Source organism: Hyperolius riggenbachi, chromosome 9, assembly GCF_040937935.1.
Source record: "Hyperolius riggenbachi isolate aHypRig1 chromosome 9, aHypRig1.pri, whole genome shotgun sequence".
Classification (NCBI taxonomy): Eukaryota; Metazoa; Chordata; class Amphibia; order Anura; family Hyperoliidae; genus Hyperolius; species Hyperolius riggenbachi.
The window spans coordinates 65,628,631-65,772,809 of NC_090654.1; the positions used below are offsets into that span (position 1 = coordinate 65,628,631).

A 144,179-nucleotide genomic window follows, 5' to 3' on the forward strand; every position below is an offset into this window, starting at 1 on the left:
AACACAATCTGATTGTTTCCAGTGATGATTGAGGAGCGATCTCTGCACAGACACGCTGCTGGGCTAAATGCCAGGAAGCCTGCTGTGGGGGAGGGCGGGGGGGGGTAGCTTGAGACGCCCTTGTGCAGGGACAACAATAGTGTTGTTCCAAAGAGTTCCTTTCTTGGTTAACCACGGTAAAGGCCATCTGTACACATTTTCACCAAAAATGATCGCGCACCATAGTTTTAGGTGAGGAAAATCTCAGGTTGCTTTAAATATCACCTTTGTAGGTAAGCCTAAAATCCGAGTCATTCCCTTCAGCCACAGACGTGCTCTTTTTCTTGTAGAATCTGACACGGGAACACAGAAATCTGATATGCAGTGTGCTTTCTACCTTACCTATTCCTTTCCCATACATCTAGATGGAAGCTTATATGAGCAGGGCTGTGGAGTCGGTACAAAAAGCTTCCAACTCCGACGCCTCAGTTCATGAAACCACTGACTCAGACTCCAACTCCGGGTACCCAAAATGGCTCCGACTCCTTGACTCAGACTCCAAAGCCCTGCTTCCCTACTTTTTTTTTTTTTTAACCATTTTAGCCACGAGTCTCACGTCCACAGCTGCTGCTGCTACAGCCACAGGGATGCAAGACTCACTTCTGAGCGCTTTGCGGGGGGTGCGCGCGATAGTCACGGAAGCAGGGTCCCCTGAGACGTACGAGAGGAATCGGCGTGGTAGACTTGGGCGCAGGATACAGTCCTGGCCGTGTTAAATACAATTCCCCCTCCAGGCCGCCATGGATGGTGGTGAATGAAACAAAAGTATCTTCAGCTCAGTCTTCTGACAGCACCGAAGTTACTCCTTGTGCGCCCAAGTCTCCTGTGCTGGATTCACTGTGTTTGCCCCTGGGCCAATCCGTGCTTGTGCAGAGAGAATGATCACTGTTTTTGTTCAAAAACAGTGATCATTCTCATTAGATGTAGGCGACGTGGGCGCGATCGTGCCACAATGCACTCCCGCCGCCCGTTAGAGGGCAGATTTATTCATTGATGTAAGTCCCTACGTGAATGATCACTGGTATCAATGAGATGCTGCAATCATTTGTAACTTCCAACGTATCACGTTTACACATGACTTCCTATTTAAATACTTAAAGTACGCTAATAGGAAATAATGCGCAAGGACATTTTGTGGCCAAATAGTAAAAAACAACAACAAACATACACCTACAGTGGGTTGCAAAAGTATTCGGCCCCCTTGAAGTTTTCCACATTTTGTCACATTACTGCCACAAACATGCATCAATTGTATTGGAATTACACATGAAAGACCAATACAAAGTGGTGTACATGTGAGAAGTGGATCGAAAATCATACATCATTCCAAACATGTTTTACAAATAAATAACTGCAAAGTGGGGTGTGCGTAATTATTCGGCCCCCTAAGTCAATACTTTGTAGAACCACCTTTTTCTGCAATTACAGCTGCCAGTCTTTTAGGGTATGTCTCTACCAGCTTTGCACATCTAGAGACTGAAATCCTTGCCCATTCTTCTTTGCAAAGCAGCTCCAGCTCAGTCAGATTAGATGGACAGCGTTTGTAAACAGCAGTTTTCAGATCTTGCCACAGATTCTCGATTGGATTTAGATCTGGACTTTGACTGGGCCATTCTAACACATAGATATGTTTTGTTTTAAACCATTCCATTGTTGCCCTGGCTTTATGTTTAGGGTCATTGTCCTGCTGGAAGGTGAACCTCCGCCCCAGTCTCAAGTCTTTTACAGTCTCCAAGAGGTTTCCTTCCAAGATTGCCCTGTATTTGGCTCCATCCATCTTCCCATCAACTCTGACCAGCTTCCCTGTTCCTGCTGAAGAGAAGCACCCCCGAGCATGATGCTGCCACCACATTTGACAGTGGGGATGGTGTGTTCAGAGTGATGTGCAGTGTTAGTTTTCTGCCACACATAGCGTTTTGCATTTTGACCAAAAAGTTCCATTTTGGTCTCATCTGACCAGAGCACCTTCTTCCACATGTTTGCTGTGTCCCCCACATGGCTTGTGGCAAACTGCAAACGGGCTTCTAATGCTTTCTGTTAGCAATGCCTTTCTTCTTGCCACTCTTCTTCCATAAAGGCCAACTTTGTACAGTGCATGACTAATAGTTGTCCTATGTACAGAGTCTCCCACCTGAGCTGTAGATCTCTGCAGCTCGTCCAGAGTCACCATGGGCCTCTTGACTGCATTTCTGATCAGCGCTCTCCTTGTTTGGCCTGTGAGTTTAGGTGGATGGCCTTGTCTTGGTAGGTTTACATTTGTGCCATACTCCTTCCATTTTTGAATGATCGCTTGAACAGTGCTCCGTGGGATGTTCAAGGCTTTGGAAATCTTTTTGTATCCTAAGCCTGCTTTAAATTTCTGAATAACTTTATCCCTGACCTGTCTGGTGTGTTCTTTGGACTTCACGGTGTTGTTGCTCCCAATATTCTCTTAGACAACCTCTGAGGCTGTCACAGAGCAGCTGTATTTGTACTAACATTAGATTACACACAGGTGCACTCTATTTAGTCATTAGCACTCATCAGGTAATGTCTATAGGCAACTGGCTGCACTCAGATCAAAGGGGGCCGAATAATTATGCACATAACACTTTGCAGTTATTTATTTGTAAAAAAAAAATGTTTGGAATCCTGTATGATTTTCGTTCCACTTCTCACATGTACACCACTTTGTGTTGGTCTTTCATGTGGAATTCCAATAAAATTGATGCAGGTTTGTGGCAGTAATATGACAAAATGTGGAAAACTTCAAGGGGGCCGCATACTTTTGCAACCCACTGTATATACCTTAATTTTAATAAAAGGACCCACACAATTCAATTATGGGCTTGTAGTTAGTAGATGGACGTAAAACTGAAAAAATGAACCTTTATTTCCAAATAAAATACTGTCACCATACATTATACTAGGGATATCATTTAAACTGCATTAACCGGGACAAATGTGCAAATAAAATGTGTGGGTTTTATCCACAGTAGAATATTTTATTTTAAGAAATAATGTATTTTTTCCATTTTTTTTCTTATTATTCCCATTAAAATGCATTTAGAATCAAATAATTCTTAGCAAAAGGTACCAACTAAAAGCCTAATTGGTGTAAAAAAAACAAAACAAAAAAACAAGGTATAGATTATTTTGTTGTGATAAGTAGTGATAAAGTTATTGGGGAATGAAAGGGAAGAGCGCTGAAATGTGAAAATTCCTCTCTTCCATAAGGTGAAAACAAAGCACAGGCTGAAGTGGTTAATCTTTATTATACAAACCAAAAGAGGAAGAAGCCAGAAACAAAGACTAATCATACAGTAAAACAATCTTTTTTTATTTACAAGTTTTTACCACATCTGTACATTGCCCAAAAAAGATTTATCCATTAAAAAGTAAAGTAAATCTTATATAAAAATATTCCTCTGGTTAGAGATTCCAGTATATACATACAGACAGAGCGCTGCCATATAATACAATTCAAGTATTTCCACTGCTCAGGACACACAGCTGCCTCACATTCCCCACATCTGCTGTCACCACAGAGGATTCTGGGAAAATGTGGTACTATGGCGACAGACAACATGAAGTACCAGGAAGAAACCACCTCAGAAAAACTGACATGTAACATATGCATAGCTTACATTGTACCTGTGTATAGACATCCTAATATCTGTGGTAATAGACGTGAGGGCTTATTTTTAAATATCAAAATATAAAATTATAGCCTTGAAGGGCTTAAAGTGGGATAAAACACCATATATAACCGAAAAAAACCCCAGCTAGGTACAAGCTTAGGTGAGCTAAATAAGTAAAAAATATTACTGCTGGTTTCCACCTTTGTTGCTTTGTGATGCCAAAAAAAGACCGGTTTTTGTTTTTCAATGCAGCTCAGTGTTCATTTTCCCTCTCTACTGCCACAGTTACTTCCCACAATCCTGCTGGCGATGCACAATTCCTGCAGTTAGGCCAAGGGTCCCAGACCAGGGGGAAGAAAATGGACATATAGGAAAAATTGACATTTTAGGAAAAAGGGGGTTTATATATATATATATTTTTGAGGCACTAACTATTTTTGGGCAATTTTTATTTTTGGAAGTTACAACCCCCTTTAAGAATGCTTTAAAGGGAGCACGGGGTGAGAGTGATATGGAGGATGCCATATTTATTTCATTTTAAACAATAGCAGTTGCCTGGCTGTCTTCCGGATTCTGTGTCTTTAATACTTTTAGCCATAGACCCTAAACAAGCATGTGCAGAGAAGGTTCTCTGACTCAGCTTTTACTGGATTAGCCATATGCTTGTTACAGGGTTTTCACTCAGACACTATTTATGCCAGAAGGCTGACAGGCAACTGGCTTTGTTTACAAGGAAAGAAATATGGCCACCTCCATATCCCTCTCACCTCTGGTTGTAATTTTTAACCCCAGCCTAGCCTACTAACCCATTACAAACCCCTGCAATACCTAAACCGGTTTATAAACTAACTACTGCCTGTATCAATCGGATGCGATCACTAGGGCGAAAGTGCTCTACAGATGTATCGCTCTGCCACTGCCTAGCGATGCATCTGTACAGCACTATGGCGCCCCAACTGTCTCCCTAGCAAACGCATCCGATCGCCACAAACGCACAGGCTAGGGATAACTGTCCGCCACATGCTCAACTAGTAATAAAATGTGGCATATGGGGTATCGTTTTAACCGGGAAGGGCCAAACAATTCATTTTATGTGTTTTATAACTACCGGATGTGTCATGTCAAAATTAGGAAGGGTGAAGAATGAAAAAATTGTGTTTTTCTGCATTTATGCTTAACTTTTCCCCATAAAATGACTATAAAATAAAATAGTTTTGGAAGAAAAATATTACCCAAAAAAAGCCTAGATTGTACTGGAAAAAACAAGATATATATCACTAAGATGGCATAAATAGTTAAAAAGTTACTGCTGTATAAATACTACATAGCTAAAGTGTCAAAAACAACAGGAATCTTAAAGAGAACCAGAGACGAAGCACCCTTATGTGTTTTACCATATATATCAGTGGGAACATTAGAGAAAACACATTCCCTGCTCTCTGCATCATTATTTGCTGTTCAGATTTCTTTTTATCAGCCCAGATAAAATCCCCATCTGAGCATTCAGGCTGCTGTAACGCTCCCCCAACGCACAGCAATGTAACACAAGTGGACTGTTCACACAGCCCCCGTTGCGTTACATGTAACGCTGCACGTTCTCCGGAAAGTGCAGCATGCTACGGCGTTACAGCGGCTATAGCCGGTTTAGACTGTTTGCACATGCGCAGTGGGAGGCGGAGAGGAGGCGGGGAGAGCCAGCTACAGTAGCCGCGCACATGGCTACTTAATATTCACTGCACTGGCGGCCGCTGATTGGCCGGCGGGACCACGTGATGCAGAGTGTCTCGCTCTGCATCACGTAGTCCCGCTGGCCAATCAGCGCCACTTTGGGAGACATTATAGGAATCGAGCCGCCTAACGCGGCTCACTCTACCGTCCTCACTTGCAGCACCATACGTTCTGTTAGGTGCACGTTATGCGACCTTAACGTAGCACCTAACGCAACGTCTTGGTGTGCAAGTAGCCTCAGTCTGGCTTTGCTATAATGACTCAGCTATAATGATTCCTAAGCAGAGCCACAAGGGGGCAGGCTTGGGCTTGAAAAGACAGCACAGAAGACAGACTCCGCTATAAAGATTCCTGAACAAAGCCAGACTGAATGCTCAGTCGGGGATTTTATCAGGGGTGCTAAGAAGCAATCTGAACAATAAATAATGAAACAGTGAGAGCATGGTAGGCGTTTTCTCTGATGTTCCCACTGATATATATGGTAAAATACATGAAGGTGCTTCATCTCTGGTTCCCTTTAAGGGGTAAAAACCGTGGAATGTGAACTGGTTAACTAGCAAGTCATTTTAACCGAGAAAAGCCAAATAATATATTTTGAGGAGTTTTATAACTGTGGCACCTGTCATGTGAAAATAACAAAGGGTGAAACATTTAAAAAAAAAAGTGTATTTTCTACATTTACACCTATTGTTTCCCTGTGAAATGCCTAAGCAAAAATTAAACAATTCTAGACTTTAAACCTAGACTCTCCTGAAAAAAATAAATATATGTATCACTTTGATGGCATAAGTAATAAACAGTTATTGCTGTATTACAGCAACACAGCTGAAATGCAAAAATTGTCAGTAATCATGAACAACTGAAGTGAGAAGTATATGGAGGCTGCCATATTTATAACCTTTTAAACAATATCAGTTACCTAGCAGCCCTGCTAATCTATCTGGCTGCAGTAGTGTCTGAATAACACCTGGGACACGCATGCAGCTAATTTTGTCAGAGATGATAATGTCAGAAACCCCTGATCTGCATATGCTTGTTCAGGGTCTGTGGATAAAAGTATTAGAGGCAGAGGATCAGCAGGATAGTCAGGCAACTGGTATTGCTTTAAAGGAAATAAATATGGCAGCCTCCATATACCTCTCACTTCAGTTGTACTTTAATGGGTCAAACCCCAGGAATGTGAAGTGAAGTGGTTAAACAAAGCTTGTAGTGAGATAGACCTGAAAGCTGCCATCTCTACTCCAAACTGCAGCTTGCTAGGCTGCCTTGCTGATCCTCTGCCTCAGTGCTTCAGAGTAACCGATTCAGAAGTATGCAGATTCCAGTATGAACCCACTGCGAGTCAGACAAAACTGAAGCCAAAAAAAAATCATCATGAACGCAAGGCATTTTTCAAAAAGTAATAAAAAAACTATTTTCAGTGTCGCTGAAAGGTTGGAGCATTAGAGGCTGTGTGATAGCAGTCACCTCCATGTACCACACTAGAAACGTATTATTGTTCTGTTCATAACAAATGCAGACAGTCTTCTGTTTATTTAAAATTAAAAAAAATCCTGCTGGGGGAGCATACACATGACTAGGGCCTGTTTCCACTACACGCAGATTCTGCATGCAGAAAACTGACTCCAATGAATGCCTATGGGAAATCTGCATCAGAAAAATCGCGTTCAGTGGAAACAGGCCCATAGACATTCATTGGAGTCAGTTTTCTGCATGCAGAATCTGCGTGTAGTGGAAACAGGCACATCCAGTAATGTCTTAGCATCCCTCATTATGGTCGGATATGACTCTGGAGACGTAAGCTAACACTTTCCACCAACTAAGCAATAATAAATCTAGGCCAGTGTGTCCTGATCAGCTTCTTAGAGGTCTCACAAAAAAAAATAAAAAAACTGGACAATAAAAGGCGAACTTTGTTTTGGGTTAACGTATAGCAAGGATCTATCGGATGCAAATAATTCAGGCTTGCGTGCAAATTTATTGCAAACACTATGCAGCTTGGAAATAAGCCAATCCAAACACAGGAAGTGAATATGATAGGCCCAATTCCTAGCTGCATACTATTTGCATTACATTAACTTGTAAGGTTCGCAGTGTCTTGCTTTTTCACTAGCCAGCAGAAAAGCATTTAGCAGCTAACGGCGACACCTGGCTGGTTAGGAAGGAGGAAGCATGGTGCTTGGCGATCTTGGGCAGTACCGACACCGCACATTTACTTGAATGGGCAGAACGCCACAATCATCATTTAAAGGCAATGTAAAGTCAGGGGAAAAAAAATGTTTAACTTACTTGGGGCTTCTTGCAACCCCTTGGACTCTCCCTGCGCCCACCGGTCCTTCTGCGGCCCTCTGCTCAGCAACGGCGACCCCTGCAAAGCTGGCTGGCCACGCTCCTCCTCATTGCGTTCCTATGCATGGCAGCATTCTGTGCATGCGCAGTACAGGAAAAGCACATGTGCAGAATGCTCCCAGCGACAGAAGCGCAATCAGGATGCATGCAGCTCAGGCAGCGCATGCACAGTAACTTGCCAGCTTTCAGGGAGTCACCGCTGCTGGCCGGAGGGTCGCGGAAGGGTGGCGCAGTAACAGGAGGACTGCCAGGGGCTGCACACCCCAGGTAAGTAAAACTGCTTTTTTTGTGGTTGGCTTATGTATCCCTTTAACGCTGGGAGAAGCTGGCGGTGTGACCCGGCCATAAAATGGAATTATTAGCATCTCTGTCTGTTCCTATCAGTGAGATTCTGACATCCACACCGCACAGTAGACTTCACTTACTAAGGGAGCCATGACTGCAGACGTGATGATTCAGTTCCGGGTGCTGTTCTGCACATTGAGTCACTCGCTGCCTCCTCATAGCTCTTGTGGTATCCGTGATTAGCTTGGTTTTTTTTTCAATACATTTCCCTGATAAGCTCAGCTAAGAAATGTTCCGCAGCCTCTGAAGCAACAGAGCTGTGACATTTTTCCCAGCGGTTTGTTGCTTTGGTTATAAAAGGTTCTGGTCCATTTGGAGTTGATCAGCGGTTCCGTTTATCCTCTTTTCATGTGCATAGTGCTCCCCTCTTATGCTGTAGTGGTTAGCTCCATTGTTTTGGTCCCATTTTTTAATTTGTGTGTGTCACCACACTGTGCAAATGGAACATTCCAAATCAAGGGGGAATCGTGGCTCCAGGGCTACTGGACTGATAATGGTTCAGTTCCGTTTGCTGAGGACACGCCCCCTTCCCCACAATGGTGGAGAAAATGTGATTCCTGGGAATCTCCTGGTGGTAGACACCAGCAGCACTCACAGGGTTTTCTCAGGGTCTTCATCAGATGATTCGTCCTCTGTGTCTAGCTCGTCCTCTGAGGCAGGGGGTGCCGGTGGGAAGGGCTGGTCGCGGTCCAGGTTGACATAGGTGATATTCAGATTGATATAGTGGTCTCCCATCAGGGCGTTGGAGATGTCCTCCATCTCAGTGACTAGCTGGGTGAAGGTCGGGCGTTCATCTGGATGTGGGCTCCAGCACTGCAGCATGAGCGTGTAGCTGCAGAGAAGACAGGCGGTGTTAGTAGACATACAGGAGGATAATATAAGGAATCATTGCCCAAATATCTGTTCATACCCTTAAGGTCCCCATACATCAGGCAGGTGTGAGCCAGATCTTTCTCTGATTAAATCTGATAGGCGAGAGATCTGTTTCCTGCCCAAAAACCGCAGACTGATTTCTAAATTTGGCCTAGTGACACTAGCTCCGCCTAGCCAACCCCTCCCCCCCCCCCTTGCCCCCATTTCCCTAAGTGTAAAATATCCCCCTGGTGCCGATTCAGTGTAAAATTCTCACCTGTCCCGCTGGCATGACTCCCGTCCTCATCCACCATCACCCGTGTCCACTGTTACCGCAAGTGACACCACATGGTGGGTGTGCTATGGTGGGCGTGCACCAGATCAGGCGCATGTGACATCACACACACACGACAGGTGCTACACACAAGTGAAGGCGGGGAAGGCGCCGGGAGATGTGTCAGCGGGATAGGCGAGAATTTGCACTGCACATGGGTAGGCATAGGCTAAGTCATTTAAATTTGTGATTAAAATGAGGCTTAATTGCCTCAGGTGTGTGCATGGGAGACAAGGGGTTACTTACCCAGAAGTCAGTCGGTTTCTATGCGTATCACACGTCTCGCACGCGGCCTATGGGACGCATTCCAAGACTCACTGCCGCACTTCCTCCTTCCGGCTTGAATGAGGAAGTGTGCAGTAGTGAGTCGTGCAACGCGTCCCATAGGCCGCGTGTGAGACGTGTGATACGCATAGAAGCCGACTGACTTCTGGGTAAGTAACCCCTTGTCTCCCATGCACACACCTGAGGCAATTAAGCCTCCTTTTAATCACAAATTCGAGTGGCTTCCGACTCAGAAGCTCACGCCTGACATGGGCACAAGGAGGGGGAGGAAGAGACATTTTACATTTTGGGTACAGCGGCCGGGTTGTTGCAATATCACACGCTGTTATAGCCACGCACCTAACTGACCACGTCTGATTATCAAGATTTCCCAGCATGTCCAATCGATTTATTCGACAGATTTTGCCCTAAAATCGATTGAATCATCGATCAGGTAGACATGTTGGGGCAGATTTTCATCTGATTACATACAATTATCGAATGAGATGATCGATCAGGCCCCAAAATCTATAAATGCGTGGCCACCTTTATACTAGACTAGCCATACAGTATGCCATGTATTCTCAGTGTGAAATTTCCCTGACCAAGAATCAGTAAGAGAACATTAATCGTTCCCCCCCGCTTCGTACTGTGCTCGCCCCATCCCCCCCCCCCCCCCCCCCCCCCCCCACCCATTCTCTCTGCGAGAAAAGAACAGCTTTTCAGATCAATGTTCAAACAATTATTTTGTTCAAAATCAGTCAAGATAGTCCCCGAGTTTTAAAAGGCTTTTGTTCAATTCATTACTTTCAACAAAGACAGCTCTGCATTGTACAGCATACAGGGGACCTGCAGCAAGGAAAGGCACTGCTTGTATCCAGCAACATCTGATGGTTACACAAAGCTACAGCCAACCCATTTCAAGCATACCTGAAGTGAGAGGGATATGGAGTTGCCTGGCAGTTCTGCTGATGTCTCTGGCTGCAGTAGTGTCTGAATTAAATACATGAAACAGGCACGAGGCTAATCCAGTAATCCAGTCACACTTCAGTTGGAAGTGCCTGATCTGCATGCTTGTTCCAGGTGTATGGCTAAGAGTAGTAGGGCCAGTTCAGACGGGCATCTGACCCCCCCCCCCCCCCCCAAAAAAAAACAAACCTGTGGGAGCTTTTGTCATCGCTTTCCATGGTTACATGGAGGCATGGCCCTCAGCCAGCCTGAGGATTGCCTTAAACGAAGATGAAAAATCAGGAACGGAACATGGCGTTCGCGCAAACTGAGGTAAACAATCTTAACCAGGGCCTGATGATGCAGTCTGATGCACCTGCTTCAGGCGGAGTTTACATGGAGGCTGTGCCTGGAGAGGCAGGGTGCGGGCTTGGGGACTGGGGTGCCCGGCAGAAGTAGGGAGGGGGCTGACATCCTTCCTCTCTCCATCTCCATGCCCCCCCCCCCCCCCCGCTCCTGTCCCCCTGCAGAGTGGCACAGAGGTGGGTATTGTAAAGGACTCCCCTTTCCCTGCTCCATGCGACATCTCCATCCACTCCGTACCACGTTTCATACACGTCATACAGAGGTCGAGAGTTGCGGATGGACAAGTTGCATGGAGCAGGGACGGGTGGCGTCACAGGCCGGTGACTGTAACCCTGAACCTTTCCCTGCATGCCTGTAGAAAGGAGACATTTGGGAGATACTCACAGAGGATCAGGACAGAATTCGGGTTGTGGAAGGCGTCGCCCCCTAAACAGATATCGCGTGATGTCATAAGGGTCCACGTCTGGATACGGGGGTGCGCCTCGAGTCATCAGCTCCCACAGCAGCACCCCGAATGACCACTGTGGAAAAGAATAGTCAGACGTACTGATCAATCATTCAGTTTACAGCAATGTATCACTCCTGCCTCCTTGGTAGGAGACCAGCATGCCTTCCCAGTCACTGCGATGCAATACAGGTAACAGACTGTACACAAGCGAATTAAAGTAAACCAGCAGTGGAAGAAATACACTGAAGGGGACTTATGAGGATGCTATCTGGTCTCCCCCTTTATATTGAGGTGATCCAATAACAATGCTCACTTAGGTAAGGGGATCTGTTGAAATACTACCTTTATTTATTTTTCCATCTACCATCAGGATGCGCTGTAGTGACATATAGTGAATGCAGTAAATTATTCAGGACACATTTTTTACAGTAATTTTCCAGGTTTCAGCATCAGAACCACTTCCTATATCTACATATTGCTGTATATTGTATGTAACCCCACCCTCCCAATGATGCTTAGCCTAGGCTGATTATATTTGCAGAATCCTCACCCGCAGAGCATTCTGGGAGACCAGGTAATGTGATTCTCAGAAACAAACATTCTGCAGAGATCATCTGCCAGTAAAGGGGTGTGTGTGTGTGTATGTGTGTGAGTGTGTGTGTGTGTGTGTGTGTCTATTGTAAGGTGTCGTAATATATTATTTATTTTTAATGTTGCTAGAAAAAAAAAAGTGTTCAGGGCAATCTCTATACGTAAGAGAAGAGATGCTTCTGTCTCTTTCAAGTCCCAGGACTCAGCTGATGTACTGCTGTGCCCCACCTACATTTATAGCCTTGGCTAGAGCACTATTGTCTTATTTATGTTTGATTTACCGTGCCCACTTTAGCCATGGGAGGCAAGGGGTCTGTTGCCTCTTTTACCTTTTCGGGGGGGGGGCGGGGCAGAACCCCTCCTCAACATTTTAGTAGGGATACTTTGCAAAGAGGGAGGATGTAAATCACAGTAATTGTAAACCCCCCCCCTTCCCCCCCCCAAAAAAAGTCCATTTTTAATGTACCCGTACAATCATAGCGATGATGGGCAAATTCCACCAAGAGACAAGTCTCTCTCTAATCCAATCTGATTACAAAGAGATCTGTCGGCTGCCCATTTACCACAGGCCGAATCCCAATCAATTTCATGCTGAAATAGAAACCCGGAATAGGCCTTATACGCCGCAACCGCTGCCCCTGTAACGTGCAATGTGCCCCCCAGTGCACTATACATTTCCTGTGCATGGCTGCCGCTTGTCCTCCGCTGCCTCCATCATTCATACATGCAACGCACGTGGTTGCCAGAGTAACGCGGGCATGTGTTTGATGTGACACACGGCCCCATTACTCTGGCAACCACATGAGGCTCATGTATGGATGGAGGACAGCGCCCGGAGGCAGAGGAGGACAAGTGGCAGCCATGGACAGGTAATGTATAGTGCAAGGGGGGTGGATTGGTCACCTTGTGGATCGGGCATGCACTTGGCAGCACCGATTTTCATCTGATTCGGATAATATTCAAATCGGATAGTCAATCGTCCATCAAGTCGCCTAATGTATGGCCACCTTTAAGGCCCATACACACATCCAATTTTACCACCTCCCTGTAATATGCAGGCCGAAATATTTTGAATACTGTGAGCCGGTAATCACTCATACTACATGAAAGTGGTAAAACTGGGCAATCATTGACCAATCAAAATTGGATGTGTGTATCAAGTTTTAGTAAATCTGAAATCAGAAGGTCGGCCATTTCGAAGCTGCCATAACTGCCTTTACAACACGCTGCCTGTCTCCTGTGTCTGTTCCTTTCAGAAGCACTGATCCAGGACAACTATGCAGTCTGTGAGTTCCGTCTCCATGGCAGCCAGGCACATGGAAAGCATAAAATGTAATACAAATGCCAGAATCCCACTCGCAGGCTTTCTGCAATGATCATTGTCTCCTCACCACGTCACTCTTGGTGGTGAATTTCTGAGTCTGCAGACTCTCCAGCGCCATCCACTTCACTGGCAGCCGGGCGTTCTTGTGGCGCCGCACGCTGTAGTATTCCTTATCAAACACATCCCGAGCCAGTCCGAAGTCCGCCACCTTCACCCGATACGCCTCATCCAGCCTAAAACACACAAACGCACATCAGCCATAGTGTAGCCAGGTAATAACTTGGGGGCTATCTGAGGGGCTTCTGTAAAGGAAGCCACACACAATACAACTTTTCTGTTTGAGTTTGCGGCAATGCGATAAAAACATCAACAGATCAGTTGTACTGGGAAAAAAAACAAGTTTTAAGGTTTTTTTTTTTGGTTTTTTTTTTATACATTGGACATGTTTGAAAATTCAGAACAAAAATTAAATGATGTGTGATAGATTGTCAAATTGTATTCAACCTGAATAAATTGTATGTAACAATTTCATACATACTAAAAACTTACTTTAAATGTTTGAACAAACAACAAAAAGGATAGAATTATAAAAGTGTGTCTATATGTGTATTAAAAAAGATAGAAATAATAATAATAATACCTCAGGATCCTAAAGCAGCTTCCCTCATCCTTCCCTTCAGCCCCGTTCCAGTGGGGCGACCACTGAAAGTCTAGCACACTAGTGGGGCTTCCGCAGAAATAGCCGAGCCCAATTGGGTCTGCTCTACTGCGCAGGTACAAGCCGTGTGCACCTGCACAATAGAGCAGACCCGATCAAGCCTGGCTATTTCCACAGGAGCCTGAGCAGAAAGCCGTCAGTGCGTCTGCACAGGCAGGCCTCAGCTGTTATCATTCTTTTTAATTGTTTGCAGCTGCTAGTGCTGGATCGGGCTGGCCGAGGAAGACTGGGAAGCCTCATAAGCATCCAGAACCTTCATCCTCCCATGGTAATTATCTATTTTTTTTTATTTATTTAAACTCGAAAGGTTTTCTTTAATTTTGAAAAATCCATATTAAAAAAAGGTATTCATATTAAAAATCAAAGAGATCAGAAGTTGAGTTTTGAGTGAAAGGTTTATGAACCCAACCAATAGTGTTGGTGGACTAATTCAGGACCACATGGCTCGGAACCCGAACAGCTGCATTCAGCACCATTTCAGCACTAGACAGTGGGATGGGGTGAGCTTCATATAGCTCTTATACTTCCTGATTCCAAACTGGAAGGAGGAAGTATCAGAGCTAAATAGAGCGCATCCCATCCTGCTGTCCAGTGCTGAAAGTGTCTCTTAAAGGGAACCTGAAGCGAGTAAAATTATATAAAAAAAACACATGACATAACTGCAAATGAATATTACGTACTAACCTCACCACCAGTTCCTCTCAGAAGATCACCATTTTCTTCTTACAGTGATCCCTTCCAGTTCTGACAATATTTTGTCAGAACTGAAATATACCAGTTGCTGTCAGTTATATATCAGCAGCTATATTCAGTTATAACTGAATGTGCAAGGCAATGTCCAGGTTTCCCTATGGCTCAGGTGGGCGATTTTACAGTTTAACAGTGTACTGACTAGGAAACTGATATGGGGTAATGGCCGTTTTCAAAATGGAGGACGGAGAATTCCATCGATCACAATGGACAAATGGGGCGCAGGAGAGGAGAAAGATTACTACACAGGAGGTAAGTATGACCTGTGTATGGTTATTTTGACTTTTTATTTTCAGTTCAGGTTCTCTTTAAAGGGACTCCGAGCAGTGCAGAAACTATGGAAAGATGCATATCATTTTAAAGCTCTCTTTCTCCTCTTTCCAATGATATATAAACCGCCGCCCTACGCCTTTTAGTTTTCGCTATTTTCGCGATTGAAATTGCCGCGGCCGCAATTTCAATCGCGAAAATAAAGAAAACTAAAAGGCGTAGGGCGACGATTTAGGTGTCGCCAGAAAGAGGAGAAAGAGAGCTTTAAAATGATATGCATCTTGCCATAGTTACATTGTATTACACAGGACGACTTTTTCTGCAGAATGGAGCTGCTGACACTGGGGAAAGTGTCGTCCTGTGTAATACAAGTAACTATGGAAAGATGGATATCATTTTAAAGCTCTCTTTCTCCTCTTTCTGCCTAAATCGTCACCCTACGCCTTTTAGTTTTCTTTATTTTCGCGATTGAAATCGCGGCCGTGGCAATTTCAATCGCGAAAATAGCGAAAACTAAAAGGCGTAGGGCGGCGGTTTATATATCATTGGAAAGAGGAGAAAGAGAGCTTTAAAATGATATGCATCTTTCCATAGTTTCTGCACTGCTCGGAGTCCCTTTAAGGTTCCCAGTTCAAACAACAACACTACCAACCGACTTTTTTGTGTTATAGGATTTATTTTTTTACAAAATTGCGGCAATCTAGAACATACAGATTTGGTACCTGGAACAACATCCTGGCGATTTTCAATCAACTGAAAAATTTTATGAGTTTCGTTGAATCAAAAAAATATTATTTTTTTTTAATTGTAACGTGTGGCCACATTGACTGTGGACATGTGACCCAAAGAATTTGGAAGCAAAATGACATCACATAAGCCCCTAGAACATACATGTCACATCAATGCGATTAACTGGTGTAATCAATAATAATCTGGCCCTCTGCCATCAAATGCCAATAATTACACTGATCGGACCTTCAATAAGCGAGTGTTACTGCTGGATAATTCTGGATTCTTTCAGTCAGAAAATGTTATTTGTCTAGAGTCTACTCTAGACTCTAAAGCAAACCACTATACTGAGCTGAATGGCATACTGAGGGTGAACGAGCCCATGTGGATGAGTTGTTCAAATCATAGACCAACAAGAATTATTTTTCCCCTTTGATGAATGATGCGTGTGTTTTGCTATGTGACACATTCGCACATGCGTGTGGTATGTAGAGCCACCACAATCCTCGAGTCACTTACATGCAGTTCCGTGCAGCCAGGTCTCTATGGACAAACTTCCTGTGTGCCAAATATTCCATTCCCCGAGAAACCTGCAGACCAAACCCGACCAGGTCCTTTACTGTGGGGTTCTGTGGGCAGAAAAGAGACCAGATTAAGTCAGAAGTAGGTCCCAAACCAATCCTATAGTCCCCTCAGCAGTGCCCGTTCTACAGAAGGTTATGCTCGGAGACATTACAGCATGATCTGGGTGCCCACACAGTATTATTAATGGGTTGTAAAACACTTTACCATAATGACAGTTAGCAAAATAGACCAAGAGAGACTGCACACTGCAGAAGGCTTTTAGCTCTTGTCTTATCCTGGAGACCATCAGCTCACCTCCATCAGGGGAGCTGCTCTGAGGAAGCAAGTTACTCACCAAGCTATGGAGTCACCTGCAGAGGACAAGCTGCCACCTGCACTGCATATCCAAATAGTGGACAAATGCTTTGTGAAAGCACACCTGAAGAAAGGGGGCTATGGAGGCTGCCATATTTATTTTCTTTTAATAATACCAGTTGTTCGGCTGTCCTGCTGATCCACTGCCTTCAATTCTTTATGCTAGGTACACACCATACAATTTTCTGGCAGATTTAAATCTGCCAGATCGATTATTTCCAACATGTCTGATCTAAATTTCGATCGAGTTTTTTAAATAGTTTTTCGATCGAATTTCATAGAACTGAACGAAAATCGATCGGAAAAACAATTAAAATCGTAAAATCAGAAAAAAAAAAATCAATTGATATTCAGATCGGACATGTTGGAAATAATCAATCTGGCAGGTAAATTTGCCAGAAAATTGTATGGTGTGTACCTACCATTAAGACACTCAACAAATATGCATATCAGATGCTGAAATATAAGTTTGACTGGATTAGATGCAGGTTTTGTCTCAGGTGTATGTGATTCAGACACTACTGATGCATGAAAGATCAGCAGGACAGCCAGGCAACTGGTATGGTTTAGAAGGAAATAATAATGGCAGCCTCCATATCCCTTGCACTTCAGGTGTCCTTTAAAATGTTTTCATGTTATCAACCCCTCTGAGAGAGAGCGCAAGAATCCCTGCAGTGTGGAAATCCCCATCAAGGCTCCTGGATACCTGGGTTGAGTACACGCCATATTGGATGCTAACCACAGTATGTTTTTTTTTTTTTATGTTACTTTTCCCATAGCCTTTTTCTTTTAGCCTCATGAGAGCGGCCATATTGCTGGCATTGTCCGCACTATGCTTTTTTAGCCTGCTACTTGTGTCTTCAGCAGAAAGCATTTCGTTTGTTGCTGAAATCCCAGTCAGTACCACTGTAAAAGTGAAGTGGTCATAAAAACAGATTAGGCCTTCATTAGTACAGGAGCTGTTGTAGAGAGATAATGGACAAGTGTATATTTGGTGTGCAGTCTCATTTGAAAACTTTACTCGTGCCAAGTATACATCAACCCCATTAAAGTAAGCCACCCTATCGATACCTATTCTTACCTTTCTCCTTTGCATGGTTAAAAAAACAAAGCTTAGTGTTCAATCACTAAAAAGACAAAGAAAAAAAAAAGCTCAACACAAAATACAATTGTTTTGCTTAAGAAAATTCTAAAATGAGTGTATTCCTTTACTTTGCCCATAAAGGAAGAACACCATGGCCACCACACCATCCCAGATAAACTGACCCCAAACAGTAGCTGGGTTACACACACAGAAGTCCCCCATTTTGTGGCCTATTCCACAGCTGGAGTTATAGCACCACAGTTAGAGCACCCTTTGAACGGCGACCCACAGCTCGGTATTTGTGATATGGCAGAATTAAACTACCGGACTGACAGTCCAGTGATGCAGGTGAGATAGGGAGATCTTTATCTTAGACGAGATATAACACTATAAAGCTGACTCCGCCACCATCTTCTGGGGATTGTTTCCAAGTGTCTACCACTATTTCAGAACAAACTATTCCTCATTACTTCTACTCAACACAAAGGAGTCATCTCTGCAGAGTCTTCAGAAGACACAATGATTCCTTTCTGATGGCACCATCCGTAGTGGAGAGAAATTCTCTGTGGAGATTAATGAGGCTCCCAGTCTCACCTTTATGCGCACGTATAGTGATGTCTATCAGTTCAGCAACTATACCGAACCAGAAACATTCCGTACACTTTTCCTCTTAACAATAGGTGGCTAAGATCATCCATCAATCATGAGGAGACACAAGTGTCTCTGAAAGAGAGGAGGAAGCTGGGACTGTGCATGCTTCTATTGTCCAGAGTCCCCAGGGCTCATCATGGATTTTCTTGTAATATCTCTTGTAGTTATGAAATAAACGCTTCATTTTTTCGAAACGCAGTTACAAGATTTATCCATTATTGCAGCCAGTGGAGTCACTACCAGCAGGGTTATGTTACTTCCTACCTCACCGGCTCACACCAACACCGAATGTACAATAACAGAGCATAGAAAGGAATAAAAGAAGGAAATGGAAGATGTCCCAGAACAGGGCCCTCGAGGAACTAAATCTGTTTTCTGATCCTTCAAATGAATAAGTCAAGAAGGCGTTCCAATGTGGACTTACTCGGTCCTCGCTGCGGATGAAGTGTCTCAGGTCCCCATGCGACATGTATGGAAGGACCACCAACGGAAGACCGTCCCGTGGCAAAAATATTCCAATAAGCGACAGTACGTGTGGGTGGTGAAAGCTCTTCATTAGGATTCCTTCACGGAGGAATTCCTCAACCTCCTCCACATCAGTTATCCCTGAGGAGAGGAGACACAGGGATTAGTATGCTGTAGTAGACAGTGATGGTCATGTCTAGGAGAACTCATGGAGAAACTGCGATCAGTTTAGTCAGATGATAGATATTATTATTATTATTATTATTTATTGTATTTATAAAGCGCCAACATATTACGCAGCGCTGATATGCAAGTCTCCGATTTGCTAATTATGATCATGTGCTAAAAGCAGTTTCTGGTAACAGCAAATTGGAGCTTTTCAAATGTATCAGCTGATCAAACAAATCACATGCTTCTCCATAGGTTCTCCTAGACACGACCATCACTACTAGAAGAGTAAAAGGGATCGACCTACAACATCTCTGAAATTATATACTAACCAACCCAACAATCCCTTTCTTTACAAAAGCGAGTCAGGTGAAAACAGCATAGCAACCAGGCGCCGCCATAGGCTGTAATGGGAATTACTGCATAACAGCCTATGGCGGTGCTCAGGCAGTAATTTGCAGCAGTGCTCAGGCAGTAATTATTTGGATGCTGTCAGGAGACGGAGCCCAAATTACAATAAAAACAGCGTCATTCGGCTGCCAGCAATACCTGGCAGCTAAATTAGGTTTACCCCAGAGTCCACGGCGGTCTTGAGGGGGAATAGTAATTAACGCTGCCAGGACTTCTGCAGGAGCAGGGTGAGCTGTTCTACGGCTTCACCCTGCGCCCAAATTTCCTGGCGTCTTAATTACATGTACTCCTCACAGAACCCCCATCTAGGCTGTTCTACTTTATCTCCAATTCAACCATCATAATACAATTTCCACAAGATCCATGACAAACGCCTCCAAAATTACTATATACTTTTCAAGACCATCATGATAGGTATTCCATAGTACTGGTCTACAGCCTATGTCATAAAGCAATATCAATCCATGCCATCCACAGATGAGGAGTCTGTAAGCTGTGCCCATGTTGGATTGTTGTGGCTCTGTAAAATGTATAAGCTATTGGACCACTCACTATACACCAGCGGTTCTGGAAATGTGCCTGCCTTTTAGGAGCATAAAGAAACTAGTTCTATGTCCAGCAGTGATGCATTATGGGAGATCTTTTTGGTTCACTTAAAGTTGAAATATTGCAAATACCTTCTTATAACCACCAGGATGAAAAAAGTTAAGGTGGCCACTAATGGTTCAATTTCTAGTGAAAAATTGTTCGAGCGATCAGAAATTCTGATTGGATTGGTTGTAAATAATCTCTGTTGATGGGCACAATCGATTACAAACTATTATAAAAATAGTCGTTCGACTGGATTTTCATTAAACCAAAATTTGGATTTTATTGTTGGTTGTGATAGATAGGAAGCAAAGATTGGTTCGTTGGTGGTGTAGTGAACAATTTCACTTCCGATCAGAATTTCTGATTGCTCAAACGATTTTTAGCTAGAAATTGGATCGTTAGTGGCCACCTTTAGATACTCACCTAAGAAGAGGGAAGGCTGTAGATCCCTTAGAGCCTTCCCAGACCTCTCTGCATCCCCTAATTTTACCGCCGGGCCCAGTATTCCTGCATCCAGCTTTAATGTTGAAGAAGCCATTGGGTCTCCTTGGAAGGCTATGGAAGAACTCAGGTCTGGTGTGCACAGCACAGAGCTGCTCATCTTCAGAAGTATTCGGAGATCGGAGTGCTTCTGTACTCTACTGAGGAAATCCGAAGATGCACCTGGCGGGAGATATGAACGGGGGCCCGGTAGTGGAAACGCAGAAAGGACCTGGAAGGCTATGGGATCCAGAGCCTACCGTCTTCCTAGGCGAGTATAACTTTTTTCACCCTTGTAGTTACAGGTATCCTTTAAGTAGGGAATATTATATGTAGCACAACTACTGCTGTCACCTTGCTTACAGAGGACTTCCATCCGATCTACTTTATCCAATCTCTTTAACTTATTTCCCTTTTCTAGCTTTATTAATGACCTCTGACTAGTGGTGTTACAGCAGCCCATAAAGCCCCCCTGATAAATTGTCATGGGGCCTCCTGGAATCCAAACTTCTCCCCGTCATAACCAATTCCCCCCACAGACAGACAGACACACTTGCCCCAATACCCATGCAGAATAGCACAGGGACCAGAGTAATATTTACCTGCTCCAGTGTTGTGGGTCTATTTTATGCATCACAGCCGCACACTCTCAGTTGCCATTCACCAGCTCCCGATCACATGACTCGCATCGGTCATGTGATCGGGAGCCAGCAAATGGCAGCAGAAGTGTGTGGGTGTGATATATGGAGGAGAGACACAGTGCTGGAGCAGGTAAACTTTACTCCACTACCTGTGCTACTCTAAATGTGGGTAGAGGGGGAAGGAATGGGCCCCCACAGCCCCCCCCCCCAGTGGTCGCAGGGGCTATTATTATGCCCCTGCCTGTGACAGCTGATACATATTAGCTAATACATATTTTATTTCCCATTGTCTCGGCCTATAGTTGTCAATTTCATCAGCAGGAGATAAAACTTCTCATATATCATCCATATTTAATAACCTCTAATGGGATCTCCGTTATCACTGAGGCATAGACAGCTGGTCTGCTAATTGTGCATCACTATAATCCACCCATCAGATAAACCAAGACGTAAGTATATCACTTTTCTATGCTACTGGATAAAATAATGTTTGTTGTAATGCAAGCTTAATATGGTAAGTTATACCACTCAAGCATTCTATTGCATGGCTACTGATTGTTGGTCTTCGGTATCCTCAAAATCATTTAATGTGGCTGCACTCCGGTCTGGCTAAGAGACAGATCACTACAGAGCCCGTAGCTACAGTACCCTATATTGGCACCCCGTGCCACTATGTCACCACAAGACCCCAATCAATGTGCTCACTGTTAAGGGATTTCACTGCGCAGTGCATCTCTCGCCCATCTTCCTCTGTGTAGGCTCCATGGTACACACTCCCAAAATGCCCTGTGGGGAAAGCAAGAGTGGAAAGCTGAGCAAAACAACCAGGGCATGAAGTGGTTAAAGCATGCTAAAAGTGAGAGGGATATGGAGGCTGACATATTCATTTACTTTTAAACACAGCAAATTTCCTGGCTGTCCTGCTGATCCTCTGCCCCTATTCTTACAGCCATAGCCCCTGAACAAGCATGCAGCTGATCAGATCTTTTGCACACATTAGCTGTATACTTGTTTCAGGTGTATGAGTCAGTTAGTACTGCAACCAGCGATCAGCAGGACTGCTGCAATTGGTATGGTTTAAAAGTAAATACGGCAGCCTGCATATGACTCACTTCAGGTCCCACTTAAAGTGACACTGAAGTGTAGTACGGATAATTACTAGAAGATTAGTAGCAAAGAAATGAGTCCCTTATTTTTATTTTTTAGTTATATAGTGGTTTTTTATAGCATTGTATCATATTGTCATATTTGCAGTTTGTTCTGTCTTATAGTTTAAAATACAGAGTGTGTTTCACAGAGCTAATGACCCTTTGAACTGCTCTTCTCACTGAACCTTATCTGAAGCTGTCTGTCACTGTTTTTGTTGTATAGTGCTCCAGAGAACAGAGACCAATTTGGTAGTGGAGCTCAGAGAAGCTCTTTTGCATGAATAACAACTGAAGTTTCTTAACTCTTCTTGTACTGGAAACAATGGCCTCAATTCACTAAGATCATGCTGGAGATAATAAGGCAAGAGAAAACTTACCTCCACACAGTGAGAGAGTTATCTTATCTCTTAATCCCTAATTTACCTCCTCTGTAGTTATTTTCACACGCAGTTAATAAACAGCCTGTTTTTTTTAACTCTGGAGTTATTTTAAGGATTGAAGAGTTAACTTAAAGACAGAAGAGTTAACTTTAGGTTTGCCTGAGGTAAAATGTTTCCTGAATACGACATGCCTTATCACCATGGTAACAACTCTAGAAATGTTACTAAAGACAGGAGATAAGCTAAGTGAATTGAGGCCAATATATGACTTGTTTCTTTGCTATTAATGTTCTATTTCTTAGCTGTGCTACACATACAAATCATTATCTCATAAGTTTATTTTCATAAGTTATTATACTAAGGTCTTCATTTCCAATGTATTTTAGTAGCACTTTACTGGAAGCAAAGAAGTGGACACATAAATCCCAGTCACCCAAAGAGCTCAAATTCAAATGTCCAAGGATATAAACATTCCATTAGAAGGTGTCTGGCATTCTAATCCCAAATCCTTTTACACGAATACACACAGATTACAAATTATCCAAGATTGCTCTATTGTTTTCCAGCATTGGCTTCCATTGACTGATTGGTAAATGCATAGGGCCTGATTTCCAAAAGTCTTGTACCCACGGCCTGACTTAAAGTACCCCTGAACTGGTCCAGATACTTTTAATATATTTTGCTCCTGGTGCTGTGTGACTAGCACATAGCACCATCCTCCCCCCTCCAGCGCCCCCTGCGACCCCGTTTTAACAAATATGTGTGAGGAGGAAGTGGCAGCTTTCCTACCCTCCCCCTGTTCTTAGCCCTGCCCCCATCCACTAACGGCTATAGTTCCCCATATGAATCAATGCACTGCACACAGCGAGCAGGGGAGCTGCGCTGTGTGCGGTCTTGTGTTTATTGAGGTCAGAAGGATATCCGACCTCAAATACCACAAGATCGCACACAGCGCAGCTCCCCTCTACTCTATGTGCAGAGAATAATAAGGGGAACTATAGCAGCGAGTGGAGGGGGCTGAATTATAAACGAGCAGAGGGGAGGAAGAACTGCCACTTCCTCCCCACACATATTAGACGTTCTGCCTCAGTCAAAGATTACGACTGCTGAGCAGAACTGGGGCTACAGGGGACACAGGAGGAGGGAGGATGGTGCTATGCGATAGTCACACAGCACCAGTAACAAAACATAATTAAAGTATCGGGGGGAGGGAACCAGGTCAGGGGTGCTTTAAGTCAGCTGAGGAAGCCAATAACGACCACCCGACGACCTCCGACACCCAACCCGTGAGGAATCCGTTGGATGGATCCACTCAACTCCCGTGACACTGATCCCATTGTTCGCGCTGTTTCCCATGCCCATGTCATGCATGCACTGCTTGTCGTCCCTCATTTGCCATCCTGCATAGCAAGACAGTACGTGGTCAGCTACATAGCTGAGACGCATATGTGCAGCCTGGCTCAGCGATGTCATCCAAAGGGATCAGGTCCTGTAACCCAACGGGTGACGTTAGTTGTGACTGTGTACGAGCCCCAAGGCATTTCCACAGGCTTCATCATAAGTGACCCAGAAAATCTGGTATGTTTTCCCCCCAGATATTATAGGGTAAATAATTGCACAACTCTTTCTGGTCATGTAAGAGCCCCTAGGCAGGACATACACAGTCACCACCTGTCACCTCACCACCATGCTATGAGGACACCACAGTAAAGCCCAATCTACACGATACGATTCTTTGTGCGATTTGATTACGATTCTTTTTATGATCCAATTAAATCCGACATGTCCGATCGGGATTCGATTCGATTCAGTTCGATTTGCCATTGCAAACGAATCCTGATCGCACATGTCAGATTTAATCAGATCCTAAATAGAATGGTAATTGAATCGCACAAAGAATCGTATTGTGTAGATTGGGCTTAATGCCTTGGCATACTAACAGATACTGAAAGATCATTATTGTGATATTTAAAGTGAACCCAAGGTGAGAGGGATATAGAGGCTGACATTTATTTCCTTTAAAACAATGCACATTGCCTGGTTGTCCTGCTGATTCACTGCCTCTAAACATTTTAGCCATAGACCCCGAATAAGCATGCAGATCAGATGTCTCTGACTCAAGTCAGACTGGACAAGCAGCATGCTTGTTTCAGGCGTGTGATTCAGCCACTACTGACCAGCAAGACTGCCAGGCAACTGGTATAAGAAAATATATGTCCATTTGTCTCTGTCTCTCACCTTAGGTTCCTTTTGAGTTACTATTTCTGGGCTGATTAGGGACCTGTTCTAACAAACTACTGCAATTTGATGTTATAGCACCTCTCATGAACGGTTTAGTTACATCTCATAATTTCCATCGTGTAACCTGCCACTTGTCATGGTCCTTTGGTGCCTCTTCCATCTGACAGAAATGAGTGCCTTGGGCAATGGCTTAGTTTGCCTATGCCTACCAACAGCCCCGTTTGCAATGGCCATAATAAATCATGGTGGAGAATGCTGAATGGTTAGTAAAACAGAACCTGTGGGACTGCAGTCTCACACAGATGTCCACAGTGAGGTTTTTTTTTTTTTTTTTTTTTTTAATAATAATAAATCCAGATTGTCATGGATTTATTTAAAAATAAATTAATTCTCCTTTTGTGGCTGTTGCATGTACCGTAATTAAAATCAAACAACCTCTACCTCACAAGCCTCTCAGAATTCCTCACGGTCAGGGGTGCAGCTAAGGTTTTTGTGGCCCCAAGCAAACTGCAGGAAGTGGCCTGAAAAAAGGGAGTGGCTATTCCGCAAAAAGTGGGTGGAGGGCGGTGTTCTACGTGCCCCGCAAAATGGGCGTGGCCATGACATTGTATGGGCGGAGCGTAACCGTAACCCCAAAGCAGCAAATATAGCCAACTATGCCCATTAAATGCAGCAACAGTTACCCCAGACACCAGAAAATAAACGCAATGTGGGCAACATTTCACCAGAAAACAAACACTAAAGGCTATCATTCATAAAAGTGCTGTCGGTAGAGTAAATCCGTGCGGGGAAACACCGTTATCGGTATTTCAGCCTTCTGGGTGGTCATTCATAAAAATGTTTCTAGTTGCGATAGGAGTGCGGAGATATCCTGCTATAGGCAAGCGTTAGGCAGTCGGTAGGCATGCAGAAACAGGAGAAGCTGGCCGAGTCCCTCCATGCGGTGTTCTCTCTGCTGCTGCTTGGGAGGTCTGTCCCATTCAGTTACATGTACTCCGCATGCTTATCGCTATATCGAGAGGAGCGGTAATCCCCGTCCGCATACCGCTTGCATTAATTTTTATGAATTTACATTTTGTTACATTTCCGCATAAAATCACCGCACAATACGGTAATTTATCGCTCTGCTCCAAAAAGTCAGCTTCGCATGCGGAAACAGCCTTTATGAATACACATTTTGCTCAGTGCTCGGTAAAGTCGGTTTTTAGCATTTCCGCATGTGGGAACGCTTTATGAATGATAGCCAATGTGGGCAACATTTCAGCAGAAAACAAACGCAATTTGGGCAACATGTCAGCAGAAAACAAACGCAATTTGGGCAACATTTCAGCAGAAAACAAACGCAATTTGGGCAACACTTCAGCAGAAAATTAATGCAATTTGGGCAACATGTCAGCAGAAAATAAACGCAATTTGGGCAACATTTCACCTGCAAAAAAAAAAAAAAAAAAGAATTTACTCACCTGACAGAAGTCTCCTCTCCCAGCCGGTTGGAGCACCGGCCTCTGGCGCGCAGCTCCCCAGACGATCCTCCTGCAGTCTCCCGCGCTGAATGGAATAGCAGGGCTACGGGAAGATAGCACCCGAAGCCCTGTACTGGAGACACAAATAGTCTCCATTACAGGGCTTCGGACTCCATCTTCCCTGCTCTGCCTGCCGGAAGACTATGCAGGCTGAAGCGGGGCTGCGGGCTATGAACTTGCGCAGCATCTATTAGACGCCGCGGCCAGCTCAGTGCGCACAACAGTGTGAAGTCACGACGACGTCACGGAGCCTCCGAAGCCCCTAAGAACATGAGGCCCCAAGCGGGTGCTTGGCCTGCTTGGTGCCTGGCCCCTGCTCACGGTGATCTAATATAACCTTCATGGTAGATGCATATCCTAACCGCTTAATAGCAGCCAGTTTTTAATTGTTTCAGTTCCGTTTGCTGGATTTCTTATGAAATATATTGTAGGTCCCTTTAGTAAATGAGGCCCACACTGCCTGAGGTAGTTCTCCAATCGGAAGGTTCCGGTGTCTTATTGTGCTCTCAGAAACTATCGTGACACGTTTCTACCACAGTCTGTTATGGCTTTGTGCTCCTCAGATAAAGAGGCGGAGCAGAAAATACTGGCGTGGGCTTAAAGTGGACCTGAACTTTTGCACAGGAAAGAAGGAAAACAGAGAAATGTACCCTGTATGTATTTAGAGAGTTTACTGTCTAATTCCCCTTCATCTGTGACTAATCAGAAGTTGTACTTTGATCTCTCCGTGTCACCTTACTGCCATGGCAGATAAGCTCCTTTGAAAGCACAGCATGTTAACAATAGGTCTGCCTCAGGAAATAGAAACAGTGCCGATTTATTGTAGCATTTGTATCAGCTGTAACAAAGAAATGTTTTTCTTTAAAGGTTATTCTGCTGTTGCGTATCTTTTAAAGCAGAGAGGAATTTCTGCGTTCAGGTCTGCTTTAGGAACTGTCGCAAAAATCTTAAAACACATACAAATAAGTACATTTCTTCCAGAGTACAATGAGCCATAAATTACTTGTCTCCTATGTTGCTGTCAGATGTGCAGGCTGAGGCATCACTAATGTATTTACTACAGAGGCTAAAGGGGGAGGAGATTTCTGAAGAAGTACTTAGGAACTGTCGCGAAAATCTTAAAATTTAAACCACATACAAATAAGTACGTTTCTTCCAGAGTAAAATGAGCCATAAATTAATTTTCTCCTATGTTGCTGTCACTTACAGTAGGTAGTAGAAATCTGACATTACCGACAGATTTTGGACTAGCCCATCTTCTCATAGGGGGGTTCTCAGGGTTTTCTTTATTTTTAAAAGCACTTAGTGAATGGCAGTTGCTCCGTCCAACTGCCAAAATAGTGTGCAGTGAGCAGGGAGGCTGGCCAGCATATTTGTGTTAATCATTTTCAGGGAGTGTCTTTTTAACTAAAGGCCATGCTGAGAATCCCCTATGAAGAGATGGACTAGTCCAAAACCTGTCGGTAATGTCAGATTTCTACTACCTACTGTAAGTGACAGCAACATAGGAGAAAATTAATTTATGGCTCATTTTACTCTGGAAGAAACGTACTTATTTGTATGTGGTTTAAATTTGATGCCTCAGCCTGCACATCTGACTGTGTACAGAATAGTGGACAGTGGCGTTTCTCACCTTTCCCGATAATGCGATCTCGGTGTGTAACCAGGCGGTTCTCTGGAATCAGCACCTCTTTCACTTCATCCAACAGTTCTGGCCTCAGGTTGTCCAATACATTGGTTATAAGAAGTGGCATGGAACTTGTACTAATACTGCCACCTGTGTAAATAACACCAGGGTAAGGCACCCCGCCAGAGCTACTGCTTGGGATATCTGTATGGGAGGAGAGGAGAGGTCAGGAGGAATATCTGTATAGGAGAAGAGGTCAAGCCTGGCTAAGATTGAAGCTGAAAATCAAATCGTTAAGGATAACCCAAAGAAGTTTTAAGGTCCGTACACACGCCGGACTGGAGGCAACGACGGGTCCGTCGCTGCCTCCCGCTGGGTGGGCGTGCCAACGACAGTCCGGCGTGTGTACGCACTGTCGGCGGACTGATACGGCTGTTTCTGAGCGATCAGCCCGGCGGATCGCTCAGAAACAGCCGTATCAGTCCGCCGACAGTGCGTACACACGCCGGACTGTCGTTGGCACGCCCACCCAGCGGGAGGCAACGACGGACCCGTCGTTGCCTCCAGTCCGGCGTGTGTACGGACCTTTACATGTACATCAACTCTAACAAAAGAAAGGTAGACTGTACTGGACTCCTAAAGGAGGAGGGTGGAAACTCAATTTTAAATGACCAAGGTAAGGCGGAGCTATTAAATGCCTCATTGCTTCTGTCTTCACAAGGGAAACATCACTGTTGCAAATTACAGATGCGGAAGGGTCTCAATCTTCCAGTTTTAATATTAAATACTGAACGCAGGAAGAAGTGAAGGCAAGACTAAATAAATTAAAAATGTACAAGGCACCTGGCCGGATGGCATACATCCTCTGGTCCTAAGGGAATTAAGTTCAGTTTTTGTCCCTAGGCTTTTACAAAGAACTAGGGGACATGATCTGTGCATGGAGGAAAATATTTTAGCCATTTAGGAAAGGATTCTTTACTGTAAAAGTGATTAAAATGTGGAATGTATTGCCACAGGAAGTAGTTATGGCAAATTCTATATCTGCATTTAAGGGGACATTAGATTCTTTCCTTGCATTGAAAGACATCCATGGCTATAATTACTAGGTCATTCCCGGTGGTGTTGATGCAGGGATTTTTATCTGGTTGCCATATGGAGTCGGGAAGGATTTTTTTTCCCCTTTTGGGGCCGATTGGACCATGCCTTGTAAGGGTTGTTCACCTCTCTCTGGATCAACAGGGATATGTGAAGGTGCAGGCTAGTGTTGTACTCTATTCTCTGGTTGAACTCGATGAATGTATGTCTTTTTTCAACCCAAATAACTATGTAAGGGTGATGTCTGTAAGGGAGGAGGAGAGGAGTGGTCAGAAGGAATATCTGTATAGGAGGAGAGGGGTGATGTCTGTATGGGAGGAGAGGGGTGATGTCTGTATGGGAGGAGAGGGGTGATGACTGTATGAGATGAGAGGAGTGGTCAAAAGGAACATCTGTATAGGAGGAGAGGGGTGATGTCTATATGAGAGGGGAGGTCAGGGGTGATATCTGTATGAGAGGAGAAGTGAAAACATTGGAAAATGATTTTTATGGAAGGTGGTATCAGGGGAAATATCTGTGTAGGAGGAATAGAGGGGAGGCCAGGGGAATATCTGGGATAAGTAAAGGAAATAAGAAGTCAGGGGGATAACTGTGTGGGAGAGAAGGAGTGGAGTGGTCAGGGGAATAGCTGTGTCAATGGAAGAGAAAACAAGTGGTTAGGGTGAATAACTGGGGGGGGGGGGGGGAGGGAGAAGTGGTCAGGGGGGATATCTGTGTGGGAGGAGAATGGGAGTGGTCAGGGGGATATCTTTGTGGGAGGAGAAGGGGAGTGGTCAGGGTTAATGACTGTGTGGGGGGAGGAGAAGAAGAGGAGGAGTGGTCAGGTGGAATAATCTGTGTAACTGTGGGAAAAGGAGAGGAATGGTTAGGAGTATATGTTTTGGTGGAGGATGGGAGTGGCCAGAGGGAATATCTCTGTGGGTGGAGGAGAAGGGGAGTGGTCAGGGGGAATATCTGGTAGGAGTAGACGATAGGAGAGGTCAGGGCAATACCAGCACAGAAGAAAGATCAATATTAATGACAGACAGAAATAAAAATAATTGGAGTATTTGGAGAGAATATAAATTTCAGTCCTCTTACAAGACTCTCGGTAGTCGACGTGAGGCATGTTGTGGAAGGGTGAGGAGATCGTATCTCTGTTATTATTCGCCAATAATTCCAAATTCTCAGTAACTGCAGAAATGAAACAGAGGTATGAGGAACAATGCAATATAATTGCCACCTGCCCAAATACCATGATCCCCTATTCTCACCCTTCTTCTTTCCCTTCTTATGGTTCTTCCAAACGAAGAACGCCAGCACTGCACAGACCAATATGGAAGCCACCGATCCTAGGACAATGCCAATTACCGGTTCCATGTGATTAACGATGACAACATGGCCCACATCAGAGCAGTCATCATTCACACACACCTGAGGGAGACCAACAGTCAGATGGTATCAAACTATGGCAGGACCAGACTCAATATAATAAGCATGCAATACAGATGATATAATTATACACAGCATTACAACTGGGCACCCACATTGGCCAATCAAGATTGGATGTGTGTACTAGGCTTAAAGTGTACTCGAGATGACGGGACATGGTGAGACACAGACACCTATGCTGAGCGCCTTTTATTTTTTTTCCCTGCCTGAGAGAGTTAATACCCGACTATGCATCTGACAGTTTTTCTGCAATAGGGACCCAGTTGGGCTATCACATCCTTCACTGATAAATTACAGCTATAAAACACCTTGTTAAGCAGATAACTGGGCATCTGGCTGAAAGACTAAAAAAAAAGTCACTGCGTCTTATAGTCCAAATGCAGGGAGTTCCTGACTTGTGAACGCCGGCCAATACGAACCTCCAATGCGCCGCAATGTCGGGAACTCCCTTGTAGTGCCCATGCAGAGGAGGACAAGGGGGATTAACGGGAGGCACAAAGGGACATAGAGGAGGACACATGGAGTACAGAGGCTGACACATGGGGGGCACAGGACGACAGAGGGGGACAGAGGAGGACACAAAGGGGCATAGGAGGAGGACATAGGCGGACACAGGGAGACACAAGAGGTACAAAGGGTGTATAATCCACAAGATGATCCTTCACCATGGATGCATCAGGTTTAGTATATATTTTTCCCCCGGTTTTTGTCCTCTAAACCTAGGTGCGTCTTATGGTCCGAAAAATACGGTAGATCAGTACTGCAGAATAAGTCACAGGTACATAAATATATACTGATAACTAACTGTGTGACTGTGGGGAGGACTTTGGAGTGCAAGCTCCTCTGGTGCAGGAACTGATGTGAATGGATCAGCAATCTCTGTACATCACTGCGGAATATTCAAGATTTTACCTGTATACAGCAGAGGTGCCCATTGGGTAGATTGCAATCTACCGGCAGATCACAAAGCAATTCATGGTAGATCCCAACCACACTACACTTTCCATTCTATATATACAATTGTGCTCCTAAAATTGTACATAAGTAGATCATTTTGACTTGCTAATTTTAAAAAGTAGCTCACAAGCCAAAAAAGTGTGGGCACTTCTGGTATACAGGATAGTAGTATGTGACCGTGGGTGATGGGGACATTAGAGTGTAAGCTCCTCTGGTGCAGAGACTGGTGTGAATGGATCAGCGAGCTTTGTACATCACTGCGGAATAGGTCATAGGTGTATAACTATACGAGAGATAGTAGTGTGTGACTGTGGTGGGGACATTAGAGTGTAAGCTTCTCTGGTGCAGAGACTGATGTGAATGGATCAGGGTTCTCTGTACAGCACTGTAGAATAAATCAGAGGTATATAAATGTATACTAATACCAGCGTGTGACTATGGTGGGGACATTACAATATACAGTAGGTAAGTCATGAATAATAAACTTCTCTATACTGCATTATATTTATATATTTTAAGTATTTATATAGCGCTGACATTTTACACAGCGCTGTACAGGGTATATTGTCTTGTCAGTAACTGTCCCTCAGAGGAGCTCACAATCTAGTCCCTACCATAGTCCTATGTCTATGTATGTATTGTGTAGCGCATGTATCATAGTCTAGGGCCAATTTAGGGGGAAGCCAATTACCTTATCTGAAAGTTTTTGGGATGTGGGAGGAAACCGGAGTGCCCGGAGGAAACCCACACAGACACGGGAAGAACATACAAACTCCTTGCAGATGTTGACCTGGCTGGGATTCGAACCGGGGACCCAGCGCTGCAAGGCGAGAGCGCTAACCACTTCGCCACCGTGCTGCACGATGCAATATGAATAGAGAATATACAGTATATATTTGGAATTTAACAACTGATGTCATTGTAGTGTCATATAGCGTACCTTCACTGGCAGCCCCTTTGATGGGATTGTCAGATCCTTGGGAACTGTGCAGCTGATCTCATTGTCCAGGACCAGCGGAACACACGGTTGGTCACCCACTGTCACAGTGACTTTCAGGCAGGAGCTCACCGGGCGCAGGCCTACATGCTGGGAAGGAAAAATATGAAGTTAGATGGCTGGTAAACCAAATCATCAACCTGGACTGCAGTCTTCCTCCATCATATTTATCTCAGAACTCAAAATGGCTCGGTGCACTAGCAGCCTATGAGAGCTTTTCTGCGGAATGGTCATAGGATAGATGTGGCAAAATATCACCAACATCTATCACAGAGCTGCAAGCTTGTATCACCACACGCCATATAGAAAAAGAAAATGTGGGCGCCACAGCCACTGTGGAAGTTTGGACTCCACCATAAGCGCCCATCCAAATATCGTTTATGGGCAGAAATTTGGGCTCCTGAGGCGCCCAGATAAAAATCGCTGGGCACCTTGCCTCCATCGCCCTAATTTCCACCCATAAACAATATTTGTAGGGGCACCTATAGTGGCACCTCTGAGATATTATATAGATATATATAATTTTTTTCCTGACCCAGAAGTCAAACTCACGACCTCAAAATAAACAGGCAGAGGCAGTGCCTCTGAACAACATCAGCTGACTTATTTACAGATATTTTACAAACGAAAATTACCACTGTTAATAGTAGAATATCTGTAAATGTTACTGGTATTCTATCATCTATATACTTTTGGCACCTTTATTTTTCATACGGACTATATATATAGCCCAATATTCAAACTGCAGGGTGGAAGAAGCAATCGGCATAACGGATCCATTTTTATAAGGCAATCGGCATCACAGATGCATCTCACACAGCTGAACAATTAATCCTTCAGGGTGTTGTGACTCCATTCTCTAGCTTTGTGTCATCAAAGTCTACAAACGCCATACATTGAAACCTGCGTGTATGTGACGTCCTCACAGCTTAACACAGCAAAGATCATCGCCCAACACACCCACAAAGTTGACACACATATATTACCACTAGAAGAAAATACGACAGAATCGCTCAGCATTGGAGTCCGTCAGCTAGGTGCAGATCTGGTATAAATATCTTTTGTGATGGTTTATCCCAGATCAGTGGACAGATGGGCTGCCTGCTGTGTTGCCAGTTCTGTCCTACAGTGTGGGCCCATTCACAGAATCTAATCGCAATCGCTCCATGTACTGCATGCAGTGCGTTTGCAATTTTTGCAGTGTAAATGATCCCATAGGGATACATTGTACACAACCCTTTGCTGATCACTGGCACCCAACAAAGCGATGAAAAACGCCTGCTAAGTACCCCCGTGTGAACGGGCCCTGATAGGAGGGCAGCACAAGCAGAAGGTGTTCTCACTGCAGCTCGCTACCATAGTGATTGGCCTAGCAGGATCTAACTCAGTGGATCGCTAGTGGGGAGGACATAGTCGTCATTACACTAGATTTTCATCTGAATATCTGTTGTGTTACATACTGTAGCTACAAATCAAACCTGAAGTTGAAAAAAAAAAAAAACCACAAAATTGGATGCTTGAGAGGCCTCTGGATGGATAGACCTGAGGAATCCCAGATCCTCCTGCAAGCCCACCATTCCTGCGCTGGGTCCCTCTAAGCCTATTCAACAAGAGCTTGTGGAATAGGTGTCTTAAGCCCCATCTACACGATACGATTCTTTATACGATTCGATTACGATTCGATTTACGATCCGATTAAATCCAACATGTCCGATCAGGATTCGATTTGATTCAATTAGATTTGCCATTGTTTTGCAATGGCAAATCGAATTGAATCGAATCCTGATCGGACATGTTGGATTTAATCGGATCGTAAATAGAATCGTAATCGAATCGTATAAAGAATCGTATCGTGTAGATGGGGCTTAATGGATGCACTCACGCCGTGCACAAGCTCCTCCAGACTGGGCAGGCACAGGTAAGCTCTGCACATGCCCAGTACAGCTCGTGCACAGCTTTTCAATGAGCACAAGCGCTTCATTCTACTGGGCATGCATGCTCCTTACCCACCAGAGATGGATTAACCACTTGAGAACCGCGGGCTTACACCCCCTAGTGACCAGGCAATTATTTACAATTCAGTGCTCTGCAGCTTTAACAGCTCGCTGCAGAGCCATACAACTTAGCACACAAATAGGTATTTCTTCCGTTTCTTTACACTTATAGGCCTCTCTTGTTGTGGTGTCTGCTCGCTACTGCGATCTTTAAGTTGTTGTTAAACTTTTTTTTTTTTTAAGTATTTTTATAAAAATTACTATGGTTAACTCTACCTCTCCCCCGCAAATTGGCCCTAGGCGGCGATCGTATATCTCTTCCTCCTCTCATAGGCATCAGCCTATGAGAGGGATTTTCCGGTTAGCCACTCGGAGGGACAGCTGAGTGTCCCCTGTACAGCGCTGTGCGGTATTAGATTTGGGAGCCCCTTGTGGTCCTTTTGGTAAGTTTAAGAGGCGAGAAGTCACAGAAGGTGGCAGGTGGGCCCCTTGACACCCACTAAGCTCCAATGACCTGCCTAATCTGCCTGGTGGATGACCCTGCTCTGTTACTCATGCCCAGTCTGGACTGCACACAGATGGAAGTCTGACCAGAAAAGGAAGAAGGCCCTGTCCGAGGAACGGTGGGCACAAATAGGACCTAGGAAGTCTCTGGACCATCCCGAAGCTTCCCAATACTAAGGTATTTACATTTTAAACTAAATTTTACCCCCCTCCTCCTAACAAATCGCTGCCGCTTTTTGCTGTGAATCAAGTCATTTACCACCTCTTTCCATATGGAGCATGGTGATCCGCTTCTTCATAGGTCCATACACATCTCGTTTCATAGAGGAGTCTCCTCAGTACTAATCTTGCATACCTCCCAACATTCTCACATGAGAAAGAGGCACACTTAAAAGGACAACTGAAGTTACAAGAACATGGAGGCTACCATATTTACTTCCTTTTTAAGCAATACCAGTTGCCTGGCAGCCCTGCTGATCCATTTGGCTCAGTAGTGTCTGAATAACACCAGAAACAAGCATGCAGCTAATCTTGTCAGATCTGACAATAATGTCAGAAACACCTGATCTGCTGCATGCTTGTTCAGGGGCTATGGCTAAAAGGATGAGAGGCAGAGCATCAGCAGGACAGCCAGGCAACTGGTATTGCTTAAAAGAAAATAAATATGGCAGCCTCCACATCTCTCTCACTTCAGTTGCCCTTTAAGCTACACTCCAAATCATCACACCCCCGACACACATACCATAAATATCTGATAAGAAAATTATGTTTTACAATTCAAACCACACTAGTCCTTTCTATGCTGGTTCATTCCCTTTATATTAACGAATGGAAATAAGAAATATATAAATTTAAAGAATGGGGAAACCGTTTAGAGCCAAATAAACATTTTTCTGTAGAAAAATACATACATTTACATGGATCTGTAAAGAAGTCCTGAAAGAGGGACAAATGAGGAAAGAAAGCGGGACAGAGGGATTGGGTTCCCAAAGCGGGACTGTCCTTCCAAAAGAGCTATGATCTTGTTATAGACCATACCATTATTCGGTTAAGTACATAGAAAGCATTCTAGAACACTTCATTCTCTTTTCCTTTGGCATGATATGCAAATAAATAATAAAACAAAAACACACACATTCAGGTATGGTGGCACTTGCAGGAAGAGAGTATCTGGAAAGTGATAGGAGTGTACATCTCTGTCCTAGATTCTTTCCATTGCACTGCCATTTTAGCAAATCCACATTTGTCATTCTCACAGGTAGTCAGGGTGAAATAAAAAGGCTGATTTGGTCAGTCTAAGGAGTCAGTCTAAGGAGTCCTGCTCAGAGACAAAAGGCATTTAGATTTTGTATCTGAGAAAACAATTGTTCATTTCTGTTTTGTTTGGAACAAACATTAGGTTGACACCCAGTAGAGAGTAATCTCAGCTTTAAAAGTAAACCAGAGATCTTGTAAACTAAAGATTTGATACTTACCCAGGGCTTACTCCCGCCCCATAAACATGTCAGAGTCTCACGCCGTCCTACTGCGGCCTGCCGTTGAACCGCAGAAGACCCAGACTGGACCCGACAGACAGTTACCAGGGCTGATCGGCAGTCCTCGGGAGGACGGTAAGGGACTCGGATGTTTATAGGGTGAGAGGAAGCCCTGGAAAAGTATCAAATATTTTGTTTACAAGATCTCTGGTACACTAAGTTATAATCAGTCGGCCATCCACTGTGAAGGTTGAATTTTCTTTCCTGTTTTTTGAATAAATCATTTGCGCAGAACAAATACAAAAACTGGCTAAGGACTTGCTTTGCACTGTGCCCAAGCCCCTGTGCTACAATACAAAGATACACACACACACACACTCTACATATCTCCTCTCAGATGTATGAGATACTTGAGTGTATACCGAAGTGCGGTTTTGCAGTCAGATATTTAATATCATGTCTGAGCAAGGGAAACACAAACCTTGCTTCTGAAAATGTAAGGTACCGTCTACTTTTCTTTTCACCCATTTGTAGTGAACACAATAGTACCACATATTACTACCAGCACCAGTCTGGCACTCTTACATGTATCTCTATCTCCATATTTCCTTTCTTCAGAGGGTAGCGCCCGTTGTCAGATCGGAAGGGGTGGAGGACATAGTCCTTGAAGTACCGGAAGGATGGATAATTGTAGCTGTAACCGTCCATCTCCACAATCAGTATGTCAGGCCTTAGATTGTAGTTCTCAGTTAGTTCTGGCGTGGCGCAGAGAATGCGATCATGAGAGAAAGGACCCCAACACACCTGCAAGGAACAAGTACCACGTTATGTACAGAGGAAGTATGGTCAAGACCCCACACAACTGCAGGGGAAAAAGTACTACTGTATGTACACAGGAAGTATGCTTTAGACCCAAACATGCCTGCAGGTCACAAGTAGTGCTCTGATACCCCTTTTCAAAATCCAGATTGATCTGGATACCCAGACATCTGATCCGGGTCGGATATCCGAGTTCAAAATTTTCCGATCCGAATCGGATATCCAATTCTAGTTTTCGGCAGATTCGGATATCCGGATATAGTGGCTTTTAAATTGCTTTAAAAACGTTTTTTTAGGGTATATGAGGCATGTAGCATCATTATTTTCTAAAGGGGAACACTAATTGATGTGGGGACTGGGGATACCCAGACATCTGATCCGGGTCGGATTGATGTGGGGACTGGGGATACCCAGACATCATTATGTAGCATCATTATTTTCTAAAGGGGAACACTAATTGATGTGGGGACTGGGGATACCCAGACATCTGATCCGGGTCGGATTGATGTGGGGACTGGGGATACCCAGACATCTAATCCGGGTCGGATATCCGAGTTCAAAATTTTCCGATCCGAATCGGATATCCAACTCTAGTTTTCGGCAGATTCGGATATCCGGATATAAATCCGGAAGTGGCTTTTAAATTGCTTTAAAAACGTTTTTTAGGGTATATGAGGCATGTAGCATCATTATTTTCTAAAGGGGAACACTAATTGATGTGGGGACTGGGGATACCCAGACATCTGATCCGGGTCGGATTGATGTAGGGACTGGGGATACCCAGACATCATTATGTAGCATCATTATTTTCTAAAGGGGAACACTAATTGATGTGGGGACTGGGGATACCCAGACATCTGATCCGGGTCGGATTGATGTGGGGACTGGGGATACCCAGACATCTGATCCGGGTCGGATATCCGAGTTCAAAATTTTCCGATCCGAATCGGATATCCAACTCTAGTTTTCGGCAGATTCGGATATCCGGATATAAATCCGGAAGTGGCTTTTAAATTGCTTTAAAAACGTTTTTTAGGGTATATGAGGCATGTAGCATCATTATTTTCTAAAGGGGAACACTAATTGATGTGGGGACTTAAAATCCCCCCCCCCCCAAAAAAAAAATGGCTGTCAATTAACATTGGGCCTAGGTTCCAGACAGCGGTTTGTGCAGCCCACATTGTGTCCAAAGTCCAACCGCACCACTGGGACATGACAGTTTTCAGCCAAGACACCTCCTTGTGTTTTGGGTTGAATATAGGTGGTATCAGTGGCCTGTGGCACCCTGGCCTGGCGGTGGGAGCTGCACAGGCAGCAGGAGCAGGGCAATGCAGCAGCAGGTGTAATGTGTGCCAGGAGCATGCCGGATGTGGCATGTTGCATTTGGCACTTAGCACGTGTCACTTGCCAGGGCTGTGGAGTCGGAGTCGTGGAGTCGGAGTAATTTTGGGTGCCTGGAGTCGCAGTCGGGAAAAAAATGCACCGACTAATGAATTTAAACTGTAATTAAAATAGAAAATATGACAAAATGTTTTATCTCTCAGATAATAGTCAGCAAATAATTAATATATACAGTAATAGCTGTTTAGTCCACAAAAATGAAATAAACCAATCAAAATTAGTTACTTGCGCTGCTTCAATAAAGCAGTCCCCGTATTTTTAAAGTCAGATATACATATCTGATTGTGACTGTACAGTATATATGATGTGTACACAGGAATCTCTTATATATACTAAATAACATCTATGCTGTAAGAATAAAGCCCGATGTGTAGCCGTGTCTCTAATAGAGATGGTCAATGTGATGGAAATAATTCTGCATTGATGCTGATTTATGCAAATGTATGCACTCCCTTTGCTCATGAAATCAAATGATTTGATATGTTGATAAAATTTGGTTTGGTCACTACGAATTAAAGGGCATCTGAAACAGATGAAAAGAAAAGTGTTATACATACCTGGGGCTTCCTCCAGCCCCCTTCAGGCTAATCAGTCCCTCGCTGTCCTCCTCCACCACCTGGATCTTAGAGGAGTCGGAAAAATTAGAGGAGTTGGAGTCAAGGAGTCGGTGGAATCCTAAACTGTGGAGTTGGTGAATTTTTGTACCAACTCCACAGCCCACCTATCACTTGCCAAGTGTCACGTGGCACTTGCCAAGTGTCACGTAGCACTTGACAAGTGTCACGTGGCAGTTGTCATGTGGCAAGTGACACGTGGCAAGTGACATGTGCCAAGTGCCACGTGCAAAGTGACAGTCAGACAGCAGAGGAGAAGACACTAGTGCACACTAACTGTCACACTGGCACTGCTCACAGCACAGCAGTTCTGTAGAAAGCTAACACAGTAGTACTACTTCTCTAACAACTACTAGCACACTGACTGCAGTACTAACTACACAATAATACAGTAATTCTAATCCCTAACCTAACCTAACCTATACCTAAGGCTAATAGCTGGCCAGCAGGCAGCAACTGGCCTGGTCTGTGCACAGCACACACACAGAGCAGCTGCCTGCAGCACACACTCTGACTGTCACACAAATGACATCAAACTAATTATTGATTTAACAATAGTGTAGTGATAGTGAAGGGGTTAATCACTGAACAGCTTTCGGTTTATCACTGCTAGGCCAGCAGCACTGGAGCACACACTCTGTCACACTATGACATCAATCAAGCTAATTAACGATTTAACAATAGTGCAGTGATAGTAGTGAAGGGGTTAATCACTGAACAGCTTTAGGTTTATAACTATGTACAGCCCTTGGTAGGCCACCAGCACTGGAGCATGTCTCTCAGTTAGCATTCAGCAAGCTAACACGATATGTCTCATCATGGCAGCCCTCCTTATATACAGGGGGCTGGCCAGTGTTCCTTTCTGTGATTGGGTGCCAGAGTTTAGGCTGGGAGCCCTCTGATTGGCTCAATGAGGTCAGGTGGGGCTGGCCAGGGTTCCCCTCTGTGATTGGTTGCTAGGGCTTCTGCTGGGAGCCCTCTGATTGGCTCCAGGACGTCATCTCCTTAGTTACAGTATTTCGGATCCGGATACCCACAATATCCGCGGATATCCGGGCTATGCAGCCAAATATCCGCAGATAGCTAACGGGATTTTTTTTTTTAATCCGAATCGGATAGCGTAAAAAAAGTTTGGATATCCGGGTTACACGGATATCCGGAATCCTGATGAGCAGCACTGGTCACAAGTATCACTTTATGCACACAAGAAGTACGCTCAGTACTCAAACATTCCTGCAGGGCACAAGTACCACTTTATAAACACATGAAGTATGCTCAGTACTCAAACATGCCTGCAGGACAACAAAAGTGCCACTTTATGTGCACAGGAAGTATGCTCAGGACCCAAACATGCCTGTTGGGCTCATGTACCACTTTATACACACAGGAAGTAAGCTCAGGACCCAAACATGCCTGCAGGGCACAAGTACCACTTTATGTGCACAGGAAGTAAGCTCAGTACCCCACACCTGTAGGGTGTATTCTGAGTGCACTGTACAATGGTGAGATTCAGATCTATGGTCTCTAGCTCTGAGAACACACAATACATAGATGAGGAGTATATACTAACCTTCTTCATACCCTTATGAGAGACAGTCACACTGGAAACTGAATCGAGGTTCTTCCCTTGAATGGTGAGATTTGTTCCTCTGCAACAGAAAGAGTGATACTAAATTAGCAAGTGACAGGTTTTTTTTTTTTTCTTGTAAAATGATCTGGCAGTGGAATGATTTGTGTGCCTCTCCTTACTGTCCCGAAGAGATGAATTATGGGTATTGCTTTTAGCATACCTGAAAGATTCTTGCGAATTCCTTCTGTTTTAAGAAGGCAAAACTATACTGGTTACATTTTAAAACTGATGTCTTAAGATATTTTAAAATTGTATCAATATTTGCTTCATAAGTAAAATTCCAATAAGGCATGTAGCCAATGAAACACATTTTGCAAAGCATTTTAGGATCAGAGGCCCAGTGTACACCAAACACCTCTAGCAGATCTGCAAAACGCTAGAGGTTTTTGAAGCAGATTTCAGAGCGATTCCACTTTCCTATACTTTAACATTGAGGCAGAAACGCCTCAGAAATCTAAAAAATGCTGCAGCCCCCGAGTTTGTAGAAAATACAAACCTCTCTGGTGTGCCCCATCCCATTCACTTTCATTAGCCAAGCGATTTTCCCCCTGCAAGCATTTTAAAAAACACTTCAGAACCCCTCTGGTGTTCACCAACCCTAAGAGAGCTTGTCAAGAACCCTCAGTCATAAGCGGTCTCCAGTCTCGTCCCCAGGGTGTGTTTTGTGTCTCCTCTCATAAGCTCACAACCAACCAGTAAAGGTGCCCATTAACAATACAATCTTGATTGTACAAAATTACCAAATCTTTGCAACAGAAAGGTAAACGGAGTGAATATACTGTACTATGAATGGATTTTTTGTGTATACAGAGGTGCCAATAAAGAGCAGATTTGACCATCAGATAGATTTCTGTCAGATGCCTGTCAGGTCAAATTTGACAGGCATATATCCGATGTGTGCCACACACTAGAAACAAATTTTCAATAGATTTCAGAATCGGTCTGTGGTGTATGGGCAGGCAACAGATCCCCCCTCAGATCAGACTGGAATCTGTCTCATGGTCGATCTGTCCATTCATGGATTGATATATTGATTCATTAACTGTCCCTCAGAGGAGCTCACAATCTAATCCCTACCATAGTTATAGATCCTTGTAGTCCAGAGCATATTTTTAGGGGGAAGCCAGTTTACTTGTGAGTATGTTTTAGGGATATGACTGGAGCGCTGCTAAAACAGCTGCAGGATCTAATTAAAACAATAACCTGTAATAAGTCATTCGATCTATTAGGGTACAGCCTTGCCATACTCAAAGCCATACTATTTCCTGTAACCGGAGACCCCCTTTAAACTAGTTGCAAGTAGGTCTGCACATCAGTTCGTGGCATTCATTTGTTCTAAAATTTGACATCACTTGTGAATTCTTCCAGTTTCCATGGAAACCGGCTAGCTGGGAATAGAAAAAAAATCTCTTTATAGCAAGAAATCTTCTGCAGCAGCTGGACGGTCTGTGAATGTGTCTCAGTAACCTCCAGTGGAAAATCTACGTGGGGAAGCTGAGGGGAGAGACATCCTGTGCGCTGTACAAATGCTTCCTGATCGCACACACTACCTCTGTACACTTGTGCTACGCAGCAAATGAGAGAACAAAACCGGTGATCTAATGAGCATCTCATTCATCTTTGTGTACGTGGCATGACGCAGCATTTATACAATATCTACCAGGTCACGTGACTCAGATCATGTGACGTATTTTGTGCTTTCCTCTGATCTCTCATACCCAAATCCCACATTGCAGAACTTTCACCAAGGTAAAATCAATGCCCAGATTTCAGACGTTTCAGGCTGGCTATGCAGGCTACAGAGTGAATATTTGATGAAACAGTCCTTTCAACTCCGCTACCAAATATTTTGAACACTGACAGGAAAGATGCATCAACATATTTCTAGTGATTTGCTAGATCAGCAGGGAGGTTAGACTAGAACAGTCCACTACACCTGGCAAAATAACGGTTATATCAACCCACTATATAAGATTCATAAACAATCTCTTCCCAGTCTCTGACTTTTTAGAAGAATTAGCAAATTTAATGCCCGTTGTGAGAAGGCCATGTCAAGAACAAGAACTTATTAGAAGAATGGACAGAGATGGCAGTGGGCAAAAAACATTTCGTACTCTGGGGAAGCGATTGGGTCCCTGTCTGGTTTTCATTGTTGTCCCTTGTTTCCTGTCCTGACAACACCCAGACCCCGCCTTAGATTCACACAACATATTTAAACGGGAAACACACACAGCAGTAACAAAACAGGATATCAGCAATAAGCCAGGGTGGACAAGTCCACCGGTTCTGCAGGCATCCCCCTGCTTTGTCAAGACGACTGGTCCACCCTGGCTTATCACGGATATCCTCCTTGCTCCTGATCCGTTCCTGGTCTCTAGATTATACCTGGGTGAAGTATATAGACACTTCTACTGCACATTCATGCTACCTGCCATCATCAGATGTATAGCAATAGCACTTTTCCATCAGCACTTTATACAGTAGTTTGCTACCATTGCACCATGTGAATTTTCCTATGTACGTCTGATAACACTGATTTGCACTTATTGATGTTTATTCATTGCACGTTACACACTTTCTTGCACATTTCTTTATGCACCTGTCCAAACCCGGGTTCATATACTGCTACATACAGTAGTCCAATAAGACTGTGTGTAGGGGGGGGGGGGGGGGTCTGAATGGCTAATATTGTGGTGAAACCCCTCCCACAGTGTGATGTCAAGGCCATGGTCCTGACTGTTTTCTGTCTGTGAACCTCATTGCATTGTGGGAAATAGCTGTTTACAGCGGTTTCCACCTGCCAAAAAAGCAAGCCGCATCTCCTTCCACTGACATCCCGTCAGTAAAAATGGCACCATGTGATAAATGTCAGAATGTAAATCAAGAAGAAGAAATATTTTACAATGGGCAAACACTGACTAAGGCCTCAATTCACAGAGCTTTATCAAACACTTTATCGAACGTTTGATAATTGACCTCATGGGTAAAATCTAATTTTGAATTCACTAAGGTGTTATAGATTTATCGCATTTTTTAATCAATGAAATGATCAATAAATGTATAACACCTTAGTGAATTCAAAATTAGATTTTACCCATGAGGAAAATTATCAAACGTTTGATAAAGTGTTTGATAAAGCTCTGTGAATTGAGGCCTAAATCATTTATACATAATTATTGTAAAAATGAAGCACTTTTTTATTACATCATTTTCACTGGAGTTCTCTTTAAGGATAGGCACCTTAACCAGAGGGTTAAGGTTAAGATAGGTGCCAGGTAAGCCAATATTTTACTCATAGCTGCTTATCCTGGTGCCCAACTGATGCGATGCCATGATAACACATACTCCAGCCAGGTACTCACTGCTTCCCTGAGTACTCCTGTGCATTTATACCAGACTAACTTGGAGGCTTGAAAAGGATGGGTGCATCCTGCAGTGTATACGATTGTGGCAAGCGAACTATATACATAATTATTGTACTGGACCCATCTTGCCTGTATAAAATAAACAAATGTTATGGAGTACAACCTCTCTAAATAAGAACTTTTCAAGTAGAGGTTCATGAAGACACTTTAAAGAGAACCCGAGGTGGGATTTAATTATATTAGTGGGGCACAGAGGCTGGTTGTGCACACTATCACCAGCCTCTGTTGCCCTATGGCGTGCCCCCAGGACCCCCTGCGATCTGCTATCACCTCTGCCGTGCTAGCGACACGCAGCGTGTCACCAGCACAAGGTTTACCTATGCGTGTCTGTCAGCGCCGCTCCCCCGCCTCCTCTGCATCGGCGCTACCCGCCCGCGTCCCCTCCAATCAGCGGGAGGGAAGGGACGCAGGTGGGTAGCACCGATACAGAGGAGGCGGGGGAGCGGCGCTAACAGACACCGCATAGGTAAACCTTGTGCTGGCGACACGCTGCGTGTCGCTAGCACGGCGGAGGGGACAGCAGATCGCAGGGGAGTCCTAGGGGCACACCATAGGGCAACAGAGGCTGGTGATAGTGTGCACAACTAGCCTCTGTGCCCCACTAATAATTAAATCCCACCTCGGGTACTCTTTAAGGGTTATTAACAATACTTAATTTTTTACAATTTTTTAAAATAACCTACACATTATCTGCATGTGGGCTCAATCCCTCGGGGTGACAGTTTGGGAGCGAGCAGTGTACAAACTCGCCTCTAGCCTAGAGGCCTAGTCTGTTGCTATGGAGGGGGAGGAGGGACTACGCACGGCATAGGAGGAAGTGGCTTGCGGCTGGTTGGGCGAGGAAACAAACAATGCCCTTGGGGGACGATTGGGCATGGGGGTCATTAAAGATGTGGCATGCCAGGTGGTTTCTGTACACACACTAGATTCTCAGGCCAAGTGGGCCCTTAACAGCCACCTTAACCAAGTTAAATCCACCGTATGTACTTGGCTTTAGAAGTATTTCTCTGCCATGCAAGAGTTTTATGGCCTGCAATTACTTATTAGAGAGTGTTATGCTACAGTCCGATGCAAATCTTGAATATAGAGAAACTGTAATTTACAGTTAGATTATTAACACTTAGGCCTCTTGCACACTACATGCAATTCCGATTTGTGATTCCGATTAAAAAAAACGTACTGCATGCGGCTACGTTTTTTTTTTATCGGAATCAAAAACGGGGAGTATAAAAAATAATAATAATAATATATCGGCATCATATGTAGTGTGCAAGAGGCCTTACAGGGATAAAAAAAAAAGAAATAAACACAGCCTAGTTCTATGTAGGATTGGAACTGTACACACAGGTTTATGTCACTTCAGGCACCTTTTAAAATAGGCAATGATTCTTAATTAGCTATGCATACCTCTTTCACCATAAATTGAATGTATAATGTCAGTGTACAATGAGCTATTGTGCAATAATAGTTTATAGACTGTGACTAATGACGGTTGGCTAAGGGCTGCTGGGATCTCACCGTGCCACGCTACAGTTCGGCTGGATACTGCTGACCATTGGGGTTGGCTTGTAAGTGAATGATTCCGAATGAAGGATCTTGGCTCCATCCAACCACAACGTAACACTGACTGGTCCAACTGATTTCATGGCAGGGGACACACAGCACAGGTGACCAGGTGGACAGGACCTGATGGATGACAAGTGGTAATAGAGAGGTAAACATTTCCAAACCTTCCAAGCCCATGCACAAATAAAAATGACAGGTCCTCCCTTGTACCCCATTATGGCTCATAACTCACTCTTCATACAGCTGGCATTCCAAGTCCCCAATAAACACCCGCCTGGTCTCTCCAGCCATCAAGTCAGTCCCCTTCAATGTTATCCGCGTTCCTCCAACCAAAGGCCCAAACGATGGAGAGATAGAGGATAGGCGTGGCTCCTGCGGAAAGATAAACACAATTCCACGGTAAGTGACATGTGCATGCGTCTCATTATATAGAACATATGCGAGGGACGTTCATTTATATACCACAGTGCGAAAGAAAAAAGGTTTTTACAAAATGTTTGTTTTATTTTCCCATATATTCCCATGATAACCATTACACTTTATTCCACCTTTCCTACAATAACTAACTGCTTTCAAATGTATCTTCTGGTTGACCTTCAGACCAGGATGTCACAGCTGCCTGGATGTCTTCATCCCATGAAAACCGCTGTTTCTGGGGGGGACCAGGCATAGACTTCAGGGCCCGTTCACACTGCACGCGTTTCCAGCCGCGTTTTGGAAACGCGTGCAGGTGGCCAAAACGCACGACATCAGACATTGCATAGAGTGCAATGTCTGATGTTCACACAGCATGCGTTCCGGACCTGTGCGGTCCGGGAACGCATGCTGCACGCAGATTTTACAAAAACGCGCGGCTGTCCCATTCACTTTTCAGTGATGGGATCAGCCACGCAACGCATACGAACGCGGACATGCGTGCGTTCGTACGCGTTGCGGTCCGCATGCGTTGCGGTCCGCATTTTGTAGTCTGAACGGGCCCTGAGTGTAGGGTGACAAGACAAATAACATTAATATTGAGCTTTTCTCCTGGCGGACTCAAAGCGGGTGGTAGCAGAGTTAGGGAGTCTTGCCCAATGTGTCTTACTGAATAGGTACTGGCTTACTGACCATGAAGAGCTGAGATTTGAACCCAGGTCTCCAGTGTCATTACACTATGCAGCCATTGGGTGGATGGTTCAGCTGGTGAAATTCACATTCTCGGATGGCAGCCTATGACTGATGTGAACCATTGCATTGTCTATCCTTTTATTACTTGTTCTGTATGAGTACCTTTCTGACATCTCAACTCTTGAAATGTTGGACTCCAACTGAGCCTCAACTGTGCATAAGTGACTTTGAGACATGTCACATGATGCCCAAATTTGCAGTTTAAATGCATGGCTGCCGAACAGTCATGGAGGGCGACGTGCTCAACAAAATCAAAATAGGAAGGCCACCATATAGCAACCAAACTCTGTGACGGAACATTCTGCTGTCACTACTCATTTATGCCACAGGTAGAGCGGAGTAGGAGGAGCAGTTTTTAAAGGGTTGTTTGCAGGGCCGGTTCTAGACTCTTAGCTGCCTGAGGTAAACTTGTAGAGGTGATGTACATTGCCGCTACCAGTGAATCAGCAGCCTCAGAACGCACTGCTATGACAGAGCACACACGGACGAGAGGGGGCCGGCGGGGACTATAATAGAGGAAGTGGCCGCCAGCTCAGACGGCCGCGCGGTCTTTTTAGTGATAGGTCAGTTTGGCATTTGCAATCCGAAGCTCTATCCAAATGAAACTCAAATCACCCTCTTTTAAATATGTCGTTATAAAAGAGGCATTTTGTACATTTAAAATTAAAGGGGAAAAAAAAAAAGTGGTGATGATCTGTGATCACCGCACCTCATAATAACAAGGCCAGTCTGCATTCCCACTGTCAATTTTCAGTTAGGGCTGATTCCCATTGGGGCGATTCTTGTGCGCTTTGCTGATCGCCGGCTATGTTCATATTATACATGGCCAGAGCTTTTTCAAGCACTGAGCAATTTTTTTACCAATTTTTAAAATAGTCTTTCCCTTCGCTTTCTAAGCGCTTTTGCAGAGCAATTTTTTATTCATTTCCTGAAGACAGGAAGTGAACTCTTTCACCCGGAAATGAATAAATACAATGTATTTATTCATGAAAGCGCTCGGGAAATCGTTATACAAAGCGCTTTTTTAAGCGCTTTGCGATTTCACTATACCTTCCATTATACCCAAATCACCCCAAAAATGGTACAGGCAGAGCTTTGGGGAGCAGATTGAAATCAAACCGCTCAGATGTGACCACTCTCATAGGGAATCATTGCACAAGTGCTTTTAGGGCGATTTTCAAAATCGCTGGTGCTTAAAAAAAAAAAGAAAGAAAAGAATCCGCTCTAGTTGTGAACAAGCCCTAACAGCTGAAAACACTGACAAATGTGTCTGTAATCACCAAGACAGCCTAATTATGTGCATCAGTGTGTAATACATCTTTAAAGCATTGCAGTCTCTGTATCTGCATTAGAGCGGACCTAAACTCAAAACTTCCTCTTTGCTCTAAAAGATAAGCAACGGCATAATCACCTTTAAAGAAAAACATTTCTTTGTTACAGCTGATACAAATCCTGCTATAAATCTACACTGTTTCTACTTCCTGTTTTCATGGAAGCAGACATATGGTTAACATCCTGTGCTTTTAAATGAACTTATCTGTCATCTCTGCCGTGGCAATCATGTGCCACAGGGGAGAGAGAAATCAAATTACAACTTGTGATTAGACACAAATGAGGGTGGATTAGACAGGCTAAACCCTCTAAATACATACAGGGTGCATTTCTCTTGGTTTTCCTTCTGTCCTGTGCAAGAGTTCAGGTCCACTTTAAAGTCATATCAACTAAGTCCACATCATCACACGTACGAGTGAAAATAAATGAAAATGTGTGGATTTCCTGCTTTTTATTAACAGGTTACATATACACCACTCCTCCAGTCACCTGTCTCCTTCGCTAACTGATGCATGCTGGGATTTAATGCCAACTGCTCCCCTGGTCTACAGGCAGAGAAACTCATGTTTGCAATGTCATACACTATACTATTCAGTGGTTTCTGTGGAAACATCATTATTATTATTAGACGACACTGAAGGCAATACTCTATGAATAAGAGAAGTTACTTGTTGCACAAGACTTTTTCCACAAGTCATTAGTAGACTGACTATGAAGAATAATAAACCACTGATAGAGCAGGTACTGCAGGGAATATATAAAACCCTATAGAGTAGGGCCCGTTCACAGTGAGTTGTGTTTTAATGTTTTAAAGGACCACTATTGAAAAAAAATGTAACATTTAAAATACATGAAAACACACTAACCTCTTGAGGACTGCAGGGCTAAACCTCCCTAGTGACCAGGCCATTTTTAGTGAAATTGGCCACTGCAGCTTTAAGGCCAAGCTGCAGGGCCGCACAACACCGCACACAAGTAATCCCCCCCCCCCCTTTTTTTCCCCACCAACAGAGCTCTCTGTTGGTGGGGTCTGATGGCTCCCCCCATGTTTATTTTTTATTTTTTTTAATAAACATTATTGTTAGTGTTTAAAAAAAAAAAAAAACACTGTTTCTTGAAATCCCTTCCTTCCCTCCCTCCCTCCCTCCCCACAGCCAGCCAATTATGGCGATCGGCTGTCATAGGCTTCTGCCTATGAGAGCCGATCGCTCTCTTGTCAACCATGGGGACAGCCGTGTCACACGGCTGTCCCCGGTGCAGTGCTGCTGCTCATCGCAGCGCTGCACAGTGTAAATAGACGGCGATCACGCCGTCTAACAGTCTCCCGAGCGGCAATAGCCGTTCGGAGACTGAAGGTGGGGCGGAGCTCCGCCCCCCAAGCAGGATATGCGCGCACAGTCTGCGCGCGATCTCCTGCAAAACAGAGCCCCAGGACTTTACGCCAATCGGCGTTAGCCGGTCCTGGGGCTGCCGCCGCGGCCACGCCCGTCGGCGTGACGCAGTCGGAAAAAGGTTAATAAAAAGTACAATTCTTCCAGAGTAAAATGTGCTATAAATTAACTTTTTTCCTATGTTGCTGTCACTTACGGTACATAATAGAAATCTGACAGGTTTTGGGCTAGCCCATCAACTCATGGGGGATTCTCAGGGTTTTTTTAAAATTTTCAAAAGCACTTAGTGAGCAGCAGTTGCTCAGTGCATCTGCCAGAATAGTGTGCAAACAGGGGTGACCTGTATCTTTGTATAGATCCTTTCCAGGCAGTGCTTTTGTAAAGAACAAAATTCTGAGAATCCCCCATAAAGAGACGGACTAGTAAAAACCTGGCAGTTTAAGAGGACTATATCTTGTCTGCAATTCCTATATGGCCCATAAGCTTCGCAGATCTGGTGACTACCTCCCACCTCGTTCACCACAATGCCTCACCACAAAGGAGAATCCACTGGCAGCATCACTCCCATTTAAGTAATAATTAACATCTTTCAGGTTTTCATTGATGGTAACTGTGACGTTTGCAGGTGATGCAGAGTCCGGAGGACCTTCTGTCTTCAAGGTGCACACCAGACTGCAGAGGCAAGAGGCGGAGATGTTATATCATACTGCCCAACGTTCTGGGGGACACTAAGACACACCCCTGCCACACCTCTAACCACTCCCCCACCACACCCCTCGCCATGCATATCACAAAGAATTCAGGAGCAAAAGATGTTGTTTTATCATTCAAACCACACCGATCCTATAGTCATTAGTTTTTTCTTCATTTTAACAATTGAAAATAAGAACTATATCAATTAAATTGATGGGAATAAAGTTTACAGTCAGTTAAACACATTTATCAGTAGAAAAATACATAGGTTAACACAGATCTGTACATCAGTCCTGAAAGAGGGACAAATGAGGACGAAAGATGGACAGAGGGATCTGTTTCCCAAGGAGGGACTGAGGGACAGTTGGGAGCTATGGGTATTAGAAATGGTCAGATCATCAAATTTTCGGGTTCGCGAACTTCGAAAGCAAATTTCTGCAAAAATTTGCAGGCTCCATAGACTTAAATGGCAGGCGAAAGGCCGCCAACTTTAGCGGTTAATAGCAAAGTCCCCTTACGTGCCAGAAACCTCACATTTTCAGGGTATGTGGAGGAGGACAGTGCGTACAAGAGGGGAAAAAAATCAAACATTTGTCTCCATTCCATCAATTATTTTCCCTAAACTTCTTTGTAGGGCTAGACTGCAAAACACTATGTATGCTTGTTGTAGAGAGCTATAGAGCCACAGTATATAAAACTTAACTCTTAATAAAACATTTAAAACTTCAGGTACAGCCTGTATTGCCTATATGGTTTACTTAACATGTGACATAGAAGGTAAATATAGGTCAGAAAACCCTATGAGGATTAATATAGCCTCAGTATTTGCAGGATGTCTCCTGCATATTCATACACAACACCATCCTCCACCTAGCCTGACATGTTTCACTCCCATAACTACTGGAAGCTTCATCAGAGGACAGTTACAGTAGTGAAAAACATACAGTTACAATACATTCATATTGTCATTTTTTTCAATATAGCATAGCCTCACAGCCATATATACAAAGCCAGTATATGGCCATGAGGCTATGCTATATTGAAAACAAATGACTGCACATACTGTGGCTATATTAATTCTAATAGGGTGTTCTGACATATATTTACCTCCTATGTCACATGTTAAAGACAACCCAAGGTGGGTTTGAAGAATGTTATGTGCATACAGAGGCTGGATCTGCCTATACAGCCCAGCCTCTGTTGCTATCCCAAACCCCCCTAAGGTCCCCCTGCACTCTGCAATCCCTCATAAATCACAGCCTCACTGGCTGTCGACACACAGAGTGGCTGTGATTTATGTCTGATTGCAGAGTGCAGGGGGACCTTAGGGGGGTTTGGGATAGCAACAGAGGGTGAGCTGTATAGGCAGATCCAGCCTCTGTATGCAGATAACATTCTTCAAACACACCTCGGGTTCTCTTTAAGTAAACCATATAGGCAATACAGGCTGTACCTGAACTGTTAAATGTTTTATTAAGAGTTAAGTTTTATATACTGTAGCTCTATAGCTCTCTACAACAAGCATAAATAGTGTTTCGCAGTCTAGCCCTACAAAGAAGTTTAGGGAAAATAATTGATGGAATGGAGACAAATTATTATATTTGCACAAAGCATTGCCCCAGTGATAGTGGTTAAGTAAGGATAATTAAAGGAGGATGTGGAAGCAGAAAAGATTAAGATTAAATAAGGATAAGCTGGAATTCAAGCCCCTTGATGCGCACTAGGCCCCAGGAACTTGCCTAGGTTGCCTTGTGGATGATCCTGCTCTGCATGGTAGAGAGATAAAGAATGAGGGTTTATCAGATTCTGTTACCTTTTGGCATTGCTCTTCTCTGGCTGCACAACACACTCCCGCTGGCCGACCATCACCCGATGCGTGGCCTCTGACACTGGCACATTAGGTGGGCCCCTGTACACCTGGATGGATTGGAAGTCTCTCCCACAAATGGTGACGGAGGTGCTGCCACGCAGGGGAGCTATTCTAGGATAGAACTGAAGAGGGGCGTGAGATAATAGATGTAAGGGTGACAGCATCATTCTAAAAATGGCACAATAAATACATATTTCATGTAAAATGTATCGTTTGGAAAATGAGCCAGTAACAGAAGTGCAACCCCGTCCACGTGGTACTGTTCTAACAAACCAAACATAAGAAAGTCATAAAGGAATGGTAGTAATTAGATAGTCTGTTCTCCTGCAAGACGAATTTACGAATTGTCAGGTGATCAGTTTGTACTTCCCCTATTGGCTGCTCACGATAGAATACACAGACAGGAAGCAAAAAGGTAGGGCCCTTTTCCACTAGCGCGTTTGCGCTGGCTGAATCGGAGAGTCGCAAACTGCTAGCGATTTTACAATCGCTACGGTTTGCTTTTTAACATAGGAATCGCGGTAGGTCATTTCCACTACCGCTTTGCGATTCAGCAATCGCTAGCGTTCAGCGTGAACGCTAGCGACTGCTAGTGGAAAAGGGCCCGATTCTTCCCCAAGACAATAGTTTGAGGCCCTGAGTGCTTTAGAAAAGCTCCACTAGGTAACAGCTGTGCAACAAGTTTTATTGCTAGTGAGGAGGTATGACAGCATGGGGCATGACAGAGCAGTGTTTGGGGGCGGAGTAGGGATGGAGTAAGGATGGTCAATGAGTTGCAAATAATTTTAAATATGTATGTAGCATCTGTATGTAAATGTAGGCAGCTTGAAAATCATCCACTGAAATCCTCCTGAGGTAAAATTTGATTGGTCCATTTACAAGCAGCATGCATTTGCATACAAAATGTGCACAATCGTGCAGCAGCTCAAAATCAATTTGCATCTCACTGACTATCCCTAGTAAGGAGGGGAAAATATGCAAAATGATCCAGCACACTGGATCTTTCAGCAACATATCAGGGCGGCTGTACACATGATAGATTCTCAGCAAAGATGTCCCTTGACTGGCCACCACTGCCAAGATTGCCCTAGCATGTGTGCAAGTATAAGGTCATAACCAACCAGAGAAGAAAAACTGGATCACCTGATAAATCAGTTGTCTGCATACCCATGAATGCTACTTGCAAAGTAAATAATTGAGAAGAACTGATCATCTCTAATGCTGCGAATACACCATGAGATATTATGGCCGATAGATGGTTCAATAGATAATTTCCAACAGGTCCGATCTAATTTTCGATCAGTTTTCTGATCGAATTCTCATATAGGTGAATGGAAATTGATCAGAAAAATGATCGTAAAATCGATCGGACAGTAAATCTGCTAATAAAAAAATAATTGTGTATTCCCAGCATTAGACAGATGTCTAATGCCTGGTACACACCATGCAATTCCAATCAGATAGATGAGTTGAAACAATAAATTTCCAACTGGTCCGATCGTTTTTCTGATTTCATTTTTGATAATTGATCATAAGCACGATTGGACCTGTCGGAAATTATCGATTCGATCCATTTATCTAATGGAAAATTGCATGCTATGTACAAGGCATAATAGGAGCAGGGAGCCAGATATGTGCTGTAATATGTATTTCATGCCTATAACTTTAAGAATATAAATATAAAAAATATTTTTTGGGTGAACAGTCACAGTCCCGATTTATTTTCTTCTTATAATCAGCTACACCTGATAAAAACGGCGCAGGATGAGTGCCAATAAAAATGGCCCCGTCATAGACAGCAATAGTAAAAACTGATATTAGCGGTAATGAAGTTAAATTATTGTGACTGATAAATAGCAGGCGCCTAGCTCTCACAATTTATCGAGCGCCATAATTTAACTTAATGTTAAAAGGACCACGATCGACTTCCGGTTCCGGCGCCGAGGGAGATGGACGCGTAGACCGGCAGCTCCATCCCACCCGACAAAATAAAAACTATACCCCAGCGAGAGAGTCACTCTGAAGCCTGGCACAGATGTCGCAGACGACAGAGGAGACCACAATGGACCGATACGTACTCCGAGGTCCACGGGACAAGAGGACTCAGGGAACGGGGAAAGCCGGGCCCAAGACGAGCGCACCCAAGATGGCGGAGGGTGACGCTGCGCAGGAGTCCGCACCAGATGAACAACCAGAATCACCCGCTCCACAATCAGACATTGATTACAGCTTCTTAGCCCAAGAGGTAGTGAAACTCCTCAAACCAGAACTGACTACCATCATAGCGGAGGTAATGGGCATTCAACTTAGGTCCATTCAAGAGGATCTGCAGACACACGCAGCCCGTTTTGACCAGGCTGAAAAAAGAATCAGTGACCTGGAAGATAAAATGGAGGAGACATCTAAGCTGACACACCTAACTTCAAACAGGCAAGTGGTCTTTTCTGATAAACTAGATGATCTCGAAAATCGATCACGAAGAAATAACTTGCGGATAATAGGGATCCCTGAAGCTGTCAAGGCCACAGACCTACCTCAACTATGTGCTGCCACCATTCCGAAGGCTCTGGGTATCGAAGCTGTATTCAAAGTAGAACGAGCCCACCGTATTGGCCCGATTCGAAACGATCGTAAAGGTCCTCGCCCAGTAATGGCGCGATACTTAGACTTTTCAGAAAAAATGCAAGTTTTACGTGCCTACAGAAGTCTACGAACACTTGAAGTGGAAGGTAAAAAACTTTTACTATTTGCTGATTACTCTGCCGAGGTAAATAAAGCACGTAAAACTTTTAACCCTATATGCCAACAATTGGTTCAAAACAAAATACGATTTTCACTTAACTACCCGGCAACGCTAGTGATATATGCAGAAGATGGGTCCACCGTGGCCTTTACCACCCCAGCTGAAGCAGAGACCCATCTAAAGACTAAGAGAGGAATAGGCTCTCCTGCTCTAAGTCAAAGCCCGATGAAAAGTACACAGGGAGAAATCCCTCGTTCACCGGACAAACCTGCGGACACTTTCTCGAGCCAAGAGTCATCAAGCTGGGACTGAAAACCTCTCCCTCCTCTCCACTTCTTGCTGATCCTCACACTACGGAACATGTAGGCCTCCTCCTGACGCCTACCCGCTGGGGTATATGTACATATTACGTTAGTCTATAATATGCTCTTTATTGACCCATTGCTTTTCATTTGTTATTCTTTACTCTTGATTTCACTGTTTTTCATTCTTTTAAACGGAAATGTTTAGACTCCATTACCATTTAATATATGGGCAATACTTAGACACTTTCATACTTTATATAAATGGGTGAAATGGCAACCGGACGTATAACTACCACTGGATGAATCTTAATAATATACTTACTGTTATGTTGGGCTCTATTACCCTGATCTGTTTTCACATACTTATGCTATTAGAAATTTCTACTCTTACTCCTAAAGGTCAGGTCTTATATAGCCCTAACTCCTTTTCTCCTTCGGAAAAAAGGAAGTCGATAAGGGTTGCAGGTCTTTATGCGAAAAAGATAGAAAAAGACCAAGATTTGGGGGACGGTTTGGAAATGAACTCAAACCGTACCCCGCTGTTAACAATTTGGTTACTTAGGCACCACTCTGGAGAATGGTTACCCACCATCCCCCCTGTCTCGAAAAATAATTATGTAAAGCCCCCTTGTAGGAAAATACTTGCGGCGTTCCCTGCTCACTGGGACAGGAAACGTCACATTACTATGCAATTTTTAACTATGCAATTGGAAGCTAAAAGTCATACAGGCATTACATGAAAGTAACCACCTGGAACGTTAAAGGGCTTAGAACCCCTCAAAAACGCTCACAAGTATTAAGGCACCTAGGAAAGCTAAAAGTTGACTTAGCTGTTTTGCAAGAAACCCACCTAAAAGAAAATGAGATGATATTTTTGTCTAAAATGTGGGTTGGCCAGGTAGTAGGAGCCCCCTCACAGGGAAGAAAGGCGGGAGTCATATTATTAATTCGTAGAGGCCTACAAGTTCAAATTTTAGCCCAAGAACATGACCCAGAGGGAAGATGGCTAAATGTACAAATCAAATATGACAACCAGATTTTTGACATATGGGGAATTTATGCACCAAACTCTAATAATTCCCAGTTCCTACTCGACCTGGGACAAAAGATATCCAAAACACCCTCACATATCTATTCTATAGTATTGGGCGACTGGAATGCGGTACCTAACCCAGAGGAGGACAGACTAAAATCCAAACACTTTGAAACCAAAACCAGCACACAGGATAAAAATTTAAGAACTTTCCTTGACCATACTAACTTAAAAGACAGCTGGCGACACCTCCACCCATTAGACCGGGACTACTCCCACTATTCAAATCCACATCATACTCATTCCCGTATAGATCTAATCTTAGTCTCTGAAAACTTACTAACATCCATACAAGAATCAGCCATTAAGGCTATGGTAATTTCAGATCATGCCCCGGTATGTACCTCTATCCGAACATATCAGAGAAAGCAGGGAAACATATGGAGATTCCCCACTTTCCTATATAATGATGAACAATTCGGAAATGACTTAGTCATGTGGTGGAGAGAATTTCAACGTACAAATGCCCTACACAGGAAACAGCCCGTCCTCTTCTGGGAAACAGCGAAGGCAGTCCTAAGAGGCCAGATAATTGCCTATGCCAGTGCCTATAAGAAAAAGGCTCTGACCAATTACTTAAGCGCCTGTCAAAAGGTTAGAGAATCATATCTTCAGTTTAAAACCAATCCATCTCCTACCAATAGAGAAATATGGCTCCAGGACAAGAGAAATTCAGATATCCACATAGAGAAATATGACAGAATATATAGATCATATGGTGAAGCAAATTTTTTTAAATGGGGAAACAAGTCAGGTAGGCTATTAGCTAACCTGGCCAAGGGTAGAAGATCCTCCCCGATTATATCGGTAATTAGAAATCAGGAAGGAAAGACTCAGGCCACTCCGGAAAAAATCCTTAATGTCTTCCAAAAGTTTTACAAGGATCTATATAAATCCCAACCTAGAAAGTCCGAGGATCAAGATGATTTCTTGCACTTACTTAAACTACCCTGTTTAGATGAGGAAACTCTTGACCTTCTGAATGCAGATGTTACGTCAGGAGAAATTTCTACAATTATTAAAAATATGACACTAGGCAAAACTCCTGGCCCGGATGGCCTCTCACCAGAATTTTTCAAATTACTAAAAACAGAAATCTCTCCACATTTAGCTTGTCTCTATAATGATGTTTTGAAGAACCGTTCCTTCCCCGACACAGCTAACGATGCATTCATAAAATTAATTCTTAAGCCAGGGAAAAATCCCATTGAGCCAACATCATATAGACCTATCTCTTTACTTAATGTGGATTTCAAAATCCTATCAAAGATTCTGGCCGACAGGTTGTCTTATTTTTTACCAACTTTAATCCATGACTCTCAGGTGGGCTTTGTTGCGGGCAGGAGTGCTGTTACAAACATCAGGAAAACATTGGCTGTCATGGAACATTGTAGGCTGAGGGGTCGGGGAGCACTGTCGGAGGCCTTCCTGGCTCTTGACGCTGAGAAGGCCTTCGACAGTGTAGAGTGGTCATGGTTGATCAAGGTATTAGAGAAACTTGGTTTTTCAGGTAATTTTCTATCTTATATTAAGAGTATGCATGTCTCTCCAAGAGCACAAATATCTCTGCCATTTGGATTGAGTCAACCCCTTGGCCTTGAGAGAGGGGTGCGGCAAGGCTGCCCCCTATCTCCGCTTCTTTTTAACTTGGCTATTGAGCCTCTGTCTAGATCTTTTCTCCAAAATAACATCTTTGAAGGAATATCACTGAACGAACGACAGAAGATCTACGCCACACTCTTTGCTGATGACATTATGGTGTTCATGGCAAATCCAGAGAGAGACATTGTACAATTGATAAATCATATTAAAAAATTTGGGGCCTCCTCTGGCTTTGCCATAAACTACTCTAAGAGCGAGCTCTTATTTTTGTCACCCCTAAGAAATGCGATTCCTCATCCTAATTTAGACTCCATAGGCCTACAATGCAAATCTGCCCATATCACTTACTTAGGTATTAAGATACCCAGGCAGATTGATCAACTTTATGGCTTAAATTATTCCCCACTAATACAAAAGGTCATAAAAGAACTACAAACTCTCGACCCCCTGCCAATTTCATTGATGGGTAGAATACAAATAATTAAAATGTTTAGTTTTGGACGTCTACTCTACCCTTTACAAACCATCCCAATTCTACTTAAACATAGAGATGTCCAGCTACTGGAATCGACATTTATACGTTTCCTATGGAAATCGAAAAAAGCAAGAATAGCACTGTCCAAACTGAAAGCCACAGTCCCTCATGTGGGAATGAATTTCCCTGATTTGAGAACCTACAATCTTGTAGCAAATTTTCGACATATACGAGATTGGATTGGGGGCACTAACCACTACACACCTATAGATATAGAGTGTGCGTTAGTCCAACCATATACACTTACCGGAATCCTACACACTCCTCTTAAAAATCTCCCATATAAGATAAAGCAAAATGTACTCCTTCGAGACACCTTAATAACCTGGCGAGAGATTAGGAAGAAATATGATCTTACAGGACACCTTTCCCCATTGTCTCCATTAACAGGGAATCCAAGTTTCCTCCCAGGGAATATGTATAATATCTATACTAGCTGGGCAGTACTGGGTATAAACAATTTGGGAGCTCTTTTGGATAATGAAGGAAAACTACTCTCTTTCCAAAATGCGGTTCTTCATAAAAAGATTCCATCAAAACATTTCTTCTACTATGGCCAATTAAAAAGCTACTGTCAGGGGACATTAGGTCAAAGAGGCAAAATTCTAACAAATTCCCAATTTGATCACCTTCTTTCCAACCCTAAAGAAAAAAAATCTCTTTCCTGGCTCTATTCCGTGGTTAGAGAAACCCAGAAAAAAAAGAAAAATTTCTACCAACATCTCCAAAAATGGGCGGATCTGTCAGGTAAGACAATGGAAGACATAGATATAGCAGTTAAACAAGGATGGCAGGCAGTACGAAAATCAGTTCTAGGAGAGGACTGGCGGGAACTGTTTTTGAAAACGGTCTACAGGGCATATATACCTATTACTGGCCCTTTTAGACATCAAGGAGAAAAACAAATAGTCAACTGCCCAAAATGTTCTCACTCCACTCCAAATCTAGACCACATGCTATGGACCTGTGCATCTATCCAGAATTTTTGGAATGAAGTCCTAACTTTTCTTGAAACAATAACAAATAATAAAAGGTCATTGAATTTGCTTTACTGTTTATTCCATAGCCTAGAAGTAACTATAGACAAAGACAGACCTAAAATTTCCAAATTTGAACATCTTGTACTACTTGCGGCTAAAAAAGCGGTCTTAAAAAAATGGCTAGATAATACTCCCCCGGGAATCCCGGACCTCATTATACTATTAAAACACCTCCTACAACTGGAGCGCTTAAATCTTGAACGACAAAAATCCAAAACTATCACCAAATTCTTTAAAACATGGCAAAAGTTCATTGAAAAGACCTTTGACAGAACTCAAACTGTGGAGTTGATGAATTTTTTTAAGGATACCACCTGGTACTTAAAGGGCAAAATTGGGGGCTACCTAGGCAAATTAGAAATATAACTAAGGGGAGAAAAAACTCTAAAAATTACTGAGATAGGGGAGGGTGGGGCGTGAAATGGTATGCACACAAATTTAGAGGGGAGTGCCTAACTCATGGTTAATACTATAGGAATGTTATTCTACTACTAGGATCTTGGGCCTACAGCCAATGGAAAACGATGATATTTGGACTATGCTATACGAATGGACAAAGACTTATTCATATTAAGAATATCTTTCCAACTATCACATTTCTGTAAATATGTTACAACTTCTACTGTATGGCCATTTTTCTGACTATTGTTCAAATGTTAAAAAGTGATTTGGCGGATAATTTCTGTATTGGATACTCTTTACAATCGTCACTGTATTTCCGATGCTTAATCACAAATAAAAATTATATTTAAAAAAAAAAAAAAAAGGACCACGATCACGAAAAAAGTAGGCAGTTAAAATCTGACAGGTTTTGGGCTAGTCCATCTCCTCATGGGGGATTCTCTGAGTTTTCTTTGTTTTCAACAGCATTTCCTGAACAGCAGTTGCAAAGTCTAACTGACAAAATAGTGTGCAAGTGATTAGGGAGGCCGGCTGGTATCTTACTATTTTGACAGTTAAACTGCTGTTCAGGAAATGCTGTTGAAAACAAAGAAAACCCTGAGAGTCCCCTATGAGGAGATGGACGGGCCCAAAACCTGTCGGTTCTGTCAGATTTTCACTATCTACTTTTTTCATGATAGTGGTCCTTTAACACTGCTGAACAAACAGTTATTGGCATTCTGCAGTCACATGACAAGAGGTACAGGGAGAGAAGAGGTTGACCTGCCAGATGAAAACAAACGGTTGTTACTTCCGGGATGAGTCTTGCAGATATACATGGCTACAGGTTGAAGAAGGGGTTGCAGACCCTTGGGGTTTATTCACAGGAAAATGGGGAAGTGCACAATATAGAGGAGGAAGATGAAATGACTGCAGTATTCTAAGTGCCGATATTTATAGGGATACACAGGAAGGGTGTCACAGCAAACATGCAGTGAATAGTGCAGGAAACAGATTACTTAGTTGCTTACTTCATTAATTACTGGTGGGCAGACATCTTGGTTCCACTTCCCCTGGCACTCTGCCACTCGAGAACAGCCATTGTCACACCAGCCACACCCCATGAAACGAGGGGCACGAAGACAACGGCTGCAGCTGAGGAAGTGGCGGCACCCAGGCCCAGTGACACTGACCTCTGTCACCTGCAGAAACGGACAGATGGTGAGAAACAAGATTAAAGGAACACTATTGATTAACATATTTTTTTTTAAACTGACTGTTATACACTGTTCTATATCACCTTGCTTCGACACCACCGTCTCACAGATTGTGAGATCACTTGACTCTCCACACAGCAAGCAGGAGATAGACTTTCTCAGGCTTCTTCAATGTTTAAGTTATTTATTCAAGTCACAGAAATACAGATAGATACAGTACATCATATCCTGGCCATGCCAATCTTCATGTTGCGTTACAAGCTCTTGATTAGACTCCCTGCTGAAGTCAATCAGGTACCTTCTTCCTAACTACGTTACACTAAACTACCTATGTACAGCATACATTATATCAGATTACAGAAAGGAAGAACATGCTTAGAGGTCCCAGTCAGCCTTGCTAGCTAGTGCGAAAGTAAAGAGCAGAGAGCCCTCTCCATCGCTCCCTCCGGATTTAATACCGACTAGGAAAGAGTTAAATATGACATCATCTTCGCCATCCCCTATATCCATCTATTGGTGGACCCACTTGTGGTGTCATCATACACACCTACTCGATTAATAATCAATGAGACATTTGACATACATGCAGGAATGTGGATATTTACCAAACATGGCTGAGGTTTATTGTTCCATGCCCAGGTCAGGGAGACCTGCGGCCTTGTTCAGAGAACAGCTTCTTGGTATGTTCTAGTTCTGCTGACAGAACTGCAGATTTTCTCTCTAAAAGAAAATCCCCTTAAAGGGCAGGTCTGCTCATCAAGCCTTTTTGACTAACTCAGTCCAAATAACTGAGGCCTACTTAAATTATAACACTGACATGTTTTTTTTTAAACTGGGATTGAGAGAGTTCCTGAAGCACTGATAAATAATGATGTATACATTTAATTTGCTTATCTCTTTTGTTTACTGTAACTAATTCCTTTCACTCTAAAACTGAAGGCAGTCTGCTCTAATCTGAGGGGGAATTCCCTCACAGTGCATCTGTTAACCCTGTGTGTGTGAGAGAAAGTCCTGTGTCTCTGAGTTAAGTGTCTGAAGAGAGCAGAGGAAATGCAACTTGCTATAAACATTTGCTTTCAGAGAAAAATACTCTGTAGTCTGATATGCAAAAAACAACAACACTGGCTGTGCATTGAAGCAGACACGGTTTTTGAGAATTGATTTGTCCCAATAGAGCTAAATCCTACACACATTAAGCTTTTGCCTCTGATATTTAACATGAAAAGTAGGAAAATGTTTACACAGCTACTTAGACTTTATTTGTAGACTGTCATTTTAGAACACTTTAAAGAGGAACGCCAGTGAAAATAATGTAAGAAAAAAAAGGGCTTCATTTTTTTACCATAATTATGTATAAATGATTTAGTCAGTGTTTGCTCATTGTAAAATCTTTCCTCTCCCCGATTTACATTCTGACATTACATGGTGACATTTTTACTGTGGGCAGGTTATGTAGCTGCTCCTAGCTGTTTTGGCTGTTAGAGACAGCTGTAAACAGCTAATTCCTGTCTGTGAACATTGTTACATTGTGGCAGTTTGCCCAGAGTACCGCGGTACTCAGAGCTTCTTGTGGGAGGGGTTTCAGCACAAAATCAGTCATACAGCGCCCCCTGATGGTCTGTTTGTGAAAATCATTATATTTCTCATGTAAAAGAGGGTATCAGCTACTGATTGGGATAAAGTTCAATTCTAGGTTGGAGTTTCTCTTTAAAGGGAACCTTAACTGAGAGGGATATGGATGTTTCCTTTTAATCAATACCAGTTGCTTGGCTATGCTGCTGATCTCTGTGACTGCAGTGGTGGCTGAATGACACACCTGAAACAAGCATGCAGCTAATCCAGTCTGACTTCAGTCAGAGCACCTGATCTGCATGCTTGTGGAGGGGCTGTGGCTAAAAGTATTAGAGACACAGGATCAGCAGGAGAGTCAGGCAACTGGTATTATTTTAAAAGGAAAAAGCCATATTCTCAGTTTAGGTTCCCTTTAAGAGCCGATGGTAGATGACCAAATATGTAGGAAAGGTGTTCTGTCTTTCTTCTGACTTCCATGATCTGCGTATTTGTTCCAGTGGCGTGATCTACTACATATACTGCAGACACAGAGGCCCATCATTGCAGATGGGTAACCCGCATATCTTCAAAGCGGATTGGAATATTTGTATTTATTTATTTGGTATTGATAGAGCACTGACATCTTCCGCAGCACATACAGTTTTGTCACCAACTACCATGGCACCTGTTATTGAGGTATTCACCTTGAAAAATCTATATTAGTAGTAAGGAAGGGGCCTTAAAGTGGAATGAAACTCCATATTAACTGAAAAAAATAAATTATCCAATAAGAAATGTAGCTTACCTACACTGTTTTTCACTGTCAGATTTCAGAGAAATTTGATATGAAAAGAATATTCCTGCTGGTTTCCATCTTTACTGTTTCTCTGATGCCAAAAGTGACATCACTTCTGCCCTTTTTTTTCTTTCAACCCAGTTCAGTTGGTGACAGAACTATATATGCTGCAAAGTGCTGCGAAAGATGTTTAGTGCTACATCAATACCAAATAAATAAATACAAATATGCCAATCCTCTTTGAAGTCCCTCCCATAGAAAACATCACTGTGTAAACACTTCAAAAGGGTTAGGGGGGGTTCAATTACCTTCTGGTCATAGTGTACTTATCTTATCTGAAATGAGCGGTTTCTGGTTTTTTTTTTGCATTTTGAATTTAGCTTGTTACTATAGTTTTAAAAAAAGAGAATTCCCATTGTTTGCACTGCACAGTTCAGCAAAGGCAAACAGATCAGGCAACAAAAAAAATGAAAAAAAAAAGGGGGGGGGGGGGGGTAAGGGTTACACCTATATTTGGGTCATTAACTACCGGCATTTTTAGGCAATTTTTTGTTCTTGGATATTGCAACCCCCTTTTATTGCTGCTATTACATGGTAAATGCTGGGTACCATTCCAGAAAAGGAACTACTGTCTGTCTTGCAAGTCGAAAGAAGAGAACTGGGCACACAACATTTAGGGCCACCTTTGTTGACCATTCCTAATTTGACCACACCCTACGTTCTTCTTGCATCCCTTTCACTCACCTGAGCTCCTGTGACAAAAAGTAAGTTGTCCCCAATGCGGGTGACCTCGCGGGACACAGACTGGTTTGTGCTTAACGAGAAGTTGGACAGAATCAGGGGGTCGCTGTTGCGTTGTAGAGCAACCTGATAGGGGTACATACAACATGTTAGTTAAACTGGTAAGAATAAAGCTGAGGTATGAAGCACCTCACATTACCTACCTGCAGTACTCGCCCATCAGAGGTGCCAAGGTGTCCGATGGTCAGGGGTTCTTGGATTGTGACATATAGGGAAGTGATGAGAGTAGAAGTCATCCTTCCAACAAATAAGTCTACACGCCTCAGTGGTGGGTTGACTTGTGTGGGGACATTGGAGCAGATGCGATCTGTTTCTGGTGCTGAATGACTCACCTGTGGGGGGAGGTAGTATAAGCACATAGGGACACATCATACATGGTTACAATGTAGGGCACGTGTTCAGCAAACAAAGGTCTCCATATTGAAACATGCCCCCACAACTCCTGGGACAGTCCCCTAACTGTTGCCTGTGCTCTGATCTTGGAGGAAAGGGTTCATGGGTCACAAGGTTATGAATTCTGGGGGATTTGGGTCTTGGTTAGAGGTACATCCTTACATTTTGCAAGCTGTAAAACAGTGATCAGGTTATGACAACTTTCTATTATTTTTATATTTTTGAAGCTTTTCCTTACATGTTGACAGAACAAGGCCCAGAAAAGGATTCAGATGGCATGGAGCCGTAGGCAGGATAGCAGTTTTTGCCCACCGCTGATGACCACCTGGCCTTTTTTAATAAGATTTGTTGGAGGCCAGCATCCACCAGGGCCCTAGACTCTCTCCAGGCCCTAGGCAACTACCTAGCATTGCCTTGTGGATGACCTGACTCTGACCAGGCCTGAGATTGCAGTAGATCCCGACTACTTACTGCAGCCTGAGTGTAGCAGCCAGGGAGTGTGGAATTCCTTACACCTGGGGTACAGTAAGCCTAGGATTGGGATACCGGCTTTCAATAAATGGGATTTTAGTTACAGGCACTGCAGTAACTGCAAAACTCATCAACACATTATTAAAGTGATCCCTTAAGGTGGCCACTAGCAATACAATTTACCAGTCGTTTATGAACGATTATTCGTAAGAACGATTGGAAATGATTAATTTGGACTAGTAGTAATGGACAAAAATGTCCTAGCCAATCCGATCAGATTGAAGGGATCGAGCTGAAAATCAGATTGATTTCATTAATCTGGTCGGATTGGTTAGATTTTTGTTGGTTTGCGGTCCCAATTGATAATTTCCTACCGTTCATACGAATAATCGTTCATAAACAATCATTCAGCAAATTGTATATAATTGTATTGTATAGTGGCCACCTTTATCTGGCGAGTCCTACTCTACCTGGCAATATGCCTCTGTACCTGTACATTGGACCATGCTGAGGAGAACATCTAAATTCTAGCTGTGGCATAACTAAAGGTCGGTGTGGAGCTGCAAGGTCAAGTCTGACCACATACCTGAATAAAACAGGTACAAAATACCACATACTTTAATAAAGACAAAAGAGCTTGCTCTCAACAAGTAAACACTCCTTAGAGGATGTGTGACCATGTTATCTTACAAACAGAATCCTGCTCCACCGCACTGCTGTGTCTTAGTTGACAGCTGCCTTTGCAGAAAAACAAGGACTGTAAACAAATAGCTGCTTCTGTATGAAAACATTGGCCTCTGTTCACTAAGCTCATCTCCTGTCTTTAATAACTTTTCTGAGCTGTTTTTACTGTTATCACCATGGTATTCACTAAACAATTTACCTCAGGCTAACCCAAAGTTAAGAATTCTGTCTTTAAGTGAAGGAGAGATTTCTAAAGTCTTTAAGTGGAGTGTTACTACAGACTGCAATGAAACGTGAAGCATTCTGAGTTGCCTGCACTAGCTTATGCAGGAGATACATACACATATACACACGCACACAGGCCTGGATTTACATCACAGGAGCCTATAGGCACAGATGTCCTGGTACCATAAACTTCACCCTCCAGAAACCAGTATAACCCCCAGTGAACTGCACCACAAGTGTGCTGGCTAACCCAGCTGTCACTTCTCCCTTACCCGTCATAGGTAGCTACAGGTGTCCCTTAGCATTAGGTAGCTAGAAATGGAGGAACATCCTTACATTTTGGGGGCAGTACGCCACTTCCTGGTAATAGTTCAGTCCTCTCTGGATTTTCTCTATGTACTCCACCCCACAGCATTTCTTCATCCCTTCCTGGATGGAATTGTCAATCAGTTCGAGCGGGAAGGCGCAGAGTGTGGACTTCCTCCGTGGCGTGGCACTCTGAGGTTCGCTCTGGGCGAAGGCAGCAAACAGCACCGGGTCTCCAGGTTTTACATTCAGTTCTGGAGCCAAATTCGTCCCAGCACCAACCACGTGAGCAGCCTGAAGCAGAGGGAACGTTTCTCTCTCTGACCTACGTCGTCGTTTCTCCTCAACCCAACATTCCAAAACTAGTTCTCGATAACTGTAGTGAGATGGGAGAGATGCATCATTTAAGTTATATGAATACGGCTTATGTTGAACAATATTAGCTTATAAAGTTATGCAGGTTCACCACATTGCTTTGTAATCTTACTAAGGTATTTGGTCTGATAAAGCACATTAGTGCTCCTGCAAACCTGGCCTAGATGAATTGGTGTAACCACTGTTGGAGCAGACAACACAACGGCGAAGAGTCCGGGGCTGGAGGGGTCCAACTAGCACTCTGGCCAGTAGCTACTGGCCACCCACCTTTGTGTAGCAAAGCAGCAGCCATTGTTGGAGTATAACTTTTTACAGCTTCAAGTCTGGTCTGTTGTCCTCTGCAGTGCAGCCAGACACTCACTGAAGGGGTGGGCAGAATAGGCTCAGTGCTGGAAGAGATGATAAACTCCAGCACTGGTCAGATCTGTGCACTGCACTGTATGGGGGGGGGGGGGGGGGGGTATAGCTACCTATTTATGAAAAACTGTCTGTTCTTTGATAACAAGCAGGGCCTAGCCAGCCTGTGTCTGGAGTGCCACAAGAGGTGAGGGATGGGCTACTTGCCGACACTCCTTTTCCCACAAGGAATCTTTTCCTTTCCTCTTTCCTTTTTCTCAAAAAATTAATCATTTGGGGGCACTGAGTGGAGTATCTCTAACTACAGCATAACATTTTTATTTACTATTGTACTGTTCTCTCACCTTCTTATCTCCTGCTCTGTCCCGCTCAGACGCACCAGCCTGCTGTGGTAGTTTTTGGACACAGTGCTCTCCAGTTGCACGGTCAGAAAGTAGACATATGTAGACGTTTTGAAGGTGTAGACATAATGGATGGGATACGTGTTTATGTAAGGGGGGAGAACATTTAGGAATTCTGAAGTTCCTGTAAAGCCATCCAATGGGCCACGGAGCCGCCTTATAGACACCGATGTAATGCCATAATTTTGTGTCACAAGGGAATTGACTGTTGATGCCACATAGAAATATAGAACGTTTGACTCCTCTAAGATGGTGACAGCTGAACCTAGGGGGCTGGCGACACAGTCCTGGCACGAGGAGGGGGAATTGTACTGAGCCCGGAACAGACATTGGGAATTCGAAATTTCAAAACGGCCAAGTGTGTGCCGGAAACAGAGGCCATGGAGAGAAGAGCCACAGCTATACAAATCTTCCATCAATGGATCCATTTGCAAGACTATGCTGTGTGTGTCTTCTCCATGCTCTGGTTGGGCCTTTTCCATCTTACACATTTTACACAGTTCACACTGGGAGCTGTTGGTGGGACCAGTAACAAGCTCCTGCAGGATGTGAAGATCCTTGACATCGAGTAAGTAAAGGTGATTCGTGGTGGCAACAAAGAGTATCGGATCTACATAATCTCTGGCAGCTAGATTCTGGATATCAGCAGGCGCTGTGAAGCTTGTCAGGTCATAGTGAATGTCAGGGTCCAATGATACAAACTGTATGGAGGGGCACTCCCAGGCTGACGTCCAGATAGGTCTTGTAAGACACAGGAGGAGAAGCAACTGAGATGGGTACCACATCCTGGGAGGTGCAAAGAGCAGAGGAGGAGACAGGAAGGTGGTCAGAATTCACCTTGGAGGAGGACACTTTGAAAGCTGCATAGTGTCCACAGTTCACAACCTGTGGGGAGAAGGAGAAGAGAGAGTTACACTTATATGCAGAAGTGCATCTGCAAAAACAGAAATGATCCCTCAGCTTCTCTATTGCCATCCTCATGGCACTCCCACTACAAGTGTTCTGTAACTTTTATACAGAGTAATCCAAAAGAGGCAGCGGAGTCATTTGTGTTTATTCTATCCAAATTCCATGACTACACTATTTGCTGGACATTTTGGGACCCAGTGTTACACACTGCCCTACAAAGATCGTTAGGATGAAGAAAAGACCACCAAAGTCTCACTCTCACCTAGAGCAGTTTTGATGCAGAGAATCGGGGGGGGGGGGGGGGGGGCTTTGTGACTTTTTGGGGGGGCTTTGCCACAGTGGTAGTTTCCATGTTTACTTGCTCCTGGGACATGGGTATCTTGCTCTTGGTGTGTTGTGCATGTGCCTATTGCTTCCTCAATCTGCAGAGTACATGTTACTGATGACATTGCTCTACCACTATGCTCTTTTTAAGGGCACATACACACCCCGACTTACAGTAAGTCAGCCGATAACGACCACCTCAGCCAAACAATCAGGTGTATGTGTACAGCAGCTTCCGACCCTCAATCCTCGAGCAGCTAATCAACCCCAGCGACCTGTTCCCTCGACGATGCCATTGTTCGTGCCACTCCCCTAAACGCCATGTGATGTCACACACACACGCCACTGGTCCCTCTGTCGCCCCCCCACATAGCAACACATCACGTCGTCAGCTACACAGTGTGTGCAGCCCGGCCCACTGATGTCACCCACAGGGCTGTGGAGTCGGTACAAAAATCATCCGACTCCCAAGTTTATGACACCACCGACTCCGAATCAAGGTACCCAAAATTGCTCCAACTCCTCGACTCCAACTCCTTAGTCTAATTTTTACAAAGGCTATGGATTTGGTTAAAAAATATCAGACTCCTCAGCTTATTAAATCCTCCGACTCCAGGTGCTCAAAATTGCTTTGACTTCTCGACTCCAACTCCACAGCCCTGGTCAACCAAGGAAATCCCAGATGGGGGACATCAGTTGTTAGTGTGTATGTGGCTTAAAATGGATCTACAGGTTCATAGCTTGGGCAGAACCGCCAGATTCATATTGTTCATTATCTCTGTGATGTTAACGCAATTTACACATGCAGGTAATATGTCTAAATATGTTACAATGACTGTCAGCTGACACTTGCAGCAGAACAAACCATATTATATAGTGCTGTTGCAGGTGGATTGGGTATTGACGCAGGGCTACACCACCTGACATCAGCTGTGAGACAGTGGACTGGGGCCTATGAAAAGTGGGGAGGTCTAAAATGAAGACAACAAAGGCTCAAACTGATTTAGGGTTGAGTATTGAGAAGAAAATGAAAAATCGAGGTGGCCAGTCAGGCCCACCTCTACTGAGTATGTAGCGTGCGTCCCGCGATACCCGATTCTCCTCAATGTGTCCGTGAGCAAACAGCCTGGCGGACGATCTCGGGCCAAGGGCACTGATCTCCAACTCCCCTTGCCTGCTGTGCAGCTTCTTCGCCCTCCTCCCCCCTCTATAGAGCCAGAAAGCATCAATGCATGGTGGCGTAGTGGTTAGCATTCACATCGCAGCGATGGGTCCCCGATTCGATTCTTAGCCAGGTCAGCATCTGCAAGGAGTTTGTATGTTCTCCCCGTGTCTGTGTGGGTTTCCCCAGGGCACTCCAGTTTCCTCACATCCCCAAAACATACAGATAAGTTAACTGGCTTCCCCCTAAATTGGCCCTAGACTATGAAACATGCACTACACGATACATACATAGACATATGACTATGGTAGGGACTAGACTGTGAGCCCCTCTGAGGAACAGTGAAGTGACAAGACAATATTCTCTGTACAGCGCTGCGCAATATAAATCCTAAAATAAATAAATGTCGTGCAGGCTAGCAATTCGTCTGTACAGAACCGGCAAACTGTTTCCCCTAGCCACTGCCACCACTGTTCAACGTGCCTGCAGTGAAATTGCCCAGCCCCAGCTGCCACAATGCATGCTGGGCGATGAAGTTCATTAATGTAAATCTATATCTCCCAGCAGGGCAGCCCCCTGAAATTTAATCACATGCTTGCCGCAGCCTGGTGCTAAATCTAGCCCTGCATTTCCCATAGCTTTGCACTACATCAAGCACTACATAGCTAGCAGTTGCTGCAGTCAATATTCAATAAGCCCAAATATTTTGCTGACGCTGAACCCTGGCAGTGTGCAGAGTGGTAGATCAGTAAACAGTTCAATACCTGGAGCATAGGCATCTTTTAACTGATCTGTCTCTAAATCAAACAGTGTATGGCCAGCTTTACCCTAATAAAAAGGTACGCAGTAAGTTTCCTCCTCCTCCTATAATTCTTCATCAGCTCACATCCTGTCCAGTTTACTCATCCCCAGAGGGAATTTTCTTACTGGCTTTCCTCCAGATATTTAGCAGCAATAAAGTCACAGATGCTTACGGAACTGCTTGTTATGGAATCGTAAAAATGTCTCGTGTCATAAAGTGTTTCATAACTTTATATCAGACTGAGACATATTTATAGCTCAGGGGCGAAGGCAGTTTTCATTCTTTCCGTTATCCGTTTGTAGGACTCAGATTCTAACTATATCAGGTCTATGCTATATTATTGCACCATTATGTGCTTTTTGCATCATCTGGGGTCTATGTTATTGTAAGTTACAGGGTTTATATGAATGCTGCCATCTAGTGTTGCACTGAAAGGGAACTCAAGGTGAGAGGAATATGGAGGCTGTCAGGTTTATTTCCTTTTAAAAAATGCACATTGCCTGGCTGTCCTGCAGACCTTCTGCCTCTAATACTTTTAGCCATAAACCCTGAACAGGTATGCAGATGAGATGTCTATGACAAATCTGACAATAGTTGCATGCTTGTTTCAGGTGTATGATTGAGACCCTTCTGACCAGAAAGATCAGCAGGACTGCCAGGCAACTGGTATTGTTTAAAAGGAAATAAATATGGCAGCCTCTATTGGTCTCACATCTCGGGTTGCGTTTAAAGGACAACTGAAGTAAGTGGGAGGCTGCTATATTTATTTCCTTTTAAGGGGGACCTAAACTCTTGCACAAGGCAGAAGGAACGCATAGAGAAATGCACCCTATACTGTATGTGTTTAGAGACTTTAGCCTGTCTAATCCCCCCTATTCTCTGACTAAGCACAAGTTGTAATTTGATCCCTCAACTGTGTCAGCTGACTACCTATTAGATCACTGCTGTGGCAAACACAGGATGTTAACAATAAGTCTGCTTTCATGAATCAGGAAGTAGACAAACTGCAAATTTATTGCAGGATTTGTATCAGCTGTAACAAAAATGTTTTTCTTTAAAGGTTATTATGCTGTTGCTGATCTTTTAGAGCAGAGAGAAAGTTCAGAGTTCAGGTCCGCTTTAAAGGATACATCCGGGGACCTTAAAAATAAAAAAAAAATCCACTTACCTCAGGCTTCCTTCAGCCCCTTGCCAGCTGTCCTGTGCCCACGCCGCAGCTCCACTCCGGTGGTAAGGGGTCCCCTCTGGCGAAAAATGCAGACTGCGCATGCACTAGAAGCTCTAAGAGTCGCGCTGACATCATCCGGACTGTACTGCGAAGTAGTTCTGCGCAGAACAGCCCGGATGACATCAGTGCAACTCAATGAGCCGCACAGTGGAACGCAAGAATATGGAGAAGATGCCGACCTGGAGAGGTCAGCCTCTGCACCGGAGGGAACCGGGAGCCAACGGAGCTGCGGCGAGGGCACAGGATGGCTGCCAGGGGCTGGAGGAAGCCCGAGGTAAGTGGATTTTTTTTTTCCTTGGACCTTCCCTTTAAGCAATACCAGTTGCCTGGCTATCTGGCTGATCCTCAGTCTCTAATACTTTTAGTCATAGACCCTGAACAAGCATGTAGCAGATCAGGTGTTTCTGACATTACTGTCAGATCTGACAAGATTAGCTGCATGCTTGTTTCTGGTGTTATTCAGACTCTACTGCAGCCAAATAGATCAGAAAAGATGCCAAGCAACTGGTATTGGTTAAAAGGAAATAAATATGGCAACCTCCATACACTTCTCACTTCAGTTGTCCTTTAACGTTGTAAGGTTTATTCTGTTTAGCGATGGTCAAAGAAATGCAAATAATTTTTACTTACTGCTACTTTTATGTTAATTCTATGCATATTTATGTAGCTTGAAAATGGACCAACCAAATGCAGTAGTTACTGCACTTCTAACTCTGGACACTCTCCAGAGCCATTTTACACCTCTCATGAATACAACATTAATGTGATAAATCATAATAATCAAGATCATTCAAAATCACAGACCAATTTGCTTTGAAGTGGGACAAACAGTTCTCAGCCTCACTGATGCAAAGAGAAGAATGCTGATGGTAGCAGCCAGACATTATTAGATCAGGTAAAAGATCAATGTATACCTGACAGTGAAAGGTTTATAGCACATGAATCTGCAATAAAAAAATAAAAATAAAAAAATAAATAAATGTAAACCTAATCCCCCTCCCCCCCCAAAAAAAACAAACAAACACCTAAATGTAAACCTAAGGAAAAAACAAAGCAAGATGTCAAGAGCAGCACCAACGACAATGGAAATCAAACCAGGTATCTTTAGTTACTAAGTATTTTTGGAACACTGGAACATCCAAGGCCTTCGCCGCTACAACAACATCCAAGGGCTACGCTACCACAACAACATCCAAGGGCTACGCTACCACAACAACATCCAAGGGCTACGCTACCACAACACTGAAGGGCTACGCTACCACAACACTGAAGGGCTACGCTACCACAACACTGAAGGGCTACGCTACCACAACACTGAAGGGCTACGCTACCACAACACTGAAGGGCTACGCTACCACAACAACATCCAAGGGCTACGCTACCACAACAACATCCAAGGGCTACGCTACCACAACAACATCCAAGGGCTACGCTACCACAACAACATCCAAGGGCTACGCTACCACAACAACATCCAAGGGCTACGCTACCACAACAACATCCAAGGGCTACGCTACCACAACAACATCCAAGGGCTACGCTACCACAACAACATCCAAGGGCTACGCTACCACAACAACATCCAAGGGCTACGCTACCACAACAACATCCAAGGGCTACGCTACCACAACAACATCCAAGGGCTACGCTACCACAACAACATCCAAGGGCTACGCTACCACAACATAGAAGGGCTACGCTACCACAACGTCCAAGGGCTACGCTACCACAAAAACCAAGGGCTACGCTACCACAACGTCCAAGGGCTACGCTACCACAAAGTCCAAGGGCTACGCTACCACAACGTCCAAGGGCTACGCTACCACAACAGCCAAGGGCTACGCTACCACAACAGCCAAGGGCTACGCTACCACAACATCCAAGGGCTACGCTACCACAACATCCAAGGGCTACGCTACCACAACAACATCCAAGGGCTACGCTACCACAACAACTTCCAAGGGCTACGCTACCACAACAACATCCAAGGGCTACGCTACCACAACAACATCCAAGGGCTACGCTACCACAACAACATCCAAGGGCTACGCTACCACAACAACATCCAAGGGCTACGCTACCACAACAACTTCCAAGGGCTACGCTACCACAACAACATCCAAGGGCTACGCTACCACAACAACTTCCAAGGGCTACGCTACCACAACAACATCCAAGGGCTACGCTACCACAACAACATCCAAGGGCTACGCTACCACAACAACATCCAAGGGCTACGCTACCACAACATAGAAGGGCTACGCTACCACAACGTCCAAGGGCTACGCTACCACAAAGTCCAAGGGCTACGCTACCACAACGTCCAAGGGCTACGCTACCACAAAGTCCAAGGGCTACGCTACCACAACGTCCAAGGGCTACGCTACCACAACGTCCAAGGGCTACGCTACCACAACAGCCAAGGGCTACGCTACCACAACAGCCAAGGGCTACGCTACCACAACATCCAAGGGCTATGCTACCACAACATCTAAGGGCTATGCTACCACAACATCCAAGGACTGTCTACACTACATAACTGCAGTGTCTATGTTATGTTATTTCTTCAATGATGCAGATTCTGTATTACTGCTCTCTCCAAAGTCTACGGCTGATTCATACGCGACCCATGATACAATACTGAGCCACCCAGGGCCTCTGTTACTGAATCCATATGGGACTAATGCCATGCAGTTTCAACTCTTATAGATCACTGAACCATCCAGTGTCTATGTTAGGGGACTGTGTCATCTAAGGCCAATTCGAAAATATAGAACCATCCAGTGTGTATGCTATGTTGTTGCACCATAGGGTGTCTGGGCTATGATACAGTGGCTTGCAAAAGTATTCGGCCCCCTTGAAGTTTTCCACATTTTGTCACATTACTGCCACAAACTTGAATCAATTTTATTGGAATCCCACATGAAAGACCAATACAAAGTGGTGTACATGTGAGAAGTGGAACGAAAATCATACATGATTCCAAACATTTTTTACAAATAAATAACTGCAAAGTGGGGTGTGCGTAATTATTCAGCCCCCCTGAGTCAATACTTTGTAGAAGCACCTTTTGCTGCAATTACAGCTGCCAGTCTTTTAGAGTATGTCTCTACCAGCTTTGCACATCTAGAGACTGAAATCCTTGCCCATTCTTCTTTGCAAAACAGCTCCAGCTCAGTCAGATTAGATGGACAGCGTTTGTGAACAGCAGTTTTCAGATCTTGCCACAGATTTGATTGGATTTAGATCTGGACTTTGACTGGGCCATTCTAACTTATGGATAGGTTTTGTTTTAAACCATTCCATTGTTGCCCTGGCTTTATGTTTAGGGTCGTTGTCCTGCTGGGAGGTTAACCTCTGCCCCAGTCTCAAGACTTTTGCAGACTCCAAGAGGTTTTCTTCCAAGATTGCCCCGTATTTGGCTCCATCTATCTTCCCATCAACTCTGACCAGCTTCCCTGTCCCTGCTGAAGAGAAGCACACCCAGAGCATGATACTGCCACCACCATATTTGACAGTGGGGATGGTGTGTTCAGAGTGAGGTGCAGTGTTAGTTTTCCGCCAAACATAGCGTTTTGCATTTTGGCCAAAAAGTTCAGTTTTGGTCTTATCTGACCAGAGCACCTTCTTCCACATGGTTGCTGTGTCCCCCACATGGCTTGTGGCAAACTGCAAACGGGACTTCTTATGCTTTTCTGTTAACAATGGCTTTCTTCTTGCCACTCTTCCATAAAGGCTAATTTTGTGCAGTGCATGACTAATAGTTGTCCTATGGACAGATTCCCCCACCTGAGCTGTAGATCTCTGCAGCTCGTCCAGAGTCACCATGGGCCTCTTGACTGCATTTCTGATCAGCGTTCTCCTTGTTCAGCCTGTGAGTTTAGGTGGACGGCCTTGTCTTGGTAGGTTTACAGTTGTGCCATACTCCTTCCATTTCTGAATGATCGCTTGAACAGTGCTCCGTGGGATGTTCAAGGCTTTGGAAATCTTTTTGTAGCCTAAGCCTGCTTTAAATGTCTCAATAGCTTTATCCCTGACCTGTCTGGTGTGTTCTTTGAACTTTATGGTGTTTTTACTCCCAATATTCTCTTAGACAACCTCTGAGGCCGTCACAGAGCAGCTGTACTTGTACTGACATTAGATTACACACAGGTGCACTCTATTTAATCATTAGCACTCCTCAGGCAATGTCTATGGGCAACTGACTGCACTCAGACCAAAGGGGGCTGAATAATTACGCACACACTACTTTGCAGTTATTGATTTGTAAAAAAAAGTTTGGAATCATGAATGATTTTCGTTCCACTTCTCACATGTACACCACTTTGTATTGGTCTTTCATGTGGAATTCCAATAAAATTGATTCATGTTTGTGGCAGTAATGTGACAAAATGTGGAAAACTTCAAGGGGGCGGAATACTTTTGCAAGGCACTGTATTCGATCAACCAGGGCCTAAGCTAAGTTACCGCTCCTTCCTGGGATTGTGCCAAGCTGTTGCTCCATTCAGGACCCATGCAATGCCATGTGGGAGTCATGCTATAATTCTGTCTTGAGTCTATGCTATGGCATTACTAGGGCCTATGTTATGCTATTATTCCACTTAAGTCCTATTTTATGCTGTTGCTTCAGCCGAGGTCTGTGCTGTACTTTTACATAGCTAAGGATTTGTGCTGTATTACTGCACCCTCCAAGCCCTGTTCAGTTTAGCGCATTGTTTTCAGTCTGCACTTTATTTAGGGCTTTTTGCTGTATTTGTGCATCATCTTGAGCCTGAGAGTTAATGCACCATCCAGGAAGTTGGTCATAGTACTATACCCTCCAGGACATGTGCTGTATTAGTGCACCATACAGGGCCTGGCTTGTATCATTGCATCCATTCATTGCATGCAACATACATAATTTTACCCCATCAGAGCCCCTGCTGGACTGACACCAAACACAACAAACTAAATAGTAAAATAACAGTTTACACTGAAGAGACAAATCAGATGGGAGACACACAAACATGCCTGTACAGATATGGCTGTCTGGGGTCATTATTGCCCTATTTCTGATTCAGCTCTGCACATGACGGAACTTCCTGACTCCAGTGCGGGTGGACAGGACCCTGTGTGTCATCCAGCTGGAACTGAAATAAATTGCTGCACTTACACGCCATGTTTACTTCAATCATCTTTCCCAATACAGGACAGTGAGAAGCAGAAAGCCCTCCACTTAATGGCTCTTCTTACTTCAGCATGAAGCTATCCAGTGGAAAATATTACAACCATTGGACCAATGTAAATAGAGTATACAGAGAGCTGGAGGAGGGCCTGGGGTCCAGAGGCTGAAAGGAAGGAGTCCCATTAAGTGTCTCATAGGATTTCCAGCTGCTCTCAATGTCTTACGTTTACTTTTTATGTCTATATATGATCAATCTAATCTGTGAATACATATATATGTAGCCAACCACAAATCACACAGAGACAGAGAGCCGATACAATTCAATTAAGGCCCATACACACGTCGGATTTCCGCGGACGGGTCGTTTGAACGTCCCGTCGTTCGCCCGCTAAATCGGGCGTGTGTACAGACTGTCGTATGCCTGATAAGAGTGAGTTTGAGCGATCCGCCGGGCGGTTCGCGCAAACTCACTCTTATCAAGCGAACGACAGTCTGTAAACACGCCCGATTTAGCGGGCGAACGACGGAACGACGGGATGTTCAAACGACCTGTCGTTCGCGGAAATCCGACGTGTGTATGGGCCTTTACTCTCTAAGGGCTCATTCACACTAGGAGCGCTTTCAATTTTTTTTTTTAAGCGCTGGCGATTTTAGAAATCGCCCTAAAAGAGCTTGTGCAATGGTTTCCTATGAGTGTTCACATGTGCGTGATTCGAGATTATTAAAATCGCAAAAGCGTACCACTTTGAGCGATTTGGCTCAATGGAAGGTATAGGGAAAAATCGCAAAGCACTTGAAAAGCGCTTTATATAGCGTTTTCCCAAGCAGTTTTATGAATAAATACATTGTATTTATTAATTTCCGGGTCCTGACTGACATGAAAATCTTAATCGCTCAGCAAGAGTGCTTGGAAAAGGGCTTGCAATAGCGCTTTTCTAAGCGCAAAGCGCAGGGAAAAGCACTTTAAAGAAAAGCTCAATGAATAGCTCAACGCTTGTCATAGTGCTGCCAATTTACAATGTGAGCAAGGCCTTAAGTTTCACATTTACGGTAACATATAAAATGCCTTTTAAGCCACCAGCAAGCAAGAAAATACTCTGCATAATTTTGAAAGAAGTTTATCTCCAAGGGAAAAACGTGACTTGTATCAGGCTCAGAATCTCCAACACCGAGAGGGATAACTACAAATCAGGTGGGTACACAGCAAAGGCCCCCCATCCCTGGGCACTGTACAGCATTATTACTCTTCTCAATGGCAGGTCCGGCACTACTGTAGGAACATCCTGGGCAATTTCCCCCGGGCCCCCAAGCGCTGCTAGTTGTGCCAACACTCATCAATCTAGACACCAGAAGAGTCAGTTGATATATAAATAGGGTATGCCCCTTTCAAAGGGAAGGGTAAAAATACAAAGTCCTTTTACGGGTAATCCACCATACCCACATTCAATATGGATTTCTTTCTTTTAGAAAAAAGGACAATCATTTGCAATAAGATGCTGTAGCACTGTCTTGCAGTCCAAAACTTAATACAACTTTATTAGTACAAAAATATGTGTACTTTATATGTACAAAAATTCCAAAAATGACGAATTCATAAAAATGTTTTCATCCGCAAAACCAATCTTCATGAACAATAATAGAATATATCCAAGTAAGGGACTTTCCATGAGCCTGATAAACACTATGATCTGGCTTGACGCGATAAATAATTATACATTCAGGCGGCAACGACATGTTCGTTTCGGGCTCATTCTGTACCCTTCATCAGGCTGTTGTGTACACATACCGTTCAGGCCCAGTCAACAGAAAACACTATAGCTACGTGGATAAAAGAGACAGCATCTGCACCAACCAGATGCACAAGGCATAATCCCACCGGCCGATCAAAAAGGATCACCATGCAGCTTTAGGGGAGTAAATAGACCAGAACAGTCAGGCCAGCAGCTCTCTTCCTGTTGCACAGACTGCAGCAAAACGGGTGAGACTTTTTTAAAGAGTCTTTAAAGAGTGGTTTTAGCAGAAGATCTCATGTTTAAAGGACAAATGAAGAGAGAGGTATATGGAGGCTGCCATGCTCATTTCCTTTTAAGCAATACCAGTTGCCTGGCAGTCCTGCTGATCCTCTGCCTCTAATACTGTTAGCCATAGCCCCTGAACAAGCATGCAGCAGATCAGGCGTTTCAGACTTTTAAAGGGGAACTTCAGCCTAAACAAACATACTGTCATTAAGTTACATGAGTTATGTTAATAAGAATAGATAGGTAATATAATCTCTTACCCTGTTTTAAAAGAAAAGGCAAATGTTTGTGATTCATGGGGGCTGCCATCTTTGTCATTGGGGCAGCCATCTTTTTGGTTGAAAGAAGGTGACAAGGAGCAGGAGACACAGTTCCAACTGTCCTGTGTCCTGATAACACCTCCCAGCTGCATGCGCTAGGCTTCAAATGTCAAATTCAAAATGTAAGAAAAAAAAAATTGCACCAAAACAGCAGAACGAGAGCAACAACATCAGAAATCCCATCATGCTTTGCCCAGCATCAGGGGAAAAATGCCTGGGCAGTTTTCTTCTGTGCAGCTAAAAATGAGGCTTGTATAAAAGAAACAAAGTTCTGATGCTGTGAAACTGTTAAAGAAACACAAAGCCTTTTCAGTGCTGCTGACTTGATTTGTAGTCTGGAGGTTCACTTTAACCAGCTGAGCTCGTCCAGTACCGCCGGAGCCTGCCGCTCAGGCCCTGCTGGGCCGATTTGGCTCAAGTAAAAAGCAGCACACGCAGCCGGCACTTTGCCAGCCGCGTGTGCTGCCTGATCGCGATCCGCCGCGAGCAGCGGCGAAAGAGGGTCCCCCCAGCCGCCTGAGCCCAGCGTAGCCGGAACAAAGTTCCGGCCAGCGCTAAGGGCTGGATCGGAGGCGGCTGACCTCAGGACGTCGGCTGACGTCCATGACGTCACTCCGCTCGTCGCTATGGCGAGAAGGGAAGCAAAACAAGGAAGGCCGCTCATTGCGGCCTTCCTTGTTTATTCTGGGCGCCGGAGGCGATCGGAAGAACGCCTCCGGAGCGCCCTCTAGTGGGCTTTCATGCAGCCAACTTTCAGTTGGCTGCATGAAATAGTTTTTTTTTTATTAAAAAAAAAAAAACCCCGCAGCCTCCCTGGCGATCTTATCAGAACGCCAGGGTGGTTAAGTCAGAACTGGCAAGTCTAGCTGCATGCTTGTTTCTGGTGTTATTTAGATACTACTGCAGAGAAATAGACCAGCAGGGCTGCCAGGCAACTGGTATTGATTAAAAGGAAATAAATATGGCAGCCTCCGTATACCTCTTGCTTCAGTTCCCCTTTAAGTGGGCCGTTAATTTCACTTGCAAAAACCCAGTTATGTCTAAAGTCTTATTTTGGGTGGCTTGGTCTGATCTGCACAGGAGCAAGCATAATGGGAGTATGCAGCAACCAATGAGATGTCTGGGTGTGTTACTGCAACAGAAGTCTGCAAGATCATGGTGGCATGGTTAGCAAGAGCAGGACTACCAACATCCACCTAAATTGGCTTCTACAGAAAGCCATTATCAACCTGGCATCAATGCCTTGCTTGTAACTCACTGTGTGCCAATTATTCTCTTGCTGTAGGATGGGCTTGGTCCATGCGCCAGATACACCTACAACACTAAGGATATTTGTTGTCAGCACTTTTTTATACATTCCAACATCTCCAGCTACAGCAGAGAGAAATAAACAGAGGCAGCTCTGCCAGTGCCACACGCCCAGCACAAACCACAACAAGGCAGGAGAAAGCAGAAGCTGACAGTCAGCACTGCCAGGCAAATAGAAATTACATAGTGTACTGACAAAAGTGCTTCCTGCTCAACACATGGAAAACAATGTGCTCTTGACTTCTGAGGACATAAAATAAGGAATATTGGTGTACTGAGGAAAATCGTCAGCTGTATCCAACTTACATGGACCAATCAATGTGGATATGGAGCTACTCTATCCAACCCAGGAAAAAGGTACAAGTGTCAGTTCCACTGGTGATAATTAGGGGAAAACATAAATGTTAAGGAATCTTTTCCAGTGAATTTACCGCCTGTCAGGTGATCCCGTCCACCGGACAGACGCTTGCTAGCACTCGGCTCAGGCAGTGGAGAGATGGCCCACCCACGGAGACCATGCTTAGATGTGACATGAGACAGTTTCTCACAACCGGGTTACGCTGCCACGTATCAAACTTGACGCGCAGCGTTACAAACACTTCCATTCGGCTGCATGTAATTACAGTTGAATGCCACATGTAGCCAGCAGTCGGGAGGCTGAACTGCTCAACAAATGAGCAGTTCAGCTGCCCGTGAAATAGAGGCCTAAAGGACAACAAAAGTCAGAGGGATGTGGTGGCTGCCATATTTATTTCCTTTTAAACAATGCAAATTGCCTGGCTGTCCTGCTGATCCTCTCTGTCTTTATCCACAAGTCAGTAGATATACGTCCTCTGTGACTTCATCTAAGCCACGAGTCAGTAGATATACGTCTTGTAGCAGAAGCAGTGCTGTGCAGGATTGGGCTTGTTCCTGTGCACATTTCTGGCACTATCTGATGCAGCACTAATTGGTGAACGGGAATATAGGTTTCCTAAGCTAATGTGATTGATTTTTACTATTAAAACTACTTTTATTTTCTCATTTCATAGTGAAATATACACTCTGTAGCATTATTTCAGAATCAAATATCTTCACCATAAATTGTGACCGGAACATAATATAAGTTTTGTGATAAGCAGTAAGAATAGCCAAACAAAATTTGTGTTTTTTATCTACAGTTGCACTTTTTATTTTTAAACTGGAATTGGTAAAACTGAGAAATAAATGTTTTTTCTATTTTTTTCTTTGTTTTCCCTTTAAAATTCATAGAAAACAAAATTGTTCGAGGGAAAAAAATGGCATACAATGAAAGCCTAGTTTGTCTTGAAAAAAACAATATATATTTCATTTCTGTGGCGTAAGTAGGGATAAAGTTATTTCTGATTAAATATAGCTAAACTATCAAAACTGCTCTGGTCCATAAGTGGGAAAAAAAGGTCTGCATGCGAAGTGGCTAATACTTCAAGCCATAGACCCTGAGCAAGCATGCAGATCAGATGTTTGACTAGATTTGATGCATGCTTGTTTTAGGTGGGTGATTCGGCCAGGCAAATAGTATTATTTAAAAGGAAATAAATATGGCAGCCACCATATCCCTCTGACTTCTGTTGTCCTTTAAGTGTCAGCTGTAACTGTGACGGTATTAGGCTTCAGGGATTTGTCCAGCTACTTTTTACCAAAGACTAAGGGCTCAAACCCACTAGCAGCCTTTTCTAAGCACTAGTGATTTGAAAAGCTCTTGCTAATGCAATGCTATGGGGGATTTTTATAAAATAACATTGCTCAACTGGGATCACACCCATAGCATTACATTAGCAAGAGCTTTTCATAGTCACAACTGCTTAGTAATGTACTGCTAGCGGTTTCCAGGCCTCATGCTAACCAGTTGCTGTTACAGCAGCACTGGACACCAACTTCTGGTAACAAAAAATAAAGTAGGGCTGCACATGAAGCACCACACCCCACCTTTATTTGTGAGTGGGGCCCTTTATGGCTTCCCTAATCCCAAGGCACCCCTGGTGTGCAGCACCGGTCACATTAGGATAATCAGGAAGGTGTGAGGTAAGATTGATTAATTCTATCCAATTGAGTACACAAGGGGAAACTCCTCTAACCTCTTGCAGTATATCTTCCCAGTCTTCACCATCTGGTTCCAAGGTTACCCATTTATTTCTGGAAGGGGCGTTGTAGACATCAACTTTATGCTTCAGAATTGTAGAGTGTAGATTTCCCACCATGCGTTTAGATTGCCCGTTTTGAATCAGTTGGATCAGAGCTTTTGTAAGTGGTTTCTGCTGTGCGCTGCTTTGCATTAATAAGAGACAGGGAGAGAGCCACGCCCCCATAGCACCCCTGCTAACAGCCGGTTAGCTGAGATTGCCGGTTGGCAGTAATGACAGCACACGTACCTGTGACAGTCACATCGTGAGGCAGTTTATTTCATTGAATTCTGGCAAGTACTGCTACAGTAGAATCTCGTTATAGTAAAGTCTGATATAGTAAACCTCTGAATATAGGAAACTCAGTCCTCAGGTCCCAGCAAATGTGTCTGTATAAATATACAATGAAAGACCTATTCTGAAATAGTAAACTCAAGGCTGGGTTTACCAGAAGGCACTATAGGCACGTGCCTACAAGCGCCCGATGATGAAAAGGCGGTTTACTCCCCTCCCCGAGTGCCTCCTTCCCTATGCAGAGTCCTGAGCAGAGCAGAAATGAGAGGTTACTCACCCACCACTCGGAATCCCACTGACAAGATCTCCCTTCAGTCGGGGGCATCTCTAGCTACTTAATATTGAGGGTACTTCTGGCTACTTAATCCTAAGGGGCACCTGTAGCTACCTATGACAGGCAGGGAAAGTAAGGGAGAAGTGACAGCTGGGACAGCCAGCATACTTGTGGTGCGGTCCGGCGGGGGTTTGTAGGTTCATGGAGGGCAAAGTCTAGGATGACAGGCTGCCAGGACCGGAGCAGTGCTTTTCAGCGCTGCTAGATTTGGGCGCAGCCGGCGCCTCCATAGACTTCAATAGGAATCACTCCTATTGAAGCGCTCAGTGAGTAACGTCGGCTCCTTCAGAAGATGGAGCCGAGGTTGCTTAAAAACATAATAATTCGGCCTCCAGCAATAGCTGGAAGCCGAATTATTTCATTCCCCCACTATCCATGGCGGCCTGGAGGGGGAATAGTAATTAAATCGGCCCGGACTTGTGCAGAAGCAAGATCAGCTATATACCGCTGTATCCTGCGCCCAAGTCTACCGGCGCCGATTTCAAATGTACTCTGCCAGAACATCTGTGCCTATAGGCTCCTGTGATGTAAATGCAGGCCTGAGCAGACTTCTGATTTAGTAAACTACTTATCCTGGTCCCTTGGAGTCTACTATAAAGGGATTCTGCTGCATAGTTCACAAAACACACTGTTGAAAATATCCGAAGGAGAACACAACAGACAGTGTAGAAGCTGTACAGGCACCCCAAACCGTCAGAAAATGACATTCTCCATGGAAAATAAGTGTAACTTCATTGATCCTACTCATAAATCGCCCCCTAATGTCTCCACAGACAAACAGATTCCAGGAAGTCAGCAGAGCTGGATGCCAGCCCAGTTTCACATTGTGCAACACACTGTACACCTCCTCTCCCTCTCCTCTGATGCCTGAAAGATTACCTCTGCGAGAAACACTCTGTCTTGTGTTTGTCTGGAGATTATTCACCACTTATGTAAGGTGATCAGTAAATAGCAATCTAAAAATCAAATCTAACACCCACCACAACCGCAAGAGATGACACTGAGCTCCTGCCCCAGCTTGCATGTCTGCATGCGGCGGAGGCCACACCCTGACACGAACTGATCACATCAGCGGAGAGTGAAACTGTGCCAGATATCCAATGTTCAGCCACTGACCCCCAGAGAATGAGGACTTATCACTGCAATCACAACACACATGATTCAGCCTGGCACAACCATCACGTTATTACTAGGAGAAAGAAGGAAAGTCCCCACTTCATGCCATGAATAATTAGTATAATAATGTCTTCCTAAAACAAAAAAGTACTACATTATTTATCTTTGCACTAAGAAGAAGCACACACAGCAAGTAAATATGCAAATCATTCCTTTATGTCCTGGAGAAGCCACACAGACATCCAGAACCACTGGTCTATAGCACATCTATAGTTTATAGAAACTACAAAAAAACAAGGGAAAAAAAAAAAAAAAAAAAACACGGTGACACCGGGAGCCCGCTCTGGTGTATTATCGCCGGTTAATTGGATTAACGTAAGAGTAGATTAAACTCACAAGTGTGGGTTGCTCGCAAAGGCAATCACTCATCTAGGCATGTGGGGAAATCCCGTCCCCACTCGGTCTTTCAACGGTTGGACGCTGCTCCTTGAAGAAAACTTCACTCCACCAAAGTGCAGTAAAAACCCCACACCGTGGGGTGGTAGATAGAGTACTAAGAAAGTAGGAGGTGCTCTTGATGGTGATAAGTGTATATATTCACCAATGGGAATTATAAAGGTATAACATTTCTTGCCTACCTTAAAGGGATACTTAAGTCAAAAACAAAAAAATGATTTTTACTCACCTGGGGCATCCCTCAGCCCCCTAAAGCTGTATGGTGCCCTCGCTCCGATCCTCCTGTCCCCAGCCGCTGACAGGCTGGGAACGCGAGTGATTCTCTGCGTTCCCAGCCGCTATGTCACCCTCTATGCTGCTATAGCGTATATGTTATACGATATAGCAGCATAGAGGGTGATATAGCGGCTGGGGAAGCGGAGAATCAGCTGCGTTCCCAGCCTGTCAGCGGCTGTCGCCGAACCCGGAAGTAGCCGCCCGCGGGGACAGGAGGATCGGAGCGAGGCTGCGAGGGCATTATACAGCTTCAGGGGGCTGAGGGATGCCCCAGGTGAGTAAAAATCATTTTTTTGTTTTTGACTTAAGTATCCCTTTAAACAAGGAGACATCCGCTTATTAAAAAAATGTTGGTATTTATTAATAATCAGCACTTCAGACAACACGTTTTGCTGTTTAAACCGCTTCCTCATGTCAATTTAGACCTTCTCCGTTTAAATCTATAAAAGTTTCCCAAGAGGCACAGTGTATATGATAAGAAGGAGTTTCCTTAAGTAAAAGTATTGATCAGGAAGTGACACCATAAAACAGCGGCCACAGCCAGATAATACCGTTTTGGCACCGAGGAGACAATTGAGAACTACTTAGATAAGCCCGACTTTCCAAAATACTTTTATAGATTTAAATGGAGGAGTGTCTAATGCGGACCTTGTCAATTTGTACATATATGCCTTTCTAAAATCTGTCTTATATATCATGTAATTTAATCATGGTTACTTTTTAAACGTTTAAAAACTTTTACAACCCTTTAGGCATAATTTTCCTTGGCCGGTATTGTTTTAGCCCACTCTAGACCTAATCATGTAGGGGACCGCGCTATCCAATAGCCCTTCATGGTCTCTTCATACAGTCATTAAGAAACTTTTTTAATGATATAATTTTGTGGTTGAAAATGCACATGCTGGGCAAGAAGCATTCCTATATGAGCCATTAAAAAAAAGTATCACCAATCTCTTCTCACTCGATGGGACTATGGGCCAAAACTAGATTTACCCATCGCTTGCAATCCCCAGTTTCATGCATGACCAATATTTTTCACAATCCAGATTTCCCTGAAGGCCATAATTCTAAGCAATTCAACTGGTGGATATCCAAGGGCTTTGTGACGCTTCGTAAATTTGTGTCAGCTTTTAAGATTACTTCTGCCTCACAGTTTGGGAATACCAACAATGTTCCTGTGGAGGAGTCTACTAGACTTACTAAAATCTTTGATTTCCTACATAGCATAGATAAAGATCAAGATGTTTAATACAAGTTAGATGCAAAACTGGACCCTTAGAAAAAGGTCTTATTTCAGAACTCTATGCTACAATTTCCCAACCTAACTCTGATGACAAACTAAAGGCGCAGATGGACTGGGAAAGGGATTGTGGCTTCCCTATCTCTGATGAGACTGTTGCACTACCCTCACTAAAAATTCCTTATTTTACTCATCAATAGAGACTTCTATGAGGCTCCTCCACAGGACATATTATACACCAGCCAAGATCCACTCCTTCTCACCCACACATTCAAACCTTTGCTTTAGGAATTGTCAGCAAGCTGGGAATCTCTGGCATATATGGTGGGATTGTCCAATTGTAAAACATTTCTGGTCTGATATTTGGAATAAGATGAAACTAGTTCTTGGAATTACCTGTCCTTTAGACCCCTACATAGCATTACTGGGCGATAGACCGAGAAGCGTTAAATTTCCCAAACACAAATACATACAATTTACTATGGCGCAGGCTAAAAGATACTTAGCTTCTCAGTGGAAGAAACCTACTTTACAAGTGGGTGAAGTCTTTAAGGGGCTAAATAATACGATGCTGTCGGGAAAATATAAGAGCTAAGATTTTGGATAGACTGAAAAATCTCCATAATCTCTGGTCGCCATGGGTCGACCACATGGACAACCTTAGCCTTTCATATACTTTACATATGTTTTGATATAATTATCTTCTATGGATATGGCTGATTGTGGACGGATATAAACTGAGGCACATTCTAGTTGATATGTGACTATGTGGATATGTTTGTATAAATTTACTTATAGATTTTGGTGAAGTATGTTTCCTTTTCCCTGCCGTCTACCCCCTTCCTCCCCCCATTCCTTTTCTTCCCCACTGGCATGCACTATAGGCATATTGTGGTATATCCACTCATGGTGCTGCCTTTTACCCAACATTCCCTACCCCTTTCTAACTACCTACCCCTCCCCCTTTCTATCCCAATAGGTTTTAAAAATGTGAAAAGCCCGAACTAGAGTTATACAGTATATGTTCTATGTATCTCTTCATGTCCCTAGTTCTGTTATTGTATTTTTATTTGACATGTAATCTCTAATGTAAACTCCATGTGTGGGGTACTTACTAGTATTTTTGTTTATGTCAAGCTTGTTTTTTCTAATAAACACCCTTGAAACGAAAATGCACATACAGTGGTTTGCAAAAGTATTCGGCCCCCTTGAAGTTTTCCACATTTTGTCATATTACTGCCACAAACATGAATCAATTTTATTGGAATTGCACGTGAAAGACCAATACAATGTGGTGTACACGTGTGAAGTGGAATGAAAATCTTACATGATTCCAAACATTTTTTACAAATAAATAACTGCAAAGTGGGGTGTGCGTAATTATTCAGCCCCCTTTGGTCTGAGCGCAGTCAGTTGCCCATAGACATTGCCTGATGAGTGCTAATGACTAAATAAGAGTGCACCTGTGTGTAATCTAATGTCAATACAAATACAGCTGCTCTGTGATAGCCTCAGAGGTTGTCTAGGAGAATATTGGGAGCAACAACACCATGAAGTCCAAAGAACACACCAGACAGGTCAGGGATAAAGTTATTGAGAAATTTAAAAGCAGGCTTAGGCTACAAAAAGATTTCCAAAGCCTTGAACATCCCACGGAGCACTGGTCAAGCGATCATTCAGAAATGGAAGGAGTATGGAACAACTGTAAAACTACCAAGACAAGGCCGTCCACCTAAACTCACAGGCCGAACAAGGAGAGCGCTGATCAGAAATGCAGTCAAGACACTGCACATCACTCTGAACACAGCATCCCCACTATCAAATATGGTGGTGGCAGTATCATGCTCTGGGGGTGCTTCTCTTCAGCAGGGACAGGGAAGCTGGTCAGAGTTGATGGGAAGATGGATGGAGCCAAATACAGGGCAACCTTGGAAGAAAACCTCTTGGAGTCTGTAAAAGACTTGAGACTGGGGCGGAGGTTCACCTTCCAGCAGGACAACGACCCTAAACATAAAGCCAGGGCAACAATGGAATGGTTTAAAACAAAACCTATCCATGTGTTAGAATGGCCCAGTCAAAGTCCAGATCTAAATCCAATTGTGAATCTGTGGCAAGATCTGAAAACTGCTGTCCACAAACGCTGTCCATCTAATCTCTGGAGCTGCTTTGCAAAGAAGAATGGGCAAGGATTTCAGTCTATAGATGTGCAAAGCTGGTAGAGACATACCCTAAAAGACTGGCAGCTGTAACTGCAGCAAAAGGTGGTTCTACAAAGTATTGACTCAGGAGCAGGGGCGTCGCTAGTGCTATATATCCGTGGCCCATATGTGACCTTGAGGTGCCACGAATCTCAACCATGCGGTGCCCAGCATGGGGTGCCCCGAACATTAGGTAAGTGCAGCTGCCGATCGCTGAACATGGCGGCCGCCATGTTGTGGGAGGCGCTCGCCGCACATTGCCAGTGCTAATAGGCTTCCCGGCTTCCAAGTATCCGCCCCCTGTCCAATCAGGAGCGGAGCTGCCGGGCATTGGATTTAATTGAAAGGCAGGGGGCTGGAGAGAGTAGCTCCGCTCCCCTTGCACACGCCACTGTAAAAATAAACTAGCCCGCTGCTGACTCCCCGCATGGCGCCATCCTGACTTCAAACTTGCCCGGCTCGGCTGCCATCCGCCAGATCGGTCTCCAGTTCTCCATAGCCGCCACACCACCGTCCTCAGGTGCCAGTGCCACTCCACATCTCCACCTCAGCTTGGCTTCCTCCTTTGCCTGTCGCTGCCAGATTCGGTCCCCAGACTCCCCACATAGTCACAGACCGCCCGAGGAAAAGGAGGTGCAGCCAACCGGATGTGCCACAGAGACCACCAGGAAAGCAGCCAGCAGCAAAAGATTACAAACTTTACAGTAAGTAAGTGGTGGCAATTGCAAGGGGTGGGGGTTGGGGGCGAACACAGACAGTAGAGGAGCAGCAGACCAACAACAGGAGTGCAGCCACAGCCAGCCCAGTAGTTCCCCCTTTCTCTCAGCTCTCCCCTCTCTCTCTCTCTCCTCTTTTCTCCCCCCCCCCCTCCCCTCTGCCCCCTCTCTCTCTCTCCTCTCTCTGTCCCCTATCTCTCTTCCCTCTCTCTCTTCTCTCTGCCCCCTTCTCTCTCTCTCTTCTCTGCCCCCTCTCTCCTCTTGGTCCCCCTATTTCTCGCTCTCCTCTCAGTCCCCTCATCTCTCTCTCCTCTCAGTCCCCCCCCCCCCCCCCCTCTCTCTCTCCTCTCTGCCCCCACTATCTCCTCTCTGTCCCCCCACTCTGTCCCCCTCTCTCTCTCTTCTCTCTGTCTTCCTCTCTCTTCTCTTTGCCCCCCCCTCTCTCTTCTCTCTGCCCCCTCTCTCTTCTCTCCGTCTTCCCTCCCCTCCCTCTTTTCTCTCTCTCTCTCACCCCACCCTCTCTTTCCTCCCTCTCCGCCCTCTCTTTCCTCTTCCCCCTCTTGTCTCTCTCTGCCCTCCTCTCTATCCCCTCTGATTATATCTGCTACTTCCATTATGTACAGAATAAGCTGTTACTCTGTGCCGATACTGACAGAAAACTAGCTACAGTGTGTACTGATCTCTGCTACCCCTGGTATTTACAGAATAAGCTGTTACTCTGTGCATGTACTGATAGTAAACTATCTGCAGTGTGTGCTGACCTCTGCTACCTCCAGTATATGCAGTATAAGCTGTTACTCTGTGCCTGGACTGATAGTAAACTAGCTGCAGTGTGTGCTGACCTCTACTACCTACAGTATGTGCAGTATAAGCTGTTACTGTGTCTGTACTTATAGTAAACTAGCTGCAGTGTGTGCTTATCCCTGCTACTTTCAGTATGTAGCTATAAAGCCTGGTACACACATACAATTTTAATTAGCCAATTTTAGCTCTGTTCATCAAATTTATTGTCTGTTGGCGCACTTACTGCATGTGGGTGGTAAAATTGGTCAGTGATTGACCATTCAAAATTGTATGTGCGTATACATCTTTGATCTATGCCTATACTGATTGTCAATTATTTAAATAAAGGACATGGGGTTCCATCCAATATTTTGATGGGCAGGCCCGTTATCTGTAGCTTACACCGCTGCTAAGTTCATGTAAATTTGGCCCCACCCACTCACTGTATGACCACGCCCATTTTTTTGCCACGGCGCATACCCCCCTCACCTTGTGCCCACAGGTGCCCCCGCTCTCCAAGGACCCTAGGAACGCCCCTGCTCAGGAGACTGAATAATTACGCACACCCCCTTTGCAGTTTTTTGTTTTTTTTGGTTTTTTTTTTAAATGTTTGGAATTATGTATGATTTTCATTCCACTTCTCACGTGTACACCACTTTGTATTGGTCTTTCACGTGGATTTCCAATAAAAATTTATTCAAAATTGGTTTGTGGCAGTAATATGACAAAATGAGGAAAACTTCAAGGGGGGCGAATACTTTTGCAAACCACTGTATATTGTTTGTTATGGTGTGTTATCTGCTACATAATGTATAATGACTATGATGTATACACAATTACTCGTTTCCTGAACATTGTTTGGTGCAGGTGTCTAAGACTTCTGGCTCCTTTACTGCAGGTAAAGTACAAAAGCACCATCATACAGGTACTAGCAGAAGCCCCTTATGTGCAGCATAGCACCATCATACAGGCACTAGCAGAAGCCTCCTGGGTGCAGCATGGCACCATCATACAGGTACTAGCAGAAGCCTCCTGCGTGCAGCATGGCACCATCATACAGGCACTAGCAGAAGCCTCCTGGGTGCAGCGTGGCACCATCATACAGGCACTAGCAGAAGTCTCCTGCCTGCAGCATGGCACCATCATACAGGCACTAGCAGAAGTCTCCTGCGTGCAGCATGGCACTATCATATAAGTACTAGCAGAAGCCTCCTGCGTGCAGCATGGCACCATCATACAGGCACTAGCAGAAGCCTTCTGCGTGCAGCATGGCACCATCATACAGGCACTAGCAAAAGCCTCCTAAGTGCAGCATGGCACCATTATACAGGTACTAGCAGATGTCTCCTGCATGCAGCATGGCACCATCATACAGGTACTAGCAGAAGCCTCCTGCGTGCAGCATGGCACCATCATACAGGTACTAGCAGAAGCCTCCTGCGTGCAGCATGGCACCATCATACAGGTACTAGCAGAGGTCTCCTGCATGCAGCACGGCACCATCATACAGGTACTAGCAGAAGCCTTGTGCGTGCAGCATGGCACCATCATACAGGCACTAGCAGAAGCCTTGTGCGTGCAGCATGGCACCATCATACAGGCACTAGCAGAAGTCACCTGCGTGCAGCATGGCACTATCATATAAGTACTAGCAGAAGCCTCCTGCGTGCAGCATGGCACCATCATACAGGCACTAGCAGAAGCCTCCTGCCTGCAGCATGGCACCATCATACAGGCACTAGCAAAAGCCTCCTGAGTGCAGCAAGGCACCATTATACAGGTACTAGCAGAGGTCTCCTGAGTGCAGCATGGCACCATCATACAGGTACTAGCAGAAGCCTCTAGATTGTAAGCCTTTGGGCAGGGTCCTCACTCCTTTTGTGTCCTACCTGATCATGCACCTCTTTTACTGTGCACCCATGCTATGCATTTGAGTGAACTTAACTTGCCTAACTCCATGCTCCCATCCAGTGACTGACTAAGCATTACCTTGTACTCATACTGTGCTGTGTGATCTGGTTTTCTTGTATTCCTGTATTGTCATATTGCTGTTTGTCACCCCTAAATATTGTCTGTAACCTAAATTAATGTCCAGCGCTGCGTAATATGTTGGCGCTTTATAAATACAACAAATAAATAAATAAATAAATAAGCCTCCTGCGTGCAGCATGGCACTATTATACAGGTACTAGCAGATGTCTTCTGCATGCAGCATGACACCATCATACAGGTACTAGCAGAGGTCTCCTGAGTGCAGCATGGCACCATCATACAGGTACTAGCAGAAGCCTCCTGCATGCAGCATGGCACCATCATACAGGTACTAGCAGAGGTCTCCTGCGTGCAGCATGGCACCATCATACAGGCACTAGCAGAAGTCTCCTGCGTGCAGCATGTCACTATCATACAGGCACTAGCAGACGTCTCCTGGGTGCAGCATGGCACCATCATACAGGTACTAGCAGAAGCTTCCTGCCTGCAGCATGGCACCATCATACAGGTACTAGCAGAGGTCTCCTGAGTGCAGCATGGCACCATCATACAGGCACTAGCAGAAGTCTCCTGGGTGCAGCATGGCACCATCATACAGGTACTAGCAGAAGCCTTGTGCGTGCAGCATGGCACCATCATACAGGCACTAGCAGACATCTCTTGGGTGCAGCATGGCACCATCATACAGGTACTAGCAGAAGCCTTGTGCGTGCAGCATGGCACCATCATACAGGTACTAGCAGAAGCCTCCTGCATGCAGCATGGCACCATCATACAGGCACTAGCAGACATCTCCCGGGTGCAGCATGGCACCATCATACAGGTACTAGCAGAAGCCTCCTGCGTGCAGCATGGCACCATCATACAGGTACTAGCAGAGGTCTCCTGGGTGCAGCATGGCACCATCATACAGGCACTAGCAGAAGTCTCCTGCGTGCAGCATGTCACTATCATACAGGCACTAGCAGACGTCTCCTGGGTGCAGCATGGCACCATCATACAGGTACTAGCAGAAGCCTCCTGCATGCAGCATGGCACCATCATACAGGTACTAGCAGAAGCCTTGTGCGTGCAGCATAGCACCATCATACAGGTACTAGCAGAAGCCTTCTGCATGCAGCATGGCACCATCATATAGGTACTAGCAGAAGCCTCCTGCATGCAGCATGGCACCATCATACAGGTACTAGCAGAAGCCTCCTGCATGCAGCATGGCACCATCATACAGGTACTAGCAGAAGCCTCCTGCATGCAGCATGGCACCATCATACAGGCACTAGCAGAAGTCTCCTGCGTGCAGCATGGCACCATCATACAGGTACTAGCAGAAGCCTCCTGCATGCAGCATGGCACCATCATACAGGTACTAGCAGAAGCCTTGTGCGTGCAGCATAGCACCATCATACAGGTACTAGCAGAAGCCTTCTGCATGCAGCATGGCACCATCATATAGGTACTAGCAGAAGCCTCCTGCATGCAGCATGGCACCATCATACAGGTACTAGCAGAAGCCTCCTGCATGCAGCATGGCACCATCATACAGGTACTAGCAGAAGCCTCCTGCATGCAGCATGGCACCATCATACAGGCACTAGCAGAAGTCTCCTGCATGCACCATGGCACCATCATACAGGTACTAGCAGAAGCCTCCTGCGTGCAGCATGGCACCATCATACAGGTACTAGCAGAAGCCTCCTGCATGCAGCATGGCACCATCATACAGGTACTAGCAGAAGCCTAGTGCGTGCAGCATGGCACCATCATACAGGTACTAGCAGAAGCCTAGTGCGTGCAGCATGGCACCATCATACAGGTACTAGCAGAAGCCTTGTGCGTGCAGCATGGCACCATCATACAGGTACTAGCAGAAGCCTTGTGCGTGCAGCATGGCACCATCATACAGGTACTAGCAGAACCTCCTGCGTGCAGCATGGCACCATCATACAGGTACTAGCAGAAGCCTTGTGCGTGCAGCATGGCACCATCATACAGGTACTAGCAGAAGCCTCCTGCGTGCAGCATGGCACCATCATACAGGTACTAGCAGAAGCCTCCTGGGTGCAGCATGGCACCATAATACAGGTACTAGCAGAAGCCTTGTGCGTGCAGCATGGCACCATCATACAGGTACTAGCAGAAGCCTCCTGCGTGCAGCATGGCACCATCATACAGGTACTAGCAGAAGCCTCCTGCGTGCAGCATGGCAACATCATACAGGTACTAGCAGAAGCCTCCTGCATGCAGCATGGCACCATCATACAGGTACTAGCAGAGGTCTCCTGAGTGCAGCATGGCACCATCATACAGGTACTAGCAGAAGCCTCCTGCGTGCAGCATAGCACCATCATACAGGTACTAGCAGAAGCCTCCTGCGTGCAGCATGGCACCATTATACAGGTACTAGCAGATGTCTTCTGCATGCAGCATGGCACCATCATACAGGTACAAGCAGAGGTCTCCTGAGTGCAGCATGGCACCATCATACAGGTACTAGCAGAAGCCTCCTGCGTGCAGCATGGCACCATCATACAGGTACTAGCAGAGGTCTCCTGCGTGCAGCATGGCACCATCATACAGGCACTAGCAGAAGTCTCCTGCGTGCAGCATGGCACCATCATACAGGCACTAGCAGAAGTCTCCTGGGTGCAGCATGGCACCATCATACAGGTACTAGCAGAAGCTTCCTGCCTGCAGCATGGCACCATCATACAGGTACTAGCAGAGGTCTCCTGAGTGCAGCATGGCACCATCATACAGGCACTAGCAGAAGTCTCCTGGGTGCAGCATGGCACCATCATACAGGTACTAGCAGAAGCCTTGTGCGTGCAGCATGGCACCATCATACAGGCACTAGCAGACATCTCCTGGGTGCAGCATGGCACCATCATACAGGTACTAGCAGAAGCCTTGTGCGTGCAGCATGGCACCATCATACAGGCACTAGCAGACGTCTCCTGGGTGCAGCATGGCACCATCATACAGGTACTAGCAGAAGCCTCCTGCGTGCAGCATGGCACCATCATACAGGTACTAGCAGAGGTCTCCTGGGTGCAGCATGGCACCATCATACAGGCACTAGCAGACGTCTCCTGGGTGCAGCATGGCACCATCATACAGGTACTAGCAGAAGCCTCCTGCATGCAGCATGGCACCATCATACAGGTACTAGCAGAAGCCTTGTGCGTGCAGCATAGCACCATCATACAGGTACTAGCAGAAGCCTCCTGCATGCAGCATGGCACCATCATACAGGTACTAGCAGAAGCCTCCTGCATGCAGCATGGCACCATCATACAGGTACTAGCAGAAGCCTCCTGCATGCAGCATGGCACCATCATACAGGTACTAGCAGAAGCCTCCTGCATGCAGCATGGCACCATCATACTGGCACTAGCAGAAGTCTCCTGCGTGCAGCATGGCACCATCATACAGGTACTAGCAGAAGCCTCCTGCATGCAGCATGGCACCATCATACAGGTACTAGCAGAAGCATTGTGTGTGCAGCATGGCACCATCATACAGGTACTAGCAGAAGCCTCCTGCGTGCAGCATGGCACCATCATACAGGTACTAGCAGAAGCCTCCTGCGTGCAGCATGGCACCATAATACAGGTACTAGCAGAAGCCTTGTGCGTGCAGCATGGCACCATCATACAGGTACTAGCAGAAGCCTTGTGCGTGCAGCATGGCACCATCATACAGGTACTAGCAGAAGCCTCCTGCGTGCAGCATGGCACCATCATACAGGTACTAGCAGAAGCCTCCTGCATGCAGCATGGCACCATCATACAGGTACTAGCAGAAGCCTAGTGCGTGCAGCATGGCACCATCATACAGGTACTAGCAGAAGCCTCCTGCGTGCAGCATGGCACCATCATACAGGTACTAGCAGAAGCCTTGTGCGTGCAGCATGGCACCATCATACAGGTACTAGCAGAAGCCTTTTGCGTGCAGCATGGCACCATCATACAGGCACTAGCAGAAGCCTTGTGCATGCAGCATGGCACCATCATACAGGTACTAGCAGAAGCCTTGTGCGTGCAGCATGGCACCATCATACAGGTACTAGCAGAAGCCTTGTGCATGCAGCATGGCACCATCATACAGGTACTAGCAGAAGCCTTGTGCGTGCAGCATGGCACCATCATACAGGTACTAGCAGAAGCCTTGTGGGTGCAGCATGGCACCATCATACAGGCACTAGCAGAAGCCTAGTGCATGCAGCATGGCACCATCATACAGGTACTAGCAGAAGCCTTGTGCGTGCAGCATGGCACCATCATACAGGTACTAGCAGAAGCATTGTGGGTGCAGCATGGCACCATCATACAGGTACTAGCAGAAGCCTCCTGCGTGCAGCATGGCACCATCATACAGGTACTAGCAGAAGCCTCCTGCATGCAGCATGGCACCATCATACAGGTACTAGCAGAAGCCTAGTGCGTGCAGCATGGCACCATCATACAGGTACTAGCAGAAGCCTTGTGCGTGCAGCATGGCACCATCATACAGGTACTAGCAGAAGCCTCCTGCGTGCAGCATGGCACCATCATACAGGTACTAGCAGAAGCCTCCTGGGTGCAGCATGGCACCATAATACAGGTACTAGCAGAAGCCTTGTGCGTGCAGCATGGCACCATCATACAGGTACTAGCAGAAGCCTTGTGCGTGCAGCATGGCACCATCATACAGGCACTAGCAGAAGCCTTGTGCATGCAGCATGGCACCATCATACAGGTACTAGCAGAAGCCTTGTGCGTGCAGCATGGCACCATCATACAGGCACTAGCAGACGTCTCCTGGGTGCAGCATGGCACCATCATACAGGTACTAGCAGAAGCCTCCTGCGTGCAGCATGGCACCATCATACAGGTACTAGCAGAGGTCTCCTGGGTGCAGCATGGCACCATCATACAGGCACTAGCAGAAGTCTCCTGCGTGCAGCATGTCACTATCATACAGGCACTAGCAGACGTCTCCTGGGTGCAGCATGGCACCATCATACAGGTACTAGCAGAAGCCTCCTGCATGCAGCATGGCACCATCATACAGGTACTAGCAGAAGCCTTGTGCGTGCAGCATAGCACCATCATACAGGTACTAGCAGAAGCCTCCTGCATGCAGCATGGCACCATCATACAGGTACTAGCAGAAGCCTCCTGCATGCAGCATGGCACCATCATAAAGGTACTAGCAGAAGCCTCCTGCATGCAGCAAGGCACCATCATACAGGTACTAGCAGAAGCCTCCTGCATGCAGCATGGCACCATCATACAGGCACTAGCAGAAGTCTCCTGCGTGCAGCATGGCACCATCATACAGGTACTAGCAGAAGCCTCCTGCATGCAGCATGGCACCATCATACAGGTACTAGCAGAAGCCTTGTGCGTGCAGCATGGCACCATCATACAGGTACTAGCAGAAGCCTCCTGCGTGCAGCATGGCACCATCATACAGGTACTAGCAGAAGCCTCCTGCGTGCAGCATGGCACCATAATACAGGTACTAGCAGAAGCCTTGTGCGTGCAGCATGGCACCATCATACAGGTACTAGCAGAAGCCTTGTGCGTGCAGCATGGCACCATCATACAGGTACTAGCAGAAGCCTCCTGCGTGCAGCATGGCACCATCATACAGGTACTAGCAGAAGCCTCCTGCATGCAGCATGGCACCATCATACAGGTACTAGCAGAAGCCTAGTGCGTGCAGCATGGCATCATCATACAGGTACTAGCAGAAGCCTTGTGGGTGCAGCATGGCACCATCATACAGGTACTAGCAGAAGCCTTGTGCGTGCAGCATGGCACCATCATACAGGTACTAGCAGAAGCCTTGTGCGTGCAGCATGGCACCATCATACAGGCACTAGCAGAAGCCTTGTGCGTGCAGCATGGCACCATCATACAGGTACTAGCAGAAGCCTTGTGCGTGCAGCATGGCACCATCATACAGGCACTAGCAGAAGCCTTGTGGGTGCAGCATGGCACCATCATACAGGCACTAGCAGAAGCCTTGTGGGTGCAGCATGGCACCATCATACAGGCACTAGCAGAAGCCTCCTGCGTGCAGCATGGCACCATCATACAGGCACTAGCAGAAGCCTTGTGCATGCAGCATGGCACCATCATACAGGTACTAGCAGAAGCCTTGTGCGTGCAGCATGGCACCATACTACATGTACTGGCAGAAGTGCATTTTGCCCAGCTGTGTGAGGGACTCATTGAGGTTTTGCAAAGGGAATTCCAGACTGAAGTGGAGCTACAGCTGTATTGTGACTCTGGCCTGTGTTCATAATCTCCTCCTGGAAAAGCCAGTCACCTTATAAACCTGTGTATGAGGTGACCCCTATCAGATTATCATCATACAGAACACACCTCTGTAGAGAACCTGCAGGCCCAGCCCTTCCTGCATTCCTGGCCTGTGAGCACAATACAGCTGCATGCACATTCTTCTACTTGGGGAGGGGCTGATCCAGCCTGCAGCAATACTTACACCCCTCCAGGGATAACCCACACAGGATCAATATCCCACTCTGTGACTGCAGTGCATTGCTCTCAACTGCCCTGCAAGACCCAAGTTCACCTTCACCTAGATTAACCCTTGCACGTCTGACAAACTCTCACACATTATCAGTTGTTTAACTGCCCTATGCTGCGCCGAGATTCTTTGATATGCTAAACACAGATTAACCCTTACATGAGCAACTATATTGTTCTTGCAGAACGTTTTGCAAATATTCATAAGTACTGTATTCCATTCCCTTCAGTGAAGGAAAGAAAGGCACAGGTGTGTTATTTTTCTTGGTCTTTGATACTATATATTCTGGCGTAAAAGACTACTTTTTAACCCTTTAAAATCTTCTGAAAAGTCAGGGTTCGTCTTATACGTCGTGTGTCATTGATGCCGGGTGATACGCCCTGTCCTGTTACCGACTCTCAGATCTCGCTCCTGAGGACTGTAGTGAAGCGGCGCAGGCGCACATGTGCGAGATCTGAGAGGCAGAGAAAGAGGTAAATGGGAAACAAGGGTGGGCCAGAAGGGTGAAAGAGGCGTGTTTTATTGGCACAGCGCAATCTATTCTTCCATACCGCTTTGATAAACAGGTAGACAAGAATAGCTGACCAATCCGCTTGGATACAGGTAGAGCTGACCAATCTACTAAGGGAGAGTTGACCAATCCAACCAGTGAATCCCCTTTATACTGTTATATACTGAGTACCACATACAGTACAGCACCAGTATCTGTTCATACATAGCTCCAGTATATGAGGTTTTTAAATGTTTATTTGGTGTGCGTTGGAAGAGGGGTAGTCTTATACGGCGAGTATATCCCAAACTCTATATTTTAACTAGAAAAGTTGGGGGGTCATTTTATACGCCCAGTTGTCTTATACGCCGGAATATACGGTAGTCAGCTTCTCTTTATAAAACACATTTTGTAGGCTGATCAGTGAAAGGTGTGAAAGGTGAGTACAGGACTCACACAGAACTAATAGGGACGCAATGAGGCACTTTAGAGACAAAGTAAAATGCAGTAAATTATTCAGGATACCCACTTTCATTGTAATTCTCCTAGTTTCAGCATTAGAAACACTTCCTATACTTGTATATTGCTGTGCATTAAATGCAGACCTGCCCTCCCAGTGATGTTCAGCCTATGCTGAGTAACTATGCAAAATACTCTCCACACCTGAGAGTATTCTGGGAGACCAGGTACATTCTGTACAGGCTTCTGGACTCAAGGGACAAAACATTCCACAGAGCTGCACCTGACAGCACTAAGGGCCCGTTCACACTTAAAATCGCAGAACGCCGGCGTTTTGCGGGAGTGATTTTCCCGCGATTAGCGTGGAAAAATCACTGGACACTGCGGCGGTTTTGGAGCGATCGCGATTAGCGTGCTATGTACGCTAATCACGATCGCAAATTGCGGAACGCTCGTCGCCGGCAAACCGCTGCATGCAGCGATGTTGCGGTTATCACTGAACACTGCCACTCGCTACATTGTGTAGCGGTTCTTGCAGAACCGCTAGCGGTTTGCCGCGAGTGGGAATCGTGCGATTCCCGATCAGGTGTGAACGGGCCCTGAAGATGTTGCCACCTTTGATACATTTCAGAATGTAAATCAGCGTGAGGAAAGATTTATAATTGGGCAAACACCGACTAAATAATCTGTAAATATTTTTTCTTAAAAGCAATTTTATTCATGATGTAATTTTTACTACAGTTTCTCTTGAAGCTGGCCCAGGGGTGTTTTTTTGGCATAGGCATTTCCCAGACCACCAGGGAAGCTATATTGGAGGCGAAGCCCTAAATAACCAGGGAAGTCATATCTGGGAGGGAGGGGAAAAGCACTAGACATAAGGGAACTGTATTTGGGAGGAGGAGAGGGTCACTAGACACCAGGGAACTGTATGGGGGGGGGTCACTAGACACCAGGGAACTGTATGGGGGGGCGGTCACTAGACACCAGGGAACAGTATAGAGGAGAAAGGGAAGGCCACTAAACACCAGGGAACAGTATTGAGGCAGGAGGAGAGCAGTAGACACAAGGGAAATTTATAAGGGAGGTAGCCCCTAGGCTTTAAAGTGTACCAGAGATCACAGGTTAATACTTTTTTTTTTTACTTACCCGGGGCTTCCTCCAGCCCGGTAAACATGGATGCGTTCCTCGCCGTCCTCCCATGGTCCTCCGTTTAGCGTTAATCAGCTCCGGTATTCGGCTCAGTGACGTCAGCCAGGGACTTCTGCACATGCGTAGAAGGTCCGCGCATGTGCAGAAGACCCCGGCTGACTCAGACTGGAGCTGACTGAGCCAATTACCGGGGCTGATTACCGCTGAACAGAGGGCAACGGGAGGACGGTGAGGGACGCATGCATACTTATGGGGCTGGAGGAAGCCCCAAGTAAGTAAAGGAAAAAAAAAACACAACAACTTTGTAATTCGCAATACCTGGGTCACTTTAAGGGTTGCCCACAACCTAGTGCCAGTGTTAAATTTTTTGGGTTTGAGTTTTCCCCCTAGATCCCCCGATCTAGGGGGAAATACATTAATGAGCTTCCCAAGAGATGTCAGATACCAGTACCAGCATATTCACATAGCAGAAATATATTCGTTGTATACCTTTCACAGAAATTAAATGGTAAAATAATGTGTGCAAATGCAGTGAAACATCCCCATTGCACACACACATGCATAGCTATACAGTTTTGAAGATAAAATGCCAACAAAACATACAGTTAAGGCGTGTACACACGCACTACTGGTTAGAACGATGGGTCCGTCAGACCCTCCCGCTGGGCTCAGCGGATCGTTCAGAAACAGCCTTATCAGTCTGTCTGACAACCTGTACACACGTACTACTGTCGGGAGAATGCCCGCCCAGCGGGAGTGTCTGACGGACCCATCGTTCTAACCAGTAGTGCGTACGCACCTTAAAGGTGGCCATACCCTGATATATTTGCAGCAGATTCGACCATCAGATACATCAGATAGATTTCGGTCAGTCGAATCTGACAGGAATCTGATGTGTGCCACACACTAGGAACAGAGTTCCAATAGATTTCAGAATTAAATCTATTGCAAATCTATTGAAAATCGATCTAAATGCATTATTGGACCATTAGATACAATGCAACTCTATGGGCCATCGATCTGCTGCCAGCAGCAGATCGACCTAGATCTTCCATCCTGTCAAGATAGATCAAATCCTTCAAAATCAATCGAAATCGACCACAAATGGATCGATTTGAAATAATCGATTTATGATCGATCGATTCTATAGAATCGATCTATAGAATCGATCGATGGCTGAAATCAACCAGTGTATGGGCCATACACCACCATTAGATAGATCCCCCTTATTGAATCTGATCTGAAAGGGATCTATTGCCTGCCCACACCCAGCGATCTCCAACAGATTTCATCATGAAATCTATTAGACATGGTCCTGCCGCCACCCCCCCAAGTGTAAGTGTGTTACAACACAACCCCACCCCTGGTTTTACCTACCATGTGATTCAATGCACGCAGTGATGTCACTCATGCACCACTGTCATGTGGAACAGGCGCTCATGGTGCCGGTGGAAACCAGAGGTCAGGAATTACACCAGCGAAGAGGGGAGACTTAACACTTCACATATGGGGGGTTAGGGGTGGTGGAGAAAGATGACACTGACCACGGATTACGCCAGTCGTCGCACTTTTGGACACTGTTAACCCCACACACCCGATCAAGCCCTTGCAACCAAAGTTTTTGAGTTGCTCCCGATCGATCCATTCAACCGATTTGGGAGAGAACGCAATTGAAAGAAAGATCGATCGGTACTGATTCTCCTTTTCAATTCCATAAAATTATCGAATTGAAGGGTCAATTGGGCCACAATATCCAATAATGCATGGGCATCCTTGCATTATTGTGTTTTTAAAAGGCTTTTTTCCCCCCTCTAATCTATTTGTGTAAACTAGGCCTTATCCTGTAATGGTGTGTTTAGGATCTTGCCTGGTTATCAGGGCCTGAGGGTGATGCAGCCACACCTCACACTGCTGTCAGCTATCTTGGAAAGGTAAGGCCTCAGGGCGGCAGTCTGTGAGGTGTCTGTGTGTGACATACCTCCCTGCGGTCACACAGACTGCCGTAAGATTTATCTGCTTCTCTCACTCACAGCGGCACGCTGCGTCACCAACGTGTACACAGAAAAACAGAAACTCTGTGATCACCACTGATGTCACACAACGGAACACCCCAAACTGTCTGAGAACAGCACCATTTAACAAAACAAAACAAAAAATACAATATTAAATCGGACCCAAACCAAACATTTTTTAAATTCAAAATATTTAGTTGCACCACTCTGACACATACAAAGATACATAAACACGCCTTTCAGCCTATGAGTATTTCAGCACATGCTTTTCACCCTTCTCTTCTCATAACTAGTTATACAGGTGGCAGCCATTACTTCTGAGCTTAGTAGGAGGTTTTAGATCATGGGTGTGTTTGTCATCAGCTACCCTCCCTCACAGGGGCGTCGTCTATGTGAAATCTCACACAAGCTGAGATCACCTCCCCTGTGACATCAGCAGCAGCAGCCTGTGTTTTTTTTTTTTTTTTATCTCCTCCACCAGTCTGCCGGATTCTGTCCCGGCAATACGAAAGGAAGGGAGGGGTTCCTCCAATAAATGTAAAATATTTGAGATTTGTCATCATGCAGCTGAAAAAAAGGCTGCTATTTATTATTATAAATTAAAAGATTTTATTTCTGAAATCTGGTATTTTTAATTTGGGTCCACTTTAAATGGCTGTGAAAAATTGGCAGATAGCTAATAATAATAATAATAATAACAAAATCGCTGCAAACTGAAAAGCACTCGCCTGCTATATTAGCAAACAGGCATACAATGTAATCTAGGCCATTCCCTTCAGGCTCTGTCTGCAGAATGTGACTCAGGAACTCACTGCCTCCAGATATACAGCTTATTCAATTTCTTGCTTCCTCCCCATTCCTATAGGGCTCTCCCACTTTTGTTTTTTGCAAGTGTGTTCGCTTCGGCCGGCAGAGAGATATGTAGAGAGCGCACTTCTCTTGCAGACTGGCCGCGGCTGGAGGAAGTTTTTGGACCCGGTACTGGAGCTGGAGAAGGCGGCGAAGGATGGCGGCATGGGAACGACCCGTGCGCATGGGGCTGGAGGAAGCCCCAGGTATGCATAAAACTGTCATTCAGCTCTGGTAATCTTTAAAGAGAAGATGAAACACATACAAAGATACATAAACACGCCTATTTTTAGCGCATGCTTTTCACCCTTCTCTTCTCATAACTAGTTATACAGGTGGCAGCCATTACTTCTGAGCTTAGTAGGAGGTTTTAGATCATGGGTGTGTTTGTCATCAGCTAGACTAGCTGCATATTTTTCCAAAACGCATCTAAAAACGCACATAATGAAAGCCAATGGTGACGCAAAAGGTATTGCGATTTAGTGCATTTTTATGCGTTTTTTAACCTTTTGGGCCCTGCTGCCTATTTCCCCCCCTTAAGTTGCAGGCTATTTTTCATGGGGGGGGGGGGGGCAGTCAGCCGGATCCCCAGTGTAACAAGCTGGGTATGGTTTCCCTCTTGGAGCCAGGTGCCCCCCCCCCCCCCTCCCCTGAGTCAGCAGCCTTTAATCGCCCCCCACACTCCAGCAATGAGCAGCTGTGGACACCTCCACTTTTGCCGGCATCCCCACTCCTACTGCCGCTCATTTCCGGGTCGCGGCTCGATGATGTCATCAAGCCGGGACCCGACAGTTAACACAGAGTGAACGGGGATGCTGGCCAGAGTGGACGGGAGCACCGATCGCCAGGGGAACATCAGGAAGGTGAGTGGATCCTCTTCTTTCCCCCCCCCCCCACCGCTTTTATGGTGATCACTACAATCTGCTGGCGATTGTAGTGATCACGTGATCAGGTGCCAAGCGCAATGGCTCCTGATCACTGAGGGGAGATGTCAGCTGTCATATGACAGCTTAATCTCCCCTTTCCAGTGCGCACGACCGCGGCTGGAGTGGAAACGGCGGGCGCGTAAATCTTACGCCGCATCAGGCGTAGACAGCCACAAGTGTGGTGTAGGATTTACCATAGGCGGTCCCCAAATGGTAAAAAAATAAAAAATAAGTTTGATGATGTTTCCTGTTGACTTCCTAGTGATTTGCATAAAAGAAAAAAAAAAAAAAAAAAAAACACGCACAGAAAACGCACAAATGCATATGTATCAAAATGCTACCTTTCACACACAGCCTAGCCTCAATGAATGTCAATTCACAAATGAGAGCATGCGGTAAAACAAGTGAGGTGTTGAGTATCTCTAGCCCATGTCTGCACTGTATCTGATGAAGGGGACCCTCCGCGGCCCCGAAACAATTGTCATGTTGTGCATTCTATGATGGAATAAAAGTATCTTTGACTTGCAACAGTGTGCCAGCCAATTTTGGATCGTAGCCTAGAGCTGACGGTAACCAACAGCCAGCAATTCAGAAGTTATAGAAGGGAGGAAACAGAGCAGAAAAAAGGTGAAAATTAATCACATTATTCAGGCAAATCAAGTTAATAATAAAAACATTTCCCTACTTTCACAATATAATTATTTATTATTATTAATTATTATTATTATGTACTAATTAAAAATGGTTAAAGGGATACTGTAGGGGGGGGGGCTGGTCGATGCTCCGGCCCCGCCTCCCGTTCACTTCTGGAATTTCAGACTTTAAAGTCTGAAAACCACTGCGCCTGCGTTGCCGTGCCCTTGCTTCCCCTGAATTCACCAGGAGCGCACGGCGCAGGCACAGACCATACTGGGCCTGCGCAGTACGCTCCTGGTGCCATCAGGGGGAGTGAGGACACGGCAACGCAGGCGCAGTGGTTTTCAGACTTTAAAGTCTGAAATTCCAGAAGTGAACCGGAGGCGAGGCCGGAGCATCGGTGAGTGGCTGTGCAGGCACAGGATGTCTGTGGAGGACCATTAGAAGCCCCGGGTAACTTCAACTCATTTTCCCCCGACCCCCCTACAGTGTCCCTTTAATAAGATACTAGTGGTTTTGAGCTGATACAAAATTTGATGTTAATTTTTTGCAGCTTGGACTTGCACTTTACTTGTCAGTAGATAAGAATGTTTTCTCTATAACATCATTCATGCAACACAGTACAATACTCTACTGCTACTATCATTCATCCATTTTCCCTGCAATGTAATAATCCATTAAATACCGAAAGAAATGCCTCATGAGGTAAAAATCATAGTGAATTGTCATGATTATTTTAGTGACTGTGATAATATTAAAGACACTCTAACAAAAAAACGAAACAAAAAACCCTGCGGGGTACTTTCTTCTGGAGGGCAGGGGCGTAGCAATAGCCATAGCAGCTGCTATGGGGCCCTGGAGCAGAGGGGGCCCAGGTGGTACTTGATGTATTCACTAAACACTTCTCCACTCCTCCACCCTCTGACCATCAGTGCCCATGGACTATGTGCAGAGTAGATTGCACGACAATGTAAATTGCCCAATCAACTCATATCCATAGGGTAGGGCAGGAGGCATTGCTCAAGAGTGCCTGCATCTGAGGGCCACATGAAAGTTTTGCTATAGGGCCACATAAGCTCTAGCTACACCCCTGAGGGAGGGGAAAGCCTCTGGATCATAATTCCTCCTAATGGTGCGTACACACATGCGACTATAGTCGTTCAAAACCATCATTCCCCGATCATTTCAAACGGCGATCGTTTAAAAAAAAAAAAAAAAGCAGCCATTGATCATTAAGTCAAACGATGGACGAGCTAGATCGTTAAAAACGAAAGATCTGTCCTGGCGGATTTTTTTAAACGATGATCGTTAGCAAAAGTAGCACATCGTTAAGAAACGGTCGTTCGTAGTAGCAAGACATGTGCACTTCGTTTTATAGTCGCAGCACATTAAAATTTTCCCCTCGCGATGTAATGTTCGTTCTAGGATTGTGCCCAGTGATGCGTTGTATACTACATGATTATACCATAATTTTATTTTAACAGGTCAAAGTGTATTTTTGTATGTTTTGTTGACTGGAGAAGTGCAACTCCCAGCACTCTTGTAAAAAAAAGCTCAGCACCCAAGCTGGCTGTCACCTATCAAAAAGAACCATTATCCCTTATGAAAATTGCCTGCTAAAGAGAAGCTATATGTCCCGGGAGTCTTTTCCAGGTAATGAAGAATGTACAGTAATTGGCATTTGGGCAAGCATTGCCTAATAATGAGGAACTACAAGTTCCAGCTGAAACATTAGGAGATCAAATTACTCGTTCCAGGCAATAAAGAACTATAACTCCCATAATGCTCGTCTCCTGAAGCCAGGTGACAGGGAACATAGATGATCAATGTATTGCAAATTTTTCAAACATGACGCTGATTTTCTTGGAATTTGGTCAATCCAAATCAGAAGTTACCGCATTTGATTCGTCCAATTTCAAACCTGCATACAAAACGCAACATTTACACCTCACTGATCATGTCAGGAAGCAGTCATGAAATGATACACCAGAAACAAAAGGCCCTACTTGAGAAAATGTATGGCCTCAGGCTGGTCATAGTGACGTCAGATCTGAACTTCCAGTCAGTGAAACTGCTGAAGAAAAGTATTTTCTGGAAACTGTGAAGACTACTACAGATTTGGCTTTGCAAAATCAAATCAAAAATAGCTTTATTGGCATGACCAAGATACATACAGGCATTGCCAAAACAAGGGGAACATGGAGACATGAAAGGGAGCAAGTCCAAGGGGTTGGGGTAAGAGGGGTTTAGTGGCTAAGCAGTTTGAGGACTTTTTTTAGGTTTACAGTTCATTTATGCTCCTCTCAGTCTGTGGCATGCTGTGACACAAAATGCAGTGACTGTGAGGCCCAGTGCACACCGAGCGGATCTTGATGCGATCCGCCGGCCGCATCCACCTGTAAATCTGCTTGGCTAATGTATTTGAATGGGCTGGTGCACACCGGCGGTTTCAGGTTTGTAGCAAACCGCAAACGTGCCTCCTGCTGCACGTTTGCGGATTGCTAAAAACCTCAAACCGCCGGTGTGCACCAGCCCATTCAAATACAATAGCCACGGCGGATCGCATCCAAATCCGCTCGGTGTGCACTGGCCAAAATTTCTGTCATCCGCACCCAAAACCGCTAGCGTTTTGTGGATCTGCTAGCGGTTTTGGTGTGCACTGGGCCTCACTGTGGATTTCTCTTCTCCCAGTAGAATGTACCCTCTAATGAGCGAAAGTCTGGGAATAGTTTCAACAATTTCTTAACTGCTTGAGGACCATTGGCTTACACCCCTGATTTTTCACAAATTCAGTGCTCTGCAGCTTTAAAAGCTCCCTGCAGAGCCATGCTACTTACAACACAAATTAATCTCCCCCACCCCTTCTTGCCACCAACAGAGCTCTCTGTTAGTGGCATCTGATTGCTGCTGAGAAATAACTTTTTATTTATCTTTTTTTATATAATAAAAATTACATTTTTTGTAATATTTTTTTCCTTCCCTCCCTCGAGCCAATCATTGTGATCGGCTCTCATAAGCATCAGCCTATGAGAGGCAATCACCTTCATCAGTGTCACTCGAGGGGACAGCTCAGTGACAGAGCTGTCCCCGTACAGCGCTGCAGGAGATCGCAGCGCTGTACGGGTAAATAACGGCTGTTTTCAGCCGTTACACAGCCTGCCAGCCACGATCGGAGCGGAGCTCCGTGTCATGGGAGGGCACAATCGCGCGTTCCCTGCAAATACCCGGCCACCGCTTATGACGCCTATCTGCGGTAGGCGATCCTGGGGCTGCCACCTTCCCGACGCCTATCGGCGTTAGGTGATCGGGAAGGGGTTAAAGAAGATGTCCCTGGTTGCAGTATATCAGGAGCAGTACAGCAGGAAAGGATTCTCATCCTCCAGGTCTTCTGCGCACAGGGCTGGCATAGTCCATTCTCACTGGGTTTGAAGTCTGTGTCTCCCAGACTCCATTTCAAGATTGTGAGCACTAACACATAAAAATCAGGGCTGTGGAGTCGAGTCGGTGTAATTTTGGGTACCTGGAGTCGGTGGTTTCAATAAACTAAGGAGTCTGAGTCGGATGATTTTTTAACCAAATCCATAGCCTTTGTAAAAATTAGATAAGTGGAGTCGAGGAGTCGGAGCATTTTTGAGTACCTGGAGTTGGTCGTTTCATAAACTGATGAGTCGGATTATTTTTGTACTAACTCCACAGCCCTGGTAAAAAACATTCCTCTGAGTTATACTTTAGATCAGGGGTCTCAAACTCAATTTACCTGGGGGCCGCAGGAGGCAAAGTCAAGGAATTTCACAATCGCGGCGCATCGCCGCCTCTGCCCGCCCCTCACACTCTTCCTTCACAGAGAGGGGCGGGGAGAGGCGGCGATCCGTGCGGCGATTGACGTCAGGAGGGGCAGAGCTGAAGCTGAAATCTCTGCTCCTTCCAGGAAATGCCAGCGGATTGCCCCCCGGGCGATTTGGGGTCTCTGCAGCCCTCGTTTAGTGGCGGGGATGCGGCGGATTACTTGGGAGCACTAAAGCGATCTATAAGGAAGCTTTTGCCGGCTAGGGCCACAAAATATTGTATTGAGGGCCGCAAATGGCCCACGGGCCGCGAGTTTGAGACCCCTGCTTTAGATACATTATATACATTTTACATGCATTTTTGAAAACTATGCAGAAAGTTGTGCGTTTTCAAAAACGCACATTGTAAAATGCACATATATGCGTTTTTACATGTGGCCCATAGACTTTCATTGTTGGCAACAATTCTAGCGTTTTCCGCAACCCTAGCATTTCTACCTAATGTGTTCCTAGCCTCTGGATTTGCCTGTGTTGATAGTTTGGGAGATTTTTCCAAGTTTGGGGCCAATTTATATTCTCTATGGGCTCTATTCATAAAAAATTTGCGCTGAAAAAACTCATGGAGGGAAAATACCGCAGCGGTATTTTAGACTTCTGGTTGGTCATTCATAAAAATGTTGGCAGCTGCGATAGCAGAGCGGAGATCTCCCGCTGAAGGCTGACGGTAAGCTGTCGGAAGGCATGCGGAAACACTGAAGCCGGCAGAGTCCCTCCGTGCGCTGCTCTCTCTGGGAGGTCTGTCCCATTCACTTTCATGTCATCCGAACTCTTCTCGCTACATCAGAGGAAGCGGTATTTCCCGTCCGCATACCGCTTCCTCTAATCTTTATGAACTGACATTTTGTAACTTTTTCTAGATAAATCTAGAAAAACACCGCACAAGGCGGAAATTTCTCACTCTGCTGGGGAATTGTAGCTTATCATGCGGAAACAGCTTTTATGAATGCCCACTTTGCTAAATGGACGGGAAAGTCAGCTGTTTTGTGCGGTAAACTTGCAGGGAACGTTTTATGAATAGAGGCCTATGTAACAAACAAACAAAGAACATTTATATTGCGCTTTTCTCCTGGCGGACTCAAAGCGCCAGAGCTGCAGCTACTAGGACGCGCTCTATAGGCAGTAGCAGTGTTAGGGAGACTTGCCCAAGGTCTCCTACTGAATAGGTGCTGGCTTACTGAACAGGCAGAGCCGAGATTCAAACCCAGGTCGCCTGTGTCAGAGGCAGAGCCCTTAACCATTGCACTATCCAGCCACTAGGGACTGGTATTTGGTCAGATTGTGTTTTAGCTCACTCCTCCATTTATTCAGGTGATATACATCCATGTGAGTGCAGTATCCCATAGCACCGAGATGCCAACTCTCGTCAGGCTAGAACAGACCTACTAAATTATCTTTGTGTCGATAGTCAGTTCCTGGGCCTAGCAGCAGCACATGATAATCTGCCTCAATGCTGCCTGTTATCCCAGCTATACCAGTCCCTGTAGAGAAGGACATATCTCCTGGTGGTTAGCAGTGTGGTCTGGCAGCGCTAGGGTCCTGAGGTTGAGTCAGCACGCATTTGTCCTCCCACAATAAAAGACATACTGCAGTACAAGAGTAAAACCACTTCCATCCAAAAAACAGATGTATAAATAGTGCAGTGAGGTTTCCTGCCAGGGAAAGTGACCTCAGCAATAACCTTACACTTCCCTTTTATGTGCTGTCAGAATTTATGTCCGATTTCCACCTTCTGGATTCTCTGCCTCCCCTATTTGGGAGTACACTCATAAACAGCTTAGCATTAAGGCACGGAGAGCTCGGCCAGTCAGATTCAGCTAAACACATATGGAACAAGCCAATCATAAAGCACAGTTTTTGCTGATAGCTGTTAGGTACACTATACCTGTGACATTTTGTCAAATAAAACATTTCCACCGCAAATAACCCATATACCGCGTGCCGTTAGCACAGTGGCAGCTTCTATTCAGTGTCTGCTACTGCTGCTTGCATAGTGGTGACTGCTACAGTGGTGGCTGATAACCTACAGGTGAGCAAACAGGTAGGCGGAACAGCAACATAAGGTGGCCCCTGCATATGGCGCCGCAGCTACCGCCTGCATGGAATTAACATCTGTAGAGAGCGTCAGGGGCCAGAAGAAAAAGCTTGGTGGGAAGCATTTGGTCCTTGTGCTGGACTTTAGACATGCCTGTACTAGAGGAAACTTTTTATACACAATGTCATCAACTGGCTGTCTTCTAACAATTCAGCAGCTGGGATTACTTTAATTTTCTTCCTTTCAGATTGTAAGCTCTCGTGGGAGGGATCCTAAGAACCACCATCTGAGCATATCTCTGTGTTTGCGCTACAGACCCAGTTGGATGCATGTAATGTGCAATAACAGAAGCCCAGCCCGGACTGCCAGCTCACATACCAAGCGGAGTCATTCCTTCCATGCTGGCACTTGTTGTGCCACCACACCTGAGCTCCACAGCTGTGCGCGGCTGGCCGGTTTCAGGAAGCAGCGACTGTTATGCAATCTCAGTACTTGGTGTACAGGAAGTAGAGAGTAAATAAAGGAGCGCCAGTAGCAAGCACATAACTGGAGGGCTGTTAGCATAGCGATACTGCGGCTCTATGACATTAGCAGAACGCTCTGCGGATTCCCCAGAGTGGAGGGAGGGCACCCTGGGAATAGGATCCACTTGTGTAGAATCTGCCGCTGTTAGAATGCATTACACTGGCATCCTCTCCAGCTCTTTCAATGAAATCATCACAGAACTGGATCAAACTATCCAAACAAATCACGCCTGAGGCTGTCGTCTTGCAGAACTACAGGTCTCAGCATGCCATACTTATCAATACATAGCACTCAGAGTAAAGATTCCTGCCTCAGCAGACCATTTAAAGGTGGCCACTACTGGTCCAATTTCTAGCGAAACATCGTTCGAGTGATCAGAAATTCTGATCGGATTGGTTGTAAATAATCTCCATTGATGGACACAATCGAATATGAACGAGTGAAAAAAAAAAAAAAAAAAAATGTCGTCTGAATGAATTTTCGTCGAACCAAAATTTGGATTTTCTTGTTGGTTGTGATAGATAGGAAGCAAAGATTGGTTCGTTGATAACGTAGTGAACGATGTATTACAATATTTAACTTCTGATCAGAATTTCTGATCGCTCGAACGATTTTTCGCTAGAAATTGGACCGTTAGTGGCCAGCTTTAGAGAGACAGATGACTAATGCATAGTACACACCATGCAATTTTCTGTCAGAATGATGAGTTGAATCGATAATTTCTGTCATGTCCAATCAAGAACAGGATCGAATGTCAGATCAGTACTGCACAAGATTTTTTGTATGGCTGCTGCGTGAACACCCTCATAGGGTGACACTGCACTAATGCTTTTACCATTGCTGAGGATCAGCAAAGCACCTCACAGGGCTGGTTCACACTGCAAGAGCTTTTTAGCGCTAGTGATTTGACAAGCTCTTGCTACCGTCTTTCCCCGAATATAAGACACTGTCTTATATTCTTTTTGGGGAGGAAATGTCTGCTAGGGCTTATTTTCGGGGGTGGGAGGGGCTAGACGCTGTGTGTATGGGCAGGTGCGTGGTCTCTTACCGCACCTCCCTTGTGGCTGCGTCCCCCTCCGTTCCTGGTAATTCCTCCGGTGGCGGCGGCATAGTAATCCATCTGTGAGGGCGCCCTGTGACCCTCACGCAGTACGCTAGGCCGGCTCTGCGCTGGCGCTCTCTTCCTGTCATCATGTGCGCCCGGCAGATGCGTCCCAGGCGCACACTGATTAATCAATGTGCGCCTGGGACGCATCTGCCGGGCGCACATGATGACAGGAAGAGGGCGCCAGTGCAGAGCCGGCCTAGCGTACTGCGTGAGGGTCACAGGGCGCCCTCACAGATGGATTACTATGCCGCCGCCACCGGAGGAATTACCAGGAACGGAGGGGGACGCAGCCACAAGGGAGGTGCGGTAAGAGACCACGCACCTCCCCATACACACAGCGCCCCGCCCCCAGCTAGGCCTTATTTTCGGGGTAGGCCTTATATTTCAAGCATGCTTGAAATATAAGGGAGGCCTTACTTTCGGGGTAGGTCTTACTTTAGGGGAAAGACGGTAATGCAATGCCATGGGGGATTTTTATAAAATCACATCGCTCCAGTGTGATCACACACATTAGCACGAGCTAGTAAAATCACAAGCGCATAGAACAGGGGTGCCGAGCTAAAATACAAAGTGGGCCGAAATTAAGCTCTGGGACCAAGTTGCAGGCCAAGCTCAATGTCTAGTGGCCACCTCTCTCCCTCTTAAAGGTCCCTGGTGTCTAATAGCCCCCCTCCCTCCCCTATACAGTTCCCTGACGTTTAGCGGTCCTCCCTCCCGTATACAGTTTTCTGGTGTCTAGTGGCCCCCTTCCCTCTCTTACACAGTTCCCTGGTATCTAGTGCTGTCCCCCTCCCCATATGGCTTCCCTGGTTATCTAGGGCTTCCCCTCCAATATAGCTTTTCTAGTGGTCTAGAGTGGGCCAAACATAGTGCAAAGTGGGGTAACCACTGGAGGGCCAAATCTGATGGTTGTGAGGGCCAGATTTGACCCAAGGCTCAGAATTTGACATGCATGGCTTAGAAAAAGCTCTTACGGTCTACCACAAGAAGCCCAGTTGCTTTCTGGCCCAGCAGGTCAAGTTCTTCACCGAATATGAAGGGCTGCACCCCCAAAATGGTATTTCTGCTACAGACAGAGCTAAATCATAGGGGGAGGTGTGTGTAGCCATGGACACAGATGGTTAATGAGATGCAAACAATTCTGGTTTACAATAAATACTAATTATTTTATATGCAGTAGGGAATTGGGCGAATAAAGCAATTTCAAGTTGCATAACATTTTCACTAATATCAATGTGATTTGGAATAATTTGCACCTCGCTGGGCATGTCTGCTCTTGGGGAGTCTGAGCTTTCACAAACATCGTTCCTGATGGTGTGCTGCACCATAAGCTGAGTACACAGCTCAGATCCTTACTGCCTGAAATGTTTGCTTGTGGCCATGGAGTGTTTATACTCCAGCTACCCACTCCTCAGTGATTAGGCATACTGGATCCAGAGCAGGATCATCAACCAGGCAACCTAGGCAGTTGCTTGGGGCCTAGTGGGTGTCAAGGGGCCCCCCTGCCACCTTCTCTGACCTCTCTCCACTTCAGCTTACCAAAAAAGACCACAAGGGGGCCCCAAATATACTACCTTGCCTAGGGCCCCAATACATCTTAAAGGATACCAGAGCCAAAGTATTCTGGTAAAAAAAAAAAAAAAAAAAAGAGAATGTAAAGTGGGTAGAGGGTTAAAAATGAATACTTACTGCGCCTCCCGTTCCCTGCTGTCACTCACCGTTCTCCTACAATCAGTGCCATTCTCCCTGGTGACTCCAAACTCAGACATACTGTGCCGTGCATGCGCAGTATGTTCCATTCTGCTCTCCCACGGCGGCACAATGATGTCACAGGACAGGAGCGCACTCGTTACCGCTGCTCCTGCGTCCCGACATCGGTACATAGAAGCGGGAGGAGCGAGCGCGCTCCTGTCCTGTGACATCCCTGCCCGGCCATGGGAGAGCAGAATGGACATACTGCGCATGCGTGGCACCATATGTCCAGGTTAGAGGTCACCAGAGTCGCCGGGGAGAACGGCCCTGATTGTAAGAGAATGGAGAGTTACAGAAGGGAACGGGAGGCGCAGTAAGTATTTGCTTTTACCCCTCTACCCACTGCACACTCCATGTTTACCAGAGCCCTTCAGCTCAGTATCCTTTAATCCATCTCTGACTGAATCGTTCTTCCATAGCTGCTACTAGTCTTCTATCAGTGGGACATGTCTCATTTGTCCTCGCCATAGAACAGCACAGTCTACTCAGAAGAGAGCCCAGGATCGTGTCTGTACAGCCATTGTCGCCAAACTTTTTGGCCAATACTAACATGATTAATCATTACAGGCTACAGAAATGTAAAGTAACTGTAGTACACACCTACCAACGATCTGTTCACAACTATCTTCCAAACTTGTCTGGGCATGTGTACAGCTGATAAACAACCAGATGACTGATAACTGATTGTTTGCCAGATCCAACCAGTGGATCAGTCTGACCAACTATCATGTAAGTTGGTATGTGTGTACAAGTCTTTTGAACAACTTTATTGTTTTTGAATGCGGACATGTTGTGCAGTTTGTCATTTTGCTTGCACGCATAGCATTAAAGTGAGTTGGTTGGCGTGTGTGTACGTACTTGTCAGGTAAACAACTTGTTGTGTGGTTGGTCATGTTGTCTGGTTAGTTGTGCATTAAGTTGGACTTGTGTATGAGCCTTTATGCCTGGTACACAACATGGAATTTCTCACCAGATAGATAGCCCAATAGATAGTTCTTGACAGGTCCGATCTGATTTCCGATCGTTTTTCTGATCAATGTTCCAATCACTTCTATACAAAATGGATCAGAAATACAATCAGAAATCAGATCGGACCTGTCGGAAATTATCTATTGGACCATCTATGCGGTGAGAAATTGCATGGTGTGTACCAGGCATTAGGGCTGGGTCAGACTTCGATTCACTGTGCTGAAAAATCAGGGGCAGAACGAAAATTGCAACGCAATTGCGGCCAAATTGCTGCATGCAGCGTGCTTGGGACTTATACAAATCGCAAATGCTGCAGTGAGAATGGTCCCATAGGGATACATTGTACACAGTGCTTTGCTGATTGCCAGTGATCAGCAAAACACTGAAATGCTGCCAGTGTGAACCAGCCAATAGGCCAAGTTCACAGTGATGCAGTGTGGTGTAACCGCCGTTTTGTAACATGGCTTATTGCACTGCATTGCTACGTCCACAGCGCAGCAAGTGTGTTGTGGTAGATTGGAGCGCGACCTGGTAACACACTGTGTCCAGTGCATTACCACAAAACGCGTTAATGGTTACAGTGAAGCATACTTTTCATTAATTGTATGCTTCAAACAGGTAACGTGTGGCACTGCTTTCCTGATCCATTCCCTGTGACAGCAGAAGCACAACGGAACGACCACTGTGAAATTGGCCTAATTTCTGGGTACACACGATACGTTTTTTTTTCCCGCTCGATTCTCCGCTTGATCGTTTTTTCCACTTGATTTTATTATCTTCCGCTCATTTTTTAAATCTTTCGCCATTCACTTCTATGAGAAAAATCGAGCGGTAAAACGATCGAGAGTAATATCGGACACAACGTTATTTATCAATCGAACACATCTATCGAGCAGAAAAATGTAACGTGTGTACATAGCATAAGGGTTTCCTCTTCCAACTATGATGTCCTCTCATATATAAAATAAATGGAGAATCCAGGGGGGGGGAGTGAAAGTCCTCGGTATTAGCTGTAGCAGGTGTGCAGAGCTGGGAACTACAGAATGCAGCAATCTCAGTACCGGAATTCCTGAGAACCAGGACAAACTGTTTCAGGCAGATACTCCACTATTCAATAAATGCTGAAATATCCCTTCTCTCTGGAATAATTAGAACACCCCCTCCCATCAGGCAGACATTGGCCAGGTCTGGACGCAGCAGAGAGCCTGGGAGATCCCCTCAGCAGCTGAGTGAAGCACTTACCTGGTCAGAGCAGCTCTCACTGGAGAATGTCCAAGAAGTGGAGGGTCGGGAGAATCTCTGGCTCTTCTCAGAGGGGCTACTGGAACTTCAGGTTCCTCCAGGATAGAGGGAGGGGGGAGGAGGTGCTGGAATCTCTCCTGCGGGTTCCTGTATGGAGAAAAGTACAGAGTTATTAGAGGGAGGAGAGGAGCCTCAGACTTCCATCAACAGCTCCACCCTCAGCCACAGGCGTTTTACATTGAGCAATAACCCGTTCCCTGCCCTGCACAGTGTGTCCACCTACCTACCTCCCCCCATCCATCCAGCAAAGCTGCCACAGTGCCAACCTGCTCCCAGCACAGATCCACGGCCCATTGATTGCTGCTGTACTGATTTAAACACATAGCAAAACTTTTTTCTCCAGTCAAATGAATAGCCATGTGATTGGAGGATTTCCACATCTACTGGAATGATATATAATAAACTGAATCAAGGAAGTTGTATGCTGCTATCCATATTAAAGGGAACCCGAGGTGAGAGACATATGGAGGCTGACATATTTCCTAATGCACCTTGCCTGGCAGTCCTGCTGATAATCTGCCTCTCACTTTGAGGCCATATTCACAGTGGGATATTGCGTTGTGTTTCCTGTATTATGGGAACTCATCGGAACAAGAAAGTTGTGGCGTATTTTACGGCCGCATTGCGTCGCATACAGCCAATGAAAAGTATGCTTCATTGTTGTGCGTGTTTTGCGGTAACACACTTGCCGTAACCCGTTATACAGCAACGCACCCACTGCCAATTGTGATTGGCCAATCACTGACCAATTTTACTCCCTCCATGTAATATGAGGGCCAGCAGGACGTGACTACTATGAGCAGATTGTGTAGGTAAACTGTCATATTACATGGAAGTGGTCAAATTGATCAGTGATTGACCATTCAAAATTGAAGTTGTGTTCAGAGTCTATGGCTAAAACCTGGTAATCTGTATTGGGTACTATTCTGTTAGCCGGGCGGGTACTTATCCGTTAGCCGGGCGCATCCGGCAGGTGGCGCTAATTACTATACCCCCTCCAGGCCGACATGGATAGTAGGGAAAGATGTAACTCTGGTGGAGATTTAACGCCACCTGCCGGATGCGCCCGGCTAACGGATAAGTACCGCCGGGCGCAACCCCTAGGTGGCGCTAAGTAATGTTGAATGTAATCCCCTCGTCCTGCAAAATCCCAGTGGCGATAATTACTATTCCCCCTCCAGGCCGCCATGGATAGTAGGGAAAGATGTAACTCTGCTGGTGAGGGAGATTACATTCTACATGATTTAGGTCAGTTGCGCCCGGCTAACTGAGTTTTAGCACTACCTAGTGGTTGCGCCCGGCTAACGGAAAAGAACCCGGTATTGTTTATAACTAAATAATTTCAGCAGCTTCCATATCCCTCTCATGTCAGATGTGTTTTAGCAGACTCCAAAAATGTAATCTCTCATGTTCTGAGAAAATGAAGCCAGATTGGGATGCTAGAGGAAATGATTTGATCCAATCTCCATCTCATGAACTTCTTTTCTTCCACCCACAAAAAAATATTTACATTTTCAACCCAGGGCTTTGCAGGACAGCTTTTTCACCCGATTTTCCTCTGTTTTCACCGTATCTATGTTATCATTTTTAAGCTTCCAAAAGCTTCCAAAAAGCTAAAATATAATTACAGTACAAAAAGTAATATTAAAATGAAGGGTTCTTTTCCGTTAGCCGAGCGCATCCACTAGGTGGCGATCAAATACTCCACCAGAGTTACATCTTTCCCTACTATCCATGGCGGCCTGGAGGGTGAATAGTAATTAACGCCACCTGGTGGTTGCACCCAGCTAACGGAATAGTACCAAATGAAGTTAATCAGGAACAACTTACTTTGAGTGATTATTTTGCTTCTAAATGTGCTGAAAGGTTATTTTTATCAACAGGGTAATACATACTGTAAGTCATGTGAGAAAGTTTTTGGTAGAGCCCAATATAGGAAAACAGAACTGAAATCTATGAAATGATTCAAGAGCCTGGAGAAAGGATGAGGCAGTGTTCCCAATTGAGCCGTGAATGGACATTTTTTGGTCCATTCTCTGCTCATCGCAAAACTGACACTGAACAGCTCCTATTTTATAAATACGAGCTGTTGACACTTGTAAGGGCCTCTTTTTCATAGACTGTTGATAGGCAGTGAAATGCCTCTCACCACTGCTGCCTGGTAACTGCTTGTTGCTGCCTGGTAACTGCTTGTTGCTGCCTGGTAACTGCTTGCTGAGCACACAGCTCAACAGTCAGTGGAAAAGAGGCCTTAAGGGGCCCATACACTCAGCCGATTTTCTGGCCGATCGATCGATTGCAAATCGGTTGGCCAATCGACCGATCGATGGCCGATTTCGATGGATTTCCATCGAACTGGCAAGGTGGAAAATCTAGGTCGATCTGATTAGATTGCTTATCATTTTGCATTGGCCTTAATGGAAATCTGATGGCAAAAAAATGCCATCAGATCGAATTTCAATAGATTTCAAACTGAAATCTATTGGAATTCTATCCTGGTAAAAAATGTTCTAAAAACGCATCAGATAGATCATCAGATGCATTTCAAATCTATCTGCTGCCAATCTGACGAGTGTATGGGCACCTTTAGTCTGCAACGGATCTGTTGTGGTAAACGGGCCGATGCGATAATCCCAGGCATGCAGATGCGTTCCTCATATAACCTCTGCCCTGAGCTACAGCCGGACCATCAGAGCAGACACTATACTGTCCCCTCCCACTGGCCGCACATGATCCGGCGCAAGTGGGAACACAGCCTAGGTGCCCAAATGCCCATACATCATCTGCTCGACCAAAAGACAGATCTCTCTCTGATCAAATCTGGTCAGAGAGAGATCTGTTACCCACCCATACACAACAGGCTGATTCCCGATCAATTTCATGCTGAAATCGATCCAGAATCGGCCTTGTGATGCCGGATCCGTTGCCCCAGAGCTGTCTCCCCTAATAGTGAAGGTGCCTCCTGGTGCCCAGTACACTATAAATTACCTGTCCTGTCCTCCGTCCATACACGCGCCCATGTGTACACCGGCAAGGACGGAGGAAGGCGCCCGGAGCCAGCGGCGGCTGCGGACAGGTAATATATAGTGCACTGGGCACCAGGGGGCACAATGACCATTGGGGGGACAGCTATGGATGTCGTCGCATTCATTGCTTGTCCCAATATCGCTCACCGTTACCACCAAGCACCTAACCACGACGGCCTGCCGATCTGGCATGCACTTGGCGGTACCAATTTCCACCAGATTCGTTGATCGCCCGCCAAGTCGCCTGATGTGTAATCGTATGTTGAATCCTGGATCCATGGTGAACTAGGAGTCAGTTAGTTGCATACTATTATTACTGCAATCATTTTTTTTTTACAACTCCTTTGTGTTCTATGTTTTTTTGTTTGTTATTCATTACCCCCACCTGTATATGGCCAATTGTGTTCTTCACACTCCTCTAATGACTGTGCCCTGGCAGGTTTAACCCCCTAATAGGGGTTTGGATACTGTCTTTAACAGGCTTATATGTTTGTTATTCATTTCTTTTCACACATCCCAAACTATCACTGTCCTCCTGGTGAGATAATCCAGGTGTTTACTGACTGAGTGCACTTTCATTGTTACATTCTGCAGGTGCTTAGGAATTTTACCACTTCAAAGGGAGCAAGACTGCCTATAATCAGTGTGGGATCATATTTGTGGTCCCTCTGATTTTTTTAGGCAGTAATTAGGTTTGTGCCCATAACATCGGGTTTAGTACATCTGTTTTACACAGTTTTTTTTTATCATACCTGAAAAAGAAACTTTGGTATGTGAAAGCTTGCAAGACTATTATCTTTAATTAGGCCGCATTTACAGTGGTGCATTGCATAAGCTTCCCACTTGCATCAGATCACATGCAGCCAGCGGGGATGGTCAGAGTAGTGTCCGCTGCCATGGTCTGCTGTGGTCCAGCTGGTGCCTGGGGCAGATGTGCTCCCCATAGGCTATATGGTGGAAGCATATAAGGATTATCATGGACTGTACAGAAGTGCGGCCCACTTACTGCAACTGATCCCCCTGACAAGTGTATTTTTTTCTTTGCAGTAAGGGCTTGTTCACACTATAAAAGTTTTTGATTCTTTTAAAGCGCTGGTGATTTTAGAAATCGCTCTAAAAGCGCTTGTGCAATGATTTCCTATGAGAGTGTTCACATGTGAGCGTTTCGATTTTATTAAAATCGCAAATGCGCTACATGTACCATTTTCTGACCGTTTTTGCTCGATGAAAGGTATATAGAAATAAGCGCTTGAAAAAGCACTTTTAATTGCGATTTCCCGAGCGCTTTTAAGAATAAATACTTTGTATTTATTAATTTCTGGGTCAAAGAGATCCCTTCCTGACTGACGCCAGGAAGTGAAAATCTTAATTGCTCAGCAAAAGCGCTTACAAAGGTGCTTTTCTAAGTGCAAAGTGCAGGGAAAAGCACTTTGAAAAGTGCTCTATAAATCGCTCAGTGCTTGCGATAGCGCTGGCGATTTATAATGTGAACAAGGCCTAAAACAGGCATTCCGTTTACTGTACTGTCAAGTGGGAACACAGCCTACTGCACTCGTTAAAATGTGTGTGAACAACAACAGATGCTGGACATAGTTATTAACAGAGCTGGTTCTAGACTTTTTGTTGCCTGAGGCAAACTTGTGAGGAATGCGCCTCCACCTCCGACTCTCCCCCCCCCCAATTTGGAATGATTGCACAGCACCCAAAAAAATTCACCCTCAGGATAGGTAGGTAGCCAGGTATAGGTGCCCCTAGTATAGGTAGCCAGTATAGTTGTCCCAGTATAGGTAGTTAGTATAGTTGCCCCAGTATAGGTTAGTGAGGTAGGTTCCTCCGGTCACGCAACCTTCTGCAGCAGGACAGGCCCCCCGATGTCCCCCTCGCCTGTCCTGTTTGTAGTAGACATCAGATCTGCATGACCCGCAGCGTCTCCCATAGCAGTGCGGACACTGGCAGTAATTATTGTCAGGAAAAAAGCAGCGCTCAAGTAATCCACCTCAGGATACTGGCAATCCAAATCTTCCACCTGCAGAGATCCCATGCAAGGTCTTTATATACCTAAGGTGCAACTCAGTGCACGATATAAGCAGAAAAGGTATTCTCTCAGTGGAAATGTTCCAAAGACCCATTTGCGATCTATGCCTGATCGCAAGTATATGGGAATAGTACCACATTGAGTGGGAAGTGTACTAGCCTGGAGGGTCCCATTTTTTTGTCACTTATATACCCCCATTTTTTGCCATTGGTCACTAGGGTGGCATAAACCTCTGGTCCTCAAGTGGTTAAGTTGAATGCCATTAAACATATAAGAGATGCATTTTGCCTGACTACTCATGTTTTATTTAAAGGGAACCCCCGCCAGCAGCTAGTTTTGTTTTTGCCGACTCGGAGTCGGCAGGCCGCAACACGTATCATTACACGCATTACCGCGGTAACCAGATGCTATAGCAGGTGTCAACACTTATCTTTGTACGCATTGACACCCACTATAGCATCCTGTTACCGTGGTAACGCGTGTAATGATACGTGTGGCGGCCCGCCGTCTCCGAGTCGTCAAAAACGAAACTAGCTGCCGGCGGGGGACCAGAGGATCCAGGAGTGACGTCGAGGGCACAGGATGGCTGCAGGGGGCTGGTAATAGCCCCAGGTAAGTGAAACTAATTTTTTTCTATAGGGTTTAGGTTCCCTTTAAGGAATGGTACACATTTTACAAAAATCTACATTACACCCTGAATGACACAGTGTTCTCCTGCTTTTAAAGAGGAGATGTAGTGAAAATATCGTATTGAATAAAATTGCTGATTTTTAACACTATTCACTTAGGCCTTGTTCACATTACAAATCGCCAGCGCTATCGCAAGCGCGAAGCGGTTTGGTTGGTGATTTCAAAAGCGTTTTTCCCTGCGCTTTGAAAAGTGCTTTTGTGGAGCGATGATTTTTTACACTTTGACGACAGTGAACTCTTTGACCCGGAAACTTATGTACTTGTTCATAAACGCGCTGGGGAAATCGATATTCAAAGCGCTTTTTCAAGCAATATGCGATTTCCTTATATTTTCTATTGAACACAAATGCTCAGAAAATGGTGCAGGAGCCGCGTTTGCGATTCAGTAGAAAGCAGAGGGCTCAAGTATGAACACTCTTATAGGAAATCATTGCACAAGCACTTTTAGAGCGATTTCAAAAATAGCCAGCGCTAAAAAAAAAAAACGAAAACGCTCATAGTGTGAACAAGCTCCAAGGCTAGGTTCACTGTGGTTGGTCACATAACACACGTGTTATAATGACTGTGAACTGCAATGGAGACTGGACATAGACTCTAATACAAAGCCTGCTTGCAGTGAGTTAGAATAATATGATCCGTTACTATGAACAGGTTCATAGAATTGTATGAGTAGTGAGTGGATATGCAGAATTATTCTGCAAACTGAGCACTGTGAACAGTGTCAGTTTTTGCCCATTGTAAAATCTTTCCTCCCCCTAATTTACATTCTGAAATTTATGACAGGTGGCATCATCTGTAGTCCTGCCAGCCATTATTTCCCACAATGCAACAAGGTTCACAGACAGCAAACTGTCAGGACCATGGTCGTGACATCACACTGTGGGAGAGGTTTCATCACAACATCAGCCATACAGACCACCTGGATGATCTACTGGTATTTGAGAGAAAATAAAGATTTCTCGGAAGGAAAAGACATATTGGCTACAGATTGGAATGAAGTTCAATCCTGGGTTAAAGAGAGCCCGAGGTGGGCTCATATATTTAAAAAAAAAATGTAGGCTACCTTATCCGGGGGGCTGTCGGAGAGATACGTAGAGGGCGCACTTCTGTTGCACAGACTAGCCGCGACTGGAGAAAGTTACGGGACCCTGTTCACGAAGCTGTGGGCAGCAGAGGACGGCAGCGTGGGAGCAATCTGTGCAGATGGGGCTGGAGGAAGCCCCAGGTATGTATAAAACTTTTTTTTTCCCAGTCTCTGGTTCACTTTAACCACTTAAGCTCAACTGGACGAACATTCTCGTCCAGTTGGGCTGCGCACACTCCCACGGGCCGCGCGCGCTCCCGCCGCCGGCCGTTAGCCCAGCGATCAATAAAAAAGATTATAGTTCCCTTTCATTGATCGAAGCCCCCCGCAGAAAAGCCAACAGCGTCTCAACAGACGCTGCGTTTTTTCTGAGTTTCAAAAAGTTCCCCGTTTTCATTCTTCTTCCTGGAAGCGTACGATCACGCTTCCAGGACTTTTTCACTGTGGCCATCTTGTGGCCAAATAGTAAAACTACAAACATATCCCTTTTTTAATAAATGAATACATTTTTTTACATTTATAATTAGCTGTTTACCTCCCACGCCAAAAATTATCCACATATAAATTTTAATACAAAAAAATACAAAAAAATTACAATTAAATAAAAAAAAAAAAAAAAAACACATAAATAGTTACCTAAGGGTCTGAACTTTTTAAATATGCATGTCAAAGGAGTATTTTAATATAATTTTTTAAATTATGGGCTTGTAAATAGTGATCGAGCAAATTGATAAAATATAAAATATCGGCGCCATACATTGTGATAGAGACATAATTTAAATTGGGCAAATAAAATACATGGGTTTTAATTACGGTAGCACGTATTAATTTCAAACTATAATGGCCAAAAACTGAGAAATAATGATTTTTTTCCATTTCTTTCTTAATATTCCTGTTAAAATGGATTTAGAATAAAATAATTCTTAGCAAAATGTATCACCCAAACAAAGCTTAATTGGTGGCGGAAAAAACAAGATATAGACCAATTCATTGTGATAAGTAGTGATAAAGTTATTGGCAAATGAATGGGAGGTGAAAGTTGCTCAGATGCAGAAAATAAACAACCCTTCGGGCTTAAGTGGTTAAAGAGAACCTGAACTGAAAATAAAAAGTCAAAATAACCATACACAGGTCATACTTACCTCTTGTGTAGTCTACTACTCAATCTCTTTCTCCTCTCCTGCGTCCTGTTTGTCCGCTGTGATCAATGGAATTCTCCGTCCTCCATTTTAAAAATAACCATTACCCCATAACAGCTTTCTGGTCAGCACACTGTTAACCTCCTTGGCAGTACGCAGTTTCAGAGGCTGCGTCCGCCAGGAGGTTTTTTGTGCAATTTTTTTTAAATGCTTTAGCTAGCATTTCGCTAGCTAAGAGTATGTACAAGGTTGCTCTGGTCCCCCCCATGCTCGCCGATCGCTGCCAGCTATACGTACCTCGCCACGATCCCAGCGCAGTTTCCCGATCAGCTTCCAGCGTTGCTATGGCGACGTATACCGGAAGGTATTGCGGGGACCGGAGCAACTTTGAGTATACGCTTAGCTAGCGAACCGCTAGCTAAAGCGGATGGCACAATTTAAAAAAAAAATTCGTCCTGGGGCCATGTGATCCTCCACGGCAGCTACCCCGTATGTAGTACGGGGTTACTGCTAAGGAGGTTAAACTGTAGTATCACCCACTTGAGCCATAGGGAAACATGGACATTACTTTGCACATGCAGTTGTAACTAGGGTTGCTCGTCAGATTCCGCGGAAGGGAGATTTCTGCGATTCCGGTCGGAAATTGGCAATTCCGTTTCCGGTGAGCCGGAACGGAAAAGCTATAGCGGTAATCAGAAATAGCGGAATTTCTATGCGGAATTCCGTTGGAATTTAATCAGAAGCTTGTAAAAGCTGCATTAGCCAATCAGAAGGATCGGAAGGAATAGACCCATCACAGAAGCTTAAAACATGCTGATTTCTGCATTAACCACTTTCTGACCGCGTCACGCCGATGGGCGTGGCCGCGGCGGCAGCCCCAGGACCGCCTAACGCCGATTGGCGTAAAGTCCTGGGGCTGTAATTTGCATGAGATCGCGCGCACATCTCATGCTCGGAGGGCGGAGCTCCGCCCCCTCTTCAGTCTCCGAGCGGCTGTCCCCCTGGGGGACAAGAGAGCGATCGGCTCTCATAGGCAGAAGCCTATGACAGCCGATCGCCGTAATTGGCTGGCTGCGGGGAGGGAGGGAGGGAGAGGGTTTAAAGAAACAGGGATTTTTTTAAAACAAAAACGAACAATAATATTTATTATGAAAAAAACAAACATGGGGGGAGCGATCAGACCCCACTAGCAGAGAGCTCTGTTGGTGGGGAGAAAAGGGGGGGGGGGAATCACTTGTGTGCAGTGTTGTGCGGCCCTGCAGCTTGGCCTTAAAGCTGCAGTGGCCAATTTTACTGAAAATGGCCTGGTCACTAGGGGGGTTTAGCCCTGCAGTCCTCAAGAGGTTAAAAACGGAATTTCTGCACCAATTTGAGTCTTAACAAAAACCAACCAATCCTACATTAGCAACCAGCTCCTAGCCACCTATCATCAGCTATCCCACTCATTTTGTATATAAGAGAAGTGTGCAGTCACGAAGCTTGTGAGTTTCAGTCTGGTGTTTTGGAGAGAGGAGAGACAGACCCATATTAGTTGTTTCAACATAAAACAATAGTCTTTTTAAAGACTGTATATAAAACAAAAGTCTTTTTAAAGACTGTGAGAGAGAATTAGGCCCGGTTCACATTAGCATTTGCCATCAGAACCGGCCGTACGGTTCCGTGGTCCGTTCTGCTGAGCGGACGAAAAAATGCTGCAGGACCCAATTTTCCGGACCGTTTCTTTCAGCAGAACGGAAACGGAAGGTTTTGCAGCATATAAGAACCAATGAAAATGGATGTTTTACAGCACACTGGCTGTAAAACGGACCGTTTTCACCAGATCTAGCTGGCCTGATCTGTATGTCCGGTTCTGTAAAAAACCGCTAATGTGAACCGGGCCTTATACTGAGTGTGAGCTATTAGTAGTAGTAGCTAGGTGTATTTGTAAGAGAGTGACAGTAGATTGTTAGTTTGAGTGATAGATTGTAGTGTAGTGTACTAGTAGTTGCTGTGTGGAGAGGGTTAGACAGAGCAAGCCAGGCCGCAGGCTTAGTGTTTGACAGAGTGAGAGTTAGGTGATTGATTAGTTGAGTGTAGTGCACATTTTTTTTGTTTTTTGTTTTCTAAGTTCATTTTTTTTCCTTTATTTTGTTTTTGATTTATTTTCTTTATTTCACCCCCCTATTTTCTTATCTGTTTTTTAGTTCAAGTTAGGTGGATTTATTTTACTTTTTTTCTGTCGCTCATACCCCTTCCCCAATAAAGTTTTTGGCCCCAAAAGAATGGAGCAAGAGCAGCAGCAATGTCCTGCCACTCCTGAAAGAAAATGGAGTGATGGTGGTGTTGGTGGATCACATCAAGTACGTGATCAGGTTGAGGGTGGCAGCAGCAGCAGGAAGCGTTCCGCCCTGATCAGAGATGTCTTCCCTGTGTTCGCACGCAGGAAAATTTTGACAGAGCAGCTGGCGAACAGAGTAGTTGATTATTTCGATCAGGAACCCTCTACCCAGTGTGAGGAACATGAAGCTAGTAGCAGCAGCACCAGTAGTGGCCAGGTTCCTCATGACCAGAACCCGACTGCAGCTGCTTCTCTTGACGAGGTTGCTTCCTCCCAGTACTCTCCTCCAGAATTAAAGCATACCTATGTAGATAAGAGAGATGTGCAGAAGGATTGGGATGAGGCATTGGAGGAGATCATGGGACCAAGGTCCCAAGAAGTGGTGGGTTCTGTGTTGACAGAAATGGCCCCTGTGTTTTCTTCATCCAGTAATCCATCACAACTGGGGGCTTGTGTCACCAGCAATCTACATCACCACCAGTCAACAACAGAGGTGTTTCGTGGCCAGGTGGAGGGTCCAGAAGAGTCACTTATGGGTTCAAATGCTTTGGTTGAACTGGATGATGTTTTCGATGATGAGGCGGCTGATCCAACATGTTCTCCATCTGGTGGGTTAGGTAGTAGCATGGTGAGCAGCATGGAGAAACAGAGAAGACCGTCGGCCAGTAGCCTGCAAGTGCTTTCCCTTCTGTCAGTACCCACCAGTCCAATGCTGAGCATCGACGTGCTAGAACAGGTCGCACCATTGCTCCACGTGCACGCACATCCCCTGCATGGAATTATTTTACTGTTCTGGTAGAGGATGAATCCAGTCTGTTCTGTGTGCCGTAAATCGGTGAGCAGAGGAAGCCCTACTGAACAGTGGTCAGTCAAGTGGGGGAGTGAGTGAGCATGCTCAAGTCCTGGATGAGGAGGCAGAGCTTGTGGAAGCGGACGAGCCCATTGTCCGGTGGTGGGAAGAAGATTATGATGTGGAGCTGGAGCATGACGACAGTTCTGACAACGAGGAAGAGGTGATTAATGGCAGATATCTCTTCCCTATGGCTGCGCTTATGCTCCAGTGCCTCCGTAAGGACCCCCGGATTAAAACTCTAAAAACAAGGCTCGACATGTGGGTGGCCACCATCTTAGATCCCCGGTGCAAGGGGAAAATGCGTCAGTTCATACCCTCCTTCCAAGCAGACGCCAGGATGAGCCACATCCGGGATGCACTTCTTCGTTGGGTAGAAGATGCGTTTCCTGCACCTGTATCCCGGGCCCAAGCTACCAAGCCTCATCATACTCAGCAAAGGTCTGGTGGTTCCACTCCCAGCAGCAGCACCAATAGCCAATCTTTGAACCTGTTGAGTACGTTGAAGGAATTTTATCAGCCAATGCACTGGCGCACCGAAGGGGGTATTCCGGGTGTCTGGAACACCCCCCGCCCGCGACCAGAAGGATATGTGTGCGGCGCTGCAGGGGGCCTCGGGTCGGTTGCTGCTGGCGGCGGGCGTAAGGCAGAACTGAGAAGACACTTACGGTGCCTGGATCCTGCGCGGCTTCCATGTACTTCCTGTCCTGGCGTCTGTCGCTATGGTAACAGCGCCCCCTGTGATGACGTACCGCATGTCATCACAGGGGGAGCTCTTACCGATGCGACGCGCGCCGGGACAAGCAGAAGATAGAAGCTGCGGTGCAGGATGAAGGCAGGTAAATGGAAACTCCTCTCTCCCCGCTCCCCCCCCCCCCCCCCCCCGCCTACCTATCTAACCTATACTGGGACATATACCTATCTAACCTATACTGGGGAATATACCTATCAAACCTGTACTGGGGCATATACCTATCTAAGATATACTGAGGGGCATATACCTATCTAATCTATACTGGGGGGCATATACCTATCTAATCTATACTGGGGGGCATATACCTATTTAATCTATACTGGGGGACATATACCTATCTAACCTATACTGGGGCATATACCTATCTAGGCTATACTGAGGGGCATATACCTAGCTAATCTATACTGGGGCATATACCTATCTAACCTATACTGGGGCATATACCTATCTAATCTATACTGGGGCATATACCTATCTAAGCTATACTGAGGGGCATATACCTATCTAATCTATACTGGGGGGCATATACCTATCTAATCTATACTGGGGGGCATATACCTATCTAACCTATACTGGGGGGCATATACCTATCTAACCTATACTGGGGCATATACCTATCTAAGCTATACTGAGAGGCATATACCTAGCTAATCTATACTGGGGCATATACCTATCTAACCTATACTGGAGCCATATACCTATCTAACCTATACTGGAGGCATATACCTATCTAATCTATACTGGGGCATATACCTTGCTAACCTATACTGGGGGGCATATACCTATCTAATCTATACTGGAGCCATATACCTATCTAACCTATACTGGAGGCATATACCTATCTAATCTATACTGGGGCATATACCTAGCTAATCTATACTGGGGCATATACCTTGCTAACCTATACTGGAGCCATATACCTATCTAACCTATACTGGAGCCATATACCTATCTACCCTATACTGGGGGCAACTATATGGGCTACCTATACTCGGCTGGCTACCTATACTGTGGGCACCTATTCCTGTCTCCACTTTGGGGCACTTTTTACGCCCTCGCCCTGGGTGCAATTTAGCCTAGAAACTGCTAGTATTTGGCTCCACGCACATCATGCTTTGGCCACGCCCACATGCCGCTTTCAGGAATCCCCCCCTTGAAAATCCTGGATTTGCCCCTGCAATGCCAGATACTCCTTCTAGCAGCAGCACCACCAGCGGCTGGCCTGTATGGTGAATGATTACTTGGGGTCAGCCAGTGCTCCAGACAATATGGAGAGTAATGATGACCCTATGGAGTATTGGACAAAACAACTGGATACCTGGCCTGAACTCGCTCAGTATGCACTGGAGGCTCTTGCATGCCCCACCGCCAGTGTTCTATCTGAGCGAGTATTTAGTGCTGCAGGTGGGGTGGTCACCCACCAACGAACCCGTCTGTCCACAGACAATGTGGATATACTAACATTCATAAAAATGAACGAGTCATGGATCAGTGATAATTACAAGGCCCCTCTCACTGATTAATGATGAAGATTAGACAGACTAAATTAAAATGTTGTTGTTTTTCAAGCCTCAAATGGTCTCCCTCTCAAACTCTGCTGCATATTTTTACATTTTAAGATCATAAAAATGCAGCTTTTGCAGCTGTCCGACGTTATCATAAAAATGCAGCTTTTGCAGCTGTCCGACGTTATATTCTATCCTAACCCTATGCTTTTGGCCTACAACTTCTCCTGCTGCTCCAAACAAAAATTGTAATGACTGCCGTGGAACCACCTCTAGGTCCCATGGCCTACGACAACTCCTGCTGCTCCAAACAAAAATTGTAATGACTGCCGTAATACCACCTCTAGGTCCCATGGCCTACGACAACTCCTGCTGCTCCAAACAAAAATTGTAATGACTGCCATGGAACCACCTCTAGGTCCCATGGCCTACGACAACTCCTGCTGCTAAAACTAAAAAAAAAAAAAAAAAAATATGTGATGACCGCCGTGAAACCATCTAGGTCCCATGGCCTAAGACAACTCCTGCTGCTCCAAAAAAAAAACTGTAATCAGGATTGTGATTCATCCACCACTAAAGCCAAAGTTATCAGCAGGACTGCCAGGGAACTGGTATTTGTTTAAAAGGAAACATGTATGCTGTTGCAACGATTTGTTGATAAAGGATACCAGGAAGAACCACTAAAACAGGAAATTAATAGGATAAAGAATTATGACAGAGAGATTACGCTTATGGATCAACCTAAAAAACAGATTGGAGACCAATTTGAGTTTGCCTTATGTTTTGATTACAATTCACAATATGCAGATATAGAGAGGATCATTAAAAGACATTGGGGACTGCTGTGTAATGACCCATTGTTGGGCAACAGAATCCCCCATAGACCCAAATTCATTTATAGGAAGGCAAATAACCTTCAGAGAAGTTTGGTTAAAACATGTATAGATGAACCAAAGACAAAAAATCAAACAGGATTGTGGGGCACAAAAGGCTTCTTCCCGTGCAGGCAATGTAACCCCTGCCTAGTGGCTCAAGCTAACAAAACAGTCTAATACATCAACGAGTACTGGCGAAAAATTCCCAATCAAAGATTTCATTACATGTGGAAGTACCCATGTGGTCTACCTCATTTGGTGTCCGTGCGGACTCCAGTATATCGGTCGCACCAAAAGGATGCTAAAAACAAGGATAAATGAACACGTGAAAAATATAGAAAAAGGTGTGATGGGTCACAGTGTATCTAAACACTTTATGGAGGTACATGGGTCTAACCCAGCATTTATGCACTTTAGTGCCATCCAAAAATTATCCAGCAATTGGCGAGGTTGTCACAAGATTAGGGAAATTTCCAAGCTAGAAACCAAATGGATCTTTAATATGAGGACCATGAGGCCTGAGGGGTTAAATATAGAATTCGATTTAAACTGTTTTATAGCAGATGATTAGGGGGCAAGAAGTATGACAGCTATAATGGGCAGGTTTTCACTTCAGGGTGTGTAGATTATTGGAATAGGGCAGGATTAGCAATAAGGTCAAGTAATAGGAACAAAACACATATAGACAAATAGGAGGCATGTTCTTTCAGTACACTTATACGGGTAGTATTTGTTTGTAATGTTTCAGAGGTGACACGCGGGCCTTAACTGATATTAAAAAGAGGGTTAAAAGGAAGGGAGAAATTTTTTTCACCATGTTCATCGGGTTATTAGTAAGGAATTATGGGATGGGGGGATGAATTTTGGGCAGGGGGAATAAAATTGTATAAAATTGTATAGAATGGGATAATGGCCAATATGAGGGATAGGGGTCGTAATTCTGCTTCCTATTAGGATTCACATTCTTGTTCTTATTTAATCGAATTGAATTTTTCACAATTCTAGGTATGTAGAGTAAACTTGTATGTAAAGTATAGTAATGGAGATGATAGGGTAGGCATTTTAACAATAATTGTCATGGTGGATCTATGCTGGGGGAATTTTAGATATATGAGCAAGGCTTTTAATTGACACACCCCCGGGCCTGGCAAATGATTCAGGACATTAGGGCTGTGTAATGGCGCACGACCAATTGAATAAGACTGCCGCTAAAGCATATTGGTAAATGGCGGTGGAATAAAGTTCAATAAGAAAATTGTCCACGGGAGGACGCCATGATGCCGGAGCCCAATAGGGTGACGTCACCAATAGCCGCGAGAATACCGCCAGTCTCCAGGAAATATTTGCATAGGAGAGGTATATAGTGTCACCACACCCGACCAATGGCATGCCCCTGATGAGTCTTATGACGAAACCGGTAGGGCGGGGCCTCAGGCGCGGAGTGTGGAGACGCTAAAGGAGGAAGACGGCGGTGAGGACGTCCTATTTTATTATATGCGCATTGAATCTTTTACATTGTAAGTGCACTACTTGTGATTTTATTTTTATTAAATATGGAGTTACGCTATGTTGGCATGTCTCTGAGTCTTAAAGGTATCAACATCCCGGTCACCAAAGTGATGAAAATGCCATACTAGCTGGTCAGCATGAGGATCAGCCATTACGGTTGGTGAGCGAGCAATTTATTCATTTCTCACAGAGGTGTGGACACTTGTGGGGAGTTACACGTGGAGTTTGTTCTGGTGTATGGGCAGTGGCGTAGCTACAAACCTCTGGGCCCCGATGCGGAATCTGGATGTGGCCCCCCCCTCCCCCCCCCCCGGCAACAACAGCCCCCCCTCCCCCGACAACACCCGACGGATGCACACACATATCAAAATCCCTATAGCCAGCTATAGGTACCCCCAGTATAGGTAGTCAGGCATAGGTAAGCCAGTATAGTTGCCCCCGGTATAGGTGAGATAGGCAGGCGCCGCCGGTATAAGTTAGATAGATAGGTGCCCACAGTACAGGTTAGCTAGGTGGGTGCCTCTAATATAGGTAGCCAGAATAGTTGCCCCCAGCGTAGGTTAGATAGGTAGGTGCCCCCAGTATAGGTTAGTTAGGTAGGTGCCTCCAATATAGGTAGCCAGTTTAGTTGCCACCTGTATAGGCTAGCTAGGTGCCCCCAATACAGGTTAGATAAGTAAGTGCCCCCAGTATAGGTTAGATAGGTAGGTGCCCCCAGTATAAATTAGATTAGGTCGGTGCCCCCTAGTATAGGTTAGATTAGGTAGCTGCCCCCCAGTATAGGTTAGATTAGGTAGCTGCCCCCCAGGATAGATTAGGTAGCTGCCCCCAGGATAGATTAGGTAGGTGCCCCCCAGTATAGGTTAGATGAGGTAGCTGCCCCCCAGGATAGATTAGGTAGCTTCCCCCCAGGATAGATTAGGTAGCTGCCCCCCAGGATTAGGTTAGAATAGGTAGGTGCCCCCCAGGATAGATTAGGTAGCTGCCCCCCAGGATTAGGTTAGATTAGGTAGCTGCCCCCCAGGATAGATTAGGTAGCTGCCCCCCAGGATTAGGTTAGATTAGGTAGCTGCCCCCCAGAATAGATTAGGTAGCTGCCCCCCAGGATAGATTAGGTAGCTGCCCCCCAGGATAGATTAGGTAGCTGCCCCCCAGAATAGATTAGGTAGCTGCCCCCCAGGATAGATTAGGTAGGTGCCCCCCAGTATAGGTTAGATTAGGTAGCTGCCCCCCAGGATTAGGTTAGATTAGGTAGGTGCCCCCCAGGATAGATTAGGTAGCTGCCCCCAGGATAGATTAGGTAGGTGCCCCCCAGTATAGGTTAGATTAGGTAGCTGCCCCCCAGGATTAGGTTAGATTAGGTAGCTGCCCCCCAGGATAGATTAGGTAGCTGCCCCCAGGATAGATTAGGTAGGTGCCTCCCAGTATAGGTTAGATTAGGTAGCTGCCCCCCAGAATAGATTAGGTAGCTGCCCCCCAGGATAGATTAGGTAGGGGCCCCCCAGTATAGGTTAGATTAGGTAGCTGCCCCCCAGGATTAGGTTAGATTAGGTAGGTGCCCCCCAGGATAGATTAGGTAGCTGCCCCCAGGATAGATTAGGTAGGTGCCCCCCAGTATAGGTTAGATTAGGTAGCTGCCCCCCAGGATTAGGTTAGATTAGGTAGGTGCCCCCCAGGATAGATTAGGTAGCTGCCCCCAGGATAGATTAGGTAGCTGCCCCCCAGTATAGGTTAGATTAGGTAGGTGCCCCCCAGGATAGATTAGGTAGCTGCCCCCCAGGATAGATTAGGTAGCTGCCCGTCCCCATAATGGAGGGGGGGGGGCCGCAGCCGCGGGGAGGGCAGCCCAACCTCTCCCTCCCTTCCTCTCCCCGGGGCCCCCCCTCAGATGCAGAGTAAGCGGCTAACGGAAGCGCTATAGGCAGAACTCACCTCCGTCCCTGGTTCCAATCGCCGCTGATCTCCTCTCTGGCTGGCTCTGCATAGATGCTTACACACGCAGCTTCCTGTTTAGCCGGAAGCTGCGTGTGTAACAACATCTATGCAGAGCCAGCCAGAGAGGAGATCAGCGACGAGTGGAACGCAGGGAGGTGAGTTCTGCCTATAGCGCTTCCGTTAGCCGCTTACTCTGCATCTGAGGGGGGGCCCCGGGGAGAGGAAGGGAGAAAGAGGTCGGGCTGCCCTCCCCGCGGCTGCGGCTCCCTCCTACCAGCGCGAACGGGCGCATGGCCCTCCAAACGGAGATGGGCCCCCCGGGCCCCTCCCCCGCCTCCTCAGGAGCCGGGCCCGGTCGCCAAGGCGACCGCTGCGACCACGGGCCCTACGCCCTTGTGTATGGGCTTGACCAGTCAAAGCAGTATCACGCTATGTTATCTTTATGTCTCTGAGCTTAATCCAGGAGGAGGTTGTCTGGATGTGAGGAGCTACAATCATACTATGCCCATTTGCTGATCTGTGATTCAATCAGCTACGATTGCTGGTAAGAGTATTCTAGCTGGAGGAGTGATCAAGGGAATAAGAGGAACAGTCTCTGGAACTTTTTGTATTATAAGGATATTTCAGCCTGATAGCAGGAAGATTAACAACACGTGGCTTGATTGCATTGTGGTTTTGCAGGGGAACACTTTGTTGTTACTGCAGGGGGACATTGGATATCCTGTAGATTGTGTCTGTTTCCACAGGAGGACTGGAATATAATAACATTAATGAGATTGTCAAATTTCACTGTATATTAGGTCTGATCAGACAGCTGGGTTCATTTTTAGAGCTGTAAGAGCTATATGGTATATGTGATGTAGAGCGCTCCACCTTTACCTTTTATATCTATTCAGGGTGGTGATACCCCCCCCATGGTGAAGCGATCCATTACTATATACAAAATTGCGCAATATTTATTACCTATAGGAATACATCTGGAAATATCTGTCAGAGGAGCGCATTGACCACATTTTATAAAATATAAAAGGAAACATCCATTAGGTTCCCTTTAACATTGTGGAAATTGTTCCACTGGAATGCGGAATTCCTCGGAATACCGCAGGGATCCACCAGAATGTAGCGGTGATGGAATTTCGTTACAGCGGAATTACCGCAATATCGGAAATCGCCTGTTCCGATCATACCTAGTTGTATCGGACAGCTGCTGATATATAAATGACAGCAACTGGTATATTTCAGTTCTGACAAAATAAGTAAAGAGTTCACTCAGATTCTGTCCCTCTTGGTTAATAAGCAGCAGGCTGATCTGTAAACATGAATTTTCACCTACATTCCTCCCACCCTCTGACCATGTGTGTAAGTGCCGATGTCATGGTGAGCAGACATCACACTGCCATGTAACGACATCAGTAGCAGGATGGAATTTCCATGAGGAACCAATATCATAATAACAGCTAATGCAACAGGCCGAGAGAATACAGGAGAGGTGCACTGTGCCACCTAGTGGCCATTCTATACTACAAATGGCGAGATATAGCATAGCTACCATATGGTATGTACACAGTACACATCCTAGATTTGTATAATCTGATTCAAATATTCATGCTAATTTTGTGTAACAATTTAGTATGAGGTCAAGCATGCCCCAGCCTTGGCAGACTCCCTATTAGCAATCCATTAAATGAGATGCTATTTAGCTAATCACTGTTGTAGCTGGGAGCGGGACATCTGCTCACCCTCAAATCTAAGGGTTGGTTTACACGGACGCTTGGCGGCTTTTACCACCAAGCAATCGGGACTCGTTGGCTAAACGTTCCCATTACTGTAATTACTGTCGATTGCGCAAATGTGGCGTTCTGATCCCGATTTAAAGCGCCGTTTCGGCCAGCCCTAGAAGCCGCATGCGACGTCCAGGCTCGGCTTGCCACCTTGGCTTTGCGTCTCCTTGCAGGGACAAGAAACGCCGATCGCGATGGGAAGCAGACGGCAGACGATCGCCATACCGCCGCTCCCGAACGAGACGTCCGCGGCTTCCCGGTCGCCCCAGCGCTGCCTGCCTGTGTCTCAGTACAAATAGTGAGCATTCACAAGGAGAATCCACATATTCAACATCTTTATTAGAATGAGTTATTACTAAATGCACCACAACTCCTACATACTAGGGAATCGCACTGTACAGGCTTACCGCATCAATTGTGGCAACATGCCAATCTTTATTCCATTTTCCCTGCCCCATTTTCACCCCCCTTAAAGGACAACTGAAGTGAAAGAGATATGGAGGATGCCATATTTATTTCCTTTTAGGCAATACCGATTGCCTGGCTGTCGTGTTCATCCTCTGCCTCTAATGCTTTTAGCCATAAACCCTGAACAACCATATGCATATCTGACATTGTCAGATCTGACAAGATTAGCTGTATGCTTGGTTTTTTCTGGTGTGATTCAGACACTACTGCAGCCAAATAGATCAGGGCTGCCAGGCAACTGGTATTGTTTAAAAGGAAATAAATATTGCAGCCTCCATATCCCTCTCCTCCAGCCCCATGAGCACCAATGTGCCCCTCACTGTCCTTCCGAGTGCCTTCGCTCGCCTGGTACAGGTCCCGGTAATCTGGCTCAGTCGCGGCAGTTGGGTCTTTTGTGCATGCGCAGCTGAGCTAGTTACTGGGACCCAGTGTCGGACTGAGAGGTGGAAAAACTGAGGAAATCCACCTGCTGGCCAAGCAGCAGAAACCCTGTGTTATCACTCCCAATAGAAACCTGCAGCAAGTCTTCACTGTGAGCAGCAACACCTGATTACTGCTACTTGGCCAGTAAGTGGATTTCCTCAGCTTTTCCAGCTCCCAGTCCGACACTGCCGTGACCGGGAGGCATGTGCCTAATGTCAGGTTTACTTTAACCTCCTTGGCGGTAACCCCGAACTCCCAATGACGTCCCGACGTCAGTGACGTCATCCCGCCCCGTCGCCATGGCGACGGGGGAAGCCCTCCAGGAAATCCCGTTCTTTGAACAGGATTTCCTGATCGGAGATCGCCGAAGGCGATCGAAGAGGGCTGGGGGCTGCCGCTGAGCAGCGGCTATCATGTAGCGAGCCCTGGGCTCGCTACATGATATAGGAAAAAAAAAAAAAAAAACTGCTGCGCTCCCTCCTGGCAGATTTTTTTTATACCGCCAGGAGGGTTAAAGCGGACCCAAACCAAACATTTTTTTTAATTCAAAATATTTAGTTGCACCACTCTGACACATACAAAGTTAAATAAACACTCCTTCAAGCCTATGAGCATTTCCGTGCATGCTTTTCACCCTTCTCTTTTCATGACTAGGGTTATACAGGTGGCAGCCATTCGCAATTCCTCCTTTGCCGGACACCACCTACTCCAGCATTTTGCCGGATTCTGTCCCGGCAATATGAAAGGAAGGAAGGGGTTCCTCCAATAAATGTAAAATATTTTATTATTTGTCATCATGCAGCTGAAAAAAGGCTGCTATTATTAGAATTTAGAAAATAGATTTTATTTCTGGAATCTTGTATTTTTTAATTTGGGTCCACTTTAAGAAGGAGGGAATGGAAGGGGGGTACGATGGAACATCACAGCAAGTCTGTCTCTTCCTGCCTGAAAATTTGACTGTAGCCAAAAGTCAGACTTTCAAGGAGTGATTATTGGGACCGGGGTGGGGTTAAGGGTTTTGGGATGAGAAGAAGGACAACGCACAGAGGTATGTAGATCAAGCATCTCTGTGCTTACCTTAGGTACAGTAGCTGTTCCTTGGGTCAGGTATCCTTTGAGTTTATTAATTAGTAAATACTAAATGATATTAAAATAAATGAGCAGCCCATCCAGTAGCAAGGTTTTGTTTATTTCTTGTACAGATTAAAAATAGTTGTAAATAGTCTCTATAACACTAAATAAAGCTTGATGTTAGTAGACAACTAAAGCTAGTTACGCTCATTCAAATATAGTCACCTGGAGGGATCAAGAATTGCTCTCTGAAGGCACAACCAGTGCATGATGGAGAAGTAGTGGTGGCATTGCAGTCGAATCCAAAGTAAGTAGATCCTAGCGCAGTAGGTGGAGCCTAGGGTGGTAGCGGAATCTGCAGTAGGTGGGGCCTGGGGTGGTAGCTGAATCCGCAGTAGGTGAGACGTGGGTGTTAGTGGAATCCGCAGTGGGTGGGGCCTGGGTTGGTACCTGAATCCGCAGTAGGTGGGGCTTGGGGTGGTAGCTGTATCCGCAGTAGGTGGGGCCTGGGGTGGTACCTGAGTCCACAGTAGGTGGGGCTTGGGGTGGTAGCTGAATCCGCAGTAGGTGGGGCTTGGGGTGGTAGCTGAATCCGCAGTAGGTGGGGCCTGGGGTGGTACTTGAATCCACAGTAGGTGGGGCTTGGGGTGGTAGCTGGATCCACAGTAGGTGGGGCTTGGGGTGGTAGCTGGATCCACAGTAGGTGGGGCTTGGGGTGGTAGCTGGATCCACAGTAGGTGGGGCCTGGGATGGCAGCTAAATTTGCAGTAGGTAAAACTTTTAATGAACTCAGGTTGGATATTGGCCTTTGCTACAAGTTTGCAGTTTCCTTTTAATATGGTTTTGGAATCTGGTCCCTGCAAGAAGCTTTCTATTACACAAGACCTTCCCAAGCTGGGCCAAGGGCCATAGCACCATTCTTGAGCGTGCCAGGAGGCCAAACTAGCGAAATTAAAGAGACTGAAGTCTTTTTAACCCAGTTTTCTTATTTAGTCCTGTTCAACATTAAATTCTAAGTGGATTTGCTGCATTCCGCGACAGAACGAGTGTTTTATAGCAGAGAAATAGCCCAGCAAAGTATCTGGGCTGCAGATCCTTCTGGGTAGAGGCAAAGCTGTACGCAGTAGCTCTGCCTCTACTCCAGTCAATCTCAGCTGGTGTCTGCATTGGAAAATGAGTGGAAATATTACGATCAGGTCAGAAACGATCAGGGCATTTACAGGGAGTAGTCAGGGGAGAAGACCTAGCAGGGTCCAGGCAGTGCGGGGCCCAGGGGCTATTGCCCCTTTTGCCTCAATGGCAGCGCCATCCCTGACCATGTGCAGTTAAACAGTGGCTGCTACTGCTGCAGTGGTGGCTTTTAACATACAGGGGAGCGAAGAAGGGAGCAGAGTGGCATCTGGCGCCACCCAGTGGAACTATATTTCAGAAGACTTTCTTAAAGCGGACCTGAACTCAATACATACAGGATGCATTTCTCTAGGTTTTCCTTCTGTCCTGTGCAAGAGTTCAGGTCCACTTAAAACTACCGTCTCTGTTTAGGACAAACTTATCCAGCTTTGTTTTTTTTTACACTTGACCTGGTTAGACTAAGCAAAATAAATTCCTAATAAATCTGATCTATACTATAGGTGTAATATTACTGTAGGTACATTTATGCATATGTTCTGGGCGTGCGACAGTCTGAACTTAGTAAAACTGATGGTCTTACAGTCTCCACTCATAAAGCCTTGATGGTGTGCTTGCTGTCCTTTAATGCTCATAATCTCATAATCAATAATAATTAATCATCTGCAATTGGCCGAGTACTACATCCTGGCTGGGGGTGGGTTAGGGGTTTTGTTTATGTCTTGTTTTTGTAAGTACGCTTATATTTTTGTACAAATTCAATCAAAAGTTTAAAGGGAACCTAAACTGAGAATACTTTTAGCCACAGCCCCTCAACAAGCATGGAGATCAGGTGCTCTGACTGAAGTAGCTGCATGCTTGTTTCAGGTGTGTGATTCAGCCACTACTGCAACCGCAGAGTTCAGCAGAGTAGTCAGGCAACTGGTATTGCTTAAAAGGAAACATCCATATCCCGCTCAGTTAAGTTTTCCTTTAAAGCTGATTGATTCCTTTTCCAAAAGAATACATTCAAAAGAAATCTATTCCAACCATACACATCAATTTCCAGTAGATTCCACCAGGGAATCTATTGAAAATAGATGGAACTGTAGAGTTGCGCTGTTCGATGCAGTGTAAAGCTATAGGCCATCGATCTGCCAATACTCTTGCCCCGCCCCAATAGATTTACATTTTCTATCCTGCCCGATAGGTTCTTTCAATCGATTTTTGATCTGCAAGGAATAGAGAAAATCAATGTGTATATGGCCATCTTTACTGTAAAAAAACCAAAACTGACTAATAAGGCCGTTTCTGAACAATCCGATGAGCCCCGATTCAGTGCTGACTCCCCACACAGACATGCGACGCCTGCGCAGTAGAGCGGACCTGATCAGGCTCTGCTATTACCGTTGGAGCTCAAAGAGGAAGATGGTACTGCGCGCCTGCGCTGGATCGTAAAGGTAAATATTGCTGTCTACTGCTGGATCCAGGCCACACAGAAGGAAGGGAGAAGCCTCATTAGGATTCAAAGACAGGGCCGGCCTTAGGCCCGGTTCACATTAGCGTTCCCTGTCCGAATTCGCCGGGCCAGATCCGGACCGTATACTGCACAAACGGAACGTACGTTCCGCATAGCAATGCAAAGGCTATGCGGACGTTCACACGCGTCTGTTCCGTACAGTACGGAGCCGGACTCAGGACGCTTTTCCAACATGCGCTATTTTTCGGTCCGGATCATCCGGCCCATGCACCCGGACCGGAGCCTGACTGCACCATCCAGAAATATGAAAGCAATGGGAAACGGAAGCACAGAACACACTGGAGACAAACACCGGACGTTCTACCCCACTTCCTATGCGTATTTATAGCGGCCATTTCGGATGGGGACACATGGGCCCAGCATATCTGGAGTGGAGCAGCAGTGACACACGTGCTGGAGCTGTTTTGGCAGTATGTCGGAGGTGGAGGTGAGGCCTACAGCGGAGGACCTCATTCTACAGGTGCACCAGGTGCACCTTCTGCAGACACCAACAATTTTATGGCAATTTTGTTATTTCTTTACCCCACGGCTCCGGATGGCAGCCTGATGCATGCCTGATGCAAACGGACCGGATCCGGATCAGGTCCTGATCCGATCCGGTCCGTTTGCATGCCAAAACGCAAGTGTGAACGGGGCCTTAGGTTTTACAGCGCCCTGAGCGAAACCTGATTTTGGTGCCCCCCCCCCCCCCCCCCTCATCACACCACACCACACCAAACGCTCAGATCTCTGTGACACATCACATATGTATAATAGAAAAACACTAATAACCACAAAATGGATGGAAAGAGTGCATTATCATGAATACACTTAAAAAAACGTTCAGGAATATTAATAAAAACAATCAGTGGGACTTATAACACCCCCCCCCCCCCCCCCCCCCAATTTTGATTGATACCACATCACCGACAATTTTAACCACATGTTAAAGCTGCAGTGCGTCTCTCCCCCCAAAGAAAAAAACCCGCCCTCAGTCTCAGTATAGGTAGGTAGCTAGGTATAGGTGCCCCCTGTGTAGGATCTCATGTGTAGGTGCCCCCAATATAGGAAGTCAGGTGTATTTCTCCCCCCCAAAGGTAGCCAGGCGTCAGTGCCTCCAGTATAGGTATCTAGGTGTTGGTGCCCTCAGTATATGTAGCCAGGAGTAGGTGCCCTCCCTCAGATAGCCAGCTCTAGGTGCCCCCTTGGAAGCTGGTGCCCTGAGCGACCGCTCAGGTCAAAGGCAGGCTATGTTCAAAGGCTTCCACCTCCCAAGGTAAATAGCCCCCAGGTGGCTCTTTTTCTTCTTATAGGTTCTCTTTAAATTAAACATGAACTGAAAAATAAGTCAAAATGACCATGCATACATACGATTATTGCTGGTCTCACGAGTAATAATGAGTGCCTAAGCACTAGAATACGATTTAAATGAGGCTTAATTGCCTCAGGTGTGCGGCAGAGAAACAAGGGGTTATTTACCCATAAGTCCACAGTATATCTGCGCTCCAAATAGCTTGCATGCGGCCTATTGGACTCGTTGCAAGCCTCACTACACGCACTTCCTCTTTCAAGCCGGAAGTGTGCATAGTGAGGCTTGCAACGCGTCGAATTCGACGCGTGCAAGCTATTTGGAGCGCAGATATACAGCGGACTTATGGGTAAATAACCCCTTGTTTCTCCGGCGCACACCTGAGACAATTAAGCCTTATTTAAATCATAAATTTGCGTGCTTAGGCACTCGTTATTACTCATGAGCCCATAGCTACATACTACCTAACTCCCACATAGGCTACTCATTTCTCTTTCTCCTCTCCCATGTCCTGTTTGTTCACTGTGATCAATGGAATTCTCAGCCCTTCATTTACAAAATGTTGATGACCCCATAACAGCTTCTGGGTTAGCACTCCGTTAACCGGTAATATTTCCCACTTGAGCAATAGGTACATGGATATTACCTTGCTCATCGGCTGTCATTTCAGGTATAACTGACAGCAACTGATTTAATAAAAAAGGGCCCTGATGCCTGGTACACACCATACAATTTCCCATCAGATAGATGGATCAAATTGATTATTTCCTAGGGGGCCGATCTGATATCCGATCGTTTTTCTGATCGATTTTCTATAGAAGTGATCGGAAAAACTTTCGGAAATCAGATGGACCTGTTAGAAATAATCAATTCAACCTGTCTGACATGAAATTGCATGGTGTGTGTAACAGGTATTATGCTTTCAGATTCCAGAGAGACAAGTCTGACTAGATCTAGTCAGAATTGGAAGGAATAATTTTCAGGTACATCATGTGTTATTTTAAATAATTTTATTCGGTTCAGGTAGAAGTGTTCAGACTGTGGATTGGTCGCCAGATATTTGTTCATTTTTGAATAGGTATAATACAATAAATACTGTAGTATTATAGCAGTACATATAACGGATAGAAAGTAATAAGAGAGTTTCAGTTATCTCCACATAGCAGCTCTTCACCCATTGGTTAGCCAGCACTATGTATATGTTGTATTCATTCAGCCGGACGGTAAGGTGGGCACCACATTAGAAAAAGATATACCGTATGTCATAAATTATTAAAATTTCCCTCACCTAGAATGTGTTCCCTTTCATAAGATGATAGAACATTTGTAAATAGTGTTGTCTAAAACCTGACTGGATGCTATAAACAGCATTGCTATAATTCTGCCAATTTGCTTTCCAAAACTCTGCTGATCATCTTCTGTGCCTCCTCGCTGTACAACCCTGGCTGTAAACCCTTATATACACGGCAAAGCATTCATCACATTCATTTTACTGGCTCCTGGGCCTGCCTACCACATGCAGACATAAGGCAGAGCTTTCTTAACACAAGCTGCATCTTAGAAAGAAATAAGGACAGAGAATTGGTAACGGAAGCCATTGCTGCAGAACAGTCGCTGCCAGCATCGAGTGACATCACAAGAGTTCTCATCACAGTGCAAAGGATTCTGGGAAATCTTATCCAATGTGGATTTCCTGCCAGCTCTTAGGTCTGGTTTCAGATAGAGGTCCCTTGGCATGTCCTAGAAAAC

The 144,179-nt window shown here is 45.2% G+C and overlaps 2 protein-coding genes across 3 annotated transcripts in view; both read right to left on the reverse strand.

Moving 5' to 3' along the window:
* Nucleotides 1-5,881: 5,881 nt before the first annotated feature.
* Nucleotides 5,882-117,278, reverse strand: MST1R (macrophage stimulating 1 receptor). Its single transcript, XM_068252954.1, has 23 exons — nt 117,257-117,278; nt 116,974-117,120; nt 67,605-68,546; nt 66,559-66,904; nt 64,593-64,781; nt 64,393-64,515; nt 61,116-61,286; nt 52,329-52,507; nt 50,356-50,494; nt 46,165-46,304; nt 45,885-46,052; nt 40,882-40,960; nt 37,063-37,281; nt 32,448-32,594; nt 30,373-30,532; nt 30,200-30,292; nt 28,031-28,228; nt 21,811-21,891; nt 18,774-18,955; nt 16,195-16,304; nt 13,276-13,441; nt 11,230-11,366; nt 5,882-8,913 (listed from the first exon to the last, which is right to left on the reverse strand). Exons 3-23 carry the CDS (start codon nt 68,444-68,446, stop codon nt 8,673-8,675), a joined length of 4,110 nt encoding a protein of 1,369 aa, XP_068109055.1. The 5' UTR covers nt 68,447-68,546; nt 116,974-117,120; nt 117,257-117,278; the 3' UTR covers nt 5,882-8,672.
* A 26,147-nt stretch (nt 117,279-143,425) lies between these two features.
* The window catches only part of MON1A (MON1 homolog A, secretory trafficking associated), a 33,176-nt gene continuing 32,422 nt past the window's right edge, over nt 143,426-144,179 (reverse strand). For both annotated transcript variants that reach the window (XM_068252955.1, XM_068252956.1), the window contains exon 6: nt 143,426-144,179. This exon is cut by the window's right edge and continues 173 nt beyond it. The gene's annotated coding sequence lies outside the window, so the exon portion shown is untranslated.

What these genes read in the sequence shown, in the direction of transcription:
- MST1R (XM_068252954.1), bottom strand. Translation starts at nt 68,446, where the DNA reads ATGTGGTACCCATCTCAGTTGCTTCTCCTCCTGTGTCTTACAAGACCT. An exon ending in CAAAGGGGCTGCCAGTGAAG is followed by an intron (nt 30,533 to 32,447) that starts GTACGCTATATG and finishes GGTCTCCCTCAG; the next exon opens with GTGTGTGTGAATGATGACTG. An exon ending in CGCAGTGAAATCCCTTAACA is followed by an intron (nt 18,956 to 21,810) that starts GTGAGCACATTG and finishes TCCTCTCCTCAG; the next exon opens with GGATAACTGATGTGGAGGAG.